Raw genomic sequence first — 129,475 nt, 5'->3', positions numbered from 1 at the left:
ACAATATGTACACGAAGTGATATGTCTGAAAGCTTTTATGCCAATATATTGGTCACATATTACCTCGTGTGCATTATTGATCACGACGGCGTGGTATATTTACTTGGCGTAATGACAAAACATCCTTACGGTCCGAAACAAAATATGATTTATATAAATTTCAGAGATGACACCGCCATATTTCACTGAGGCAGACGATGGTATAGGAAGATAGTTTTGTGGGGCTCTAGACGAGTGTGTGAGAGACGATGATGTAGGAAGATAATTTTGTGGGGCTCTAGACGAGTGAGTGAGAGACGATGATGTAGGAAGATAGTTTTGTGGGGCTCTAGACGAGTGAGTGAGAGACGATGGTATAGGAAGATAGTTTTGTGGGGCTCTAGACGAGTGAGTAACTGAAAGAGTACGTAAGTTTGATTTTACGTTGCTTCACGGATTCGATTCCCCACATGGACACAATATGTGAAGACCATTTCAGGTGTCTTCCGCCGTCATATTGATGGAATGTTGCTAAATGCGGCTTAAACACAACTTACTCACTCACCCTTACCTGAGTCATTTACATCAACGCCCGAGAGTTATGGCCAAATATTGCAGATATTGTACCATATGGTCAGTACTTGTCCTTCAGTCTGCTACAGAACAGCCAGGAATAACCTAGACAGCATCAATGCGGCATATGCACGTAAGCACCTTTTCGCTGGAAACCAGAGCGGCTTAACATGAAATGCATTTGCTTTGATGGTAAAAGCTGCTGTTGTACAAGTCGTTCATACGCTTGCCGGGGCGACGAGAAAGGATTAATTCAGCCTGATATTGCGTGAAATATCGATTACTATCTTGCCTCCCGAACAAGGAAATTAAACATGTGAATGAAAATATTGTCCCACGTCAAAGATCAAGTTTCGTGTAATAATAGTTTTTAATCATATGAGGTCACGAACGGGCTCATTCATCGGAATTGCGTGTTACAATATTAACTCTGTGACTTTGTCTTCAGGCGGCTACAAGAATGTAGGTCAAACACTGAACAGGTCTGATTAGTACCTCGGCGTGAACATTGTAATATATATGATATATGATGATATTCAAACAAATTCTGAAGACTACAGTGACAGAACGATATGTTGTATTTTGAAACATCTTCAAATGTAAATATATAAAATGAAATGGGTGAATGGAATTGTTCAGGACGTGGTTCCGGGTATCTATCGTCATGTGGCTGTCATGTTGATTACTGAAGTTTATCAGTGTGATTTTGGTATAAATATAACAAGACCAATTTTTGTGACTAGCGGGATCATTATCAAACAATCAAACCAAAATGTTTGAACACGCAATAGAACAGGAATGTCAAAAGTATAAATACAACTCAGTCAGGTCAAGGCCTGTCGATGGGCACTCCGAATTATGCGACCTACACTGTATAAGTGTTTGCCTGTTTAACCCCACCTTCCTACTGAGTGAACGAATAAGGTATTTACAAAGTTGTCTGCCACTTTCAGCAGTATTACAGGGGCACTCAAGATTGGATTCACACAGTCTTGCTGGAAATCAAATCTTGGTCTCCAAAACGACAAGGCGTAAACCATTGTTTATGTTCAAGGCCATGTACAGACAGGTAGATGACAATCAGGCGGCGTGGTAGCTTAACGGCTGAAGCGTCCTCTCGTCACGCCAAAGAACCGAGTTCGATTCCCCGTGTAATCTGTACATTGTGTGATACCCATTTCCGGGTCTCCAGCCGTAAGATCAATGGAATATTGCTAAAAGTCGCGTAAACCTTGCCTCACTCACTCACTCACTCACTCACACCCGAAACTGTTATTTTAATTTATTTGAACAACTATCTGCTGAAAACAATCCCTGTTTGCCTGGAAGATTATGACTGTATAAAGTATTATATCTCATATTAAATCATCGCCCTCCCACCTTCCGACGATTTGTAGACCCCTTGTGAATTCTGAAAATTGTCTACTCTAATATATATGTATCAAAACAGCTCTGTGAAATTTGAACTAACTGGATGTAACTTTAGCTGTATTCATTGTTCCTTATGACAAAACAGAAGCATAACCCACTGAGACTGTATTTACTTGCCCCCAAGACTTTCACTATAACGCGGCGACTCATTGCTCCAAGGACGCGAATACGTCTTGTGAAAGGCCTTGAACACATGGCTGCATTATCCCGAGATTAAATACTTGTGAAAAAATGGTTTAGTGTTTCAGGTGAAGATTGCTTGTGTTGATATTGTTTAGATTTATGGCATTGTACATTTTCAAGACGTAACCATGGTAACAGCAGTTGAAACGGTTGTGGAATTACTGCTATGCTGTCTGGTATATTTAATTCATGGATGTGATGTGAATCTATTTCATCAGATAAATTCAAACTGAATACAGTTCGTCTGCTTTGCGAATGAAGCTCTGCGATTGGTATTTAATGAACAAAACGAGCTACATATTCTCCATGACTTCAGGTTTGTGTCATGATCAAGGTGGAAAATAAAACCATCTATTTTGCACATCTCTTGTTTGTAGTGAAAACGCGCATCTAAAACAACGTCCATGTCTCTAGTGGTTCATTGCCATCGTGCACGTGACAGTTTGTTGGAATATTGTCTTTTGCGGTGTTAAACAATACAAAGAGAAATCCCATCTTTTCCACAACGATACGATATCTGTTCATTTTACCATACACAACGATAACTGTTTCATTAAGGCTGCATGAACACTAAGATGTTACATTTACCAGATGAAATACATGCAAATGGTAGATCGTGGTGTACTCTGATTGCAGTTTTACCAAGAGGAACTTAAAGTAAACCTCTTCCTTTTCTGATGTACAAACATTATACATCTTATCAAACATTATACATCTTATCAAACATTATACCAAACAGTATACATCTTATCAAACATTATACCAAACAGTATACATCTTATCAAACATTATACCAAACCGTTTCTTCTCCCTAGTATTAGTACGGATGTATTATACCGTCACTCCTTTGTGTACATCTACACAAATGGGAACACGTGAAATTGCCATGAATTCATATAGTTATCACAAAGAATAAGTTCTGCATAATCTCGTTTTTAAATTTTTCCTTTTATATCTAAATTTATATAATATGTTATGAAAATTTGCTGTCTAACGCTAAAACGGTAGGTGTGTCATACCAAATATGTTCTCCACATGTACATGGTATGAAAAAAATTTTATTTCGATGGGAAACTGCAATCAGCTAGGCGAGGCGATATAAAAAAGAGGTCGGTTTGATTCACTTTCAGATTTACACTCAATATGAAAGTACATAGTAAGCGTATGAAAATGCAACATGCACATTTGCACAGGAACACACGGTAAAAGGACATAGTCTGAAGAATAAAGCCATAACATCATAAAACCGACTGGGTATTAACTGTCTGTTCCATGATCACCCATCCTCATCAACACTGCAAACACACGTTACCTCCGTCTTGTGTCTCCATCTACGGTAGTTCTGGGTGACACAAGCTGTAATTACATAACAGACAATTTCTACATCCACATGGAGTCTATTAATGAGACATCTGTCAACTGCCTTTCGACAAACTGGCTTTTCATGCACAATCCATTACTCAGCGGCTTTTTGTTCAACAGCGTATATGTTAGAGTCAGATTATGAAAGGACTAAAAGTTCAGTCACTTCGAATTCGTGAAAATGACTAAGAGGGTCAGCCATTTTGTGTAACAATTTATATACTTCAGTCATTTCATGAAATTTCATTTCATCTACATGTGAAGGACAAGGGCGTGGATCTGGACACAGCAAATGTCAAACTTGCAGGTTCAAATGCTTCAAAGCCAAGCTGAGGTGCAACGGGTGCTGCCACAATAGTTAGTGACAAAAAATGATGTTGAAATTGTGATCCACTTTTGTATACGAAGTTATTAAGTGAAATTTCCTGAAATGACTGAAGGATATTGATTGTTGTTATACAAAATGACGCGAAATGGCTGACCCTCTTAGTCATTTCACGAAATGACGGATTTCACAATGTGACTGTAACATATATCTGTGACAGAAAGTACCGATAAACCATGAACGCAGTGAATTCGCATCTTGTAGAATTACGACAATCATATAAGTGTCTGTGACACTGTGTCCCTTGACGCTGTACAGGGTGTCCATCAATTTTGAGAATCCTTGGAAATGATTAAGTAGTCTGTTTATGATGCCGGCCGTCGAAATAATTATCATCGGAATACATATCATGTATGCAAATATCAGACCATGGACACATTAACCACACGCGAACAGAAACTAAATATACCTTCACTCATGTTATAAAGCATACTCTACATACAGAACTATACTATACTGTGGCTTCACACGTGAAAACAACTTTCATGTCAAAGCAGTATTAAATAAGAGGTGTTTAACTCAAGTTATTCATTCATTGACGAAGTTCCTGACAATGTCGTGACGTGACTCTTGAGTGCTCCTGTCTACACTTCCTGGGACAGCGTCTCATCACAAGAAGAACATTTATGTTATTATTCCTCAGATTATTGCGTATGACAGTGGTCTAATCACCACCGAGGGGTAGTTATTCAACAGACGAATGGGAAATGATGTCCATCGCGTGTTTGAAATATCTCACGACATTTAATACATGACCACAGGTGGTAATGGAAGGAAGTGCGATATGTTTAACTTGATCTGGCGAGTGTTGTGGCCGACGTTTAGAGTCAGACTGCATGATAGATGATTAACGACATTCGTCTCTATTTCCTCCCCATTGAAAGAAATGGCGTGATGGCTGCGTTTAAACTTTGCAAATTTCAATTTGAAATACCTATGTGTCCATTTCCAAACCGTGTTACTTATCAGACAGGCTTTGGTAGTGAGAGTATCTGATAATGAAGTTCGTGCGACATATCCTTCATACACGTCATGTATATACTTCACTGGAATTCATATCAGATACAAAGGTTGAACCTGTAAATAGTAATGGAAAAAAACTATCAAAATTCTTTAATTTGAGTCGGTGGCGTTTGGAATTTAAAACTTGGTCTTCTTATCTAAAAATGTTTTGAAAAAATTACATTTCTGAAGTCGCCAAAATGAATCATTTCTGGAAACAAGTAATTGTCCGATGCTTAGATCCTCACTCTGAAATGTTCCATCTAGAACAGGGGTCTGTGTAAAATCAAGACTGGACGAGCTAATCCAGTGATTTCACATCACGATCATCGACCTACGTAAACACTGACATGTATCAACGTTAAAAAAGTCAGTGAACCGTATGAACTCTTAAGACAAGCATGGATTACTGAAGACCAATTTTACGGTGGATTCTTCATTTCTTCACTGAACTCTTCGCCTGGCACGTAATTCTTCGATGTATGAAGTAAAGAACGCATAAGTAAGTAGAGAAGGCCTGTTATGACAAGCATGTGTTGCCGAAGACAAGACCAGTTCTAAACCGGATATTCACGGTGCCCTTCATTTGTAACGTGACAAAACCCCTCTTTGTATGAAGTAAAGAACCCATCAGTAATTACGTCGGCCATGATACCAGTTTATGAAAATGTCATTTTATCAAATAAGTCATTGCACAGAAATCACAAGGTTAATTTACAACTTGTAACATATCTTAAGTTCCTCCAAGAACAAATGGACATGACGACCAGCAAATACTGAGGGAGAGTTGCCGTCAATTCACTCGTGAGACATAGCGTCAGTGTTGTGTTTCCGATGACAACCAAGATAAACACAGCCACACATCAGTTTGTTTTCATCCACGGCAAAGTAGTGTTCCGTTTAATTTGCTGCCAAGTCACACTGGGACAAACATCATGAACAAAGATATTCATTTACTTCCATCTTCATGTGTCTACTCGGATGTATCAATACAGCCGCCCTCGTCTTACACATGTCCCGATCTATCAGGTATTAAGTAAATGTTCCCAGTTGTCTTATACTAATGTACAACACCTTTCGTTAAAATGTAATATAAATCTTCAATTAAACGGTTAAACCCATAGTTTCCTGTTTGTTCTGCATTAATGCTCAGATGGTATAGGAAGCGGTACTGTGCGACGTTTGTAAGCGTGTTGGTCTTTTAAAAGAAATTCTCAATAAAACGTGCCGCCATGTTAAACGCTGTCATATCGTCGTTTCAGTGTACATGCGCCCGTAGATGTCTCGGTCATACGCAATGTGAGATGCCTGCACGTGAGAACACATTTTCACCCATAATGTTACTGACATCATGAAAAATGGACATTGAGCGAGTTCAGACGCCCGCCGCTCAGTGTGGGTGGACGGCTGGTGATTTGCAACCCCACCGGTGCCAGAACAATGAGCTCAACATGACGCGTTATTTACCAAGCCCCTGGGTGTGTTTGTGTACAAATGCATATTAACTCAAATCGCTTGTCCAGTCACCTTGACGATATATTGCTACAGCTATCATGTTTCTTAAACTGAACGCCGTTGGGTTGACAGAGCTAACGATTTGTTTGTCATGAACTTGGTTTGTCAAGACAGCCTTGGCGGGTTGAGTAATGGGAAATGCAGAGTGATGAATACATATGATGTTACTATGGCGCCTGTGTGTGGTTACGTTTACCAATTCCATATCAACTATTTGCTTCGCGGAATAAACAGAAAAACAATCAGACAATGTATGGATAAACACGGGTTGCAGGAAGTGAAGGCAGACATGACAGGGTATACGTAATGACGTAAATTTGTGTTTATACTAGTTTATACCCTCCTCAAGTACAGTGCTCTATGAACGGAGATATACGTCCACAAAGTGCCTTGCTCTATGACGTAACCTTGTGTATACATCAATTATGCCATTTCCAAGTACACTTCTCTCAAATCCAGTGGCAATATAACATATACAAAAGCAGTGGTTGTAGCTATGATGTCAAAGATGGCAACATTCACATTGCTGTCACAACAGTCAATGCAAGCTTCCGAAATGAGAGTCTTCTGGTAAAACGTGTGAAATGACAAGAATACGGCCGTTTTATGCGAACAGAACGTCCAGAACCTGCTCTAACGCTCTGGGTCAGACGAGTATCCCGGAAAAGGCCAGGAGCTCTTATTCTCGAAACGTTCGTAGCTTTAAGGATTCGTAAATTTGATCGCAGCCAGTGTGTTGAGAATGGACGTAAGAGGTTCGTAAGGCTACGAATGTTTCGAGAGTAACTAGCCAGGTATTTCCACGTGAGTAGTGCCACACAGTATAAACATTAACACAGATAAAAGTACATCAATGCCCTCTGATGAATCTGAACAGAAACTAGCTATTCCAACACAACACTGTTCTACATCGTTCACGCACAATGTCATATAACAATGCGCCAAGCATTTAAAAACCAAAGCATTAAACATTACATCAACCCGACTATCGATTTAATAAATCAGTCATAGCTGATCACCTTATCGACCATTTTCTATGTTTTAAGTGATGACCTATACACGCTTGTTAAACAACACGAAGAAATGAAGGCTAGCCGAGAGCATTAGTGGCATGCCATCGCGACGCTATTTCTAGTTCATATGAAGCCAGATTTGTTCCAAACCTAACGCTTGTTTGTCTGATTGCAGAAAGCGTGTTTACAGTAATGAACTGTATCAACATATCAAATTATCAATTTAGGTTAAAGGGAGAAACCTTTGTGAAAAACAGACTGATTTGGTGTAATGGAAATCATTTTGGAAATCTTTCAAATGGCGAGTCCGAAAACGTGTTCATCCTTAATATTAAATATAGCAATGACTGACGTGCAACTGGAAATAAATGTACCTGGAAGGTCCTAGTATTTTTCTTGAGGTACATCACGTCCAAATATCCCAGTGGAACATCACTTCGGCATATTAAGGCTGGATACACGAAGAAAGGATTCCATACATTGTACCCATGTGGAAAATGGATTGAACGCTTTAACCGTTATCGATTTAACAGTAATCGATTCTTTCATAACTTTATGAATGTGTTTTCAACATTACAATTATGGACAAATCCATGTAAAGTAGATCGACACAAGAAAACCTTCAACTGCAGCTTCAAGGGCTAAAAGGTCCAAAACACAATTCATAACTGCTCGTTTCATTCCGGAAAGGAACATGTCGTTGTGAATATTCGAACCCTTCGAAACGAGGTTATGTCAATGACATCGAACCATTTCTTCTGGTTTTGTCCTGTTTCTAGTCATGACATTCGTTTGACGGTGTAATTAGTTGCCATTTGTCAGTCTTCCCTCCTATTTCACTTCTATTAACACTACTGTGCATTAACCGAGATGACGTCAGAATTCCACAGACTTAATGTACTAATGAGTCTTGGCTTATTCCGGGTACCAAGTGGGTGGGTGAGTGAGTATTGTTGGAGTCTCGCCTGACTGACAAGTTGTCGACATTGAGAATTAAGTTCCTTTCTTTTCAGAGTGGGGCAGTGGGGTAGCCTAGTGGTTAAAGCGTTCGATGGTCACACCGAAAAGCCAAGTTACATTGCATTCATTGCACTGATTAAAGGTCACATGCAACGTAAAACACAACTTTGCAGATTCTGGTACCTTTCGGTATGCATTTACCGAAACAAATCATAAAAAATGCCAATTCAACCTATAAAGTTGAAAAACACGCGATGAAAAAAAAGCCCGCGAAATCGGAGTTCAAACGTTTCACTAAATTCCCCCCAGCGCTGGGGGGAAAACTGGTTTCAGTACCTGTGCTGCGCTGCGCATGTGACGCATGCGCAGTGAATAGGTTCGCGGAGCTTGAAACAGTATGCCTAGCGTCTGAGGTTGTGAGCAGTAGTCTAATCTTGGTGGTGTACACAAACGAGTAAATAATCTACTCGTTACGTAAACAAGCTTGTGGTAAGCAGTGTCTGTCACAGAGAAAGCTCAGTGTCTGGTTTATTCACACCTATGTGTCTGCCTGTCTGTCTGCTAAAGACAACATGCAATACACAGCTTCAATCATTGACCACGTGCAATTTGAACTTAACACCTATCAGACTATACGACATAAAGAAAACAAGTTGATTTATGACTCGTGCACCCGAGTCCCGTGTCTGCCACATTATGTAATTAGGCACGTGTGATACACATGACATGTTTTTATGTCTGTGGGTCGCAAACATACTACATTCATTTTTTTCGGATGACTGGATCTGACGGAAACTGGTGCAAACTCGTCAGTTTCAAGTCCTGCTTTGTACTTGGACGAATGCCAGATTACAGTCACGCAGTAGTTTACCATCTCTACTGACATGAGTTTTGATTGGATCGAGCGCAAATTCAGAGAACATGTATTTTCAAAACCCAACATCTCTATATACATTCTTCATGGATAACGACTTCTTTTAGTGTATATGATTTTGTTTGACAACAGTATATGAATCCATACTGAAACGCCGCATCAAGTACACATAAAGAAGTTGTTTCCATACAGAATCTTACTTTCCTGTGACTGGCTATACTTCTAAAATGCCCATCAAACAGATCATCTTTCTGTACACACAATGAACCCTCAGCATATCAGCAAATGAAACAGCCAATCGGAAGCCGTCGTTACACTTGAGTGCATATCCACCCGCTATGACTGGGTTCGGTCTCCCGAGGGCTTCGTTTCGGGGGAAGTAAGCCCAAGTACAAAATATTGCACTTTTGAATCGCGATTGTACGCTTATAATTTTGTTTATTTGTTTTTTTAAAAGCAGCAATGTATATTATATGTCATGAATAAGTGATAAATGTGTTTTAATTGTGTTTGATTTTTTGGTTGCATGTGACCTTTAACCTTCAACATAATGCGTTCTTAAGACGTGTCCAGCAATCACCAGATGGCGAGCGATACGGCTAGAGAAACAAACCGGAACCGGAAATTAGTGATCAAAGCTATGGTAACCCGGATGTTGCCTTCCCTGTGTTTGGACACAGACGTTTGTAACGTGACGTGTATATTTGTTCAGGAGAGATCATTAAGTTCTTAAGTTGTTGCTCAAACAAACTGTATCCGTGTTTACAATAATCCTATCAATTCTGGACGAAACAAAAGGTCAAGGTCGATCACATTCAAGTAGAACCACGTACGTAGACAATCTTATCAATAATGCAGCACCGACCAAAGTAGACACCGATGGAATGTAATACCCTCACATTATAAGTCAGCCATAATGCAGCAACCTCACAATACAAGACAGCCATAATGCAGCAACCTCACAATACAAGACAACTATGATGCAACAACCTCACAATACAAGTCAGCTATAATGCATAATGCAGCAATGTCACAATACAAGTCAGCTATAATGCAGCAACCACACAATACAAGACAGCTATAATGCAGCAACCTCACAATACAAGTCAGCTATAATGCATAATGCAGCAATGTCACAATACAAGTCAGCTATAATGCAACAACGTCACAATACAAGACAGCTATAATGCAACAACGTCACAACACAAGTCAGCTATAATGCAGCAACCTCACAATACAAGTCAGCTATAATGCAGCAACCTCACAATACAAGACAGCTATAATGCAACAACGTCACAATACAAGGCAGCTATAATGCAACAACGTCACAATACAAGTCAGCTATAATGCAGCAACCTCACAATACAAGTCAGCTATAATGCAGCAACCTCACAATACAAGTCAGCTATAATGCATAATGCAGCAATGTCACAATACAAGTCACCTATAATGCAGCAACCTCACAATACAAGACAGCTATAATGCAACAACGTCACAATACAAGTCAGCTATGATGCAACAACGTCACAATACAAGTCAGCTATAATGCAGCAACCTCACAATACAAGACAGCTATAATGCAACAACGTCACAATACAAGTCAGCTATGATGCAACAACGTCACAATACAAGTCAGCTATAATGCAGCAACCTCACAATAGAAGACAGCTATAATGCAACAACGTCACAATACAAGACAGCTATAATGCAACAACGTCACAATACAAGACAGCTATGATGCAACAACGTCACAATACAAGTCAGCTATAATGCAGCAATCTCACAATACAAGTCAGCTATAATGCAACAACGTCACAATACAAGACAGCTATGATGCAACAACGTCATAATACAAGTCAGCTATAATGCAGCAACCTCACAATACAAGTCAGCTATAATGCAGCAACGTCATAATACAAGTCAGCTATAATGCAACAACGTCACAATACAAGACAGCTATGATGCAACAACGTCATAATACAAGTCAGCTATAATGCAGCAACCTCACAATACAAGTCAGCTATAATGCAGCAACCTCACAATACAAGTCAGCTATAATGCAGCAACCACACAATACAAGACAGCTATAATGCAACAACGTCACAATACAAGTCAGCTATAATGCAGCAACCACACAATACAAGTCAGCTATAATGCAGCAACCTCACAATACAAGTCAGCTATAATGCAGCAACCTCACAATACAAGACAGCTATAATGCAACAACGTCACAATACAAGACAGCTATAATGCAACAACGTCACAACACAAGTCAGCTATAATGCAGCAACCTCACAATACAAGTCAGCTATAATGCAGCAACCTCACAATACAAGACAGCTATAATGCAACAACGTCACAATACAAGACAGCTATAATGCAGCAACCTCACAATACAAGTCAGCTATAATGCAGCAACCTCACAATACAAGACAGCTATAATGCAACAGCGTCACAATACAAGTCAGCTATAATGCAGCAACCTCACAATACAAGTCAGCTATAATGGAGCAACCTCACAATACAAGACAGCTATAATGCAACAACGTCACAATACAAGACAGCTATAATGCAACAACGTCACAACACAAGTCAGCTATAATGCAGCAACCTCACAATACAAGTCAGCTATAATGCAGCAACCTCACAATACAAGACAGCTATAATGCAACAACGTCACAATACAAGACAGCTATAATGCAACAACGTCACAATACAAGTCAGCTATAATGCAGCAACCTCACAATACAAGACAGCTATAATGCAACAACGTCACAATACAAGACAGCTATAATGCAACAACGTCACAATACAAGACAGCTATGATGCAGCAACCTCACAATACAAGTCAGCTATAATGCATAATGCAGCAATGTCACAATACAAGTCAGCTATAATGCAGCAACCTCACAATACAAGTCAGCTATAATGCATAATGCAGCAATGTCACAATACAAGTCAGCTATAATGCAGCAACCTCACAATACAAGACAGCTATAATGCAACAACGTCACAATACAAGACAGCTATGATGCAACAACGTCACAATACAAGTCAGCTATAATGCAGCAACCTCACAATACAAGTCAGCTATAATGCATAATGCAGCAATGTCACAATACAAATCAATTATAATGAGGCAACCTCACAATACAAGTCAGCTATAATGCAGCAATGTCACAATACAAGTCAGCTATAATGCAACAACCTCACAAAACAATTTTGTTTTTTGTTTGTTTGTTGTTTTATTCAGCATTGCTGGTCATCAAGACTGTGACCGAGAGCGCCATAGCGGCCTTAACGTTTTACTCAATACTCGTCTCAGATTGTTTCTTTATTACTACCTGTATATTCTACTGTTCATTATTCATACGCGGCAGTCAGTGTTCGTGTACTCAATCAGAAAAGAGTTATCCGATAGTTTGACAATAGAGAAGTGAGACACCAGGCGTCGGTACCGAAATGGAATCTTATGATTTCGCTTGTTATCGCTAATGGCGCGTCAGTGATACAGATACTGGGCACGTGTTGAGAATTTTTCACCGCCATTACCCAATATCAGTTTCACCGGGATCCCCCAATCTGCAATAGGAATGTGTTTCACATCAGCGACACATTACCTGTGATTGATGCTGGAGTCTGGACACAGACATTGTCCCTAGAAAACTGGTGGATATATCACGGGCCGACTCATAGCGCCTGCAGTGACCCCAGTATTGTTCATGACATGAAACATACCGACGGGATTGGTTCAGACATGTCTTACACCATGATCTCGTAAACATACCATCCTATAAATTCTTATTTACATAATCCAAAGTAAAATCAAACGAAGCTCAGGACAATTTGTAATTTCAGAGCACAGACAATAGAGACTGGCCAAATCGTTCTGTACATCGATTGTATGTATTCTTAAATCCATTCTTGTGGATATTGCTGAATCTTTGAATTGTCAGGGCAATTCACTTGGTTAAACCACACTACCACAGCAGATGCTATTCTATGCTATTCTTTGATTATAATTATCAGAAGACACTTTGAAACTCCACTGTGTACAATTATGGGTTGGAAAAAAAGAGTTGATGTCGGTACACTCTTTCATATGTGTGTCACAATACAGTTAGAGAGAAAATACTGAGAAAGACTAGCCTAATTAAAAGGGAGCAGTAGAAATGGGCGATCTTTTTGAATTTGTCTTCCCGTTACTAATCCGCTAGGTGCGCTGATCCGGACTATCCAACCGTAAACAGACAGTGCATGTCGTATGCGCGATGTGCACCATATGTGTTACTATTACACTTAGAGACAAACATAAAGATCGCCCATTTGAGCACAAAACGTATTACGTGTACAAATATACCTTGGTAGGCTTCTTTGCAATTATTTCTGCGAGCACGTTTCATTTTGGCTCATTTATGTTTGTTACTGTTCAGTGAAAATAGTTATTTGAATACACCTTTACCCTTGCTTCTTTAGTGCAGTGGGTCGTCAGCCAAGAGAGATGAAGGTAGGAGGTTTGGTCCCTAACAACGTCAATTCAAAAGGCGGTGAAGTGTTTTTCGTTGTATATACTGTTTGGCTCTCGGGAGGGGGATGTAAACAAGGGCTGGTCGATTCAAAGCCGGCATTCTATATCTGAGTGGGGACTCTTGTTAAACTAAGGCTTTGAGTGGGTTAGAACAATAAAAAGGCACGCCTGCCCGTTGTTGTATATGGGTGCACCAATCTTAAACTTGATGTTTAGACTCCGTTCTACCTTATCAATTTGCAGTATATGATTTGAATAGTACCTGTCTGGTGAGACGCTGAGATATTCGTGCAATAACATGTCAGCAGGAAATGTGGTAGACACTTTCACAGATCTCGGAAGTTATGGATAGTTGAGACTGATGAAGAGGTGATGCCTTTCATTTCCTGGTGTATGGTGAACATTACTTTAAAGGCATCAACGGAACACTCCAGGAAGTGAGATGTTTTAAGATATGTTTTACACCAGGGTCAACAATATTGCAGCCATGTAAGGCAAGACAGACAATCCTGTCATCAATAACAAGAGCAAGAGCAAGGTCCACTTTCAGCCTGACACAGGGTGCACTTGTACATCCTAGACCCAACTTCTATAGTAAATCTGTAGTACCGTCACCTTCCGGTGAGACCGCTTGGTACAATGCATCTATATTCCATTGTGACTGCATGGCCTCTTAAGACAATTTCTTTGGACCCAAAACTTAAACGCCACTATGTACCAAAATATTTAGGGATACCTTTATTTCAGACTAAGCTTTTTCCAAGAAAATTATCCACTGGATCGTTCCCCCATTCCCTCAAAGACATTCGGACAATCACCTGAAGAGGTGGTAGAGATAAATACATGAGTTAGGTTGTTGTTGACTTGCTTAACCTGGAACCAGAGACTGCAAATTAAAGAAACCCTATGTGTTCATGGATGATAGAGAACAGTAAATACAAGCCGTCTGACAATTATTTGAAACCACGAAATTTAAAAACAAAACAAACAATTTATAGTATTCACAATATTTATTAATTTCTATTATACAATGAACAAAGAACTGCCTAAATCTCAATGAAACAACAGCTTCTGTTGATGGCCGGCAGCCCAGTTTAAATGTCAGAGCACTCAACATCATCTCCACTCCCACTCATAGCCCCTCCTGCAGGCCGAAGCCTGGCCCTTTGGGGGGTTCTGTTAGGCTGGTCAAACCTCCTTTAGGCTCAGATGAAAACCGCCAATTTTGTCCACTCCTGCAACAGACAATGGAAAGTCAGGAACAACTGACATTTCTTCAAAGCTTCTGATAATACAAGACCATTGTTGCATGACCTTTAGCTTAAGCAAGACAATGAATGTCAGTCAGTTATAATATTATAATAAGATGAGGTAAAGATTGATATTGCCACTTATCTGTTGGTTGAAGGTTGAAAGTTAATGAAAATCTGGGAGGGCTAGTTCTTTTACTCTAGAAACCAGCTATTTTATATAAATCTCTTGTCTGAAATGATCATGGACAATTTGGAAATGATCAATGGTGTCTAGCCCCCAAGTAATCTTGTGCAAAGACACAAGTTGTAATAAGATCTGTACATGACCTAATACATAGATGCAGTTATTTGAATTCATGGCTGTAAGGATGAAATATTTGTATTATTATAAGTGCCTCATCATAGACAAGATGTATACCTAATTACATTGTACTGGCACCGGTACTTTTGGAGATAATATTACAACAAGATTTGGTCCAAAATCAGTAACTGAATACCTGGACCTTGGACTTTTTTATGGCATGTGGCAATTTTAATTTGGAAAAAAAAATCTCTTACATCGTAAATTTTTGTCAAAGGTCAACTTACTGAGGCCCTGGCTTTGGCATCTTCCCTGCCTTGATTTCATTCAGTATCCTGTCCATGTCCTCAACTGTCAGGTCCTCCTGAACAAAAAAACCCCCAATTCCCGAGAATGCTAAAATTTGCAAATTTACTTAGAATGCAAGTTTCTATCATTTGTATGCATGAGTCTCTCTGTGTGTGGTTTAACACAACACTCAACAAAGCAATATTCTAGCTTTGTGATGGAGGAAGTAAATCAAGATTGGAGTACACAATTGATACTGCAAGTAACGATCTGCATCACCAATGACACCTAATCAGCTAGGTCACACGTCATGACTGGCTGATTTATATAGTCTCCACTTGTAACCATTGTTAGTTGTTAGAGACCATTTCCAGCCAAGACAATTGACTGGGTCTATTTCCACTAGCATATACTGGGGACATTAACTAAAAATTATGACAACAATGCAAATTCATAACAATGGAAAAGCACACACTATTCAACTTCTCTGTGGCAAACTGTGAAAAATTATGATGTGAATATCAAATGATTATGATTTAATTTACCAGTGGCAAACTGTCACATATCATGAAAACTATGTCAAAATATACTGATGTGAAAGATTCTGTTATTACTGGTTTGTGAAACAATTCAACCATGCATATATGATTTGTACACTGATGAGTAAAACATCATAAGGAAATCAGGATAAGTACTCAAATATAAACAATATTTAGATTTTACTGAGAACAAGCCACCACTAGCAGTGTGATTATATATATTCAACATCTCTGCCATCCACCTACATAGTAGTTGTCGTTGATCTGCACCATCGGGGCATTGATACAAGCGCCAAGACACTCTACTTCAATCAATGAAAACATCCCATCTTTTGTTGTCTCACCAACATTGATACCTGCAGGAAAAACAATAACACAAGTGTGAGTAAGAGAGTTTAGTTTTACAACGCTTTTCGTAATATCCCAGCAATACCATGGTTGCGGTAACACCAGTGTTGGAGCCAGTTACCTTTACTTCTGTATATTCAGTGCTGAGATCACTAACAGCACAGCCACACGTGAGAAATTTGTTTCAACAAAAAGTTGGTTTACAGATCCTGAACCATTTCTTGAGTACAGTGCAATGATATTGCCGGAAAATTTCTAAATGCAAAATAAAACCATATTTACTCAGACCGACAGTTTCAACAAAATTTCACCTACATCTATTCAGAGCCCTAAAAAATGAGATGACAGCATGACCAAACACCCAAGCTGTTACAATAAGTATATCTAGTATCGATCACCAACATGATCAAGTAGACTGTATCAAGTAACAAGTAAGAAGTATAGCTTAGTTCAGCTTTACTATTTTACATGGCTTTTAGCAATATTCCAGCAATATCAATGCAAGGGACACTACGGCTTCACACATAACACCCATGTGGGGAATCAAACCTCTGCCTTCAGCATGACGAGTAAACCCTTTAACCACTAGGATACCCCACCGCCCACATTCCCTGAGCATGACAGGAGGATAAATCCAGTGTACTTGTCAATTCAGAATCAGGGGAGTGAGAGTGTTGTATGCCGCTTTTAGCAATGTTCCAGCAATATCCCTGAAGGGAACATCAGAACAGGGCTTCACACATTCTTTCCAATGTGGGGAATCAAACCTGTGTCTTTGGTGTGACAGGTGAACACATTAACTACTTGGCTACTCCACCAACCCAAGAATGATGATTCAGTATAATAGATAAATGGAGATGGACATTTAAAATATGGTTTTCATCTGGAAGTTTTAAGTATTCTATCACGAACAGGATGACATGTACCTCTATTGTATCATATGGAGACATGCAAGAGTGGTGAAAAATGGTACACAAATCTAGCAGTTTACCTAAATTTTTCTTGATACATTCTAAAATGACATCAGACCCGGCTCCTCCAAGCTGACATGGGGTTGTGGTGCAGATCTGCACAAAATACTTGCCAACAGGCTCCCTGGGGAAATACAGAGCATTTGTTAATGTTGTAACATGGACAAACAAATGGTCATTCATTTTTGGTTTCTCAAGTGTTTTAATACTTGATATTTCCTATCATTATACATGCAGATAATTTGGATCTTGAGATAGCCGGGGTTCAATTGTTTTTTTAAAAAACCCACTTGCCACAAGTGCTTCAAGAAAGTAACTTGTCCGGACCAACTTTCCACTTGCTCTGATTTTATGACACAATGTTTGATGCTAATGTTTACTGGACTAATTATTGAAGAGTGATCAATTTCAAAGAACAATAGCTCTACTAATTTAATAGCAACATTATGAGGAATATAATTAAGATACCATTATTTGATTGCCTGAAATGAAAACTGGGCATCTGGCGATGGGATTTTTGAACCCTTGTATAGACTATAATATATGCACAGAAGAATTCAAGCTCTAACATTGGGGCAAAAGAGTTTTTCAAATTCCACATTTACATGTCAATATAACCTGTGTTGTAACCTCATTTTGTTGCACATGGTGCAGAAACATTGTAACCTCACCTGTTAAACATGGTGTAGAATGTCGCAACCTCGTATACTCTCATTCGTGGCATTTTTAACATTTCTGCCACCTTGTGCATTGCAGATATTGGAAGCCAGCCTTGAACACCAAATTGTAGAAACAAAAACACTCACAGAACCATCACTCTGGTATTTTTCTCTTCATATTCAATCAGATATGTCAAGGTTTTACTCAAGATTCAGAATTCTATCCCTAAAGCCATAACACTTGCTGCAACAGTTTTGTTTGAATGAACATCCAACTTGCTTCTCAACCTTGGGTCTGATTACAACTCAGATGTATGTGAAATATGATTTGAAACAAGTATCATTTGATTTAAATTTTCATCAATCTTCACCACATTTTTTCAAAAGGCAAACTTTGAGATAACATATTTTATTATACCATCATACGATGAAACAGGCTGAAGTAAAATTCAGGAAAGTAAAAGGTTTTCATTAACTCTTCATGTACACCTCTTTAGACCATTAATGGCTAAAACATCAAGTAGCACGAGGAGTCATGAACTGGCAACTACCAGGACTGCCACTCAAATTACCAAACAGATAAATCTATTGTAGGATTCAAGTAACAAAACCTTGATATCCGTCAAAACAGACGTCAGGCACTATACAATATCAGCGAATTGAGCAAAGGGGCATAACTCTGCATTACCATGTTGCCTCTGAGCCAGATCGAGCAAGGGAATCACTGCAGCAGATTCATGGCCTTCTGGGTAGTTGGAAATAATGACATTGCACCTCTACAACAACAATATACAATTTGTCTGAGGTCAGTACCCTGTTTTTCCTAAATGAAAAACTGAAAAAATAAATACTGAAAGATTAGGACCATAGTTCAAAGTTATTGGTTATCAAGGTTCAATAAACAGGGCAGGCCCCTTGTAAAGTCTCTTAAATATGGTAAAAAGACAACAGCAGATTCAAACCATCACATTAGTCACATAATTTTGGGATGTTCAAACACTCAGCGACAATTCCAAGATACCATGACATGATTATTGAATCGTCATCAGTACATCCAACAATACTGTACCAAGTTTACTCTAATACTTGAACTTAAACTTAAAAGATCACATGCAATATTAAACACAACTGTGCAGATTCTGATACCTTTCAGTATTCTCTTACCGAAACAAATCATCAAAAATGCCAATTCAACCTGTTGAGTTGAAAAAAAAATGCAATGGAAAAAAGCCTGCTAAATCGGAGATAAAATGATTCACAAATTTTCCAACAGCGCTGGGGGAAAAAGTTTCGACAACTTTAATTACGTTTGATTTTTTGGTTGCACGTGACCTTTAAGACTAGAAGACATAAAAAATCTGATATTCATACTTATGATAGATCAATGCTCATGCTGTTGATCACTAGATTGTATGGTAGAGACTTGATTATGTATGGACCTCTGCCAACCATATGGTTGAAATATTGCCTGATGCTGTGTTCAGTAACAAATAAACAAAAGCAATACTATTATTAATGATAGTTTTTCTTCGCGTCAGTTATAAGTCAACTTACATCTAAATTCTCCTTTGTGAATTCAAACTTGATGTCAGGATTGTTGGTGGGTGTATCCCTGTGCTGCAAGAAATTGACAATCAGGTTGAAACAAGGCTACTGCATGTAATCAGTTGATCCTCGTATTCCTTACCCAACAGAACATCATGACTTGTTTGAAATTCTCCAAAGCGAACAGAGGATTATTTACTGCTAACAAAATGGCCTTTGCATCCATGTAAACATTTTACAAAAACCTCACTTACATGATAATCGTCACCAACATGATGTAACATGATGTGAACTCACCACAAACAAGTGATCACTGCATGCTGGGGCAGCTCGGTGAAAGCTTCTGACCTGCTGGCTCTGAATGTACAAAAAGCCGAAATAATTTTTAAGCTTTATGATGGTCAAATGGACAAGGAAATGCATCAGTCATACATTAGTCAATATCATTTCTGTTATCAATGGTTATAGTGACAAAATATACCCCTCCATCAGATATAACAGCATGACTGAACTGTGCAAAATAAGCAAACTAACCTCAGTTCAAATGACATCCAAAATCAAATCAACACACAACCACAACCCCTGTAACAAATATGTTGTGTTATAATAGATAAATCAGAAAATGAAAATGCATTCAACATAAAACAGATAATCAACATTTTGGGCATATGTCAGTTTTGTGACCTCTCCAAAATTTCAGACAGAAAACTGGTCTGGAAACTCTCAAAAGTTACCAGACGGGTTGGAAGGTTGCCAGTCTAGAATTTGTGGGGTTGAGAAAATAATAAGAAGGAAATTAAGAGAAAATTGGGCATGCAACTTGTTAAAACTGACGATTTATTATTATCTATATGTACTCTTGTAACATTGATAATGATAGATGATGATGTTCCGTAACAGTTATCATGCTTATAAGACATACATTGTCTTATAAGCATGATGGAACAAACTTTTTTTCAAAATTCTACTAACGATCCTTGTCTACAGGGTATAATAATATTAGAAAGATGACACTTTTCTGTTCGAGCACTCTTTGTAGAGTAGGACTGTAATCAACACATTGATATGATACAACACTTGAGAAACATGATAGAATACAATACATGAGTGAGTAGAGTTTAATGAATGCACTAAAATTTTCATACTAGGATAAATATTTCATCATCAAAGAAAATAAAAAGAAATCCAATGAAGGTATTTAGCAGATTTCTGGATTTTTTACTGAAACAGTGATTTCAATGATCTTTTAACAACGTAGGATGATATATTTAGTAATTTACCACTGATTTTCAAACAATTTTACATATTGTATACATCAACATCTGAGCCTTGTAAACATGATTATAGGGTCGCCTCCTCATAGAGTCCTATTCGCGCGTGTTTTTTTCTCATGGTAAACATGTTTTCTGCTGAGATCACCGATGTGTGATACTTAGCGGTTGTTTACAACCCTAGTGTCAGGTAACTAGGCAGTGGCCCATGTCTGTGAATGATCACAATTTTGCAATGTAATGAATATTGGTGAGTTTTTACCATCTTGGAAAAAATTGTAACTTTTTTCCTCCCTTCCTGACAAGATTCCCCCTTCCTTACACTTAATAACGTTACTTCCTTGTTATGCTGCGAAAAAGGGAGATGCCTCGATTAGTCAGCAGTGGACGACCTTGTTTTCATAATTTTAATTGAGATCAAGAGTGGTAGTATACCTGATGGATCAAGTAGTTGATAGATGCACATGTTAGAGCGAGAGTCCCTTCATTTAAAAACAACAAGCATTCATACAAAAAGAACTGTTTGTATTATTTTTTCAGCCAACATCCATAAGTACTGTGAGAACAGGAAACACCTGTATACATGCAATACTCATAGTTCTACCAGACTGCAGTTGGGAGACGGTGTTTTCGTAGACTGAACCAGTTCATAGACACAGTGATTTCGTAACCCAGACTGTTTCGTAGACAGTGATTAAGTAGACGTTTATAAATAATTGAATAATATTATTCTACAAGCATATTAATTTTGATAATCCATGAGGCTTATATATTGTGAATATTTTTTGTTTTGTTTTCCGCAAATAAAAAAACAATGAAATGGTTAAACAGTTTCCACTGTTTACTCATTGAAGCCATTCGGTTGCACTTAGTTGTTGTGAATGTTAATTAGGAACTAGTGAGTTGTTTTGATTGCGTTTTGTTAATTACTTTGGCGGTGACCCGCCCACCTTCTCCAGTGCTACTTTTGGGCTTGTGTCTGTGTCGTTGAATGTTGATCAATTCTGTGGGAATAGGAAGCAGTGAGTTGTTTTGATTGTGAAATAGTGTGTGTATATTCAAGTGTGTTGTTAATTATTTGTCGGTGACCAACACACTCTATCCTCCTTCTCCACTGCTACTTGTTAGCTTGTTTCCGTAGTTGAATGTTGATCATAGTTACCTATTGAGTAGTTTGGTATTTATTTCAGAAAACTCAGATATTATTATATTATTTGCACGCCTCTCATCATGTTTTTTTAAAACACTGATCATAATTACCTAATATATTGTTTTATTTCACCAAACTCAAACACTTTTCGTTTGCACTAATGTCAGAATTAATAATGATACCAAACTAACATTTACTAACATCATTTACTAATGTCTACTAATCCACCGGATTTCCACGTCTACGAACCAGTCTGGTCTACGAATTCACTGCAAGCCCTGCAGTTTACCATGTGCAGATATAATGATAATCTATGGCGATAACTTGCTTCTGCTTTGCTGATTTGGCATGGAATCATTAAATTATCACGCTAAGATGTGTTACTTAAAGTCTACCTTTCGCCCTTGATATGCTTTCTAGGATTATGCATTGATTTCTAATCCTCTGTTTTGTGCAGTTGGAATAAAAAAGGTTTAGAGTCAGGCAATGTGGAGAATCCCACACAGTTTTAATCCATTTTTATTGGTCAGGAACAACAGTGCGGTACACAGATGCACAGAATGTGAGCTGAATTGTCACATGCCAAATAACTGCAAGGTTGTCACAATAATCATGGTAAGGTGCCCTGAAACATTTCACTAAAGCGGGTTCATAAGTGCATTAAAATATTGATGAATAGCTTCGATCTATTCGATGTAAAATATGGCTCAAATCATGATTAAAGGTTATTTCTTATACACTGAAATCACTTACAACAGACGAAACTACTCTTCTGCAGGCTGCAGCAAACATGATGTCCTTCCAAAACACGACCTCCAAACTTTATGTAAAGACGGACACTTCCGCTCCGGGAGTACCGAGGCAAAATAAAGACTCAAATTTACAAGATAAAAATGTTACGACTCTTTCATATGTGATCAATAAAAAGCAGGAAAGATACTACCTTAGTGTCAGAAAGGCTATGTTTCTAAACATATAGTTTTAAACCTTAGAACTGGAGAGTGCTATTTACGAGCTGTTTTCATATTCAGTGCGGTCCGCTTACAGCTATGGTCACACATAAACAATATGGCCGACTTCTGATTTGAGTACCACAACATATTATTTCATTTTGATTCATCAGATCAGAAACCATGCCTTAGGGACTGAACAATTGATTCACTTCACTGATGGAAATCTCTAAAAAATGGGGATAAGGAGTTTGATTGTAGATTACTTGAAAGCCAGGAATATATTTATTGACTTGTTAGACCCTGGATTCGTCCTCTTTTTGGCAGTTGCGGACCGTTTCTGTTGAGTGACCTTTCCACAATGGCGAACAAAACAAGAAGCAGGTCCCAATTTTCTAGTCGAGACAGAAACAATTTTACAATTAATGTGAAAATCGAGGCCACAGATGAAGTGTTTCCGCTGAAGAATATTTACGGTGAAATGAAAATATCAGAATTGAAGGATTACATGGAATTTGCAACAGGGATACCAATAAATATGCAAAGGATAAGTTACCTTGATGAAGGTAAGAATATTCAAGATTATCTCGATATTACCTGTTTACGCTCTGAATGTTGTTTAGGTATGTGTGATTAGTATTCTTACATCATGGTATTCAGAAATGTCAAAACTTTACAGGTTAATGTGGAAGTTCTAAATATGGTCCTATGTTAAGCTATAAATAAACTGTTTTTGAGAGATCAAGTAATTACTGACATAATGTGAGACTTTATTGCTTTCCCACAAAGCAACTGTGGATCAAAACTCTTGACATGAAAGAGTATAAGCATTCATAAGTAATACTCCAGTTCGAATCATTGACTGTGTCATGATTTTTGACTGTGGATATCAAGATGATACCCTTGGCAACTCCTCACGTTGAACAGCAAAAGTAAAATACATCTTTGTCTTGAAATTTAAGGAAATATAGTTGTATATAGATATATGTATAGTGTTGATTTGTTTAGTGTTCTGTGATTTTCATTAAGATCTGATTTTGTATAAGAGTGTGCTTTGCTCACACTGTCAGACATTTTTTGTTTCTATCAGCAGCAGATCATTCCGATTACATTTTGAGACAAGTAACTGAAGAATGTTTGTCACAAACTATTCTTATTAAAGTCAAGTTGTATATTGTAGGAGACTTGCTGGAACACATGGATATACGATCAAATGATATTGTACCTGGAGCAACACTTCTGATGAGGGTGTGGTCTCAGTGGAGAGATCTGCTGGAAGCAGCAGCAGCAAATGATGATGAGTGGGTAAGAATATGCCATGAGTGGGTGAGCTGGGTCAAAACCTGCTGGAAATAGTATTCTTGTTTTATCGTGGCCTGTCAACTACATCATGATAATTTGGGAGGAAAGCCTGAATTATTCAAGTCTTAGACATTCATTATGTATATCAGTTTGGTGTAAACTGTATTAGCATGTGTGGTACAGGGATATAGGCTGACAAACCTAAAAACAAGACATCCACAACTAGAGTTGTGACGATACGCCCATGGCACAATACGATACGTATCATGATACTGGTAGTCCGATACATACGATACGTTATGTATCACAATATTTTGTCCTTTTACACAGAAAAATAAAGTACTGGAAATAATGTGCTGTAATGTTATCATTTCAGGGAAGGTATTCTTCTCCCAAGAAAAATTAAACACGTCATCATGAAAGACATTTTATTAAAAATGTTTAGCATGTGTCAGTAAAGTAGTGTTTTCCCAAAAAATGGAACAACAGGGATCAACATTGGCACAACTGGCCTTTTTGGCACAGATAACAAAATACATTTGTGAAAATTATCTCAGTCGGAGTTTTCCACAAAAATCTAAATAGACGGGGAGACGGTGTTTCGTAGACTGCTAAGTATCTAAGTATCGTGTTGAATCGATACACGACAATCATATCGATGTATCGTATCGTGTAGCTCTTGAATCGTGATAACTTGCGTATCTATTAATCATCACAACTCTATCCACAACCATAATTTTTGGTTGTCCAACTTAAAGTAAGAAGAGTTGCACACTTGCATAGTATCTACCCAAACTAAATTTAGGAATTGTAATAGAAAACAATAACCTATGATTTAAAGATCAATATTTTAAAATTTCAGTGATTTACACTGTATGTGTGTTAAATGTACTAGCTTGCCATTGGACAGACTGTTAACCAGGTACGCAATGCTGCAATGGTAGCTTATGAACTTTTAAGGATTAGAATTGACCTCCAGCAACCCATCCTTGATATAAGAGATGACAACAGGATTGAGTGATCAGGCCAGCTATTCTTGAAACATTCGTAACCCTACGAACTTCTAGGACCCATTCTTAACACATAGACTACAATCGAAGTTAAGAATTCTTAGGGCTAGGAACGTTTCGAGAATAAGGGCCCTGGTTTTCTGACATGGTTGATGCTTCTTGTTGTATCCCAGTTGCATAGACTGATGCTAATGATGTCAGTCACTGGATTGTCTCATTCACTAATGATTCAGTCACAGACCCAATGTCATAGAGTTAAATTTCTGACTGTAGACTAAACACAACAAAATTATTGTTCAAATACTTGAGATAGGTATTGTACAGCATAGATGGCATAGCAACGGTTACTCAAGTGGCGATCAGGGACTCTCAGTTTCACAAAGCAACCTTATCTAAGGTTAACCTTATCTCCCATTCTTTAACATTGCACTTCGTTACCTTAGTGACTTCGATCATCATAGTGCTTTGTGAAAGGTAGCCCAGAGCTATAGTTTCATCTTTACTGTATTCTGAACAGGTGTTCAGTCTAGGTGTGACACATCCAAGTGATTTTAAGACGCCCAACAGTGAGTACATGACGAAGAGGTCTCGGCGAGCATGGTATGAAGAGAGAGCTTTTGTTGCCCTGTGCATAGCTGCACACAGAGGTCATGACAAGCTCTGTACCAAGCTGATCCAAGCAGGTTTGTGTTGTCATATGAACTGGAGATACAGGATCGAGCAACAACATATTAATTCTTGTCTATTAAATTAAATTAAATTCTTATCTATTTTGAAGTTAAGAATAAAAGAGGTCCTTTGCAAAAGTCTCATCTTAAAACTGGAACATTTCAGGACACCCATATCCAAAACTCTAGGAGAAAACATCACATTGCAGTTAATACTTCTTGTTATGAAACAGTTACATTCACAGTAGTGAGCTTGAAGACTTAAATCATGTGCTTGCATTTGTTTGTTTGTATCTCAGGTGCCAATGTGAATGCCACATCTCCCCTCGGCCGAACAGCTCTCCACGTGGCAGCAGCGCAAGGTCATGGTCACATTGTTGACCTCCTCTTGGAGAAAGGTCAGCCTCTCTATCATGAAATGTATTACTATTAAAGCAATATGTTTGCATGTTAGTTCCTTTGGATTATTTGGATTTGGATAAGCATTTCGTTTAACATTGTGGGATAGTCATATTTTGATGAATGGCAGTGATGTGATATTTTTAACATAAAGTCTACTTCCTATTAGGAAATCTAGTAGTTGATGAAACAGTCATGAAAGTGGCCTTCAGTTATGAAATGCAGAACTTTATGATTGCTACTAGTCAAACAAAATTGTATTGAAACTTGATTATAGCAAAGTCGTAACTTTTTTGTTTTATAATCAATGTATGTCATCTATGGGAATCAGAATTATTAGGAACATATTATAATATCTGTTTTGCAGCCAGTAAATGTGTAAATCATTTTTTGACAAAAATCTTATATATACTACCAACAGAAAATAAGGGAACCAAGAAATTGAATGTAGATGACTTTGACTGTGACAGGGTCCGTTATCGTGGCGTATCTCCCAAACGCAACATCCAATGACAATGGAATTTCGCATAATGCATGCCCAGCACGTGCTACACGTGCATACAGAAGTTAACTCCTGTAAATGTACTGGAGAAGTCGCAATCACTAATGCAGTAGAGATTGACACTTACTGACAGAAATGCCTCCGAGGCAGTATCACGGTGAAGCAACAAAATGGAGAATTGTGGGGATGATAGAGGGGGGGACATCATTATGTGAAGTCGCCCGGCAGATGGGTAAATCAAAAAGTGTAATTACACGCCTGTTGGATAAGTACCATCAAACGGGTGGGGTTGCAACGAGACCTGGGCGTGGTAGACCAAAATCAACGACACCATGACAGGATCGTCTCATTACGTTAATTGCTCTATGCGATAGGTTTAAATCGGCCCCTGCCATCAATAGAGAATTTCGCACACTCACTGGAAGACGCATTTCAACCTCAACCGTTAAAAACCGACTCTTTCAAGCTCGTCTGAAAGCAAGACGGCCTTTTAAGGGTGTCACCCTTTCAGCTCACCATAAGCGCCAAAGATTGGCATGGGCTAGGCAGCATCAGGGACGGGCTATGCACCACTGGTGTTACACCATGTTCTCTGATGAGTCAAGGTTTTGCCTACGATTCACAGATGGCAGAAAAGCGTCGGAGCGGGGAGCGATATGCCAGAGCAGCAATTCTTGACCATGATCGATATGGAGGTGGTAATGTCATGGTGTGGGATGGGATTACACATGACAGATGATCAGATTTGGTCATCATTAACGGAGCCATGACTGGTCAGCGATACGTTGACCAAATATTGCGTCCTGTTGTGGGTCCATTGGCTAGAGTTATCGGCCGAAATTTTGTATTCCAAGATGATAATGCCAGACCACATCAGGCCCAAATTGTCTCCGCTTATCTCCGACAAGAAGGTATCCAGACATTGGACTGGCCCTCTAAGTCCCCAGACCTGTCCCCAATTGAACATCTCTGGGATGTTCTTGGTCGAAGGGTGTACGCCAGGGACCCAGGACCCGCCAACCTGGCCCAGCTTGGTGCAGCTCTCCAAGAGGGGCAATACCACGGGCAACCATCCGGAAATTGATTAACAGCATGCCATCAAGGTGCCGTGAATGTGTTGCCCAACATGGTGGACACACCAGATATTGAACTTGACACCTAAAATTGATTTAGTGGATATTTAAAGCAGTTTCAAATTCGCTATTATTTCATTAGTTCTCTTATTTCTTGTCGGTAGTATAGTTGTTGAAGACTTCAGTACTCACAGTCCCATGAAGGTCCAGGATAGAATAGGCCTCCAGCAACCCTTGCTTGCCATAAAAGGTGACTATGCTTGTCTTAAGAGGCGACTAACAGGATTGGGTGATCAGGTTCGCTGACTAGGCTGACACATGTCATTGGTTCACAATTACACAGATCGATGCTCATGCTGTTGATCAACTGGATTGTTTGGTCCAGACTTGATTATTTACAGACTGCCCCATATAGCTGGAATAGTGCTGAGTGCGGCATAAGATTAAACTCACTGACTCACACTCACTACTTGCAGCACATTTCGTATGTCTCTACAATACTTTGGTATTATGTCTTACATTGCTGACATGTACATTGCTGTATCCCTCAGGAGCCAACATTGATGCTGAAGATGATGATGGCAACAATGCATTGACCATTGCCGACAAATTTGGACACAAGAGCTGTGAACGTCATTTGTTTTTGTTCCGATGGCAGCAACGAGCCAAGAAGCTGCGACCATCAAGACAGGTCCCTCTCAAACCACATCAGTATTATGATTCCAAGTTCCCAGTGTGGGTGGAGGTAAGCTGTCATTGCAGAGATGAGTGGTTACCATGGATACTACAAATACTAAAATATTTTGTCGTTAAGGTGCAGGCTCATCACTCTGAAGATCTGGGTTCGATTCCACACATGGGTACAATGAGTAAAGCCAATTTCTGGTATCCCTTGTGATATTGCTGGAATATTTCTAAAAGTTGCATAAACCCATATTCACTCGCTCATGTTATTGTCCTAACACAACGCTGTGCAGTTATCATCATCGTGTACATCATTTAACATGTGACATTATTTATTATATATATAGTCATGGTAACGTATTGCATTTGGAAAATGTCTAATATCTGCCTCAGAGATGCTTAGTGATGCTAAGAACAAATTATGTACAAAGCGCAGATATTGTTTATACTACATCAGTTAACCAAAAGCTGTGTTTGGTGGTAGAACGAACTGTATTTCTTTTCTAAGATGCCGTATGTAATAATTTCTAAGCCTAATTTCTGTTAATCTATAGCAGAAAACAAATGATGGTGTCTGTGACCTAAATTAAGAATCCTCGCACAGGGCTAACAAACGCGCTGTTCTTTTGACGTGTCAGCCCCCTACGTTAAGACAAACGTTACTTGAAAAAACAAATGATAAACAGTTTGGTGAAGGTTTGTGTTCGGTTAAATATCTTCTCAAAATCATTTTAATTACATCTGTGATTCTCTTAAGCCATACAAGGCAAAATGACCGTCTCATTTCTACTACCAACAAAAGTTTAGATCAGTACATTCAGCTGAAGCTGACTAGTCATGCGACATTCCATGATTGCATTGTGGGAATGTAAACATTGCAAACATTACCGTGTCTCTGTAGAGTTTTGAGTCAAACTATGAAGCATTTTATCCTCCGTAAAACATAAGCATAATGTTTCCACCAGTGATGTTAGCTGTTTGATGCAACTGCAAACCAAGAATCGGGATGCGATGAAGCAGTTTACTGTGGGAGGCTGTATGAGGCGATGGCAACTGACATCCATCATGACGTCGCTTACATTGTGACGTAATGCAAAAAAGTTCGATTACGAGGGGGCACACTGGAATGGCGCAGCGACGTCAACACATTGTGACGTAATGGAAAAAGTGCACATTATCGTCTGATAAAGTGTTGTCGGCGCCTTTGATCTTTCACCGAAGCATCTTAGAATATGTATTTATATTTCATTTTTCCCTTTGTTATTTTTCTGTGTCTTTGGTTTATATTTGTCTTTTGTGACAGCTGCCATTTTAACAGTATTGTTTATTCTCAGGGTTAGTCCAGAATTCAAGCTTTTGTTGTTAATTTTTGAGGTATTGATTTTGTCTGACAACTTGAGATATGATTAAATGGCTGTTTTCATGCACATTATAGGGAGGCCAGTGCCAGCTTTATCTCACAAACATCGCCCCTCCTGAGGAGTTTGAGGGAACAGCTCTTAACTCCCCAGCCAAACGCCCCCATCCTGGGGTAGTGAGGCGGAACCAGTTCCACTTGGATGACCCATCAGATAAGCCCCATGTGCGCATCAACATCCATGATGAGGATCAGATGGAAGAGCATGCAGGTAATAATTTTGAAATCTTTTTAAGTTGCCATGAATACATGTGAATCATTCAGAAACTGAACATTAAAATTTTTTGTTTGGTTTGGTTGCTGTTTAAAGCGCACTCAGCAAAATTCTAGCTATAAGACAGTGGCCTATTAATAATCAAGCCTGAACCACACAATCCAGTGATCAACAGCATGAGCATTGATCTATGCAGTTGGGATGTAATGCCATGTGTGCATGTTGATTGATACAAGTAATTTCTCGATTGGCAAAGAAGTAGTCAGGTAATAACAAGTGACTTCACTTTGTTCTACACAGCGGGTGAGACAAGAATGAAAGGCTGTCTTGTGGAGAGGTGTTTCAAGTTGTTCAAACATGTGTTTGAAATCACTGTACCAACATTTTGTATCAAAAACACATATTACATAATACATACATACATTACTTACACTGGATATATATGAGGCAACTTAATATATTGGATGGTTTTAACACTCTTCCACAAAGTTGCAGGATGTGGCTCAATAATGTTGTGAGACATGCAAAATGGGATCTATCCAAGCCATGCTCTATAACTTGTGACATTCTGAATTGGGCCCCACACGGAACTGCCATTAGGCAGTGTAAGTAAACTTAGTCTCAGTATTATTCATTACACTGCAATACTGAATCTAACAAACCCTAGCAGGATGTCGCGTCAGGTACCCTTTGAGGTTGGCCACTCAGCGTACAGCTTACCAAATTGCGAAAATTGACATCCACACATACCTTTTGAACTTTTACCTTGAAAAGGTTGCACCCTAAAGTTTCTGAATGCCATTTTCTGTACGATCACTTTCAGGTGATGCGCATGGAGCGGGTCACAACAGTGAGTAAACAGTCGCTGAAAATAGCATTGCAATATTCAAGGATGCCAGCTTGCAGAAATATAAGCTAATAGTAACCATGTCTTCAGAAAGCCCTATGCACACATACTGCAAGTCAAATATCTGTGTTTAATGCACATTTTCATTTGTTGAGATATTAGTGTCTGTGACCAGGGAACTGTGTAGGTCATTAAACCTTAAACAGTAGCTGTGGTCTGATTGGTTAAATCCATTAAGCTGCCTCGCATTTGATTGGACGATATACGTCATTCAAAGGTTACCTTACACGATCTTCTACTACTGTGGTTTGTTAGACACAGTGTAAGAGTGTAATGAATAATTCTGAAACTAAGTTAACTTAGACTGTGCCATTAAGCAAAAAGTCACATTGTTTGTGGTGTTTTGCTTGTTTTTATAGAAAGCATTGTTTACATGTTTATATGTTTCATCTTAAGGAATTACATGACATGTTTGTTACTCTAATTTTTTTATCTTAGCCATAAAATGTCCATGAATAAATATTTCTATTGGTGACTAAATGTTCGTTAAACTTTGTATTTGCCCCATAGTGTATTTGTTGCAGCCTAACAACTCATATCAGTTCAAAGTCTTGTGAACATTAGCCCTTTGTAATGTTGGTAAAGTGATGTAGTTTTTGCAATTTATACAATACAGAATAATGACATCAAACAGGACTTATTGTGACATGTCAGTATTTGTAAATAGAAATTTAACGACACAAAATCTTTTAATAATGATGAATATATTTAAGAAAAGATAATGAGTTCAGCAAGTGTCCTTTCAGGAAAGAAGTTACCCTCCATTCAATCTGCAGATGCAGCAGGTAGACAGAAGCTTCAGAAAGCGTATGCCTTCTACACGTAAGTGCTGTGTGTTTCACTAGTCAGCAGTAGGAATTCTTGTATAAAGAAGGGCAGGTACTTGAAGTACTGAAAAAGGCTGTTACAATTCAGGCGCAAATTCGGTGAATCGAACCATAGCCCTCCATGAATTCAGGTCATTATTAATGGTCATCAGACCTGAATATTAATGAATATTTATGAGTTTTGAAAGGAGCATGTTTTACTTGAACTCATATGTCCTTTTTCAAAGTGAGATATGCAACAATAGAACATGTACTAGTAGTGCATGTCATGTTAGTTTGTCAAGGCTGCACCTGGTACTGTGGACTATCACAATATATAACATACCAGATCTGGGTGTCGTGAATCACTGGTTATTACAGTGACAAGTTAACACTGTCGACATAGGTGTTCCATGTTGTGCATCAGTCACTGAACTACAGTATTGTAATTATGAATAATAATTTGTATTTGGTACTCAATGCGCATGATTGCATCATATTCCCCATGTAGTGTATTCGTTGCAGTCCTCGTACTAAACTGTTTTTCTAGAAGCAACAGCAATATTGTGACAGGTCTTCTCTACAGATTCAGTAAGTTCAGCAAATGCCAAATATAATTACAGATGAAATGTTGCTATCAGAAAAGTGTAATAACCCCCATACATTAGATACAGACTCATGTCATTTTAGCACTATGGTTGTTTTGTACAACTGCCGTCATGAGTATACCAAGTCTTATTTCTCCATTAGTGACGTGGTACTGAATCCATCCTGTTTATTGTCAGGGTTTGCAGTTTGGCTCTCTTTGACTTACTCCTCAATCCATTCCGTTCGATTTCATAGTATCTTGGATGAGATTTCCTCTTGTCAGTTTAATCTGCTGTATTTCCCAGTTTTCCAAATCCATCTGAATGTATATTACAAACAAGCCTCAGTGTTGGACAACATGGCGGCCATTGATTACATAAGTGTTCTTGAGAAACTCATTGTCTGACACGCAAAAGAAAGCTCACAACAATGTTTTTGATATAAAAGATGCATTTATGTTCAATACAACTGACAGCACCAAGTCCCTTTTAGCATATCACTGATCAGTACTGCTGTAAAGTGTTCATGAAACTTAATGGTGAATGACTGACATAACATGAACCAGGGGAGAGAACTTTGGTACCTACCTAACTTTGTGAGCAATGGAGATACAGAGGATGTACAAAGTCATGTATTTGTAAATCAATAATCGTTTGTTACCCTATTTCCTCTACAGTAAAAATAGAAGGTATGTATAGACTGTTTCCACTGTTCTTACCATAAATATTCTCTTCTTATTTCTTGCCCATCAACTTAAACCCTTGTTTACTTTGATTCTGAAGCACAGCATGCTTGTCTTGACTGGTCTATATGTTTTCATATTTTGTTTCATGTTGAACATAAATCACTAATCTGCCTGGATTTGGAAAGCGGACATGTTCGCATCTAATCAAATTTCTAATGTAAATGTGCTGTAGGCGCATTTAAGATTATTTCAGTTTCACTAACCTCCCATCTCCTGCCTAACACAACAGGCAACAGGAACAAGAAACTTATCAAGATTGTTATTCAACAAGTTTTAGATGCTTCTCGTTCCTGTTTCATCAATGTTCATGACAATATGTAAAACAAAATTTATTGCCTGAAAGGATAGAAGCATTTTCCTGGATGTGCCAGAAAAATCTGACAAAAGTATTGAGAATGAACAGCATGTGTCTGGGAGCAAACAATGCTCACAACATTGATCACTGGTTTGTCTGGTCCAGACTGGATTATTTACCACAAACCAAAGACAAATAGCATGAAAATTGTTCATAGCATTAAATACATAAGAGACATGCACGCAGTAAATGCACAACAATTACGTTTTCATGTACTTTTTCTAAAGAATTGCTTTGCACACAATTTCTTAACATCACAAGGGTATAGGAGGCTCATTCAACTAATACCGTAATCAGGAGAATAGTTATTATGCCATAGCTATGTTGAAAATGCCACAAGCCTTTTCCCACCCTTTCTTGCATTTATTATTAATGTTTCTAACCCTTCCTTAAATCCTTGTTGTGATCTACTTACTTGTAGTCTGTGATTTATATAACTAATCGTTTTACACTTTTTAAGTTTGAACCAATACTAGTAACACTGGGATGAAGGTGATGAAGGGGCACATTACGTAACACTGGCACATCATTATGAATAACATCAAAGTTGTTAGCCTTAAAAGATTGATGCACCATAATTCTACATTGACTTTTGATTGTCATAGACTTAAAATAGATTTGTGCAGCGGAAACAAAGGCAAAACTAGGGCTGGCTATGATAGAAGAAATGTTCATCGGAGAATTATTAATGATGATCAATATGAAAGTCATGTCATCTATATTATCTTGCATAAACTATTGTGATAGAATAAAGTTTTCATTCACACACACACAATACAAGTTAAGTCTTGCTTCTCCAGCTTCCAAATTATGTTAGTAATGTTATGACACTGGTGTATGTGGATGTGTGTTGTACAGGGGAGACATGGACTTGAGTCGGCACAAGCCACCCTCGTTTGACCAATGGCTCATGAAGATACAGGATAAGGAGAAAAAGCAAACTGAGGCACGGAGGAAGGCGAGGGAGATGAAGAGGCAAGAGGAGGAGGAGAGGTGAGGAAGTGGTCGTCTGTGACGGTGTCACTGTAATCTGTTGACATATTATTTCAACATTACTCCAGTATAACCCCAGTATTGCTCCAGGAGAGCATTACTCAGTATTACTAGTATACTCCAGGATTTAGCCTGTATTACTCCAATATTAACCCAGTATTGCTCCTGGAGAGGATTACTCCAGCATCACACTATTACTCCATTATTTAACTAGTATCACCGAAAATATTACTCATGTATTACTCCAGTATTTAACTAGTATCACCGAAAACATTACTCATGTATTACTCCAGTATTTAACTAGTATCACCGAAAATATTACTCATGTATTACTCCAGCATTTAGCCAACATTACTTCAACATTACTTCAGCAGTGCTACAGTATTTATGCCAGCATTAATCCAACATTTAATCCACCTTTACTCTAATATTACCCCAGTATTACTATTACTCAGAATTACACCAGTATTATGCCAGCATGGGTGTGGGTGTGGGTGTGGGTGTGGGTGTGGGTGTGGGTGTGGGTGTGGGTGTGGGTGTGGGTGTGGGTGGGGGTGGGGGTTGGGGTGGGGGTGGGGGTGGAGGTTCCCTTGGAAGTTGGATCTGCCAATGTGCCAGAATTACTTTTAATTATTTTTGGAGTACTTCAGTATTGTCCAGTATTAAATCCAGCATTACTCTATGTAAAGCCAGAATTACCTCAGCATTTAGCCGGCATTACCCTAGCATTACTCTAGCATTACTCTAGCATTACTCTAGCATAAGGCATGCCCTTGTCCACAACCCCCAGTTTCATGTGGTCACAAACTACACACTGGATTTGTCTAGCCTGATAAATCATTACTGGAGAGATGTAAACATGCAGCAGGTTTTCCAGACTTTTGGTCTCCATCAACAATGGAACCAACAGTGAACTGCTGATGTCTTAATTTTTTCACAAATCCTAAATGACACACTTCCTTAAGTAATTTTACTAAATAAGTTTGAATGCTATTCAGGGTCTGGACATTTATGATAGGTAGGATAAAGAGGTAATATTGTAGCTTTGGATAACTGCTCTTCTCTGCACACCCCAAGTATCATGACATCAGTCAGTAGTTCCCTAGTCATGTATGAATTCATTAAAAGTAATATCTGTGATAGGCCACCCCTTACCCTGCCATTCACTGCACAATGCAGTTGCTGCACGTCGTTGACCAGCTTCACACACGATGCATTCGCTGCAGTGCACAGCACACTAATCAGCACAGTTTGTTTCAGCGCACATTCCGACTCGGACAGTGAAAATAGCAGATGGTATCATGTAAAAACATGTGTGTGTGTACTAACTCCCCGACCCCCAAAATGATCGTAGCATTAAGACTGACGTAAGTCTGTGTTAAAGTTTGGTACCATCACCTTAGTTCTACGATCACTTTGAGAAGGGGAACCTGGCTTGTAACACTGTCTATGAAGTATTATGTGAGAACTGAGTGGACTAATATCATCCTCCACTTTCTTTCCCACAGTGTTGCCTTCATGAGAGTTAATATGGTCTTTCTCAGCATTTCTTCATTTATAACTGTCAACCAAAGTTACATGATTTTTATCAGAAGTTGTTAAATATCTCCAGCCATGGAACCTTTTTCCCTTTTAAGGATGGGCCAAAACACTTAACTGCAACCATGGCAAAGTTTCTAGCACCACATTGAACTTTGCAACTAATATTCAAACAAGATTTTTTTGAAAGCTGAAGAAAATGTCTTTCACGTCCTTGTCCCAATAATGAGCAATAAAAAGAAAAAGAAAAAAAAATTCTTGTTTCCTTGTTGTTGCTCTGTAATCCTTTGCTTTACTGCCTAAAATAAGAAAATTTGTATTATTTTTTGAAAATGTTGAAAATGCCAGTATGGTGTTCTAATGCATCTGCTTTCTCATCTGGGCCTAGATTTTCAAATCACTCTTAGTGCTAAGATATAGAGAATCTCACCCAAGTGTCTACTGATATCAAATATATCAACACAAGTTGATAAAGTAACAAATATTGGAGGTTTGCTGAGGATATTTTTACCTTTATCAACGAGTGTTGATATAATTGATGTAAGTAGACACGAGGGTGAGATTCTATTCATCATCCACAATCATTCTTCATTAGTTTTCAATGCAAAATGTACATTTCTGAACACAGCACTGGCATTAGATTTGCAGTGCAGTGATGTCATAGCATTGTGACATCATCAACTTCATGTCATAACACTGTCAGGGCATTGTACAAAATCTACTGTCAAAACGATATCACCTAGGAGATATTGTCTGATCTCACACAAGCAATATTTCCTGTGGAACACAGTTTTTGATGATGAAGTCAATACATTAAAGGTCACATGCAACGTAAAACACAACTTTGCGGATTCTGGTACCTTTCGGTATGCATTTACCGAAACAAATCATAAAAAATGCCAATTCAACCTATAAAGTTGAAAGAAACGCTATGAAAAAAAAGCCCGCGAAATCGGAGTTCAAACGTTTCACTAAATTCCCCCCAGCGCTGGGGGGAAAACTGGTTTCAACAGCTGTGCTGCGCTGCGCCGGTGACGCATGCGCAGTGAATAGGTTCGCGGAGCTCGAAACAGTATGCATGCCCAGCGTCTGAGGTTGTGAGCAGTAGTCTAATCTTGGTTGTGTACACAAACAATTAAATAATCCTCTCGTTGCGTAAAAAAAACTTGTTGATTGTGGTAAGCAGTCTCTGTCACAGAGAAAGCTCAGTGTCTGTTTTTTTCACACCTATATGTCTGCCTGCCTGTCTGCTAAAGACAATATGCAATACACAGCTTCAATCATTGACCACGTGCAATTTGAACTTAACACCTATCAGACTATACGACATAAAGAAAATAAGTTGATTTATGACTCGTGCACCCGAGTCCCGTGTCTGCCACATTATGTAATTAGGCACGTGTGATACACATGACAGGTTTTTATGTCTTTGGGTTGCAAACATACTAAATTCATTTTTTTCGGATGACTGGATCTGACGGAAAGTGGTGCAAACTCTTGTCAGTTTCAAGTCCTGCTTTGTACTTGGACGAATGACAGATTCCAGTCACGCAGTAGTTGACCATCTCTACTGACATGATTTTTTATTGGATCGAGCGCAAATTCAGAGAACATGTATTTTCCAAACCCAACATCTTTATATACATTCTTCATGGATAACGACTTCTTTTCGTGTATATGATTTTGTTTGACAACAGTATATGAATCCACACTGAAACGACGCATCAAGTACACAAAAAGAAGTTGTTATCCATACAGAATCTTACTTTCTTGTTACTGGCTATACTTCTAAAATGCCCATCAAACAGATCATCTTTCTGTACACACAATGAACCCTCAGCGTATCAGCAAATGAAACAGCCAATCGGAAGCCGTCGTTACACTTGAGTGCATATCCACCCGGTATGACTGGGTTCGGTCTCCCGCAGGCTTCGTTTCGAGGGAAATAAGCCCAAGTACAAAATATTGCACTTTTGAATCGCGATTGTACGCTTATAATTTTGCTTATTCGTTTTTTTAAAAGCAGCAATGTATATTATATGTCATGAATAAGTGATAAATGTGTTTTATTAATGTTTGATTTTTTGGTTGCATGTGACCTTTAACATTAACTTACAACATTCTTTGTGTTAGGAGAACTTAAAAAAATCTAAGGCCTGGTTTCAAAGAATCTTCTTCTTTATTCTATGTTATCATAAGTGTCAGGCTTGGATTTCTGATGTGTGTGGAACTGAATGATATTTTTACATCAACATCATTTTCTATCTTCCATTCTGTCTGATGCCAAATTTTGGTAGGGGTGAATATGAATGTGTCCCTTGTTTGTAAGGAGATATGACCCCAACAATGGTCAACCAGAAAGATAAGTCTCAACAGTGATGTGGCGCATCCTTCGATGACTTCCTCCATATCTCACTGACTCCCATACACAATATTCTGCCATGTTCTTGAAAGCACACTGTCAAGTAACTGCACAATTCTTTTTGGAAGAATGGAAAAAGCCATGAGCTCTCAGATTACAATTTTTCATTTGTAATATTTCTCATACAACACATGCCATTTTAGCAAGCATCCTTTGGTTGTCGTGGTGGGCACTTAATGGATGATTGGGTTAGCCTTAGCTGCTTGATGCTCAATATTTCAATCACTTGTTTGTCTGGTCTAGATTCTTATCTACAAGCCATGTAGCTAGAACAGTGAAGAGTTAAAAAAAAAAACCCAAACAAGCAAACAAACAAACAAAATGAAAGTCTATGTCTACGTGTGATGATTGAAGGTGTATGATAATCTACTGACTAAGCGAATGGTGTGCATTGACTTCACTAATGTTAATCAGGCTTTGTGCCATGGTATATTATTCTGTGAAGACCCTAACAGTGTTTTGACTCAGAATATTTACTGGTGTATTGTTTTCTAAATTGGGCATCAGGTAAACAAACAACATAAACAAAGATGTGTTTTGCTCAAAGCACTGAAACCTTGCCAGTAATCAAACTGATCACTTTTTCAAATTTATGCAAGAATGATTTTTTTGTCTTGCTATGTCTAGCTACATTTTAAAATTAAATTTATTGTTTTTCATTTAAAAAATGATTTTCTAATGTCTTATTTTTTTCAAAAAGTTGTTTGATGTTCTCTTCTTGTCAGTTTGCTTTAGTGGTACACTTTTGATATTTATTAAGCTTTATTTTTATCCAGTGTCTCCTGACATCTTGACCAAGGATATAGAAAAGAAACAGAATTGATCAGGGTCAACTTGCACAAAATAATACAGCTTTACAAAGCAATGGAAGAAGACAACTGTAGGCTGTAAAACAGAAAAGGGAAGGGTCTTTCTTCACAATGCTTACTGTTAGTGTTACCGATCACGTCTGAGTTGATATTCCTTACTTTGGGCTTGGTAGCCACATGTGATGCAGGTGCTCACTCTATCAACCATTGGGTTTCCTGCTCAAGTGCTGGATGCCTTTCCCACAACGACAGAAACTGCAGATATAAGTCTTAATATCTCACTCACTCTCATACAGGAGGAAGATGGAGGAAGACAAGGCCACAAACTACGAGAACTGGCTGGCTCAGAAAGAAGCAGAGAGAAAAAAAGCTTCACCTTCACCCAAAGATGCCTCAAAGAGCGCAAGTCCAGTTAAGAGGGGTGCAAGCGCAAAGCAGAAGAGCGCAGGTGCCTTGCGACTATATCTTCGATCTCTCGGGAATGACCGGGCAGGGCAGCCGTACGAGAACTGGCTGATCAAGAAAGAGATGGAGCTCCTGGACAGGGCCAAATCAGGCGAACCCCTCTTCTCGTTTTAGACAAAGTGAAAGGCAGTCATGGTCACCTGGTTTTGTAGGGTGTCCTTTTGGCCTTTTGGGATTATATCTGTCATATCTACCATTTGGAGAAAGGTCTTTGTCTTTCATTATTTTATTTTCAAATATATGTTGTAGGGAATTGGGTGGATTGACAGTATTAATATGTTTGTTGGAACAAATGTAGACGATCCTTATCACTGGTCTAAACCTCTAGTCATTTCTTGGTATTTTTTACACTCAACAAACGCTTTTTATTTTTGGGCGATTCCATAGTTGTATTTAGGGACAGCTTTAGAAAGCACTTAAGCTGATGTAGAATGATAGGAAAGGTGTTAAGTGTCACAACAGATAAGCCCAGCTAGACATATTTTATGTGTTGATGTTCAAGTTAAGTCCTAGTGGATAGAAGTACGTTTTGTTAAGGAAGAATTAAGAGACACAATTCATTTCAGGATCACTGAACATCTTGTAATGTTTTGCCATGAGGCATTCCCATACCATCTCCTATGTTTAAATGTCATAATATAAACTGATGGAAACATGTCCTACTTTCCCACTGGAAAAATATATAAATGTTTTGATTGTTATATGGGGACACTGTTTATTATTTATAGGAACCCGTGAATCTATTCGTATTTAAACAGATTATTTTCTCTATTCAACACTTACATGCAATTCCATTTTTTTGTCTGCTGCCAGAGCCAAACATTATCAATAATATCAACATCCAGAGAGTATTGTTTGTATGGAAGCCAGTAATATTATGGTACCACATTTACATTGAGAATAGCCAGAGTAACATTTTGATATATAGCTGGGGCCAGTAATGGATAGAGAACTGTGTTAAGGATGTTTAGTGACCATGAATACCTTTCACTTTGCTTTGAATGCTTGCAGGCAGGTCTTGCTATAAGTCTTGTATATCTATCTTCTCAACTTTTGTATCATCCTAGATATCTCCAGGGTATACGGGCCGATAAGTCCCTGGATGCATCTACGCCTGATATAATTATTACCTCCCTTGACTGACATTTTATCCAATCAGGTGTCTAGGAACAAATCACAATTCACTTTCGCTTTTTTAATTATCTAACCAATTAAAATTGGCAACACAAATCATGCAGAGGTTCTTTGAAAGTGGTAGAAGGAGTTCTTGCATGTATTTTTGTAGGTTTCGGACCTATCAATTCGTCTGTATGATTTCCCCCAAGTCTGAGTTGTACTGACAAACCTTCGCAGATGCAACCGCTAACTTTGTTGACACTGGCAAGCTCGGTTGTAACAGTGACTTAGCTGATTGGCTACTGTGAAAATGTGGAGCCAGCAAAGGGAGGTAATGAAATTATTGGATCGTAGATGCATCCAGGGTATCGTGGAGATTTATTGGAACGTATACCCTGGAGATATCGAGGATGCTTTTGTATAGAAGAATATTGTATTTATAGATTGTTGACTAGTGTATTTATAGATTAATATGACACTCACTCTTGGCTGTCTTGTTGCCAAACATATCAACCTTTTGACCAGTTTTCAAAGAGGGCCAACTTTTAAATGGCTGTTGTCTATACAGTATTCATAAAAAATATGTATTTGCATTTACTGTCCTAACCATACTGATGGAATCCTAATATTTAGAGTATCATAACATCATCATTGTTCAGATGTATTTACTTTACAGTGTATATATTTTGTGTGATATCTGTGTGACATGACAGGCACTGGAGCTCGTACAGTGGGACATTTTTGTTGTTGATTAAGTACCAATACTGACAGTATTTGACTAGGGCTGTGAGGATCTAAGAAGGTATTAATACAGTGTGATACTTCAAAGAGCGTGATGAGTACAAAACAACAGCTGTACCAGGCTTGAGTACCATGCCATCATGACACTTTAGTCAGTAACATTCCAAGTGAATGGAGAATGTGAGCCTGTGAGCATGTGATGTTTTTGGGGACAATGTTTTTTTAGTCAACAGTTCTCAGACTGAAGATTCAAACAAGTTTTTTTTATCAGCCACAATATATTTTCAAAAACATCATCAGGTCCAATAAGTGATTCATTATACTAAGTCAGACATTGTGTTTTGTCACATCAAATAGGGAACATGTTAATAATTTTCTAAGTCACTGATCCTACCCATCAACCTAATCTTTATTACACACACAAATATTTTATGACTGGCTTTCTCATCAGACTGTCACAGTTATATTTGGGGTTGTTTTTGTGTGTATTGCAATAATATGGTAATAGTTTGGGTTTTTTTAGCAATTGTAATAGTTCTAAATGAGACATGCTGTTGATGATCTTTTTTAATCATGTCATGATGTATCTTACAGCCCTTTATTTCACTTACCAAAAGCATTCTGTGATAAAAATTGTGTTTAGTAGTATTGTACCTTTTCTTATGTTTGAACTGTTTGTATTCTTTTTGTATGCAGTTTGTAACCTGGTTGTATCTTCTCTGTCCATGTTCGGATTGAATTGTAATAAAATTCAAAGTATAAAGAGAAGCCAGGAAGTTTGTATTTTTTTAAGACATTGGAGAGGAAGTATTTTTCATTTGAGATGAAACTGTCTGTTCTCTGACCCCAGAAGATCCCAGTTAGAACTGGTCTCCAACAACTCATACTAGCCTTGTAAGGGGCGACAAATGGGATCAGGGCCTACATTATCGAAGCTCTCTTAGCGTTAAGATAATCGTAAGTGCCATACATTAACATTAACTTACGACTATCTCAGTGCTAAGAGAGCTTCGAAAATCCAGGCCCAGAATCGTGTGGTCTGGCATGCTGATTTGGTTGAAGCATGAGGAAGGACGCATAAGGAAATTACTGATTCCTTGCGAATGAGTACTTTTGAAAGAACGTCGCTGACTGCACATCTAAATCAGATGGCAGCCAATCATGAATCTTGAACACTCACACCATGAAAAAGCTGTATTAGAACAGAGGTTCATAGAAAAATATGACAAGTAACATCTGTGGGAAGAGAATGGGTGTGAGACATTAAACAAACAAATCAGCAATATCCCAAAGCCATGGGTCACAGAAGGAGGGTCAGGGCTGCTGGCTAGAGGGAACATGGTCTGTTCAATTATCTGATGTTTACATTTCAAAACATAAACCAAATAACGTACTATGACTGTCTATATTGTCAAGTGTCTCTAAGTGCAATATTTACAATCAAGCCTATTTTACAATATCATTTTCAGTCCATGTGCTTTGCCTGAGATGATAGTGGATTGTATAACAAACACCAGGAACTTTACCACAAAATTCAAAAGTGACATCAGTGAAGTATATTTGTGTACAAGATATTTTGTGGAATTTTGTTGGGCTTCAAAATAAAGGACATACATGTTTTTATACCTTTGGCATACAGGGGCTTCAAACGATCAGACGTTACCTTGGGTCACAATATACTGATATACAATAATTGAAAATAAATTGGAAATACAACATGTACAGTTCCGAGTACTTCCATGATAATTTTTTAACTCCCATGAGTCATCTCGTCTCGCCTCTCATGGCAGTGGTCATATGAAATTGCAGATAGTTTATCAACGTATACCACATGGAGTTGAATTTTGGCATTTCTCAGAAATCTGGTATTAGACACGACTTGTCAATTTAATCCCTTTGATGTCAAGCACCAGGCGTCGCATCCACAAGTTCCATCTTTTCGCATGAGGAGGATCGAACAACCCACCCTCTGCCCTAGACAGTCATGCTTATCCACCAGACATCAGAGACTGTCAAGACAGAAACAGACATATATGCACCCACACTGGTTTTGATTCAGACAATCGCCAATTTATGAGGCTGCTAAATACCAGCTCAAATTTTGATTATTGACTCATTCTAGAAATAAAGCTCATCAGATCAGACAGAGTATCTAAGTAGCCATTGTGTAAAACTCCAAATGTGCAGATCGATTTTTGTGCATTTGATCACTGGATTGTCTGATCCAGAAACGATTTATTACAGACTGACGTCATATAGCTGGGATGTTCCTGAGTGTGAGTGAATTTAGTTTTACGCCGCACTCAGCAATATGCCAGTTATATGGCTGCGGTCTGTAGATAATCGAGTCTGGACCAGACAATCCATTGATCAACAACATGAGCATCGATCGGGAACCGATGACATATGTCAAAATTGATTTTCTCGGAGAGACTTGAACTCGTCGTACGCACATCAAGCTTAAAACTGGAATTCTACAGAATCGGAAACGTCATTAGAGTTAGCTCCCTTTCATAAACAGCCTCTCACTTCCGCTTACCTTCATGTCACATGATTTCAGTTTGTAGGAGGCACAAGAGTCGAAGTTCCAGATATAATTATTGCAGGAGCGGAGAGACAGTTGCACAGTTTAGTGGATGACAATTAGATGATTATGCCTGGGCCGGAGGGAGATGCTGTCAGGGGGACGGGGGGCCAGGTGGACGGTGAGTGGAAGCAAGGTGTACGCACTTACACTAGAGACACATCCAGCACTGATACACGACGGGTTGTCTGATGCGCAGGTGTCTCTAACGCTAAAACTGCCATCACGTTATGTACTGTCGCTAACGGGGTCTTAGCATTGGGAAGGAGTTCCGACCTAACCCCCTCTTTTTACATAGTAAATTTGCTTCTTCCACGGTGTAATATTCCAAGACTGAAATAAGTTCATTAATTGTTCTTTATACCTGTTCCAGTGTTGTATATGTAATTTTGCGTTTTGTTTGGGAGGGGTGGTGGTGTTACAGGCGGAACTCTTACTGAGCATTGTATTAGAGGACTTTCATATAGTGCTAAGACCCTGTTAAGTCTTTTAAGTGACAGTACATACCTTGATAGCAGTTTCAGCATTACAAGCCCCTGTCGTCTGATGGCTAGTGCCATTGTACGTCACATAAACTGGTTAGAGGCAAGATTGCTAAATGTAGAACTCCACTGGTATATATGTATATTGGTTAGCTAAAATAAATCCCAGATTTTACTTTCCAATCGTACTTGGTATTGTTGTTAGGTGCTCTCTTAGAATTAATCAACACAACCTCTCCCAAACCTGAGGGTGATATTTGCTTTTACTCACCTCAATGAGACAAGCAACCAGTTATATGACAATCTTTCTGACAAGAACTTTTGACCCTGGGATTGTTGGACCAACAGTCTGTTAAATGAGCAATATCATTATATGTGTAAGTTTGTTTAGTGGTAGCAACCATGAAATTTCCAAGTCGTGTGCAGGGATTCAAACCTTGGTCCTTTTTGATCTAAAGTTGGACGCCTTGTCCACATGACCGAAGAGGTTAACCCGTGAGCAAAGTGACATGGTAATGGTGTCATCTGTGAGATGTCCACTCCCTGCTACATATAGTTATGACTAAGACATTATGAAAATGAATGGAAAGGCTCAAATGGTGCATTATCAACTTAAAAGTTTGCCTTAGGTGGGAATGCATCACACAGACATTGAAAATACTCAGCAGAGGCTTTGTTTTTTAACAAAAATTCTCATTAATAAATCAGTCACATGCTTTACAATTGTACATGCAATGTACATGCAATTGTATGGACAAGTGTCCGAAAAAAACACAACACAAAGAAATGTGTCTTATGACTTTGGAAACATATGAGTGACCCTAATACTGTTATGCATACTTGTTTGATTCCGTAATTTACAAGTTACCAGTTTAAAACATATGAGTCGAGATGACATGAACTGAAGCTTGCATGAAGTCATGCTCAGCTGCAGTGCACAAGCAGTCATTTTTTATCATTTGGTGCACTGTGCAGGATGCTATGTTGTGTTGTATGTGAACAGAGACATCAGGATGTGTGTAGCTTCAGTACATCATACTTAAAGGGGCACTGATCCAGAGCATTTTCCATGGACTGGTTGTTGCTTTTGTTATTGTTTTTCATTAAGTACATGGATAATATCCCAGAATTCATGACTGGTTTGTGAAACACTTTGAAGTTTAATCACCTTCAAGTGATGACAACGGTTAGGACTGAAACATAACAAAGTCAATGTATGGCTTCATATTTGGTCTCATAATCCTAATTAGTTTATTATCATATTAGTATGCATTTTGAAACTTGATAAAAGAGCACATAATCTTCTTATACTTATAATGAATATATCACATGACTGTAATGTCTAGATATTGTATAGATTGCCAACATAAATAATATTTCACACACGCCCAATGTGCGACCTAGTGTATGGTGTCTTTCATACAGATTCTGCTGAGTGCTACAACAAATGAATAACGCAAAATGCAAATATTACAGTGAGAGCAGACACAAAGTTATATCAACAATGTCAGATTCATACCTTCTCCAGTAATGTATCCACATACCAATAATCAACATATCCGGGATTCGAACCCGCCCCCTCAGAGTTGCGGTGGCTGAGCGGGCTAGGCGGCTGACTTTGTGTGGTGGCGATTAGGTGCCTGACTCTGAGGGTGCGGATTAGAATCCCGGATGGGACTCAACCAAAAAAGTACTAGAATTTGTACTTTACTAAGAAAGTGAAATCCCAAATATGACATGTTGCATTTGACCATTTTCTAAATGGCATCGTGTAATCATCAATAATCAATATCCACATATGAGAACAATATGCTGTTTGTTTGGAGCTGGTAAATACTACTACTACGTGTCATGTGTCTTATAACTGTCTCATATGTGAAAAAGTGATGCGTCATTCCAGGTTTTTCATATTGGTGTACTGTCTCCATGGTTACCACAATACCAGAGATAGCACACTCGGCAACTAATGGCATGATGTCCACCATTTTAAGTATTTTGAAAAACCAATGATGAGCAATCAGTCAATGAATGTATTGACGATTGATCCTTTGAATCAAGGATACCGTTCTCACCACTTTCTCATGGAGTGTATTGAGTATAGATTAGTAAATCCACACTCACACAAACACTTCCTTCTGACAAATCTGCTGTGGAAGATAAAAGTAATTAATCAATCAGTGTGTTATCAGTTGATCGTTTGCTCGATGTTTGTTTTTGTAACTCAGCTGATAAGTCCTCTTGCTGCCGTTCCATGCACACGTACATAACATGTTATACATTTGCCACATCAGAACTTGATTTATAATGTTGAGTATTTACTCCAGGACATGGGAAATGCCAAATGGGAATCTTTGACGAGTAGTCTTGGTGTTGTTACTCCTAATCATATCTGTTATAAGATCATTATCTCACCATCAAGTGAATGACAAATGATATGATCTGTAGGTTTATACCACTGTAAGGGAGAAGTAATTTCATCATTGCATAAGAAATACATATGAACATTTGCTGATTATACCTATGTACCTAAGAAAATTTTCAGATTTTACTAGCAATGGCAAAGTGGTTAGATTCAGATAAATCAAAATTAATGTGTGTTTTTATTATCATAGGTAATAGACAAGGGGTTGCAGCTACCATTTAAAAAAAATAGCCTGGACTGTCACAGGATTTTTGCTATGAGCAGGTGATGACCAGCATGCAGCATGGTTTCATAATTAGACCGTTGGCAAAAACATTAATCGCTCTGCATCAGGGCACTTTAGGAAATCATATTCCTGGTATTATGACTAGAAAATACACTGAATAAAAAAAACCAAAACAAAATAGGTAGATTATTTCCTACAATTCAGTCTAGCTTGTAAAGGAATGTAAATTTCTCCAAAATGCTTTCAAAGTTTAAAAACCGAATGTTTCTCATTCTAAGTGAAATCAAAATCAGAATGTTTCTCATTCTAAGTGACTTTTCACATTGATAGACAAAAATAAGAAGCATGGCACACATCATTTTGAGAGGCAAAGTGTTTAAAAGCAGGAATAAGGAATCTGACTTTGGCCAGCTTAACTGTGTCTGTTTGTCCACCATGTTTTATTGACAGTTTATCTCAAAATAGGAACTTCCTTAACACTAAATACATTGTTTGAAATCAAAATAAATAACACAGATATGAATCATGTACAACTACTATTCAACATATTTTGTTACATCAGTCAGTAATCCTTACTAATATACATAAACTAAATTCAACAGATCTGCATATACATTTTCTGAAAAGTATGTTATGCAAGATTTTAATACCTACCCTGTCTTGTTGATTAGTACTGCTGGTTTCACCATCCAACATAGTCTGTCTCATAGTCCCTGAACCACATTAATGTGCCTAGTCAAGCCTTCTCAGCAGTGGTAAAGCCTTAAAAATAGCAAATCTAGATTTCCTCGGGTTCCGGAATCTCTGGTCTCCCTGGGGCTCCTTTTAAATTAAAATTGGTTTGCTTGTTACCATCAAAATTATATATATTCAGAGACTAAGCCTCAGTCTGCTTCCTACAATGAGTTGAACTATAAACTTTAGCAGCTAAACAAGCCCTTATTGTTAATGGCATAATCTGAGAAGGTGATATCTCCATGTTCCTTATCAGTGACCATGGCAACATCTAACAGAACTTCAGCACATTGGATGAATTTGATGAAGACAAAAGTTCATCAATCACATTCACTAATCACATTCTTTCACTAGGTACGGATAATCCATAATTTTGATTTTTGAAAGTCATTTTTGTAGTACTCATTTTTTTTATTAGGAGAGGAAGTGAAGAAAACACATTTGAATTGTCAGCCTTAGTGACTGCTACTGACTAACATGCAAGACTCTATAGGCCATCTCATGTACATGTTATATTTTTGACTGTTGGGTGCACCATATTGTTTAGAGAATGCAATGTGATCTATTTCTTATGTCATGAACAGTAGATATCATGTCATATTTCATAAAAACGCTGATATGAATTACAAAAATGGGAATGTGCAAGTATTGGAATTAATTGTGTACATGTATTGTACTGGTAATATAAACATATACTGGCCAAAATAAGTTAGGGATATTGGTATTTTTGTGATTGATATTTTATCAATGTGTCAGTGAATAAACAGATCATCATTCAAAATGTCAAAATTTTCAGTATATTTGTATATATTCAGCAGCTAATGGTTAAAACATTTGCTCATCATGCCAAAGATCAAGTTTGACTTTGGGTACAATATGTGAAATCCATATGAGGTGTGTGTGATACTGTTGGAATGTTGCTAAAAGCGTACAATAATTATGTGAAACCCATGTGAGGTGACCTATGTATGATACTATTGGAATATTGTGAAGTGCTTCAATGTGAAACCTGTGTGAGGTGTCCTATGTATGCTAAAAGTCAAATAAAACCATAATCACTTACAATTTATTCAGTTAATGCATTCTTTTCTTCTTTATTCTGTATCTGATCTAATTGGTGAAGTGTATAAATGTTCTTGTAAACTTATCATATATATTTGAGTTGTATGTTCGTTTATCATTTGAAAATTGTTGCAAAGTTTGCATCCGTCTCCCACTAGATTTTCATCTTCCCATGGTAACCATAAGTCTACATAGCTATTGACTCCAATAACCAACACACAGTACCTTCATATGACCTCATCATCAGGAAGTTTTCATTTTATCCAGTCACCCAATCTGGTTTGCGGAACAGTGTTCTTAATCTTGTCAGATTACATTTCGTTGCTAAAGTTTCAGGCCTGCTCGTTTTTATTTTTTCTAAATGTAAAACAGAAGTAAGGAAACTGAGTTTGGATTTTTCAGTTTCACTGATTTGGTCAAAGGCTGTGCATTGAAACAGTGAGCAGATAACTATTGTACAACGAGGAAGCAGCAAAGCATATATGAGATAGTAGTTTACCGATGATGTATTGCTATCTTGATTTCACAATGACATGGCACAATCTTGATTTGATAAAGACTCATGTCACAAAGTTGGTTCATGAGGACGTGTTACTGACATGTGTCACATATTTGGTTGATAAAAACATGTCACTGAGAACATGGTTTGATTATGACAAGTATCACATATTTGGTTTGTGATACATGACAAATATTTGGTTTGGTAGTGACACAGCGATTATGCTTGTCGTAAGAGGCGACTAACAGGAAACAGGATCGGGTGATCAGACTCGCTGACTTAGTTGACACGTCACTGGTTCCCAGTTATGCAGATTGATGCTGATACTGTTGATCACTGAATTGTCTGGTCCAGACTCAATTATTTACTGTATGCCGCCATGTAGCTGGAAAATTTCTGAGGGCAGCATAAAACTAAACTCACTCACTCACTGATAATGATGTGTCACATATTTGGTTTGATTATGACACATGACACATATTTGGTTTGATTATGACACATGACACATATTTGGTTTGATTATGATACATGACACATATTTGGTTTGATTATGACATGTCACATATTTGGCTTGATTGTGATACATATCACATAATATTTGGTTTGATAATGACACATCACATATCTGGATTGATAATGACATATATTTGGTTTGATAATGACACATGTCAAATATTTGGTTTGATAAGGATACATGTCTCATATTTTGATAGTGACACATCGCTAACTTGGCTTTAAAATGCTGTGTCACCAACTTGGTTTAATAGTGATATTTGTTATCTTGGTTTCCAAATGGCACATCAGTAACTTGTTTTGATAATGAAGCTCCAGTGACATCCAGTTGATGAACCTCAGGCGCTCAAGAATGTTGTGCTTTCTACACATAGCTGGTTTTGCAAAAATCAACTTTCGAAATTGTTACACCTGTTCTGATTTACCCTGATGTGACCTTTCAGTTATCATGAGAAATATGGAAATATTCTGATGAGCTTGGCTTTATTACTCTGGCTTATGTCCACGTATCCAAAACTCCTTAATCCTTAATGAAACCTTGTGACTGACTATTTTGGTAGAGATTACAAAGGCGCTGAACTCCTTTATTGTTAATTACCTCTTGTGTTTGACTGTTTTGGTAGATATTACAATGGTCCTGAACTCCTTAATTTTATTTGAATCCTTATGTTTGACTATTTTGGTAGATATTACAATTTTGTTGAACCCTTTAATCATTACTTGATCCTTGTATTTCTTTGGTTTGGTAGAGATTACAATGGTGCTGAACTCGTTATTGTTATTTCAATCCTTATGTTTGACTATTTTGGTAGAGATTACAATTTTGTTGAACCCCTTAATCGTTACTTGATCCTTGTATTTCTTTGGTTTGGTAGAGATTACAATGGTCCTGAACTCCTTAATTTTATTTGAATCCTTATGTTTGACTATTTTGGTAGATATTACAATTTTGTTGAACCCCTTAATCGTTACTTGATCCTTGTATTTCTTTGGTTTGGTAGAGATTACAATGGTGCTGAACTCGTTATTGTTATTTCAATCCTTATGTTTGACTATTTTGGTAGAGATTACAATTTTGTTGAACCCCTTAATCGTTACTTGATCCTTGTATTTCTTTGGTTTGGTAGAGATTACAATGGTGCTGAACTCGTTAATGTTATTTCAATCCTTATGTTTGACTATTTTGGTAGATATTACAATTTTGTTGAACCCCTTAATCGTTACTTGATCCTTGTATTTCTTTGGTTTGGTAGAGATTACAATGGTGCTGAACTCGTTAATGTTATTTCAATCCTTGTGTTTGACTATTTTGGTAGATATTACAATTTTGTTGAACCCCTTAATCGTTACTTGATCCTTGTATTTCTTTGGTTTGGTAGAGATTACAATGGTGCTGAACTCGTTAATGTTATTTCAATCCTTGTGTTTGACTATTTTGGTAGATATTACAATTTTGTTGAACCCCTTAATCGTTACTTGATCCTTGTATTTCTTTGGTTTGGTAGAGATTACAATGGTGCTGAACTCGTTAATGTTATTTCAATCCTTATGTTTGACTATTTTGGTAGAGATTACAATTTTGTTGAACCCCTTAATCGTTACTTGATCCTTGTATTTCTTTGGTTTGGTAGAGATTACAATGGTGCTGAACTCGTTATTGTTATTTCAATCCTTATGTTTGACTATTTTGGTAGAGATTACAATTTTGTTGAACCCCTTAATCGTTACTTGATCCTTGTATTTCTTTGGTTTGGTAGAGATTACAATGGTCCTGAACTCCTTAATTTTATTTGAATCCTTATGTTTGACTATTTTGGTAGATATTACAATTTTGTTGAACCCCTTAATCGTTACTTGATCCTTGTATTTCTTTGGTTTGGTAGAGATTACAATGGTGCTGAACTCGTTATTGTTATTTCAATCCTTATGTTTGACTATTTTGGTAGAGATTACAATTTTGTTGAACCCCTTAATCGTTACTTGATCCTTGTATTTCTTTGGTTTGGTAGAGATTACAATGGTGCTGAACTCGTTAATGTTATTTGAATCCTTGTGTTTGACTATTTTGGTAGATATTACAATTTTGTTGAACCCCTTAATCGTTACTTGATCCTTGTATTTCTTTGGTTTGGTAGAGATTACAATGGTGCTGAACTCGTTAATGTTATTTCAATCCTTGTGTTTGACTATTTTGGTAGATATTACAATTTTGTTGAACCCCTTAATCGTTACTTGATCCTTGTATTTCTTTGGTTTGGTAGAGATTACAATGGTGCTGAACTCGTTAATGTTATTTCAATCCTTATGTTTGACTATTTTGGTAGAGATTACAATTTTGTTGAACCCCTTAATCGTTACTTGATCCTTGTATTTCTTTGGTTTGGTAGAGATTACAATGGTGCTGAACTCGTTAATGTTATTTCAATCCTTATGTTTGACTATTTTGGTAGAGATTACAATTTTGTTGAACCCCTTAATCGTTACTTGATCCTTGTATTTCTTTGGTTTGGTAGAGATTACAATGGTGCTGAACTCGTTAATGTTATTTGAATCCTTATGTTTGACTGTTTTGGTAGAGATTACAATGGTGCTGAACTCCTTAATGTTATTTGAATCCTTGTGTTTGACTATTTTGGTAGATATTACAATGCCCCTAAATTCCTTAATCTTATTTGAATCCTTGTGTTTGACTGTTTTGGTAGAGATTACAATGGCTCTGATTGATGCTGCACATGACCGCAATGAGGAGGCTCGAGAGGTCATCTCCAACTCGCTGTATGAACTTGGCAAGAAGAAACCGTCTCTGGTTCTGAGCTCATGTTATACATATCTTAAGAAACACAATAAGGTAAGGCTTCTGTAAACTGGCAATCTTGTTTGATTCTGTCGAAAAATTAATAGTAATAGTAATAGGTCCTCTCTATGGCTCTCATATCCAGGCACATTGCCTGCTCATGGCGCTACCAACATTATTATTGTATGTCATAGGACGCTTCATACTATCCAATACTTTTTCAGCTCCCTAGGGATCATACAGCTATACTCAGTGTTTGCAATACTTCAATTTGCCAGTTGGCCATCAGGACTTATTGCCACCTGCAGGCTTTAAAATCTACAGGCCCTGAGCTGCAGGACCATTTTTTTAAAGTCAAACCAATGAAATCAAAGTAGACCAGACTGTACACAATTTCACATTGTCCCTGCAAAATCAGATAGTGAAGCCTGTGGCGCAGAGAGAGGTTTTATTTGTTTAGGGCTGGTGTTAACATTCCCATGTGGGAAATGCTAAAATATCAGGAGGTGAAACTGCAAGGTATTGTAACATGTTGGATGATGAATGATTCCTGAACATTGTTTACGAAAAAAAAACATGGGAAAGATTCCAGTTGAAAAAGGAAAATTGATAGATAATTTATTGAAGGCCATAAAGGCCTGCAAATGTTTGAAACTGCCTGCCTGATACAATAACAACAGCAGTGGGCCTTGAGACAGGCAATTATTTCAAATGCTGGTCATGCTTCCTGTTAGGTGCAATGAACTGTACACTCACGTTGCCAGCACATCGTCATGGGTACCCGTTTTACAGCTGGATGGAGTGGGATTATGTGGGTATTAGTATCTTGTCTACTACTACACAACGTCCATTGGTGCCTCCACTGGTGATTGAACTTGGGCTTTCAGCATGATAGGCAGATGCCTTAACCATTGCTTTGTTGTGATCCACAATCTGGGTTAGAATTCATTTTAGCCACATATGCTTGTTGTAAGAGGCATCGCGTGGTCAGGCTTGGTGACTTGGTTGACTCATGTCAATAATTACCAATGACATAGATTGATGCTCTTGGTGTAAATCACTGGTTTTTCTGATCTGGACTGGATAATTTGCAGACCTCATCACGTAGCTGAATTATGAGTGTAGTGTTCGACCGTAAGCTAGCAAACGAGGACAAACATTCTTACTATGCCCTGTTTGGGTTATTTTTTTCATTTGACTTGTATGTGGTAGTTTGTTATCTAGATGTTTGGGACCCGTGAAGGTTTGGGGTGGAATAGGCCTTCAGCAACCCATGCTTGCCATAAAGAGCGACTTTGCTTGTCGTAGGAGGCGACTAGCAGGATCGGGTGGTCAGGCTCGCTGACTTGGTTGACACATGTTATCGGTTCTCAGTTGCGCAGACTGATTCTCATGATGTTGATCACTGGATTGTCTGGTCCAGACTCCATTATTTACAGAATGCCACGATGTGGCTGGAATATTGTCGAGTGTGGTGTAAAACAAAACTCACTCACTCACATCATTTTAAATGATGTGGGGCTAAACAGATTTTCCTTTTGTAACTTTGTTTACATATGAGGCCTGTGAGCAACATCTTTCTCCAATTGTGTGTTTCAGCTGTCCACAGATCACCGTATTGTTATACTGAACGCTCTGGAGCGTATCCTGAAGGAGGTCCTAGATAACATCGATGTCAGCCTGGCTGTTGACCTCATCCACCAGGCTGCAGATGAACTCACCCAGTCCAAGGTAGTGTCAACGTCTTTATATAGCTCACATTTCAAATTTCTGCTTGACATTTCTTAAAAAATTACTGTTATTGCAAAATCATAAAATATAGTTTGGGCTGTTACGAGGATGGAGCGATATAATGAAAAAACATGTCGCTATTAAAGAAGTTAACATTTTAGTTTACATTTGAAAGTTTGACAGTTGTCTCCCCTTATTTAACAGGAAGTAGAACCTGATTGGCAGACGGCAGCCAGTGGTGTTCTGGTTGCTTTGGGAACCAAATACTGTGATGAGGTGATGGGGGAACTTCTGGACCGATTCCAACCTGGTGTCATCCCACACTTCTTCGTCGTACAGACCATTGGCAACTTGGCGTCTGCTAATGGTATGTTAATGACACATAGTATTTATTTACTGCATGGGAAAAGGATGCATGTGAGTTGTTAATATTAGACGTTTAATGTCTGGTGTCTGTGATAACCTTTAGTTATCTTCCTGAAATCATGGTGAGCAAGTTATTTTCATCCTTAGTGTCATATATATCAGTCCACAAACAGTTGTACTTTTGGGGTGGGGTGGGGTAGGGATTCTGAACAGCACATGATTACAGAAGTATTTCTTTTCTTGGGTTGACAATAGAAATGCAAGTGACAACTATATACAATACAATACAATACAATACAATACAATACAATACAATACAATACAATACAATGTCTACTATCGTGACAAAATTGGCACATGTAATCCCAGTTGATTGGCCCCGCTGACCCTCCACCAACATTTATGATAATGACTGGTCCCTTGTGTGGATTCAGCAACAATATGTTTTGTTTGATTCCTCATATTTGTCATGGTGCCAAATCTGACTTTATTGCTAGGGACCTTCCACAAAACAGCATTGTTTGTTTGAGTCCTCGCTAACTAACTTTTATTTTAATCACTGGTCCCTTGAAGTGATATAGTAACAATAGTGACTTGTTTGATGCCCAGTGTATGCCATGGTGCCACATCTGACAGCCGTGCTGGGCACTATGCTGCCCATGCTGGGGATGATCAAGTTTGACAACATGAGATGGGTCTTCACTTCAGGTAAGTGTCGTTGTCTTCTGAAGTGAGTGAGTGAGTTGAGTTCTGTGCCTTCTGTAAGATGAAAGAGTTAAGTACAGTGGAAATCGGGTGGTGCAGGGGGAGATGGCTGGCAAGTACTCCACTTGTGCCATGTGACACTCATCTGTCCCCAGACCAGTGGATGTTGAGCCTTTTGTTACATGTGGGAAAGCTCATTGTAATCTGATGGTTGAGGTTTTCCACCCATCACACTGAAGATCCCAGTTTGTTTCTCCATATGGGTACAATGTGTGAAACCCATTTCTGTTGTCCTCTGTCAAGATATTGCTGGAATATTGCTGGCATAAAACTGGACTCACTCACTCATGCTTATATCACCAAAGTCACCCATACGACAAGTATGGATGCTAAAGACCAATTGTAACCTGGATCATCAAGGATTTCAGTGATATGGAGATAACCTCAATGCTTGCTTGGTCTTAATGTTAGTGTACACCGTGATGTATCTTTGTGTATGTTCCAGCCTTGTCCAAGTTCAGTGAAGCAATTCTAGAGTACATCGCAAACCTTGACAAGGCCCCGGATCCCTCCATCACCAAGGAGAAGTTTTCAGGGGAGATATTCTCGGCCTACGATATCCTTTTCAACATCTGGCTGCAGTCCAAGGAGGCAAAGGTATTGTATGTGTTGATCAGGAAGCAGAAACAAAGTGCACGGTGATTCCTCGAAACTGTACTGAGAGACTCCTTATCTGTGTTTCCTTATTGCGTAAAACAGCTGAAAAATGCTACATTGTACTGTTCATTAAAGGAATATGAAATACTGCTTGGAGTAAAGTTGGAAAAATGTTGAGATGTGCACTCGTTTTGTGGCCCCTGTCTTTAAAGTGTGTCATTATCAGTTGTGTGACATGGCAAGACATGAATATATAATATAAGCGACTATTTATGTTGGTCTTACTAGCAAAGTAGAACTGTTACTACGACTGACAAAAGGCCTGAAGTCGTACTGGTTTTTGACAGATGTTCATACTGTCTATCAGGACACTGCAACTGGTATTTGAATTATTTTTTTTCTTCTGGACACATCCATTCAATTACTGGTACTGGTTTTATGGGTTTGTTTTGGTCATGTTCACTATTTGATAAGCATGAGTCATTATTGTGATAATACCTCAGCAGAGCAATAATGCATTTTCCAGAATTATTCATAAATGGCAGAAGTTCTAGCATGGCATAAAAAGGCTGGCTTCAAAACAGTGTTATGTGATTGTGAAAAAAAGGCCTTTGTTAGAGATATCAGAGTGTGTTTTAAAATTGTTGGTAGCCTAAAAGTAGATGAAATTCCTCTTACAATGATTTGGAACTGAGTTGTTTTGACTAATCAGAATCAAGCATTCATCCCTGTCATAGTAGACTGACCAATAAATCCTGCAAAGCGGCAGTGGTGATCAGATGTTAATACTCTCGATGATTTCCATAGCTCCGTCTGGCGATCGTTGAAGCAGTGGGTCACATGACACACGTCATGGACCAAGACAAGCTGGAGGAACAGTTCCCCAAGATAGTGCAAGGTATGCTGGGATTGTACCGGCGCCATCCAGAGCCGTACCACATCACTCAGGTAATGGTCACATATGGCATTAAGTTATTTCAGCAAGGGGTTGATGAAGGAGCTAAACATTAATGGTCATCATTCAGGCTTGAATCAGTGATGGCACTCAGTTTGTCGTCTTTCTTGAAAAGGTGACATCTTGGCTGCTCTTTGCTGTTTTTCTATGCTCAGTATATTCATATATATTAGGTTCTGTACTGAGGAGTATCAGTTGAAAGTGAACTTATTGAATAATAATGTAAGCAGGACGGGGGACTATGTATTCAGGAGCATCTGTGCATGTGTCACGATTCTTGTTAATGTGATATCTCATGAACTGTTGTAAACAGTGCCTCTCTGACAGCCTACACTTAGGGATTACGCAGACATCAGTCAATTTGGGTGGCATTGACCTTATTTATTTTTCTCCCCAGGGTCTATGCATGGTCCTTGATGCAGTGTGTAAGGAAGAGAGCCCTATTCTGGAGCCTCACTTTGACAACCTCTTCAATATTCTGTTTGCACAGGTAAGACAACTCGTTATGTTTTTCCACAGGTGAATAGGAAATGGATGTGAGACGACAACTCTTGAAGGATTTTACACCAGAATTGATATGTGTCTTCCTTCAACTCCTTATACATTTGTCAATAGATGTAGACTAAAATAGTTATGAGCAACTTCAACTCTCATTAAACTTTTTATACCTTAGTCTGTGGAGATGACAGTTTGATAACCCAAAACATTTTTGATGGTCTTCTGCAACCCATGCTTGTTTTAGGAGGCAACTACCAGGGTCTGACAGTCAGTCTCGCTGACTTGGTTGTCATGTTATCAGTTCCCAGTTATGTACATCGATGCTCATGCTGTCAGTCACTGGTTTGGCTGGTCCAAATTGGATTATTTACAGACTGCTATGTATAGCTGGAATATTGCTGAGTGTGTTGTGAAACTAAACTCACTCAATCGTAGATGGAATGTCATGTCTCTAACCTCGGTTATCTATGTAAATCCATAAAAGATCAGGGTTAAAATCTATCTTGGACAACCCCTGCTTGTTTTCAGAAGCAGCTAAAAGGATCGTTTACCGGGCTGATTTATATCATTGCTTAGGTTTATGCCCATGTTCATTTATTCGCATGGTCTAAAACACTGACCTTATATGTGCCAGGTTCTTCAGGCTCCGGACTACACCAACCCACTGAGTATCAAGAACCACAACGAGCTGCTCAGATCTTTCGCCATCATTGGTCAGCTGCCTACAAATCTACCATTTGGCATAATTCAGTTTCTTATGTTTAACAAATAGATGAAATATTGCAGGAGTGTCATTTTTTATCATTAACATATTTTGGCTTGAAATTGTTTTTGAATTCCTGTTTTAGTTATGTTATCTTTAATATCTATTATCTCTAAAACCAACAGGTATCCTTTCTTGAAAGCTTCAGATGCTGGTTATTTAGTATATATTGATTTTTCGAATATCTGCTTTTTGCCAACAATCTCCAACTGACTGTTCTTGGATTGTCCATACAATATCTCTGAAAGCATGTGGGTTTTCATTTATGAGGCTTTCTACAAATGAAATTTTATGTCTGAGCCCTGTGCATAGAATTAGAACTTGTTTATAATGTTTCCCTACTTGTTCTCTGTCATTATTTAAAAACTTCAGAATGCCCATTTCATGGTAATGTTTTGATGGCTTAGTAAGTACGCATGTATGTGGACAGACAGATTATAGGTATAAATGCTCTCATTAGCTGGACAGATTGCTCTTGTTTGACATGTTGTAACAGTCAAATGATTTCTCTTTTTGCAGTATGCATTTTTCATTTTTACTGAGGAAATTTACATGTTGATTGTACAAGATATAGTGTCATGTATGATATTAAACGTGATGAGTGAAGTTTGAACCAGATAAAACAATTGCTCCACAGCCCGGGCATTTTCGGGACGACTTGTTGGGCTGCTGCTTCAAAAGTTGGACACGACCAATGAGAAGACAAGGATTGGTGTCCTCACCATCTTCAAACACATCATCAACTCTGCAGGTAGGAACTGAGAGTTATCTCCCCATTACATTTGTAATGAGAAACTCAACAGTCACTGTGTGAAAGGGGCACTTAACATGGTCCAGATTGCAGCCTCTGTATGTTTGGTTTAAACACTATATTCTTCAATCACCAGTCTGCTGATTCTTCAGTCCATATTGTTTCTCATATTTATCAACAGTTGATAACTTGCATCACACTTAATGTGATTGGCCTTTTCTGTTGAAACCAGACCTCTATGCTGAATCATAGCCTGGACTATGTAAGACTGGAGTAGTCATCCTGTCTTGTTGTGTACAGCCAAGAATGTCTTGTCACATAGAAAAGCCACAGAACAGGCACTTTAGTAGTGGTCAGTTTGATAGATCAGTAAATTGTTAGTAACAGGTGGCATTAGGGCACTGTAGGGTACTCCCATTTGTTGTGGAGAGTTGCTTCCCTTGCAAATTCCAGCACACTATGATCATTGGTTTGATCCCTGTTCAAACTGACAGTGTATCTATATTTGTTAGCTACTCCTTTACTTGTGGTTCTCATCTGATATTAAAGTTACACACTGTGATGCAGTGTTCAAAATAGCTACTGGTCTGCTAACCCGTGGGTTGTGAAAATCCAGTCAGGCCAGTAAATCTCCACTGGCCTGATTGACGAGTAAATTTTCATTGGGACATTTTGTAAATATATCACTTGTTAAGTTCTAACACACTTTTAATTCATCCAAGAGTATGGCACGATAAAATGTTCATCATATTAGAAGCTTAATGATGAAACCTGTGTCTACATTCTAATTTCAGACTAGTGAATTATTTTGTGGGCTAGTAACCTTCAGGCTTTGCCAGCTCGACTGGCTAATTAAACTTGGAAACTATTTTGCACACTGTGATGTAGCAGATTACTGCTGTGCAGAAGTGTAAATCCAACTCATTCACTCATTCATTACTTTTAAGGGTTGGTGGTTCAGTCAATAGGTTAAAGTGTTGGCTCATCACGCTGAAGATCCGGGTTCTATTCCCCTCATAGGTATAATATGTGAAACGCAAAAGCAGCGTAGAACTGAACTTACTAACTCACTCAATTCAGTCAAGTAATTGCTAATCACTTTCACCCTGGAGCAGCTCGTCAATAATTTGCTTTGTTACCTTGCTAGAGTTATATTTTCAGTACATTCTTTAGCTACATCATCCTCGATATCTCCTGGGTATACTTTCCGATAAGTCTCCACTATACCCTGGATGCATCTAGGGCTCGGTCTGAAAATTTTATTACCTCCCTTTGCTGCCTCGCATTCTCACAGCCAGCCAATCAGCTAAGCCGCCGTTACAACTGAACTTGAAAGTGTGAATAAAGATAGCGGTTGCAACTGCGAAGGTTTGTTCACAGTGCGACTCAGATTTAGGAGAAATTATACAGACACATTGCAGATGCAAGAACTCCTTCTGCCCCTTTCAGAGAATTTGTGCATGGTTCGTGTTTAATAGGTTAGATATATTAAAAAGCGAAAGTGTGTTGTGATTGGTTCGCTCAACTTCCCAGTGTACACTCCTGATTGGATAAAAAGCCAGCCAAGGGAGGTAGTAAATTTATTGAGAGCTGTAGATACATCCAGGGCATGGTGGAGACTTATCGGAACGTATACTCTTGAGATATCGAGGATGTAGCTACATTAGCTGTGGAGGAACATTTCTAAATATATAAATGAATGAACAAATAAATAAATAAATAAATAATATTTTTCTGTAAATGTAAGGACAAATATTTTATTGAAGATTAGCTGCATGTACTGTTAACACCATTAACCCATAAGCATTTTAACCTTGCAGTTACTCCTGGCACAGTACAGTAATGCCTCCAGGTTGCATTGTGTGTGTTAGTATCTATGTAAAGTAGGGTAACCGAAAGTTTGCATTATTAATCCATTTTTTTTTTCTTTTCTTTTTTTTTTGCTTTTCGGTTATTACTGATACACTTCAACTTTTCAAATTCTGTATATTATATGTATGTGTTTATGTAAAGTATGGAAAATGAGAGCCATCATTGCTAATCCAGAAGCACCTGACTTTGTAGTTACTGCTGGTATATAGTGATGTCTCTACCATGCTTAGTGAATCCCTGTATATGTATTCATATTAAGGATGGAAACACTGACCCACCACTATTAACATATTTCCATACTTGTGTCTGCTTGGTGATTATATATTCACCAACTTAGTATATATATACATAAGCAAAATGTATGTGTTATGGGCCCAAGGCCTATCTGTTGAATAAATCTGTCTGTCTGTCTGTTTGTCTAATATTTGATGCAAACAAAAGAAAACAAAGATGAACATTCAAAAATGCACATCTGTGAGAGTAGTAGGCTGAAAATGTTGCCACATTTCCCGTGTTCATAGACAAATCTTCTATGTAGTTACAGAGAGGTTTGTTGATTGGATTATCCTGTTACACAGAGATAGTGTTTTGATTTCACACTGAACATGCCTGCGTGTGAGCTGGAAGGGGCCACGGATCTCTGACCTGCATCTTCCGGTAGTAGTTGAATAACCACGAGCATCTGTATCTGTAAAGCTAACCCCCATTGGTCTGTTTGCTACCTGTACTGCATTGCAGGCCCTTCAATGGAGGACAAGAAGGAGGTTGTTGTGTCTGGGCTGAAGAACCTCTGCCAGGACACCAACAATAAGGTAGGCTCACTTGCCCTTCCCAGGGCTTCATCTGGACATGCTCGACCTTAGAAAGTCATGGTGACAATATACTAAATACTTGCTGGCCTGCAAGCGTGTGTCTAGTAAAAATTCAGTCGGCCAGTAAATTCCACAGTGTCAGGCTCAACTGACTAATGAATTTTTATTGGGTCATTTCATAAATATATCATGCTCTTCGACTTGTTAAGTTATAATACACTGTTACAAATGCAAAATTATGGTCTGATAACAATGTGCTACTATGATGTAAGAAGCTTTTAACTATGTTTTGTTACTGAATTCTATGTTAAAAAATGTCATTGTGTTTCATGGCCTCTGGATGCTTGCCTACCCTTCATAATATTTTAATACCTCCAGTCATTGGTTTTGAGTGTCAACATTGTGAGGCAGAGCCTTAGTAAACACTTTAGAATTCTTAGAATTTCATAACTTTCATATCATATATTACCTCAAGATGGTGTAGTGTGAACTTAAATATTTCAGGTGAAGAAAGTGTTTGCCCAGGTTGTCATAGCAATGGCTCACCATGGTTACCTGGAGTTAGAAGGGGGACACCTCATGGTGGAATTTATTGTCAGACAGTGTGCCCTTCCTGATGACCCACCGGTGAGAATATCTACTTTAAGGTCATTAGTAATGATGTACAGACAGCATTTATTGAAAACAGTGTAAGAATGTCCAATAGATAAGTTTGGCCAAGTTAAACTTGTACACTGTATTTAATCCATGTGGTCATCATATGGCTGGAACATTTGCTAAGTTGGTTTGTTGTTTAACACCACACTATATTCCAGCTGTGTGTTGGTAGTGTGGCATTTAACAACAAACGAACAAACTGAACACAGTTCCAGCTTGTTCTGAGCAGACATTGACATTAGTGAAAGTGGTCTATATTTCAGGGCAAGAGACCTGCAGACCCAGAATGGGTGTCCAACAAGGCATTACGCAGCATGTGCGAGAACATCCTGCAACTGGTTACCACGACGATAGAGAGAATGGAGATTGTGTTGTGGCCGTACCTGCTGGAGCTGATTGTTCCTGAACTATACACAGAGGCAGCAGGTGCCCTCTGTCGAAGTTTGGCCTACCTGTCCACCAAGAAGAGGGAAGAGAATGCTGATGATTATGAAATAGACTTTGAAACTCAAGGTAGATTTGGGGAATTTGGGAAATTCATGAATTGAGAATGCAAGTGAACCCAAGATGAGGCTGGATGGAATGTGCGAGATTGCCATTTTAGCCACTATCTCTCTTATTTGCTGTTATCATTGTCAGAGTTGTTCTGCTTGTCCGTATCACCTTGTCCGTATCACCTTGTCCTTATGACAATATGGCAGGTATATTGGCACTAAGGTAAAATATTGACTCACTCACTTTCACAGTCAAGGATTCATCTGTAGAGAGCTGTGGCTACATGTTCCAGTGGTCGAAGGTCGTAGTATAACCTAAATAATGCTTAAGTACTACTGAGCCTTATTTGTCACCTCACAAGGTCATGGTTTACATGTTCTGTTGGGTAGCCCAGTGGATGTTCATTGGAGGCATGTGCCATATTGGTTTCCAATTATTTATCATGGATAATACTCAACCCTCCTAGCAGGGACATAAATTACACTGGCTGTGAAGGGTTTTCGTACAAATAGCTTGTGTTGTTCAATTTGTTTATATTTCTTTTTCAGCAAACATCCCCAAGCCTCCATCTATTGCTGCCAAACTTATTGTAAGTAGTCTCAGTTTGTGGTAGGCATTCAGATGTCTCACCTCACCTCACCTCACCTCACCTCACCTCACCTCACCTCACCTCACCTCACCTCACCTCACCTCACCTCACCTCACCTCACCTCACCTCACCTCACCTCACCTCACCTCACCCATTCACTCAAAGTATAATGTAAAGACAACAGGATAAGTACAAAATAAAACAGGCCTCTCATGCTTTGTTTGACTGTGAAACACCTAACAGAGGCAGTGGTTTTAAGACCAACACCACTGATCACTTTTGCGGTAAAGGTTTTCCTGTGTCAGCTAGATTTGATGTCATGCAAAATGTTGTGATGCAGGTGCTGGCAGGCCGTCCACTGAATGGCCGAGAACGAGGAGTTCATGTCCTGCAGATGATGAAAGGGATCTCCATAAACATCCATGAAAACCTGGTGGAGCTCTGGGATAGCGTCATCCCAAAACTTGTCCAATATTTGGAAGGTGGGTACCTACACTTGAAAAAATGTTTACTGGAACCTGTATATATGCATATCATCTTTTCACTTGTTGAACTTAGACTTTTTTGCTTCAAATTTCATGGTGTCAAAAGTTTATCCATGTCAAAAATCAATGAGAAACCTTTTGTAACAGCTTATTACCAAGTTTTGGAAAATGAGTGTTAATGGGATCATGAGGAACAGATTATGTGATTAATCATGCATGCATGCAATATTGGTATGATACAAACTACATCTGTAGACAGATCTTTCTGCAGTTCACGAGGGAGGGAGATTTGGGCTAACAGTAGTAATCCAGTATGTATACTTCACATGAAACTAAATGAAGAATAGTAAATATCTAGCCAGGGTTCTTGTCTTTGGGTACTCAGACAACTGCATTCAGCTGTTAGATCACAACGGCTTATATGTTTGCTCTTTGAATTCTGATCCATTCGGGGCAGTGGGGTAGTTTAGTGGTTAAAGTTATTTGCTCATTATACTGAAGAACCAGGTTTGATTAACCACATTGGTACAGTGTGTGAAACCTATTTCTGGTGTTCCCAGTCGTAATATTGGTGGATTATTGCTAAACGCAGCATAAGACTAAACTCACTCAATCAAATCCACTCCTGAAGCATCATTGTTGTAAAGGGTGGTTGTGCCCTGTGTTTATGCTGTTGATTGTCATGCTGAAGACCTTGGTTCGATTTCCCTCTTTGGTATTAAGTATGAAGCTCATTTCTAGCTTCCCCTGCTGTGATATTTATGGAATATTTCAAGTAGTGTCTTAAAGCCATGCTCACACTCTTGTCAATGCACCATTAAGTGAAACTCATATGTCAATCAAACTCCACCTTTGTGATGTATTTTAGCCAAGATGTAAAGCTTGTTATCCCCCGCAACACGTTTGTGGGGGGTATTGAAATGCACCTCGTCCGTCCATCCATGCGTCTGTCCGTCCGTCTGTGCACATTTATCTTTTCCGGAGCAGAACTTTAAAACCATTCAATATTTCTTTACCAAACTTGGCACATAGATAGATCTGGTGGTGTATTAGTGCCTTTGGGTAGTTTGGGTATTCTTGATAAAATATTTTTCGCATTTCCATGGCAACAAGTGTGACTTAGACTGAAATTGGAGATAATGCGTGGGATATGGATGGCTGTGTTTTCTTGTTTCTTGTTTTGTGGTCCCTGTCATAATATTGCTGGAAGAGGCTTAAACTGGTGCTGACTCTGACTGATGGTACTACTGTGGGGTTTCCAGATGATAAGGGGTCTAGTAGAACATGTAAGAACTTACTACACTGGGACCTGGCATCACAGGCTTTGTTATATGGCTGACTGTGTCATATCATACTTCATTTCGCCTTTATTGGGTTTCTCACCCTCTCTTTTTGTTTTTGACAAAAAGTACAAAGAAACTGAGCATGATTTTCTTTCATAGTTTCACCAAGGGTAGCTTATGGTAAGTTTGACAGCATGATAGTTGATTGTGTGTGAAGGATCTTGTGCTGGATTTGACCTCGTTAAAAACATTTTAGCCTGAGGCAGTATTTAATTGAGCTTGCATGGAAGTGAAAAAAAATCACTGTTTTGGCCAAACCCATTTTACTTCTTGTTTTATGAATGTGCCAGGCGTATTTTTGAAGAATAAGAAAAAAATAAAAAGAATTTTCCCTGCTCAAAAAATAAAATTGTGATGTTTTTATTGGCCAAAAATGTAAACTTACAAGAACTTTTTATTGATTGTATTTTGCCCCATATACACTTCATAAATTGCTAAAAGTAAAATAGAAATTTAGAATTTAAATGGAATATTAATTTGACTGGTGTGTTTATTTTTATTTTCTTTCCTTCCTGCCTTTTGGTTTTCTGAGGGAAAAAATCCTTAAAACAAGAAATAAGATTTGTTTGGCCTTAACACTGTATCGCCAACTAAACTTAGTATATGGAGTATAAGTGTGACATATACATCTGTGACTCGCTGATATAGTGTATATGTGTGACAGCTGTGTTGTGTTTCTTGTCAATAGCAAGTGTCTGGAGATGGCGTCTAAAATAGGTGGCCAAGGTCTTTTATGGATAAATCTTCTTTTTAATTCTTTGAAACACAATGTTTCAGGGTCATTTCAGAAACGTTAGTTTCAAAGAATTATGAAGAAGATTTATCCATGAAAGATCTTGGTCACGTATACAACTTCTGTATGCTGCTAAAAGACATCATGGATGTAGGTGGGCTCTGGCAGGAGAGAATGGATCTTCCACATGTACAAGCTTGTCTATCTGTGGTGTGATTGTTTATTTGTAGTAACAGTTTTCTTTGTTGTAAGGAGGAGAAAGCCGTAATAACACAATGTGCCTAGTGGCTGCAAGAGTCGTATGATCCCTGGGTGTTGAGCTTGATAGTTCGATGTGCCATTGAGATCCAGTGACCGAGGGGAAAAAAATCAGAGCCGTGTGCCTGCACTAGTTGCGTGCATATGTGCACTGCATAACTATCCTATAGTAAATAGTAAATCGAAATAAAAATTTGTTAGTGTTGTCATAAAAACATTGAAGCATTTATAAGCTTAAAAAGATTTATTATCAAGATCTTCAAGAATAGTTTTCATATTAATATGTGGGAGGCACATTATCCTACAATTGTCAAATTGTTTTTAAATTTTAAAGAAATGTTTCAGGAGTGTTTGGTAAGATTACATACACTGTATTGAAACATATGGCAGTGATGTTAATGAGAGTGGACTTGAGGTAAGGAAGGTGGGTGGTGGGAATAAATATACTGAGGGAAAAAATAAGGGATCAAATGAATGCACAAGTGTTCCCTTATTTTTTTCCAGATTTCTTCACAGGGCATATGATAGAAAGTTTGTGATGAAATCTTGGAAAAAAGTTAAAGGAATGCTTGTACTCTCAGTATACTAGTATATTCTGGCCAAATGGTTCAAGATCTGCCAAATCAAAATTTAGAGGTAGAGCATATTTCAGTTAATTCTTACATGTGAAGTACATTTTCTGTAGTGAATATTGTGTATTTGGTTGTATGTTAGATCATCTGGAGGATGAGGGGAAATGGTCTCAGAAGAACTGGGAAGACTTGCTGCTGAAGGTGACTCTTCTATCAATTACATTGCAGATTTTTGTGTCAGATTGATAGATTGTATTCTCCTCAAGGAGCTGAGAAAGATACATGGTGCAGTTACAAGTACAACTGACCCATGAACATTTGGTTTAGAATTGATGTTCAGTAACTCTTGCATGCCATGTAAGGTGACTCTGCTTGTTGTGAGACGCCACTAACGGGATTGGGTGGTCAGACTTGCTGACTTAGTTGGCACATGTCATCTGTTCCCAATTGCACATATCAATGCTCATGCTGTTGATCACAGGATTGTCTGGTCCAGACTCCAGATTATTTACAGACTGCCGCCATATAGCTGGAATATTGCCGAGTGTGGTGTAAAACTAAACTCACTCGCTCATGCTTGTTAGCACATGTTACCATATCCCAGTTGTGTTGATCGATGATCAAGCTGTTGATCACTCGATTGTGTGGTCCAGACTTGATTGCTCAGAAATAAAAAATCTTTGGAATTATTTGCAAGCAATCATTGAGCTCTGATTGTGAGAAATGTGAGGACTGTTAAAACTATTGTCTACCATTTCGAATAGATGCTTGCCAAGAGCCTTGATGTGATTGACAGCGAGGAGTGGATTGCAGATTTCGGGGAACTGATGGGTCAGCATGTGACTATGTATCACAATGCAGCTGAGGAGAAGGTGGGTGCACCTAGGGCTCTTTTCTGCTGTAATACAATCAGACAGACAGACAGACAGGCAGACTTTATTTACTTTTAAGGCCACAGACTCATAGAACATACATAGGAATTTGGGTATAGATTTATGCATGCCTAATTGCATTTACATTGAAATATTTGTTCTAAGATGCTTCTAAGGCGCCGACAATACTTTATCAGACGATAATGTGCTTTTTTTGCATTATGTCACAATGTGTTGACATTGCTGCGCCATTCCAGTCTGCCCCCTCGTAATCCAACTCTTTTGCATTACGTCACAATGTAACCGACGTCACAATGGATGTCAGCTGCCATGGCCTTGTACAGCCTCCCATAGTAAACTGCTTCGTCACATCCCGTTTCTTGGTTTGCAGTTGCATCAAACAGCTAACATCACCAGTGGAAACATTATGTTTATATTTCTGAAAGATAAAATGCCTCATAGTTTGAATCAAAACTTTACTGAGACACGGCCATGTTCGCAGTATTTACATTCCCACAATGCTATCTGGGAATGTCGCATGACTAGTCAGCTTCAGCTGAATGTACTGATCTAAACTTTCGTTGGTAGTAGAAATGAGACGGTCATTTTGCCTTGTATGGTTTATGAGAAACACAGATGTAATAAAAATGATCTAGAGAAGATATTTAACATAACCTTCACCAAACTGTTCATCATTGGTTTTTCTAGTAATGTTTGTCTTAACGTAGGGAGCTGACACGTCAAAAGAACAACAGTCCGACAACAGTCCAACAATCTGCCACAGATTAATCGAAATTAGGCTTGGAAATTGTTAAATACGGCATCTTAGAAAAGAAATACAGTTCGTTCTACCACCATGTATAGTGTAATGAAGCACACTTTTGCTCTGAACTATGATATCGTTAAAGCAACGTTTTATATATCCTTATATCGTTTAACTATAATAGTTCAGGGCAAAAGTGTGCTTTATTACACTATACATGGTGGTAGAACGAAATGTATTTCTTAAATAATAGTGATAGTCACAGACCTCTACACGCACGCACGCACGCACGCACGCACGCACGCACGCACGCACGCACGCACGCACGAGAGTGACGAGTTCTAGCTCTGATGTGTGATGTGTTGTTTGTCTTCCAGAACTTCCTGTACAAGTGTCTAGGCATCATCATGAGGAAATCCACAAAGAAGGACTTCGTTGCCAAACATCTGGACCTGCTTTTCAGCATGGTCAAACACACTGACCAGACAGAGAAGGAGGTATGTCATACTGAAGGCCATCTCTATATTATACTTGCAAATATGATACCAGCAAGGGAGCAGTTGCAAAATTGAATAAAAATATATGAAGAAAAGTAGTCTTTACTATTTGTGTAGGCTTTTTTTACATTTTAAAATTCAAAACATTTTATTTCATTTAAAGACAGATTTGCTTTGCCTGGAAATTTTTATATATTGTCATCACCATGACGTGGTATGGGATACTATGTATTCAGCATTGTCCATATGCACGTACGATTTTATGGTCGCCATGACACTTGGAACATTTTTCAAACTTATGTCAACACGATATCTCATGGACAGTTCTACTCAGTGTCTCCAAATTTGGTGACAGCTTACATGGGGGGATTATCCACACACCATTTCATTTGGGTGACATTTACCTCATCGTTAAGGACACCACAACACTTTAAACTCTTTTCTAACTTAGGTAAACGTAATATCTCATAAAACATTTCACCCAATGTCGTCAATATTTTGACAGCCTATATTGGGTGATTATGCAGAAACCAGCCATTTCAGGCATCTTTATGTGACCAAAAAAATAGAATGAAATATGTTATAAATATTATAAATATTTCATTCAGATCATGTCCTCGTTGTTTTACTTTGGCAGAATGTAAATTCAAGGCAGTTGGGAGATGATGGACTGAGAAAAATTAACTGACGGTTAAACCGAAAATCCATACACTTGTTTCCTCAGGGCTGTGCTATAGCTGTCGGCTTCTGTGCAGCCTCCCATTTGGATGCTGTCCTCACCAAACTGGAAACTGTGGCCAAAAACGACACTACAAAGAAATCGACTGGGATTCTCAGTGTGTTCAAGGGCTCGGTGAGCACCACTTATAGTTGTGAAAGCATCTACTGGCAAATATGATAATGTACAGTTATTGCCAGTGTGTTTTTATTTGTTCTAATTTTTTTATGTAAGTGTGATTATTTTGCAGAAAATTTATGTATGTAAGTGTTGATGTACATAATGCAAAACTTAATATAAATTCAAGATTACCTCCCCACTCCTGGCCCCATGCAGAGTCATTACTGTGAACATGTTGCCTTGAAAATATGTCAAACAATACAATATACAGTCGAGCACCATTGTCTCAATGTTCATGGGATCAAGTAAAATTATTAACTGTCACACACGAACAACTCATGTCTTGAATGCTACAATACATCAAATGAAATGAAGAATTCTGAAACTAACGACTGACGGGCATTTGATGGTGGTATGAAAGCAATAGTAGATAATTACTGTCTATACGTGACAAGTCCTTGTAACTTTATTCCTTCTCAGTATTTTTTTATTCAAAACTATGATCCATTATCAGTGGTGTTTAGACCTAACAGTGATTACTTCCAGATTAAATCCTTCTTAATTTATCCTAATTAAAAAAAGAACAAATGACACCTTCAACTCAATTAGCCGTAATTAGTTTACACTACCGCATCCTTTTGATTCATGCCGCACCGTGTGTAAACGTGTGGAAACAACCTCAGTTCAGTGGTATACTTGCCCATGAAAGGTAGGTGAATGTCAGATTTTTTTAACTTATCCTATCTCATGATATGCACTTCTCTCTATTGCTTCAACACAGAGTGGAATGGTGTAAAGTTTTCTCCAAGGCCTCTCTTGTCCTGCTCCCTTATATGACAACTTACATTGTTCTCAATTACAGCATGTAGCACAAACTACTAGCTATGCACATAACCACTTTGATTACCATTCTCGTTCTTGTCGCACATGTGTGCAGATGTGTATTTGATCCCTTATCATTTTCTCCCATTTTCTACCATGGAAAATTTTGTGTGCAGTGCAAGAGGATTTTCTCATTAATTGATTCAAATGCATCATGTGTAGACAGTGTGGGACTATGTGAGTGGAATCATCGTTTTGAGAAATGTGCTGGACTATCATTAGAAGCTTTGAGCCAGTACCATGAGCTTGTGTACATCTTATTACTGACCTGCCTAGGAATGCTAAGTCAGATAATGGACCTAGCCCATCCAAGAAATCGCGTTTGATATGTCCGAGTATGACGCCTAGACTATGTCCATCCCCTTCATCTCGTGACGAAGAATTTATGTGAGCCTTGTAAGAATCCTCTGACTAATTTTCAACATGATCTTTTGTCCGTGCCCACTATCTCCAATGGCCACCCCACTTCTGAGTGGTATGGATCATCCTCTCTCACACCATTCTGTAGGAAGGGAATTATCTCATCAGTCTCTATTTGTTGGCTTTTCAATGGCCCCATGGCTATTTGCAAGTATTGCCAAAACCACGTGCAGCATTACGTTCGAAAGGAGGATCCAGTCATCATCAAGGTGTCAGCATCAAGCCATTCATACAGTTGGGTCGGTTCTTGAACGGTGTCAAATCAGAACTAACCCTGACCCTTTCTGTTGACGGACAACCCCAAAGAGCTCATTAGCCTCACAAAATCGCTTCGTCCTCTTCTTCAGTGGTGGCTCACGAATAGAATGGTTGAGTCTCTATAAAGCCCAGTTGCCTAGTTGCATCATTCCGTTGTTTGGAATTTGCAGCTAAACAACAAATCACTCAGGAGCCCCCATTTCCTTTGGGGTCATTGTGCTTTGTAAACCAAGGAGTTCAGGAGAGCCCATGGCAAGCACAGGAGTTACATAAAGCCTACACATCACTTGTGCATTACTATGTACAAGGGGATGTCAATAAGTTTTGAGCCTTGCATAGAAAAACACAAAATATTAGTATGAACCACATTTATTTTTCAACATAGTCCCCTTGTGAATCAAGACACTTGTTCCATCTTTTCTGCCAGGTGCTGATGCCATCTCTGTAGAAGGCACCAATTTTGTCCTCAAACCAAGCCTCAGTAGCAGCAATAAGCTCATTATCATCCTGAAATCTACGACCACGCAAGTGTTTCTTGAGATTTGTGAACAGATGGTAATCACTTGGCGCCAGGTCTGGAGAGTAGTGGGGATGTGGCAAGATTTCGTACCCGATTTCCTGGACATCAGCGGCTGCAACGCGAGAGGTGTGTACTGGAGCATTGTCTTGATGTAGAAGAATACCACATCTGATCTTGCCCCAGCGCTTCTCCTTGATTGACTGTCGCACTTGCCTCAACAAGTTAGCGTAATATTCCCCATTCATTGTTCTTCCTTTTGGTAAGTAATCTAAGTGGATGACGCCTTTGCTATCCCAGAAGACTGTCGCCATTACCTTCTGCACTGATCTGGAGGCTTTGAATTTTTTGGTCCTGGGAAAAGTGACATGTTTCCATTCCATGGATTCTTGTTTGCTCTCAGGATCATAGTGGTGGATCCAGGTTTCATCACAGTTTACTAGCCTAAAGTGAAAATCTTCTGGATTCTTGTTGTATCTGGTTAGCATGGAGTTGCTTATGGTGACCCTTGTTTGCTTCATTTCATCTGTAAGCATTCTTGGCACCCATCTTGCGCACACCTTAGACATGACGAGATGTTCATGAAAAATTGTCTCGATGGATCTGTGTGAAATGCCTGTGGTCTCCTCTAACTCGTGGAGTGTGATTCGACGATTTTCCAGCACAAGTCTATGCACTCTGTCAATGTTTTCCTGACTAGTGCTTGTTGTTGGGCAACTTGGACAGGGGTCACCTTCAAGACTCTCTCTACCATGCTCAAATTCATTGACCCATCGTTTGATGGTAGCAGATGAAGGGGAAGACTTCCCATAAACTGCTGAAAGCCTTTCTTCAATGTTCTTCGCAGTGTTTCCTTCAAGAACTAAAAACTTAATTACTGCTCTATACTCAATTTTATTCATTTTCACTGCCGTGTGTGGGGTCTCTTTCTGTCAATGTGAGCTGTTCAATAACTTCTGAGAGTAGGATACCAAAACTTATATATCACATCAGCTACACCCCAAGGTTCAATGTCGTACCATAGGCTGTGACACCTGGGTATGAAAAATGCTCAAGGCTCAAAACTCATCGACATCCCCTCATATTTCTACAGATTTTGTGACCCGTGAATGTCCTGGGGTAGAACAGGCCTTCAGCAACCCATGCTTGCCACAAAAGGCGACTATGCTTGTCATAAGAGGCGACTAACGGGATCGAGTGGTCAGGCTCGCTGACTTGGTTGACACATGTCATTGGTTCCCAATTGCGCAGACTGATGCTCATGTTGTTGATCACAGGATTGTCTGGTCCAGACTCGATTATTTACAGACCACAGCCATATAGCTGTAATATTGCTGAGTGCTGCGTAAAACTAAACTCGCTCGCTCGCTCTACAGATTTTGCTGTTTGTACTGACAAGACATGTGGGCATGAGCATGCCACTAAGTGACCATGGGAAGAGTGCATATCGTGATATAGGATAAGTTTAAAAACTGGGAAATTTTAATTATAAATTGTATGTTAATATACTTATCCTATCTCACGTGACGGAATCCTGCCCTACCTCCCCACTACGCAGATCTCATAGAGGTTTAATGAACCAGAATGATTGTTCAATGTGGTCACGTGGGTATGGGGGACTCTGAGTAACCAGTGGTGTGTACTGCATGCTGTAGTTAACAACTAAGTGAGCTGTCATGTAAGGGGAGCTGCATGGAGCATGTGGGTGAATAGACAAGAGATACCTTGGAGAAAACATACACCATTCCACTCGGTGTTGAAGCACGATAGAGAAGTGCATATCATGAGATAGGATAAGTATTTAAATATACATACAATTTATATTTAAAATTTTCTTTGCAAATATTGAGTAAAAGGGGTAGTTTTGATTATTGTGACCATGAAATTATATCGAGATATCCGAAATATCAGGACATCCATATTGAGTTAAAAGAGCTTGAATAATGATAAATTATGAAGGATTTTGCCAGGATCAAGATGTTACATCAGGACAACAGATATATCAAGTTATCTGAGTTTGACACACTGGTGCTCGACTGTACTTTAGTTAAGACCCTGACAGATATTGGTAAGGTACTCTCAAAGACTGCATGAAACTGTTAAAACACACTCACCTATTCCAGGACAAGTCTGAGGGAGTGCCGGAGAGGGTTAAGTCAACAATCATGCTGTGTTATGGCTTTGTGGCACTCTATTCTCCACCCACACTCATTGTATCAAGGATGGAGGCCACCATCCTCCGTACCATTGCTCCCTACTTCCAAAACGTCAAGGTAAGTCAGATGCAGTGTCGAGGGGACGATGACTCAGGTAAGGTTTGGTCATCAGTTATCCATGTTGGATACCCATTAATGGATGCAGCTGGGCTAGAATTGGTCTTCAGCAATCCATGCTTGTGGTAAGAGGTGAATGTGTAACAGGTGACAAACAGGATTGCTGTGTACATGTTTATAGTCAGATTTGTTGACTGGGTTTTGATGAATGCTGTCACGTTCCAACTGCATCTTTGTCCCCCGCCACAACGCAGAATGGGGGACTATGTATTCAGTGGCTTCTGTGCATATGTCCCATTTCTTGTTAACGCGATATTTCATGAACTATTGTACCCAATATCTTCAAATTTGGCAACAGCCTACTTTGGGGGATTACGCAGAAACCAGTCATTTAGGGCCATTTTTCAGATTCTTGTTAATACAATATGTCATGAACTATTGTACCCAACATCTTAATTAGTGACAGCCTACATTGGGGGATTATGCAGACACCAGTTAGTTTTGGTGACCTTGGTAATATTTTCAAGGTTACTATGACACTTTGGACACTTTTCACACTCTTTAACATATCTCATGAGATCTTTTATTTGATGTCTTCAAATTTGGTGACAGTCTACATTTGGTGAGTCTACGTTATGGGATTGTGCAAACAAAATATGACAACATTTTGTCCTTTTTTTGAACTTATATTAATGCAATATTCCATAAAACATTGCAACCAATGTCCTCAATTTTGTTGACGGCCTACATTGGGTGATTATCCAGACACCAGTCATTTCACGCAAAAAGCAAAAAGTGAAAGAGTTATGAACATGTTATAAATATTTTATTCATCTCAAGCAGGACATTGCCACACTAGTAGCAAACATGGTTTCATTGCTATGTGTGGCAGTGGCATAGCCTCGTGATTAAAGCATTACTTTGTCATGCCAAAGACCCAGGTTTGATTCTCCACATGGATACAATATTTGAAGCCTATTTCTGGTGTCCTCCACCGTGATGATGCTGGAATATTGTATTAAATGGACTTAAACCATACTCACTCACTCATTACTGAGTGTGGTGTTAGCAAGCAGTCAGTTAGTCACTTCAGATTTTTGAAGATACGTTTTAGAATTGATCTTCAGTAACCTAAGCTTGTCTTTAGAGCGACTAATAGGGTCTTGTGGCTTGCTGACTTGGTTGCCACATATCATTGCATCCCACTGGCGTAGATTGAGGCTCATGCTGTTGGTCACTGGATTATTTACTGATATACAGCAGAGTTAAACAAAAACAAAACCAAATCCACTGAGCTTTTATGAGCAATCAGTGTGGAATGGGACTTGTAATGGGGGTACCTCAATGGGGCAAGTGGTCAGGCTCTGGGACTAGACTGGCCAGTACAGAGTGTGTCATTGCATCCTATCTGCCTGAATCTTTGCCTACAACATCCACCTTGTCAGTTCAAGCATAATAAACATGCTCTGCGGTATTGATGGACAGTTCAAATACGAACAACACAATGTGTGGACTATGGTAAAGGCTGTTGTGAAGTTATAAATAAAGTTGACTGTGATAAAACAACATTGACTGTGGGACATTGATGACTCCGTAATCCTATGTTCTCCAAGTACCTGTACAGACCTACGTCTCCAAGCTGCCAATTCCTGGTGGTCATTGGTTCAAAGTCTGAGATGATCCTTGACCCTGAGACCTGATTGGTCGGTTGTGTACCATAGGAATGCCACCATCATCTCTGGCTCAGATGGAACATCATAGTCATTAATTACAGAGGCGTGAAACCAGTGGCGTCATTTTGGGGAGACACGATATATGGACACACAATAGATTTGTACTATTTAATTGCCTTGAAATAATCTAGTTGATAGGTTACTGTTGCAGTCGAGCAGCATCACCAGCGTGACCATGCGTCGTTGCCTGATTCATTGCATCAGCTTACTGGGGCAGTGTTACAGTCAGGACTGTGTGCGATCTGTAGCCCCATGTGCCATACTGAGAGACATGCTCTCCAGCCTACAGGTATTGTGTGGGGAGAGGTATATATCATGCATGTTTTTTGTCATTTATTCAGGACACAAGTGTCAAACAAAATCTGATTCGCACAGTGGATTTGATCGGCAAGGCCTTGCATCCCAACCATCTTGAGCAGACGTATAACTTCAGCACACGTGGGAATTTCATAGCTCACTTACAGGTACTGCCTGTGGCTAGGTAGTGTTTGCACTATAGTAAATATTCATACCATGATGTAGGAAATGCTACATGTATTAATTTTAGTTGAATTTAATCAGTTGTTCAAATTGCTAACATGCAGTGGAGCAGTTGATTCATGATGCAGATGGAGAATGAGTCTTTATGGTTTGACACATACTGCAACACACACTCTGAAACATCCAGAATAAATTCTTACTGTTTGCCAAGATATTTTCAGAAGTCACAGAACCACTGCTGAAATTTACCAACTGCCAAAAGTTGTAATGCAACTCCAAATCAGAGCAAGTTAAGATTTTTTCCTGGCTCAAGATTGCTTGAAATCCTTGTTTCACAGTGATATTGATAGATATATTTAGGTAATATTTGATGATTAAAGCTCCTGTTCTGTTGATCTGAAGGGGAAGTGTTATTTTGTCTACTTTTTTATAATGTCTAAAGAATTTAGAAATTATAAATTGGGAATGTGGAATTTCTCTTGGGAATTTTGACTGTCATTTGAAGCAGGCAAGGTGGCAGACAACAGCCTCAGACCTGGTGTAGTTAAAACTCTGTTGGTGTACTCTTCTCTGGACTGGTTAGTGAACTTGATAAATGCACATTGTATATATACAGTGAGATGTGGGTCTTTCAACTTGCATGTAGATGTTTCACTATAGATGTGCCTTTGAATGTGTATACTTTCGCACTCACATTATATTTTCAAACACAAATTGCATGAATTTGGTTGAAAAGCTTAATACTGGTAGAGGTGTATAACAGTACACTAGTAGAGCATATGTACAGAACATCCTTAACCCTAAGACAGTTTTAAGCTTGTGCTTTGTACAACATCACCAAGAGTTGTCGTAGTTGATGTCACTGCATCTGTTGTAGTCTGCATGTTGATGATGCTGTGTGTCCCGAGTGGGACACCAGCGGTATGATATCTCAAATTTCAGGCTATTTGCTGTGTCTAAAATATTTTTTAGATAATATGTACACACAATGCCCGTTGTTACTAGGTAATCAACCATCTTTGGTATTTTCCATGACAATGATGTGGATCATTGTCCTTACCATCGATCACTTGTTTTCTCCCTCAACTTATTTTTTACTTTTGCCTTGGTAACTGAAAAAGCTGAGACGAAGATGCTAAGTAAGAAACATGTTTGTTTTGCTGTCATGGTGATCCTGCCAGTTTTTAGTTTAACATAGCAGGACAGAATTTTGGCTCAGTACTAATGTTTCTGCACTTGTGATAAGTGTCTCAAAGTTGCCAAGTAATGTCTTTCTCTGCCGTAGCAATAAATGTGTCTGAGTCACTGTTGTCCCAAAACTGGAAGAGCAGATATCCATCCCTTAGGAAAGCTAAAGTGACTGTGGGTTTTAATATGAGATACCCACTGATTAGTGGTTACCAAGGAAACACCTGTATCACTTCAGGGTTACCCCCCATACAAGTGATATTTCTTGATATTACTGAAGACTTCTGAAAGCAGTGTTAAGCTCAACTCACTCTCTCACTCACTCACTGTCTTACCTCTGTTGCTTCCAGAATTACATGAAGGCGGAGCCAGTCGGTCACTTGTCCAACGAGACGAGAGCACTGGCCATGAATGCCTGTGCGACACTCATGTATCCATTTTGAAATACAAAGAACATATGTTTTACAGAGACTTTGTCTGATGGTATGGTTTAATTTATTGTTTAGCTGTAAGATTTTCTCTGCCCTGCATGCACAAATACATACATACAGACACGGGTGGATAGACAGACACAGACATACATGCAGAAAAACAGACTAATGCACACAGAGACAAAGATGGACAGACACAGAAAGATGCACGCACGCATGCATGCACGGATCCAGAGAAGTTGGTGCAGGGGTGCACACCCTTGCCTTTTGCACCAACTTCTCTGGATCCGCCTGTGTGTGTGTGTGTGTGTAGGGAGGCACACCCCTGCCCTTTGTTCTGAAAGATAATCATATGACTCGTGAAAAATAAGTCAGCACCCCACTTGAACAAGAGTGTGCAACTTCCCTCCTTCGTTTCTCAAGAGACCTGTGAAAGTCCGGGCAGAATAAGCCTTCAGCAACCCATGCTTGCTATAAAAGGCGATTATGCTTGTCGTATGAGGCGACTAAGAGGATCGGGTGGTCAGACCACTGACTTGGTTAGCACGTCATTGGTTCCCGGTTGCTCATGTTGTTGCTCACTAGATTGTCTAGTCCATACACGATTATTTACCGACCCGCGCCATATAGCTGGAATATTGCTGAGTGCAGCATAAAACTAAACTCACGCACTCTCACTCACTGCTTTCTCAAGAAGCTGTGTCTGCCCATGCACACTTGCAAGTGCCCATGTTATAGATCTGATGGTCAGGCTTGGTAAGTCGCTGCACACTAACGATGTAGACTTCATTATTTCATTATATACAAGAGTAGCAGTCAGCAACAGACATAGACACACGCACACTCACACAAAATAGCCTCTTTCATATTTCCAAGAATGTTTCCTTAGTACCACCCAGTAAGCTTGACCCATGCCTGTCAGAGGCTGAGATATTTGACCTGATCAAGACGGGGTTGGACTGCACATTGGGGCTGTCCCAGACTGGGTTCCCGCCAAAGAAGGGGAAGGAGGAGACGTATGATGAGATGCTGGAGATGGAGGTGTTGATGGATGCCACATTCCAGGCGCTGTACGATATGCTTACCTGCATACTCACCAAGGACCTCTCGCCACATGGTCTGGAGACAATATTCAAGGTACTGTACTTTTGACTGTTTTTGTTCTGTCATGTATGATATGAGTTTACTAGTGTTTGAATCCCACCATTGATGATTTGCTTCGTTATTAATGAACAATCTTCTGAAAAACTTGGTCTGTGTCATTTTTCAGATTTTTTATCCCGGTAGGTACTGCAGGTAGTATACCATGATGCAACCTACTACCTTATGGAGATGGCCAGTATATCATGAACATAAAATCTTAGACATAAAGATATATTCAGACGTGACTTTTCATTTACTGAAGTGAGTTTTATAAGAATTAAACAAGTTTTCAGACCCTGACAACTCTGAACATATGTTCTATAACCAAGTGTTTCAAAGACCTCAATGCTAGTTCCAAAATCATTTGTATTTGATTATGAGAAAATGTGATTGAACTCTTCGTCATTTGGTCACTACGACCAAATCTTCAGTTATTTCAATCAACTGGAACACCACTAGTTTCAACTGTGTGCTATATCAACTGATTTTACTGTGTGCCTCGTACAAATGTATACCCTCAGTAAAAGAGGTTTTACTGTGTACCCCACACAAATGTATACCCTCCGTAAAAGAGGTTTTACTGTTTGGCCCATGTAATGAGTTGATGCCTCTATGTGCCGAGTGTTCATAAGGTTTTACAGAGTGCCCGAGTGTTTTTTACACTGAGGTAATTCACAAATTGTGGATGTGGGACATCCTGAAAGAATGTCGTTAAGATGCAATACACTGTAGAACTGCAGAAGAATATATGGAACATTTTGATGAGCTGACCAGAAATGTTTCACCAGAAATAGAACGTTCATTTAACAGAATCTCTGCTGTATGTTTTGTGTTCCAACAGCACCTGGTGCCATGGATCCTGGAACCCGAGGAACACAAACGAGAGAGGGCCCTGAAGACATGGCAGACTGTCCTTACCTTCTACCTGGAGCAGGCAGACATCACAGTTAGTAGGGGACTCATGGGGAGGGGTTGTTGAGGGTGAGGGCATGGGTTATTGAAGGTATGGACAGGTGTTTCACATGTTTCACGTTTGCTTCATTGTGGGATAAAACTGAAGGTCTAGAAACACAAATCAATCTTAGTGCTAAGATAACTTTTGAGATAAGATTGCTTTGCTCACTCACTCACTCACTCACTCACTCACTGTATGTGTGAGAGGACAGTAAATAGTCAATTAGATCATGTTGTTTGTGACATATAGCTTTTTTTCGATGTACCAATGATAATTTGTGTGTAATCAGTGTTGTTGGTGTGGGGGATGAGAAGATTGGGGAGGATTGTTGTGGGGATTGATGGGGAGTTGTGGATGCGGATGAAGGAGATGGATAAGAAGGAGTTTGTTAGTGCATGGGAAGGATGGTGGATGTTGGTCGATGTGGATCTGCTGAGGGGTCAATGTGGATCTGCTGAGGGGTCAATGTGGATCTGCTGAGGGGAAGGGAGGGGTTGTTTTGGATGTTGGGGTTTTGAGGTAGCCTAAGGGTTAAAGTGTTTGCGCGTTATGCTGAAGACCTGGTCTTGATTCCCGTCATGGGTACAGTGTGTGAAACTTATTTCTGGTGTCACCACTGTGGATATTGCTGGAACATTGCTGAAAGCAGCATGAAACTAAAATCGCTCACTCTGGATGTGGATTATGGGAGAACTTGTGTGTATGCGGAAGATTTATTGTGGATGGTGTCATGGATATTGTGATAATGAAGGCAGGTACAATCAAAATGTATTGTAGATAGAAATCTTTCGCATGGTTTAATCTGACATGCTGTTTCATGCTTTTTCAGTCAGCAGAAAGGTTCAGCGATGAAGGAATATTTCTGGCCAGGATGATTCCTCGATGTACCGACCCTAGTATCAATATCCGTCTCCATGCCATTGACTGCGTACAGCTCATTCTCAAGATAGGACTCCGATATGAGGGTATGATAACAATAATATTCCTGTTATCATGTATGTTTCTCAATGCATGTTCAAAACTCCTAAACCTTCTGGTTATCATTACCCCAGATAGCTCAAGCAGCTTATGAGGTGCTTGAAGTAACCATTTTCTGCTATATGAACAGAATCAATTTGGAATGAAACTCACTTCTCTGAAGTAAGACCACATGTTTCACGTTTGCTTCATTGTGGGATAAGACTGAAGTCCTTTGAGCTAAGATTACTTTGCAGATTCACTCACTCACTCACTCACTCACTCACTGTATGTTTGAGAGGACAGAAAAAAGTCAATTAGGTCATGTTGTTTGTGACATTATAGCTTTTTTATGTACCAATGCTAATTTGTGTGTAATCAGTGTTTCCAATTGTTCCCAAGGTAACGATGCAGATCACAAGGACCAGATGGTAGAAGCTCTTGCCACCCTTAAGGAGAGACTGAAGAAAGGTGACCCCAACATTTTATTCAGTGTCATCAACGACCTTTCAAAGGTGAGCATTGTGAGGCATAGTCAGAGATTTTGAAATATTATTATCATTATTATCGGATATTTATAGAGTACACATATCCATGCAACTGGTACACGCACAAGGTGCAGGTATTTTGTTCCCTCAGTCATTGAATGTCAATCTCAGTGGTACATCGGATTATCAGTTTCAACTCCTTTAGGATCATACAATGCAATTTAGAATGTGGTCAAATGCATGTGTATTTTGGGGAACACATTGTCAATATTTAGTACTATATCTGAATATGTCAGTATGGATTCTAGTACTTTTGGAGTAGAGTTCTGTCAAGGATAAAATGGCACTTCCCTTGTGGGAGCCATACCAATATACTCTTAGCTGGAGTGCAGAGAATATGTAATCTATAAATACTCAATGCCATTTAGAAAGTGGTCAAATGTAACATATTATATCTGTGATTACACTTTCTCATTGAAGTACAGATTCTAGTACTTTTGTTGGGTTTAGTCCTATCTGGGATTTGAACCCACACTCTCAGACAGGCACCTAATAGCCACCAGCTATCTCAACAAAGTCAACCATCTTAACAAAGTCACTCTGCTACCGCAGCTTCCACCTAAAATAGAAGCCAAGCAACAGGTAGTTTAGACCATGGACCTTGTGTACCCTCTGAGAAGAACAGATTGGCACAGCAGAATGCTATTAATACACAATGCCAGTTAGAAAGTGGTCACATCTGACGTGTTATATTTGGGTTTACACTTTCTCAGTAAAGTACAGATTCTAGTACCTTTTGGAGTTGAGTCCCATCAGGGATTCAAAGCTGTTGTATGGGGGCTGGACTTTGTGTGCTAGTTATTCTGTGCTGGTTATTTTGTGCCTCACAAGAAGAAAAAGAATACAGGGTATTTTTTGACATGTGGTAAGACAGATCACTATTGTTGAAATTCCGAAATTACAACCTACATTCCCAAATCATTTGGACAAAATTATCTTTTGGTATTAATGAGGCTTTGTTTGAATTAAGAACAATCTGATTCAATCTGTCTCTCAGGTCGTGTCGAAGAAGCTCCCAGCTGATCACCTTCAGCCGTTCATGGAGGTGCTTCAAGAGGGTCTGCTGGATGCCCAGTCTCACAGCTCCTCTGGAGCATGTGTGGTTCTCAATGGTCTGATGAAGACCCGTGGAAGCGAGCTACATAAAGAGGTGAGGGTGTAGAGGAGGGTACTGTAGTCTTGCAACTCCTCTGAGGCATGTGTGGCTCTCAATGGTCAGATGAAAACCCATGGAAACGAGCAACATAAAGAGGTGAGGGTGTAGAGGAGGGTTACTGTAGTCTGACAGCTCTTCTGTTGTTGCAAATTGATCTCATTGGTCTGATGAAGTTGGGGAACCACCTAGAGGTGACGATGAGGGATATTGTACTACCCTGCCCACAACCAATTCCAGGGTATGAATTGTTCTCTGTGATCTGATGAAGAGGTGAAGCACATAAATCTGAACTCAATGGATCCTATATTTGATCAGCTTCATGAGAAATTTTAGAGGCTAATTGATAGTTACGTAAGTCATTAATATGTCATATTCATACAGGTGTGCAATTGCTGGATGATCTAATATTACAAGTATGGTTTTTCCAGGTGAGCAAGATCCTTGACAACCTGTACGAAAAGCTGCGATTGATCCAGTGTCCACAGACTAGAACAGGAACTCTCCGAACAATACGAACAATGGCATCTCACCATCTCATCCCAGTCGTCACAACACTGCTGGGATACCCACTGCCTTACGATGAGTAAGTTATATCTATATAGTAAGATACCCACTACCTTACAATGAGAAGGTCATATCTGTGTGAGATATACTTGATGCCTACGATGAGTAACTTATAGCTGTATCATGAGATACCCATTGCTCTACGATGTGTAAGTTACATCTGTATCATGAGATACCCATTGCTGTACAATGAGTAAGTTACGTCTGTATCGTGAGATACCCATTGCTGTACGATGAGTAAATTACATCTGTATCATGAGATACCCATTGCTCTACGATGTGTAAGTTACATCTGTATCATGAGATACCCATTGCTCTACGATGTGTAAGTTACATCTGTATCATGAGATACCCATTGCTCTACAATGAGTAAGTTACGTCTGTTTCGTGAGATACCCATTGCTCTACGATGTGTAAGTTACATCTGTATCATGAGATAACCATTGCTCTACAGTGTGTAAGTTACATCTGTATCATGAGATACCCATTGCTGTACAATGAGTAAGTTACGTCTGTATCATGAGATAACCATTGCTGTACGATGAGTAAGTTACATCTATATCGTGAGATAAAAACTGCTGTACGATGTGTAAGTTACATCTGTATTGTGAGATACCCATTGTGTAAATTACATCTGTATTGTGAGATACCCATTGCTGTACGATGTGTAAGTTACATCTGTATCGTGAGATACCCATTGCTGTACAATGTGTAAGTTACATCTGTATCGTACATCTGTACGATGAGTAAGTTGTATCTGTATAGTTAGATACCCATTGCCAAACAATATTTAAATTATATCTGTATCATGAAATGGTGGCTGTTTCATAAGGAGTAAGTTATGTGTGTATCGTGAGATACCCACTGTGGTACGATGAGTAAGTTATATCTATATCTGCTTTATATGTGAGTTGCACCTGTTACGTGAGATGCTGAATGCCTAATGACGAGTATGCTTTGTCTGATATTCACTCCCTTACAATGTGTTATGGGAGGACTGATACTGCTGCTTGCAAGCTGACTGATATGGCAGTCCTCTCAGCTTATCATCTTTGTGTCAGCCACATGTTTAATGTACGACCATGGTGTCTTGACTTCCAGACACATAGTTGAGGTGTGGCACATCATTGCCCAGGACTCACAGTTAACGTCCAGCATGATCGATCACTTCCTGGACCTTCTACAGAAGAGTCTGCCTTACGAGGAGAAGCCAGACCCACGTGACAAGACCCAACTGCTCAAGACAGCAACAATTATCCCCCTTGCTGTCAGTATTGTCAAGCAGAGATTTAGAATCAAGGGATAGTGGGATTGTGTAAAGGGAGTGTTTTAGATTTAAGTAATTACTAACTGTTACTGTTTTTCATTTTACAGATATTTGAATACTTTAAATATGATCTCATATATTCAGAAAGCAAGTATTAACCTTTTTTACTGTCATTGCCCCAGGTGTGTCTTTAATCATTGTGTAGGGCCAATTTGAAAAGACCCTTGGAAGAATAAAAGACAGTGGCCAGTGTTTGGCCTTCAGTGTTATCTTATGCATTTTGATCAATTCCTACAAGTCAGGAAGCAGATCATAATGTTTGTTACAGAAAAGTTAACTACAAAATATAGAACCCATCATTCAGTCAAATATATGTTTTTGAAAAAGTGGATGCGAGAAAATAAATCATACTGGTCACGGCCAAAATATAAATCCATGTTATGCTCCAGGTTACTTATGCATTGAAAGAAATATTTGAGGTGGATGAATCGGAAGAACAAGTATTGAAGAACTTTCACAGACTGTTTGCAGCGTTGATGGTGCGGGTGGGCTCTGCCGTCGGAGTTGGGCCTCCCAAAATTCAGGTCTGTGGAAGCTGATAGTTAGCTGTGTGTGAGTAGTTGGTTGGACTGTTGTTCAATGCCACTGTCAGCAATATTACAGCTATATGGCGGCAGTCTGTTAATAATCAATTCTGGACCAGACAGTCCAGTGATCGACCATATGAGCATTAATCTACACAACTGAGATATGATGACACGAGTCAACCAAATAGGCAAGCCTGACCACCTGATGCCGTTAGTTGTTACTTACAACCAGCATTTGTTATTGAAGACCTCTTCAAATCCCGATCTTTACGGGTCAAGTGACACCTGTGTTTACAAGGTGATATTTGCAGTATTTTCATATTTGTCAGTGTCAATGAAGACAGCAGTCGCAGCTGTGGTTTGCTCGCAGTGCGACTATAATTTGGATAAATCATCCAGACAAATGGATAAGTCCAAAACTATTAATAAAATATATGCAAGAACTCCTACCTCTTTCTGGATACGTCTCCATGATTTGTTTCCAAGTTTGTTTGTTTGGATAATTTAGGAAGCGAAAGCGAGTTGTGATAGTTACACTCAATGTCCCAGCATACACACCTGGACCCACTTGCACAACACCACCTTGACTTCCAAATTTAGAATTTGTACTTTACCAAGAAAGTGTAATCCCAAATATAACATATGTTACATTTGACCACTTTCTAAATGGCATCGTGTAATCATGCGACATGGCATCGGAGTAGGCTAGCACTAAACACATATATGCATACGCACATGTATTGTATACTGCTATTTTAAGTATTCAATTCACCCCAGCTTCATGACCGAAGTAGTGGGCTGAACACTCCAAAAACCTGTGTTTGATGCCCCACATAGGTACAATGTGCAAAGTCCATTTCTGGTGTCCCCTGCCGTGATATTGCTGGAATATTGTTGAAAGCAGCGTAAAACTAAACTCTGTGTCTCACTCATGACTGAAATGCAGCTTTCTTGAGTTTGATTGTGTTGCTTGTCACTGTTGCTTTATTTTTACAGGTTGAAAAAGAAGAGACGAAATCAAAGGACAAGAAAAAAGCTCCAAAGGTGGAACAAAAACTCATCAACCCGAGTCAGTAAGGAAGCATTTCAATTTGCCTTCTGTGAGATACATTGTAATACACTGTACTGGCAGACAGCCAACCCAATATCTAAGGCACAGCTTGGGGTTAGGGAGTATGCTTTTTGGCTGCTTTTAGCAATGTTCCAGCGATATCAAGGAGGGAAACACCAGAAATGGGCTTTACACATAGTACCCATCTGGGAAATTCGTGTCTTTGGCATAATGAATGAATGCATTAACCACTAGGCTACTCCACTGCCTTTCACTTTGAAGACCTGTGTCTCTAGGATATGCCTGATATCAATGATCATAGTTTAAGTTACTAAATGAACAACATTTGCTTCAGCAACACAAAAGTCTGAGGACTTCAAATGACAGTTTGCATAGAACAGTCGTCTGTGAATTTTGAGCAATGAAGGTGACAAATAATGACAAGCAACTTCTTTCAAGACTAGGTTTGGAAATACGTTGATTCCAAATTTGAAAATTGAAAAAGGCAGTATATTCAGTGGGATGTGAGAAGTCTTTTGTAGTTTCACATGTTTATCTCACTGAAGATGGATGACGACTTTGATGGAAACAGCTGCTGAGACTGTATGTGTTGTTTGGAAGAGAGCATATTAACATTTTCATTGATGCATGGTATTTTTACTTGAACAAGTAAACAACTCTGACTGGTCCTATGAAAGGTCATTCTGATGTGACTCATTGGAGGTAGTGAGAACCAAGATCTGACTATTCCTTTAAACTGTAACAATATTTGAACACTTGTGTCTTTAATTGATTTCTGATGTGAATGTCAGTATCTGTTACCTGAAACAGGAACTGTCTGAATTGGGTGTGGATGTGTTTACCTGTGTGTACCTGTGTAATATGTCAAAGTTTGGATCAGCACATATGTGCCCAGGTTAGTAAAATAAACTTGTTCATTCCCTGACCAGAGCAGTGACAGAGGCCTTCCAGAAGTTCCTCCAGAGAGCCAAGAGCTTTGACATGTGTGAGAGTCTGCAGAAGGAGATGGTGTTTATCAACATGGAGGATGAGGTGCTGTACCCAGAGTCCATCACTACTCTAGCCAGGTACTGAGATCAGTGTCCTTTAGGAGAGATCAGTGTGAAATAGGGACTTCTAGAAACCAGGTACTGAGATCAGTGTCCTTTAGGAGAGATCAGGGTGAAATAGGGACTTCTAGAAGCCAGGTACTGAGATCAGTGTCCTTTTAGGGAGATCAGGGTGAAATAGGGACTTCTAGAAACCAGGTACTGAGATCAGCGTCCTTTAGGGGAGATCAGGGTGAAATAGGGACTTCTAGAAGCCAGGTACTGAGATCAGAGTCCTTTAGGAGAGATCAGGTTGAAATAGGGACTTCTAGAAGCCAGGTACTGAGATCAGTGTCCTTTAGGGGAGATCAGGTTGAACTAGGGACTTCTAGAAACCAGGTACTGAGATCAGCGTCCTGTAGGAGAGATCAGGTTGAAATAGGGACTTCTAGAAACCAGGTACTGAGATCAGTGTCCTTTAATAGAGATCAGGTTGAAATAGGGACTTCTAGAAGCCAGGTACTGAGATCAGTGTCCTTTAGGAGAGATCAGGTTGAAATAGGGACTTCTAGAAGCCAGGTACTGAGCCTCCCACAGAATCTTTGTTTTAATGCATGTAATTGTGTTGACAGAGTTCTGGTATCAAGCACAGCAGAAGCGGCCTACACATCCAAGATTGTGGCCAATCTTACATCAGTTTTGTCCAGTCTTTTCGATCCACAAAGGGTTGTCGTGGCTGCTTTCTTTGCAGAGGTAAGATGCCCTTTTGAGGAAGTAGTGACTATCTGTCTGTATCATTTTCATGTCCTTCAAAACACATGCAGTAATCTTTGCTTGGGGAAAGATAGATTATGTTCTGAGAATTATTAGAGCAAGCTTGTCGATATGGATGTATTTTCAGCGCGTGGTCAACACATGCAAGTTGGATTTGAACTCTTTTCTTTTTCTTACAAACATTTCAGTTGTAGCTGGTTGGAATTTTGAAAAAGAATCATCTTCCATGTTCGCTTACTAGGAAATAGCATTGTATCTTTGTGGAGTATTTTATAGGTATTCAGTGGTTTGAGACTAGTTAAAGTGGATTCTGTTATTCTTAGGCATTTAGTTTGTCGATGCACAGATAGCCAGTGGTGAATTACTGATGCCTAAGTTACAGTGCAGTTACAAGTACAACTGAATCGTGAAGATCTGGGTTAGAATTGGTCTTCAGCAACCAAGAGTGCCAAGAGGTGACTAACAAGATGGATTGGTCAGGCTCACTGACTTGGTTGTCTTTCTCTTTGTATCCCAATTGTGTGACTTGATTATCATTATGTTGATCACTGGATTGTCGTATCCAGGCTGCAGGTTTTAATGTAGTCTCAAGTATCTCCCTGTGTCTGTGTTTCAGCTGATCAACCAGAAGTGTGCTGGAGATGACACCCTGGTGGAGCTGATCATGAACAGCTTGCTGGGACGCCTTGTAGACTCGTCACACGTCGTGAGAATGTTGTGTATACGAGGACTCAGTAATGTGGCTAGTGTGGGCAAGGACCAGGTTAGACCTAGTCTCATCACCTAATATTGTGACAGTATACCCATGAGGATCAGGGTTAGAAGTGATCTTCAGTTATCCATGCTTGTCATAAGAGGTGACTAACAGCATTGACTGGTCAGGACCACTGACTTGGTTGATACATGTCATCGTATCCCAATTATGTAGAATGACGCACATGCTATTGATCACTGGTTTGTCTGGTCCAGACTTGATTTTTTACAGACCATGGCCATGTAGGAGGAGTATTGCTGAATGTGGCATAAAAGTAAATGCACTCCCAAATATTTAGTCAGTAATCTCACGAAGACTACTGAACATAAACAGCTGTGACACATTAATCATTATACATGATATATTGAGATTGCACTTTCTCAGATTTTACTGCTTTATTTTTGGTTAAGTACCATCTGGTATCTGTACCCATGTTCTCAGAATAAGGCACCTAACTGCTAGCCCAAAAGGTCAGCATTCTAACCCACACAGCCACCATGTCTGGTGCTGTGACACCTGGTACTTTGTGTTTTCATCTGACATGTATATGTTAGTATTACCTTAGCTATGAATAACCAAATGAAAATTGTTCACCATTAAATCCTCTTGGTTCTGTTTTCACCAGGTTCAAAAATACTCAACAACAATCCTGTCAGCCATGATGGCAGGCATGGATGATAAAGAAGATCCAAATGATGACATCACAATTGAAGCGATGAGCGGTCTGTCACGCATCATGTCCGAAATTGACGAGAGTCATATCCGAGCCATTCTCATCAACGTTGCACTCAAAATTAGGCCTTGCTTTGAAAAGGTATCCATGGAAAATATTAATATCATCTTGCATTAAATATGTTTGGGAGCTTTATTCCAGATTAGGCAGTACTGAAATGATTCTGATAAAGATGTTGGTGACATCAAGTGACCTTCATGTTTGGTCAGACATGTACTTTCAGTTTTCAGTGTAAATATAATAAATTATAACAAATGCATCTTATCAGGAGTCTAATATTCTCTGAAAAGGAGGACATACTATTTTCAAACTTTCACTTCAGACATTGAAAGAATTCCAGAGTCTCTGCATCATTATTACAACACTTGTGTAGGAATTTCAAATGAGTTTTGTGTCTTGTGCTTCTGGCTGCAGGAGAAACCAGCAGTACGTGCTCAGGCATTCATATTGTTTGGCAATCTGTCCCGCTTTGGAGACGGTCCATCTCGAGCGCCCTTCCTTGAACAAATACACAGTAACTTCATCAGTCTTCTCCTACATCTGAATGATCCAGAACCGGATGTGAAGAAGGTGAGGCTCGAGCATCTGCAGTACAAGGTGCATTGTCATCCTCCGTGAGGTCAGTTGTGACATGCAGTGGGGTAGCCAAGTGGTTAAAGCACTCGCTTGTCATGCCAAAGACCAGAGTTCAGTTCCCCACATGGGAACAATGTATGCCATGTCCCCTGCCGTGATATTGTTGAAATATAGCTAAAAGTGGCATAAAACTAAACTCACCCACTTGCTAAATGTGAGAAGATGCTGAGTACTCAGCCCATTTGTAAAACCTTTGTTCGTAGCAGATGATCTGTAATTTGATTGATTAGGTGTTGTATCAAACAGACAATTCAGAACTTAATTTTTTTTCTCATGAACAGCTGTCTGCATTTCAATAATTCTCAAGAGACTTTTACAGCAACTGTCAAGTAATATTGCAGCAGTGTAGGAAAGATAGCCCATCCCAACATCCGAGATGGGTGAATTTTGTGGAGGATGGGTTAAAAAAATCATCTCGTCCGTCCTCATGTCAACACATTTTTTGCAAACCAATGACCCCTTTAAAATTGAAATTCTCCCAACTTGTTATGGTCTCATGATCCCTCCCTTAAAATTTATATGTACCTTTGACACTGTTATCGTACAATTGGGATAATATTGAGACAATGCAGTTTCTTTATATGCCAGGTATATTAAGAATATTTTTAAGAAAGTGTTTTTACTTGGAACTAGTTTATTGTTCATCTTAGTGATGTATGCCAAATGGAATATACCCAAACCACACGGCAGAATCTGTGTTTTGGTAAGGCTGCTTTGAGCTTAGAGTTTTGTTTGCAATGTATTGCTTTATAGAAATGTTTATCCAGTGTTTCAACTTAGTAATTGATCATAATATTTCATGTATAAATATTTGTATTCATTACCACATATTTGTGAAACATATTGTAATTGCCTCATAGTGTATTCCTTGCAATAGTAAAAACACAAAGTTTACATGCTGAAGTTTATATCCTCATTATCAGTTGATTCTACAGCGATAGCAAGCCTTTTGAATTCTCAGTGAGCATGTGTAATTCAAAGTTAAACAATATTGTCCTCATCTAAAGAGATGGTTCAGACTTCTAAGTTTTACCAGAGACAACCAAAAGTTTCAGTGTTCTACCTTGGACATTTTTTTTAAGGTTCCAGAACAAATGGTCTGTCTGTTCTTCCATCTGAGATGGCAGGGACAGAATTTCTCAGACACTGTTAAAGATAGAGAAAACAAATTTAGTATCTTTTCAGGACATGAATGGCTTGTTTAAAAACAGAAACAGTTTTACAGTTTGTTACAGTTACAGTTTGTCATGCATTTCTTGATATAGTGCATATTGTCACCAGTGGAAACAGATTTTCTCAGTAACCGTTACAGAAAGCGAAACCAAATATGGTATGTGTTTTTAGGACATGAATGTTCTGATGGAGTGAAAAAACAGGATCCAAATAGGAACAGAACACTGGCAGGGGATATTGATGACCATGTCTTCTTGTTTCTATTCTACATTATTGGTACACTGTGCCAGATCGTAAACGTGTAGTGTCCTGTAGGATATAGATTGCATGGACACATCATTATAATACAATACCCCTGTAAACTGTTTGTACGTCTGTGTTCCAGGCTTGCAAGTATGCCTTACGAATGCTGGGACCACTGATAGGATCAGAGGCTGTCAACGACAAATTTCAGAAACATCTCCTGGAAGAAGCAAATCTTTTCTATGGGGAATTCATGAATGACTTGTCCAAACTTATTGTAAGTAACAGCATTTGAAAGGATGTCATCTTGTCTGGAACAGATCTTCCAATGCTAGTTTCATCACACTTGGTACACATGTCAAGCATGATCCCTAGATGTTCCGTTTGGGGATTAGACGTAGATATAAAATTTATTTTTTGCAGTTTCCAGGTCATTTTGTTTAGCAGATCTCACAAACTTTAACTTGATCTAACTTGGTGCACATGTTTGCCCTGTTTACCATGTCCCTAGATATGTCTTTTGGGATTTACACCAGTGTGTGAATTTTATTTTTTGTAGTTTCCATGACAACAAGTTTGACTTGGACTGAAATTGGTGGTTGTGCTCTTTTCTGCAACAGAACTTTAAAACCGTTCACCTTTTCTTACGAAAACTGTCATCATAATTAGTCGACATGTTCATAAAAAGTACTTTGCCTCTGTAGGGGATGTTGATGACTTTGTCTTCTTGTTATTTTTTGTCTTTCAAAGGTCCTCAAAAAGCAAGTCTTAAATATTTTGTTGTGTGATAATTGTGTAAATGCCAGAATACATGGAATACATATCTGTACATGCAGAAGTAGTTTTCGACAGTCAAGTTTATATTGTTGAGTTGTTGTTTATTTAACACAGATTCAAGATTTTTCGGAAAAGACCAACTTCTATGTGATGGGCTGTGTCTCATTCTTCAAAAGCCACTGGGATGAAATCAAAAGCAATGCTGCAATGTTTGCAGGTATACACATACTTATATTTGTCCTTTGAGAAGTTTCTGCTATGTAGGTTTAGATTCAAGGCAGACAAGGGTCCCAGTACACACTGGTACTTACAAGAGCTGAGGGTGACCAGGAGATAGAACTGTGATGTGGCTGAATTTGTGCCAGTGTTACTGAATGATGTCAAGTTTTGGTTGTTGCCAAATCATTAGTTTCCACGGTGTGGATGATTATTGACAAGCTTTTGTGATGTATGTATTGTAAACTCCTTCCTTCATTTACAATGTGTTACTTTGCTCTACTTGTAATTCTGATCTGTCATTTCAGTGATGACGCTTTGCTGGCATTACTGTCTTATCAAATAACATATATATAATGCACTGATGTGCATGAAATCGGCATAACATGCTGTGCATTTGATTGTCTTTGCATAATTTTTAATCCAACATGCACCCAAACTACACACTCCTGTCTATATGTGAGCAGTGTTCACATTTTCAGCTGGTAGAGTCCATGTCATGTCACATTGTCACTCATTATCTGACTGCATGGTATTATTATGGTTGTGCCTTCTTCACCAGGATTCTTGCTGGGTAACCTTCCAAAAGAGAAGCAAGGAAGCATCACAAAGGAACATGTGTGTTCAGGTACTGTCCTCATACTGTCACTGTTGATAACTGACATTGATGTTATTCCAGAGGCTGCGGGGGGAAAAAGATATGACTAGTAAAATATTATAAACAATTGGTATAATTAAACAGGGGAAAAAAACCTGTCACATTTTCTTGCACCATCTTTAATTCATAATGAACACTTCAGTAAAGTGTTAGACTTTGTGGTATCACATCAGAGCCCTGTTCAACCAAGTGATTAAAGCAGTATGATTGCCGTTTGTTAGAGCATAGAGTGGTGATTGCAAAAATCACTTTGGGGAAGGTCTGTGTCTCCTGCTGGCAACTTTCAACACATTGTTGTATGCCTAGCAAAGGCCATATTCACTCACTATGGACTTGAATCCATTATTTGCTCCTTTATTCGTTCAAATACTCATTTTAAGCATTATGCTTATTTTCATTTCTTTATCAAAAAGGTACACTTGTACAACAGGGCTATCCTACCACATTAAGCGGTCATGTAGTATTTTGACATATAGTTCGAAGCACTGGTTAAACCAATTCCTTTTGTCATTTCAGGGATGAATCCTAGTTAGTGTTTTGCAGGTGTTAATGAGCACCAGCTATAAGAGTGTGTTGGAGATATTTCATCTGTTCAAAAAGAAGTATTAATGACCTTATTCTGTTATAATTTCAGCTCTTGTATTGCTGTTGAAGGATGTATCCCCACAAGTGAGATGCAAGGCAGCAGAAGCCATGAGCTTGTTGTATGATTACTGATGTCCAAATATCCTGGCGCACTGAGTCCCCTCAGTTCTTATAAGCTTGTAGAAAAGCCAGCGTCAATGAGCTGTTGTACTACTATCAAGACCAGGTGTCTGTATGTTCAAACCGAAAGCCGATGGACTTACTGACTAAGCTCTCCCTAGTATCCACTTATGTCTTTCATTTTACACATTCCCTTTTGTGGACATCAGCTATTTATGAGCACCTTCCAAAACTTAAGGAATCTTATATTATATAGTTTACTTTGTGTAAAGTAGATAGGTAGTGAAATGAATAAGATAAATTTATGTGAAGTCATGTCACTCTTGTTTAAATATTAGATCTGTTACTCCTTGACATACATATTTTTGTAAACTCTCTAGGTGTTAGTGGCGAAGCCTTAAAGGACCATTGAAGGTTTTGTCAGATACTGATGCAAGTAAGTTATACATTCTCAGTTAATTACAGACTCTAGTACTTTTGTTGGGTTGAGTACCATCCAGGAGGCTCAGAGTCTGGTAAAAGAATTATGATTCAGAGAAAACAGCAACCGTGGTAGTATTTAGGTTGAACCATGCATGTTACTCAAAAGAATCCTGTTTTCATATCATACACATGCTCAAAAGAACCCTAGTCATTGTGGTTGCATGGATGACAGTTGTGTGTACTTTGTTACAACAGGAAATGTTTATGGAGGCAGTAAATTTTATCTGTGTAAGTTAATATGAAAGAATGCCACAGCTTTTAGTACCATTGCAGCAGTACATTGTCTCACTAACAAATGAAAGCGATAGTCCAGGGCTGCTTCAGGTGTAAGATATTCCTGATGGATGGCATCATTCATTATCACAGTCTCACAGGAATGGGGGATATACCCATTTATACACTTGTGACGTGTTGCAATATCTTTTGACATATATTTTATTATTAAAGATTGCACATATGATTTTGTTAATTTACATGTTCTTGTACTAGATGGTATCGTTTAAGGTATTTTTGTCATAAATAATTTTGCAAGACTGACTCATTTTTGGGACAAAATACAAAAGATTTTGGGGATGAATTTATGAGGGAGAGTAGTTTTCATTGTACCTTGATTATGTGTACTCAATGGTTGAGCAAGATTTGAATTTTTGGTTCTTACATGATTATCCTTTGAGATCAGGTAACCAGTTTAATCTAACACGAAGTTACGGATGACATTAGAACGCACTTCAGTAGTGCTTGACATGAATATTTTGCACAAAATGTTTTGGATTTTCATCAACCATGTAAAACTGGTATTATGGGGCTTCCATGGTGCAAATGACTTTTGCTCAGATCACGTCAAACCCCAGATGATTACAAAGGTGCTAATGTAAAGAACTTTTGCTAGTGGTAAGAACCATTTTGTATACAATTACCCTGAACAAAACAAGACAAATACTCCTCCATAGTGTACACAATGAGACCTGATGCATAAAATGTACATTGTTGACATATGTTGTTGTGTAAATAGACTTTTATGTTTGTTCTGTACAAACTATATTTATTGTTGCACTGTATCATCTCATGAATCAAACTTGATATACCACAGAAGATATGTGAATTTTTGTATATTAATACAGTGATATCTTTACAGTAATGTGTGACCACACATTCTTTGAAATTAAGGCTGAAAGTCAAAAGGGCCTTGTAATAGCTTGTTGCTCATAGTTACAACCCTGATTTTCAAAATATAAATACATAAAATTAGTTACAGACTTGAATACTGGATTTACTTATTCTCAAAATATGTATATTGCACAAAATGGTTTAATGTAATTTGGCATTTATCAGTATAAACAGTATGGATAATGATGAAAAGTAAATGTGTCTCATGCAAGTATTATCTGTTCATACTGTAACGAGGCCAGTTGTATTGGTTGTGTGTCATGTCTCACAAAATGGTAATGTATCAATGTGTGATGTATGAAATTTGTTAAACAAGATGGCAACAAACTGCAGTCTGTGAATGTAAATGTTTTCAATTGACTTCTGGAACATCTATGAGCTAGTTTTCCATCAAGCCAAATGTAGGTTCAAAAGACAGGTCCATTGCACCACAATTTACAATCTAAACTGGAAATTACTTTGCTGAGTTTTTGGATAAGACCAGGCATTCATGTTAGTGAAAGGTACAGATAGTGCTCTGATTGTTTGTTAATGCAATAAAATTATTCTTCTTAGTATGATTCCGTTGTGTTCTCAGTACTTCCAGATGAAGATTTAAAGGTCTGGGTTTGAATTGGTCTTCAACAACCCATGCTTGTAGTAGGAGGTGACTGATGCAATTGGATGGTCAGGTTGATGCTCTTGCTGTCAATAACTGTATTGTCTGGTTCAGAAGTTATTATAGACAACTTACATCACACAGCCGGATTATTGCCGAGTGCAACATTACACAATAAAGAAAACATTGAGATTTCCAAGAGTATGAATACATCAATTAGCAGTTTGCATTCAGTGCTGCGTATATGTCTGTCAACTTGCTTGGACATTTCAAGAATCAAAACTGCTTTCAGACTTGCAATCTGATAAATGATATATGTTACATAAAATTTCACACTGTGGGCCAAAATAAAACTACATGTTTGATTTTCATCTCAAAGTTAAGGAAGACGTCTTATGTTTTTTCGTAAATCACTTTAACAAAACTATTAAGGCATCTACAGACATTAACTGTAGAGTGATTATTTATAGCATGAATGTCTGTTTAAAAAGATATGTATATCTGCAAGGAAAGAATGGTGAAAGAAGGAAAATTGGAAATATCACTGTTTTGCTGGTATTTGTACAAAATGAATACCAAACATGAATTTCTCATGCCTGCAATCAATAGGACTGACTTGTGTAGGTAGAATAATGCATAATTAATGTGGGGGAAATGCAAAAGTGAGTGAATAAGTTTTGATTTAAGCCACTTTTAGCAACAGTCCAGCAACATCGTGGTGGTGGTGGTGGTATGCAGGTAAGCACAACCAACAAAAAATGAACTTTCTCTATGAATTGTTAGACTAAGGAACGATTTTCATTTGTCTGTCACAACTATAAAATATATAATAAAAATCTGAAAACCACTTTTGCATTTTAGTTTAGCAGAATGTCTACAAGATTACTTCATCACATAAAACATGTGCTTTATTTTGGCTGTAGAAACTAAATCAATAAGATTATGTGCTGCTTTGATGAATTTTTATGTCATAAGCTTCTATTCATTCCATACTGAATGTATAATTTGATAAGAGATACCTGTCCTTTTCAAATCTGGCTACTGTGAACAAGCTATGTATCTCATTATACATCCTTTCCTGATGCTCCGTGAAGGTCCCGGGGTAGAATAGGCCTTCAGCAACCCATGCTTGCCATAAAAGGTGACTATGCTTGTCGTAAGAGGCGACTAACGGGATCGGGTGGTCAGGCTCGCTGACTTGGTTGGCACATGTCATCGGTTCCCAATTGCGCAGATCGATGCTCATGTTGCTGATCACTGGATTGTCTGGTCCAGACTCGATTATTTACAGACCGCCGCCATATAGCTGTAATATTGCTGAGTGCGGCGTAAAACTAAACTCACTCACTCACTCACTCCTTTCCTGATATATTATTCTTCTGTCTTCTGAAGTTGAATGATGTGATTCACATGGTCGATGAGATCAGATTTCTTGTCTTTTGTCTTGCATGGGACTCCTTTCATTTTAAGCCAGGTCAATAGGGTGACGCTATTGACTTTGTTCAGCTAAAACATATCATTATTACAGGTAATTAATACATACAAATACACGATAGAAGTCTTATCAGTCAAAATGGAAATGTTCTGAGAGCTTTATGCTTCTGTGCTACTGAATGATTAATCAGTTCGTGTATTAATTTTTATCAAATTTGGAAAGAAATGAGTTTGATTTAAGATTATTTTAGCGATATGTGAGTAATATGAAAGTGAGAGACATCAAAAATGGGTTTCATACTTTTTAAATCCTTTTTAGGAAATAGAAATTGGACATGAAGAGCAAAAGCTTTAACGATCAGGCTACTTCTACATACCTCACAGACTTATGACATTAAGTGTTTAAGGACAAGGCTGAATGTGTCAGTTATAACTCTTTAGCCCCATTTGATGTGACTACAGTAATTCTGAGCATAGTCTGTAAATTAGCACACTACTTTATCAAACAGCTATTTAGAAAAACTGCTTGTTAAAAACCTGCTGGATGAAATTACATTGATAGGTTTACAAAATAGTTCTTAGATTTGCTGTTGATAACTTAAGTTATGACAGGTTCTGGGTTTTATGACTATGCATTTCAAATTTTGGTATTATATAAAGCTGTCTAACCTTGTTGAAAAAGCATATACAGGTAGAGATAGAGTGTTCTGAAAACTTGTGTCTTGACCAACAGTACCTGGTTAGCTCTGGCCAGCATCTCCACATCCACATTCTGTACCTGGGCTTTGGCTCGTGGTTTCTTCATGGAACTCTCAACTTCTTCCTATTATAGATCCAACTCCATGATTAAAATTTAGAAATAGACATAGAGTCAACAAGCAAGTCCTAGTCAAACATGAGCTGTATCTTAATCTGATCCACATGACATGATATGACATGACATCACATCAATAATATCAAGACTGACTTAAGACACTTGTCCGAGGGCCTAGTCCAGTATACAAATGTTTGGTCTAGTATGTCACCATGTACTAAGCTCAGCTGAAAATAGTCCATATGATAACACTAAAATCTAATGAAAATGGCATTAATGACAGGTTCTAAAAGTGTTAATGCGTAGTCTATTCATCCAGTGTGTATCCTGTGTATTCTTTCTGTGTATGGACTACTTCAAAGGGGCACTGATCAATGGTTTCAACCTAACAGTCCAACATTTCAAACTTACAATACTGGCCTTCCTCTTGAGACATTCAGCATTTTGAATGCTGCCATGATTGTTGACAACCTGCACCAAATCTGTAGAGTTGGTCACGCTGTTTGACTGCACAGTATAAGCTTGATTGACTGGTGTTAAACCTTGCCTGGCAAGTGGAGCATTGGGGGTTGTAGGTTCAAACTTTTGAGTTTGCTGAGGTTGTATTTGGCTCAGATTTTTCTTTGGTCTTTGCTGGGTTGCATTTGGTTTAGTGGGAGAGGATTCAGTTGTCTGTGAAGTTGCTGACAATGTTCTTGCAAATGAGGGTGTGATGCTTCCAGCAGACTTCGAGGTGATGTGTTTACAAAAGACAATATCTGACCCATGTTTATCAACAGCTGCCTGTATTGTATCACTATGTGATATTTGGCAGTTTGAGGAACCTGGCCTCGTTTTTGGTTTGAACCTGGGCACTTGTCTATGTGTAGCAGCTTCCTTGTAAACATTTGAACTTTTAAAAGCCTTTGGTCTGAAAACTGGAACAATTTTATTTGAACTGCTGGAGGCTTTCTGTGTTGCAAGGTATGAATCACCATTTGAAATGTTTTCAGTTGGTGGGCACCGATCAGGAAATAATGGCTGTTGTGGATTTCTCATGGAGTCATTTATGCAGTGAGTGGTGGCTACATGGTTTGCTAGCACTGAAGCCATTGAACTACCAGGCTTGCTGGTATCATAGGTTGTTCTTTCACTTGAAGCAGATGAAGAATGTATGTTATCTCTTGGTGTGACCTGTGGGAATGTATTAGGACATGGAGCTCCCTTGGCTGAAGAAGACTGAATGTTTGCTTGTCCACTGATCAGGGCATAAGGTCTATGAACATACATGTGTGATAGGTCCTTACTGCTGCGGAGAGGGACAGACGAAGGGTGAGGGTTCTTGTTGGACAGGTTTGGATGAACACCATCTTGGACCTGAAACAAGATGCCATGTGGAGAAATGATCATGTATTTTGCCACGTTGTAGATACTATTTCAGTGTCTTTTTCCACAAGCACCATAGTGAGTATGTGACTTTAGTTTTACACGACACTCAGCAAATGTCTTGCAATATGCCGGCGGTCTGTAAATACTGGAGTTGAGACAATCCAATGATCAACATCATGAGCATCAATATCTGCTGTTGGGAAATGATGACCTGTCAACAGCCTAACCACCTCATCCTATTGTTCGCTCCTTACAACAAGCATGGGTTCCTGAAGATCATTTTAAACATGGCTCTTCATGAGTTAAGTTATCATAGTGCCACGATGCTCTATGTATATATATTGGCGCTACATTAGTCAAAATACTGAGACATCTTCTTTGAGAAAGCCAAAACATTAGATAAATTAACAAGTTCATTTGGACGGTCCAGCAAGGTTATTAGTCTGCTAGGCATATGATTAGTTAAATTGAAAGGAAAGGATTGAATAATTACATGATGAACAGTCAGATATTTATCACCTATAGTGGTTCATCTAAAACACTGAGAGTGTGGCAACAACTGGCAAAAATGATGGTTCATACAGTTGTGTAATTTGTCTGCGGCTCTTTTTGTGCCTGATGTACAAAATATGTTTGGCAATTAGATGATTTGTCTATGATATTCAAATGCATCACTTCATTTTATATATGTTGCTTTCACACACATATATAAGTGTAAAGATTTTAAAAGCAATCCAGCAATTATTTTCAGATAATTTCTCTACAGATTGGTACTTGAAAACAAACCTCTGCTATGGTCAGACCGAACTGATCAGTACAGACTTATCGATTTGTTCTTTACAGCTCCAGTCAGCAATATTCTAGCTAATATAATGGCAGTCTATAATTAATGTTGACCAGGCAAGACAGTGACAGAAAACGTGAACATGAACAACTATCCATCAGGTCAGTATTGTACACAATCAGCCAAGCTCCAGAAACAACAGGGTAACTCAGCTTCATGTTAATTAATTATTGGAGCCAGCATAGGTTACTGAGGACCAGAGAAACCTTTGAATTCCAAATGGAGTAAACAAAGAATGAAAACTGTTTCAGTATTGTTGAATAATACCTGGCTACTGTCACAGAGATCTGGAGTGGTGTATCTGACTTTAGGGAGGAACTTCAGAGGATGGTCACACACTGAAGGCAGCTTGTTGTGCAAGTCTTGAATGAAGGCGATGAGAATCGGCTTGGGGTCAATTCGAGGGATTTGCTGCATATCTGCCGCTCTCAGACATACACTGGGGTAAGTGATGATTGTTAAGGGTCAGCATGTTTGACATTTGACATCATTATTTCTTTAGAAGTACGTTTCAGAGTGACTGAGTGAGTGAGCACATAAAACCATACCTAACTAATAAATAGAAGGATATGTGAAAAGTTTCCCTCCATTCTGTCTGAATGAGATCTGATAGAATATCATGTCCTCTTCTGTGTCTGGTAGTCGGTATCCATACTGAAAATAGGGGAGTTTGCAGTACTGACTGACATCTGCAAATACATTTTACATAATTCAGGAGTTACAGAAACTAAAAACAGCTGAATGCTCCAAATGGTGTTTGTGTATGATACACAAAACAACATGTGGTAATAGTCACAATGCTACAGTAGTGGTGTTTCAACTCATTGAAATAATCAAAGATTGGATGCAGTGACCAAACAATCAAGCACTACATTTTCTCATAATCGAAACAAATGATTTAGGGACTGTTGTTTTAATGTTTGCAACACTTGATGAAGGAACGTATCTTAGAAGTGGAAAAGGTTTGAAAATGTCTTAATGCTTAGAAGACTCAACTCCTCTTACTTCAAAGTATAACTGAATACAGTAGAACATGGATATAGCGAACACGGATATAGCGAACAAACGGATATAGCGAACTAATTTAAAAGTCCCGTCAATGGTCCCTTTATAATATCATTAAAATTATACGTGAATAACGAACTCGTGAGTAGCGAATTAACGGTTATAGCGAACTGATTTCCTGACCCCAAGCCCAATTAACGACGTGAGTAGCGAACTCACTCAGTGTCAGCTCAGTGTCAACTCAGCAACTTAGCGGTATACACCAACCTTGTGGGCAGTGAATCAACATTGTTTAACCTCGTTGGCGGTGAATCAACATTGTTTAACCTCGTTGGCGGTGAATCAACATTGTTTGATAGTCATTAATTAATTAACGAAAGAAACACATCGTGTTTAAAAGCTTGACTGATACACGGATCTTCAGTTCGCTCTCATCGCTATGGCAGGCAAACGTAAAGCTATCACCTTTGACACAAAGCTTCAGATAATCCAGGCTGTAGTAAGATCGAAGACAAACATCGCTCTCGACTTTGGCATTCCCAAATCAACACTCAGTTCCATTATTAAGAATCTCTACTCGATACTGGCAGCATGTTTTTTTAATGCTGACGCAGTTAAGTGTTATATTGTTGAAATTGTTGTGATTGTTAAACATGTTCTAGATAATGTATTTGAACAATGAAATCAGAATTTTAATGTCACTGTACAAGAATAAAAATATGTAGCTCATGTATATATGTGTCTCTTCATCTCTATAAGCCAATATGGCGGTCAAACGTGAATAACGAACAACGGATATAGCGAACTAAATCCCTTGGAGTTTGTTATATCCGTGTTCTACTGTATTTCTATAAGATTCTGAGGAGTTAGTGCTCATGATATATTAGTCATCACTTTTAAGCAGCAATTTGCATCATTTCACATTAGACGTGAAATTTGCAAAAGCAAATTTTCCCAGTTTTTAAATAAACAAACCACAACCGAGAGCCATGTTATAATTCCACAATAACAATGTGAACAGGAAAATTGTTTGTATGGCTGCTCATAATTGTTAATCAACCAGTCATCAATTGAGAGATTTCAACACCGCAATGCAGTTCTCAGTTTTGTTTCTTTTATTGCTTCATTTTCATATCATTTTACTCATATTGAAATTGCAGGATAAAAAATCTGTCAAACAGGTTATGATATTTGGTTTAGCCTTGGAGCCATGTTTTGACTGTACGACTGCACTTCCTCGTCTAAGATCTGAATTCACTTCAGGTTCTCTTGACATTTTGTGATATATGAATACTGTTAAAAGTTATGTTAAACTAAATTCTGTCAATTACATATTGTACTTTAAAGGATGGTAACTAGCAAAATGCCACTGACAAGTAAGTGAAAATAAAAAAAAAAAACTGTACTTTTTGAGCAACCAATATATTTCAAATCAATTCTTAAAAAGATGAAACCCAAACAATCTGAATCTTGAATACATGCAACAGACTTCAGCCAACCTTGAGAATTTGCACAGAGCATAATGTACACCTACAGTATTCTTCCAGTGTCTCTTCAGATCTCTATAAGACTTGAAAGGCCCGTCATCTGGCACATTTCGACTGACACTACAGATACGCCCTCTCTTCATGCTTCAATGTAAATATGTATTGCATAATTAGGAATGTTTCAGAGACAATGTAGTCACTAAGAAATGAGGAGAAAACATAAGTAGGTTCCTTGGGTCGATGAGGTTTGCTCATGGAATTATGTCTGCATATTTAGGTTTCAAAGTGAAGTATCAGTTTGTCCATGTGTGGATGTTTCTAAGTTCCATCTAGGGAAGTTTACTGGCATTATATGAAGCAGACTCTGGAACAACATGAGTCGCTGTGTAGATCCAGATAAATCCCTGTTTGCGGTTTTAATATTTTCTCCTAAATCTTGAGGAAACTTAGGGTTTACTTCTGCAGTATTGGAACCTTGGGGTTCTATTATTTTCACTATGGTTATGATAAAGACCACTGGTCTTACAACAAGCAGTTTTATACATTGATTAAGGTTTGGTCAAACATAATTTCACTTTCAGTCTTTCATCCTTGACCGGGGTTCAAAATTTTTTAAAAGCGACTTGCCACAGGGCAACTGACTTCAAGAAAGTAACTTGTCCTGACTAATTTTCCACCTCCTCTGATCTTATAACATATAGTTTGATGTTCATGTCTACTTGACTATTTATCAAAGAGTGATAAATTTCAAAGAACAATAACTCTAAATTACTATTATTGCTAAATATAATAGCTACATTATGAGCAGACATGAAATGAAATCTATGTTTATTTGCAGTTTGAAACCATAATTGGAAATTATCTAGTAGTCGACGGACATGTAAGATACCATTATTTGATTGCGTGAAATGAAAACTGACCTGTTCCCGGCGTCGGTCAGTGGGATTTTTGAACCCCTGCTTGATGTTTATTACTGTCATAACAGTGCTAACAAAAATAATGGCGAGTGTAAACAACTTAATAGCTTTGATCCATCTGTCAACACTTTCTGAGCATTTTGATACAAAATCAACATCCCTGAAACTTATTTACTTGAACAGTAATCTCACATGTTTATTTAATTAGACTAAATTACTATATCAAGATCATAATTAATCTTTAGGAATTTTCCTGTTTTGAAATGTGTTTGATACTACATAAAATCATGTACATTTCTGAAAGAATACATCTAAATTGTTCTATGAAGCCTGAGTTAGAAACACTTCAGTGGACACATTCCCTACATGGTACTAATACATTCACTTCACTTTTATGATCACTTGCAACATAATGCATCATCCATATCATTGGATGCTGTGTACATGTGAGTGGATGGGTTTTCTACTACAGTTTTTGTTTACATTTCTTTTTTAATACATATTTCCACTTCATGATATACAACATATGGGATGGTTTTCGTACATTTTCCAAAGTATGATCATCAATGAATAGTAGTACAAATACAGATGACAGGCTGATTCATTAGTTATTCATGGCATGATTTACACATATCATTAACTTAATTACATTACAAATACATTAAGCCATCACAAAATGAATGTGTAGTGACATATCCCGATGGATCCTGGATGACAGCCATGGGTTACAGCTTACTCATTTTCATATTTAAGTTTATAGACAATCAAACAGCAACCATATAATGATGTCATTAACAGTGAATATTAATGACCTACCTTGGCAATACATGACACCAGCAGTTGTAAAGAGACATATCTTTTATTGAGTCAAGTTGATTCATCCGCAGTGCATTCAGAAAGTTCTGGTCAACATCAAGATCTATCACCTGTTGAAAGAAAGACTAATCAGTTATCTATATGTGAGCATGTTATTACAGCACACCTTAAACTTAGATCAAATGAGTGTTCATCATTCAGGTAACATAATAACTCAATAATCAGGGCGGTTGGGAAGCCTTGTGGTTAAATAGTTCTCACATCATGCTGATGACCTGAGTTAATTTGGTACATTGTGTGAAGCTCATTTCTGGTTCCCTCCTGCCATGATATTTCTGGAATATTGCTGAAAGCAGCGTAAAACTGAACTCACCCACTAATCTCAGAAATACACATAATACAATGGTGCTACACTAGTTGCGTGTCCCTCAAGATTTACACTGCATCTGGGCTGTGCATTTAAATGGACAATGAAACTTATTTACTTGCACAGTTTGGCTGAATCATGGGTGTGTTTCTCTTGGCACTCAAGTTTGGGGATGACTCCAAGTTAAACATTGGACCATTTAATCAGGATAAAAATGAACAGATGTAAGAGCAATAGGCATAACACAGTCACACACTGTTCACTTACCTGTAAAGGTGGAAACTTGATTGAAGTGGCCAAAAGAGATACAAATAATTCATCCCTGTTCACTGTCAAATTCATTTCTGGAAAAATCAATACTGGATATAACATGAAACAAGAAGACAAGATCATCAATATTCCCCGCAATGGCAAAATACTCTTTAGGAATATGTCTACTAGTTATGATTACAGTGTGTAAAATGTTTTGTTGTGTATATGGCAGTGTGGAAGGAAAGTATTGTTAGGTTTTACAGTTCTGCTCCGGAAAAGAACACTACTACCAAGTCCTGCTAAAGTCAAACTTGTGGCCATAGAAATGCAAAACATATTTTATTCTGAAATCCAAAACTACCAAAAGGCACCAGTACACCACCACACCTGTCTATGTGCAAAGTTTGGTGAAGAAATAGTGAACAGTTTTAAAGTTCTGCTCTGGAAAAGAGCACAACCACTAATTTCAGTCAGTCGAACTTGTTGCCATGGAAACCACAAAAGATAAAATTCACACACTACTGTAACTTTACAATACTCTCCCTTTCACTCTGCCACATGCACACCAAAACACTGACATACTGTAATCATAACTAGTAGACATATACATGAAGAGTATTTTGCTGTTGTTAAGGATATTGAGGACTTTGTCTTTGTGTTTATTTCATATATATTGCTGTTTGTGAACATTAAGGTAAATATAAGTATACTTACTCACTGCATTTGCGTATCCAGTATGGGTAAGAAAGTCACGACCTGTAAGATGATAGCACCATAACAATAAAAATCTGCTATTTATGTATATTTTTTCTGAGATTCAAATCCCTGTTAAGGAGAGACAAATCCACAGTTCTTGTCTGTATATCAGTCATTGTTTCACATATTGTTACCACTGGTTCAGTCAGTTTTTGTCATATGTTTGAAGGCTGAATCTAGCAAATCACGTTCATTTATTGGTGTCTGATGTGAATTCCACTAAGTACATGATCTGATTACCGATTTTCAGATTTCCATTGTGGAAACTTAGGGTGGTGTCTGAGTAGGTTCTTGATTAGGTACCTCACTCTTCAGAGTACAGGTTCAAATTCCAAATGGGATTCAACCTTAACAAGTACTCCAATCTGTACTATATGGAAAAAGCACACCTCCAAATGTACTATATTACCTTTCACCACTTCAAATGTCATTGTGTTTTTCCCTTTTCACAGGTGGCAGATTTGTCAGATAGTTCATAATCTCTTAAGTCATGGTCATACGGAGACACCCTAAATTTTTCACTATTAATACCAAGGTATTTATGACAAACCCTTTGAATTTAAAGGTTTCTTTTTCAGGCACATACAAACTAATTTTCTCCTGTAAACCTGATAAGTTGCAATGCTAAATATTTAGATAGTATCAAGTGTTTTTTTGCATGTGTAAGCCCAGCCTTCTTTTTTAATACTACCTATGCCCCTGTTTCTTAAACTGGTATGGAGATGTTAGATAGATTCCCTTACCCTGCACCATCCACTCTCCAGCTTTGTTCCAAGTGGGGGCCATCTTGGCTATGATGGTATACCTGAGGCAGGACTGGTAAAGGGCAGGGGTTGCATGGTAGGGCTTGCTTGTCTATAATGGAGGAACACAATTTTTTTTCAATTACAGTCATAATATATCCTCATGTGTAGACCATTGTTCAAATGCACCTGCAGTTTAATATAGCTATTTACCTTTATAATGTGAATTGTGTGTCTTTTTCATATTTAACCCATGAATAACCTGATCTGTTTGACATTTAAAAAGATAATGAATGATAAGAAAATTATGATAATTTATGGATGACAACTTCTTTATTACATTATGATTCAAAGTTTTGGTATAGGTTCTTATATACTGAACACACTTATATACATGAAGCAGGGATTAACAGGGGTTAAAAAGTCAGTTTTATTTTGGGTGATTAAGTAATGGTATCTAACCTGTCCATGGGCTACCACATACATTCTGCTTATGGTTTCAAACAGCAAATAAACTCAGATGGAATCATCCATAACTGCATTGCAACTATCACAGTGTGTCACAATGTCATCCATATTAAACAATACTTTTATGAAAGAGTTTAAAACTAGGTAATGCATATTTGCAATTACAGTTTCTCAGCAAAGCCTCAGCCTCTGTGGCTCAGAGTGGGTTAGATTGCTGGGCCCTCATTCTCGAAACGTTTGTAGCCCTCAAAATTGTAGCCAATTTTTTCAGAATGGGCTTAATAGGTTTGTAGGGCTACAAACGTTTTGAGAATAGCTATCCAGATTTGTAATCCCAGATGGAACTCAACCCTCAAAAGTTCTAGAATTATACTTTCTGTGAAGGTTGAATTCCCGATATCACAACTGTTTGATTTTTAACACTATGCCTTAGTTTATAGCTATTGTTAAAAAAAAAAATCACCTCTAATCCTATCTTCTGAAATCTGTTTTGTAATCTTCCTGTCTTAAACAAGGATTGCTGAAAAACAGAAGTTATATGGAAACAGGGGTTGAAAACAGTCATGTTTAACATGAAAATCATGTACTAGTATAATAGTTTTTAAATTTGACATCAAAGTATAATATTTCACATCTGAGAAGCACAATTTTGAGCATGAGATTCTTGCTTAAAACTACCTTTAAAGACCAAGAAAAGAAAGTATTATGTTTCCAGGTCCCTGTCCTTGTCATTTCCCGCTACCTGCATCAGAACTTATTTTATATTTTGGAACAAAGAGCAGGTGACTCTGACCTGATCACTGAAAAACAGACTATAAGCTGCACATTGCAATGATGACTTGTCATAGATCATGTGTATGAGTGTGGGACTATATAGCCTTCCTGGCTTATTGAGAACTCTTTAAGAAACAAAGTTTGTTTTTATCAAGTAAACTAAAAATGTATTCACATAAAAATATCAAATAATCATAGAAATACTAAAGTTACTCCAAGTATGAATAAGCCTACATACCTGCAGTACAACATAGAAACAATTTTCTACGTCAAACGCAGGGCTTGCTAGAATATCTGGCTCTGTGAAAATAATTTCTCTGAAACAGACAGCAATAATTACCAGTTAATGACATATTGGTATCAGTATCATTATTACAAATTTAAGAAAAAACTACATGTCATGGCTCCTTTCATAATCTTTCTTACCTTTCCCAAAATGCAGAAACAATCTAGAAATATTACGGAAGGATTATTATGAAATCACTTGCAATATTAGACATAGCTACTTGTCTGCCATTTTCTTCCCACCAGATGTTACTCCTGTCATATTTCCCAATGTTTAATTAGGGAGATATGATAGGAGTAACCTCTGTGGGTAGAAAATGTTTGTCTGCTAGTTTGAAACAAGCGAAATTCTGGAGGGTCTTACCCCAAAATACTGGACTAGCTGGCTACAACCAATAGTGGCTACTCCTGTTTAGATTCGGACATCTAAAACTGTCGTAGAAATCTCTACAGACCCCATGAACCCCTTTAATTCCTAACACTTAGTCTAACACATTAATACATTAAAACTCTTACAATTTCAGTGTTCTACCAAGTTGAACCATTCTCTTCCCACAGAGGTTACTTGTAGGAAGATATGACAAGTAACCACTGTGGGAAGAGAATGAAGTTGAACTAGCCTTAATAGCTTCAGTTAAATGACAGTTTTCAGAGTAAAATATTCATTACCATGTGTAATTAAGGTTGCCTTAGTTTTTACCTGTATTTTATCAACCAGATTACTGTTCTGTTGGGAAGGTCTGCCATTATTAATCAATATTTTGGAGATATTTGTAATGCTACAGTCATTGCTTTCATTAACTAATACTGTCTCTGAAAGCTGAAAGCTTATTCCAGCTGATAGTGCGTCTCTCACATGTCAGAGAAGAAGAAATATTCAGTACTTTTGTCTTACAATGAAACAGCTATTGACTTCAGTTTGGTTGATCCAATGATTTAACGAACCTGGACAAGTGGTATTCACTACTCAGCTTCGCTTTGGGGAATGTCACATGACCAGGGTTGATAAGTCATGGGATCAACCTCACTAGAAGTGACTATAATTGTATAGCATCATGTTGCTGATAAGTCATTATAATTTGTTTTCTGTGGACAATCTACATTTCCTCCCACCTGCATTTTATTATCTGTGGTTGCCAAGTAGAGGCCACTTGAGAGATGACTATCCCACTGGTTAGAGTCACTGAGATTGCACACAACTCTTCAAGAGGAGGGGGGCTTGCAAAAAGAACCACTGGCTCAGTAATTGATTTGCTGTGCATTTTTTGTGGTATGGCACTGTAAGTTTGAAAATACATGATCATAATTCTTTAAGGATACAGTAGTTCTCAAACAATGATGCAAAGACAGATTTTCTAACACTAATATTGTTCTAATAAGAGCTGTGAATGTGTCCAGCTGGGTAAAAAAGCATTGCACGACAAACTTTAAAAATTATTCACATAACAATTTCCCGTTTACTGTCCCATTGTTAACTATTTTAAGCTGCATGCTTTTCAGATAGCCAATGTTTGCAATAACTTCAACAGTCTGTCAACAGAACAATGTCTGATTCAGCTAACATGTGTCTGCATAGACTGCACGTAAACATTACCTCTGTCCATTTCCCTTCACCTCAAGCTCACCTTTGGCGTCTTTAGAAGAATCACTTGTCTTTTTCTGAAATCCAAATTCAAATGTGACTTCAGCTATCAGCAGGGTCTACTCAACAAGCACTATCTGCAAGTGATACCTGTTTGCAGTCATCCTAGCGGCCTCAACAGAAGTCTGAGAAGAGATGGAAGACACGTTTGTTGGCGCCTCTACTTCACAAATGCCATGGTTGGGATTGGTATCCAACATTGTTGTGGGAAAGCGGGGAAAGCGGGGAAACCTCCTAAGCCCCATACGGCAGTGAAGTGCCAAGGGAAAAGGACGCTTGCACATTTCCGTTATCCTATCACATTTTGATTGAACATTATTCTGTTTCGTTTTTAATAGTCAGTCACTGACTGAGTCAGTGTCTTAGAAAATGTACCGATCTGAAAATCTCTAAAATGCAAAATGATCCAAAATGTCTAAATGTGATACGCAAACTACATTTAACATCTTACACACGATATACATAGAAAACTTGCAAACATTTCTTACCCGAAATATGTGATGAATGTAAGGACTCTGAGTCACAAACCATTCTACAAACTGCAGCACAAATATTGACGTCTGCTTGGTGAAGGGAGATAACTCTGAAACCACGATCAAAGCTCCACCGCAGTGCCCATTCGTCACTACTCGCCCTTTTCCGTAACATTCAAGACGAGATAAGAGATACCACGAGTGTATCGACTGAAAATACCAGCATTACCAAACTCTCATAATTATGCTCAACTGCAGCTCTTTAAGAATATTTCTTTTACAGTATTATCAGGGATCTCTATATAGTCTCGCTGGTTTCATCAGAGACTATCAGGGTCTATTATATGGTCTGTGGATTCTATTATATGGGCTCTGGTTTTATGTACCGAAAAAATGTTTGATGGATTTTCACTGCTGTTCTTTTCTCACACACATACCCTCTCTCCCTCTCTCCCCCCCTCTCTCTCTCTCTCTCACACACACACAGTGAATATGTCCTCAGAGTTTCATCCCTAAGCCATAGACTACGTTCTCTTTCTCCTGTACTTTTCGAGGTAAATAACAAACAGTCAACGTTATTGTTGCGATTGTTGATTGTTGCTGCTGCAACGGTTGTCTAGACCAGTTGTTGAAGTGAGTCCATCCCGTCTGGTTACCATGACCGAGTCTGACCACCCCAAGCACACCTTGCTGGGGATCAGGTCTCTTACGACGTAAATTGTAATACGTTACGTAATAACCCTTGACGTACATTGGAATGCTTGCAGGAAATTGTAATAACCCTTGACGTACATTGGAATGCTTGCAGGAAATTGTAATAACCCTTGGCGTACATTGGAATACTTGCAGGAAATTGTAGTAACCCTTGACGTTCATTGCAATAAATCGTAAATTGTAATACTTGCGGTCAATTGTAATAAACCTTGACGTAAATTGTAATATAAACGCGAAATGTAATAAAATTTGACGTTGACTGAATGCGCAAATTGTAATGAAAATTCACGTAAATTGTAATCATTTAGTTGCGGTAAAATGTGATAAATATTTACGTAAATTTTAACAACGGTTTTAATCACTCATAAATACGCGCTAGTTCGTTTTCGTTGCATTTCATACAGCATATAAGCTCAATATGGAAATGATGAATTTTTATCATTTGGTACCAAGGTGTCGTGGCGAGACACCAGTTGCTGCATCCTCCATCTGGACCCGCCTATGTACAAAGGCATCTGTTTTTATGCTTCATTTTTCTACACATTTTCTGTCAACCTCAAGTGAATTTGGTTTGCCATGGTTCAGCCTCTCGATTCCCTTTTTGTTTGACTTCTTTCATCTTAATACAATCCCCGCAAAACGTGAAATGCATCACAAACTTCAGGAAACAAAATATACAAGAGAGTGAGTGAGTTACAATTTTACGTCACATCGACAATGTTTCAGCGACATCGTGACGACCAAAGAAAGTGTATACTAAGAATAAATATAAAGACTATTATATATTTCTTTATAAACTGTCAGCGGAGGACAGTATAACGACTAGATTATCACACATTTATAAAACTAGTTTGAATTCAGTGTAAAATGCTAAAACATTTCCAAACACCATAAACATTCAGGTTATAGATCGCCAGCAACTAAAGGTAGATCGCCACGCTCGGGACCATTGGAACTTCCGTTGCTTTTGCTCCCTGCCTGGTCTCTAGCTGGATTAATACACGCCTCTGAGCTGTTGGCGAATCTTTAGCATTTTATCCATAAATTAAAACTGTTGTTACAGGATATTTATATAGCGCACATATCTATGCACCTATTGTGCTTGCTCAAGGCAACTAGAAACTTTCTACGATTTAAATACTTTAGGTGATAAAAGAAACCCCCAAAACCTTGAACTGTGTGGTCTTCAGTATCTCCTTCGGGTAACAAGATTTTTCGCTATTTACAGTCACTAACAATTATAGTTATGCAATCATTCGACAAGATTTTAAAACATGAACGTTTATATTGCAGTACATGACCATTCAGAGCTGAGAAAAAATGTTTGTTGCATGAAGTCACTCACCATTGTCGGTCTTTGCTTTTTCCTCCGATAACTTAATCATAATTATTGTTAGATCTGCTACATATTTCAAATGGTCATCTAAAGAAAATTTATTTCTGTTCTCTATGATCGCAATATAGTAATATTTAGTCACACTGTACGGTATATCAAAAGTATGTAACTTTCCTAGGTTCACGATCAAGCTCGTGCTTTGAACCCTGTCCCTTTGTTTAGGTGCAGTAAATTGACAGTTTTTCTCACGCAGTTCACAATATTAATCTCAGTCTCGATACTTGGCACCCGCGTCCTCATCTTACGCGAGGACTGTAGTGGGGCACAGGCAAACTTTTGCGCAAATGGGTTGCGCAGCAGAGAGAAAATGTCCGGTCTTCTTATAAGCGAGCGAAGCGAGCAAAGGTTGGAAACGTACTTTCCTTGCTTCGGTTCGAAAAATATTTTTCATGTGAAAATAAAACATCGCCACCATCAAAGGTATATACCCATTTCTTCACTGAGTGGTGCATTCACATTTCCAACTCCATGTTGAACAATTGCTCAAGTGGAATATATTTTATACAACATTTTAAGGGCAACTCGTGGTATGTCAGACTGTTCTTCGCCTCCATTCCCTCTTTCAGCTTCCGGTTCAAGCGAGTGAAGAAACGGTTGGGGTGGGGGATGGGGTGTGGGGGCGGGGGGAGGGTTGTGTGTGTGTGTGTGTGTGTGTGTGTGTAAAACATATATCACGTGAGTGATTATTAAACATGGGGTAGGAAATCAGAGCACAACCAAGTGATGAAATGGGTGTAAACCTTTGATAGTGGCGATGTTTTATTTTGACATGAAAAATCTGGAATAATATGGAATTAGAAGTTGAGTCCCAGATTTTTCAATGCTGCCATAGCAGCCACATTACCTGAAATTCCAACATGACCGGGTAACGAAGAGAAGACGATGTCGTATTGCCCAGTTGCAGGATCGTTTCGTAATTCAATAATTTCTATTAAAAGTGGATGTTGAGAAGGCAAATGTTAATAGCCTGACGGCACGAAACAGAGTAAAAAAATAATGTATTGTTTATGTTCATGGTATTTATTGATGTTTTAAGACTGTGAAGTTGTTTCAGCTGTAGAGATAGATAGAGAGATTGAACTGTTGTTTTATCGAGTAATCGAAAAGATATTGTTCTGGATCCAAAGACCGTGACACATGCAACCGCGCCATCCTTGGATCCATCTGTAAATCTGTACGTTTATATTATTTCTTAATTTCTTTAGTAATATTCAAATGTGGGCAAGACAGAGATCGATATAATGACGATCATACTATCCAAATAACTGAGTCTGCCTAGTGCTCCCGAGCGAGTGAGTGAAGGTTTTTTTACACCACCTTTAGCAATATTCCAGCAATAACACGGCGGGGGACACCGCAAATATACTTCACACAATGTACCCTTGTGGGAAATCGAAGTCTGATCTTTAGAGGGACGAGCAAATGCTTTAACCACTAGGCTACCCACCATGCCCTAATTCCCTGAAAACTCGTGTCATTCCCTTCCACCACTAAGTCACACTCTGTAAAGCAATGAAGATGTATATTTATGATTTTTCTGTAATGCGAATTCCAGTGTTCTTGGGGTTTTGAAGGTGTTAACGTAAATGGTTTGAATCACTCCAGATTTTCCTCCCACTTTAGCCTGACACGTGCTGTTTAACCAATTCTCCCTTACGTTTCCATATTCCGACAGAGTTCCAAACCCCAAATCGCCCCTATAATGAGATTGTGGTCTGACAGTATTGCCAGTACCGTGCCATAAAAGGCGACTATGCTTGTCGTAAGAGGCGACTAACGGGATCGGGTGGTCAGGCTCACCTCTTCAGACAAGTATGGGTTGTTGAAGACAAATTGTAACCCAGATCTGCACTGGCAGCTTGTATCTGAATCAATCAGTCTGCCATGTCTTGTGAAGAACCAATGAACCATTAAGCCTGAACGGCGAAACCGGCATTAGTGCGGGCCTGTACAGGCGCGTGTAAGTTGTTATGCGAGTGGTATATTCACGGACGAGACAGAACTCTCACTCACTCACTCTGTGTGTGTGTGTGTGTGTGTGTGTGTGTGTGTGTGTGTGTGTGTGTGTGTGTGTGTGTGACACCTCTTTGTTTCAGACTGTTGTAAATAAAAACATGAAGTTCTGTAAGGTAAAATGTTTATTACCAGATTATCTGGAACTGAGAGCAGACTTCACCTGCACGAAAGTGAAGTCAGCTCTTTTTGACTAGAACTAGGTTGAGAACAAATAAATAAATAAATTACATGATCTGAATTTACTTTTGGATGAAGGCACAACCATCCCATTAGCCATTACTTGGTGTTAAGACAGCAGCCCACAAAGACCAGCAACAGAACGGGGCCTTTCGATTTCTCAGAAATGTGGACCAAACTAGCAACAGAGTTTCGCTGCAACGTTTAACATAGAAGCTAACGGTGTCATTAGATAAAATCTTTTTGACGTAAAGTTTACACGATATGGAGAAGTCGGTCACATGACCGCAAAACAGACTTCTGATACTTCATACCTTAGCTGGGGAATATATTTCATTTGCCACATGTAACATAGCCCATACAACAACCGAATACAACGTGGGATGAAACAAGAGAGATCACTAGTGGATGTATGCACAACTTGGTCCACGCGGTATGAATGAGGTTACACCTTCTCAGATCAGATTCAGCTATTTTTTGGGGTTGAGTCACATTCGGGATTCGAACCCACACCGTCTGTGTTCAGCAGGAACTGTACTAGTTGTGATATAAAAACGAAAACACTAAATCAAACTCTAATATTTGGTTTAACTTACCTTTAATTACATTAAACTATCTTACCTTGCTATCTTTCCATAACATTCAACCTCTGTCAAACAACCAACTGCCTAAATGACACAATCACTAACTGGATATCTCAAGACGTGCTGCCTAATCTATGTATCGAAACCAACTACAATTTCACTCCGATCCCCGCACTTGGCGAGAATGCATGCCTTTTTCATGCTCGAGCGCTCCGCGAAGTAAGGTGTTGTCTGGTGTGTTTTCGCGAACTGTTCGCAAGTACACAAACTGAGACGAAATAACCTGTCTGATACACAGAACAATGAGTTCTATGAATACACCATGATGAACAATACATTTGTGTGGACAATCCTTTTGTCCAATCAGACTGAGGCAAGTCAGCGACCTCACCCCTTTAGTCACCGCGGCTTCCACAAAAACTGGAAATCGGACAATGTGGTAGTCCCGCCCCGCTCAAGCGACCCCTTCAGCATCAAACTGTGAGTGAGTTGAGTTTTACGCCGCACTCAGCAATATTCCAGTTATATGAGGTCTGTAAATAATCGAACCTGGACCAGACAATCCAGCGGATCAACAACATGAACAACACTCAGCAATATTCCAGCTCTATGAGGTCTGTAAATAATCGAATCTGGGCCAGACAATCCAGTGATCAACAGCATCGATCTACGCAGTTGGGAGACGATGGCATGTATCAGCCACATCTGAGTTTGACCGCCCGATCCCCTTAGTCGCCTCTTAAGACAAGCATCGGTTATCAGAGTTTTAAATGACATCCGAACACAGATGCTAATGTTGAAAGACAAGTGAAGATTTAACCACAGATAGATCTTAAGTTCCATCAAATACCTAGCTAAGATACATAGCGTTCCCTAACATGAACGCCGTTATGTTAGTGAACGCCATGTATCTTAGCTATCAAATACCGAGAGAACATTACATTCCAATCCAGGATGGCGGTCGGTAGTCAGCAACCGTTATCAGTTCAAAGAGCTGTGATCCTGGCCGTGGGTAGCCTTTGAAGTACACAACCTCACCTCCCGCCAGCCACGCTGACCACCAGCCAAAGGACCCGGATGTAATAATTGTATGGTTACAAAGTGTCAAAATAGCCATGTCCACTTCTGGTGAATTGTTTTTTTTCAAAATGTGCACGTCTTCACCCTTGATGTTTTCTTCGCACCATTTTATATCGTCAGAAACGACAATAAAACTGGCGTTTTTAAATTTAGATCTGAAATAAGTCAATGCTTTGTCCAAATAATCCTTGTTGGCCGCTATATAACCATAATTAACCATATGAGCACTGTGCACCATATCCCCTCGTCGAACATGAACACCTATGCGAATGGCATCTTGTTCATATTTAACTAAATTCCTTAATAAGTCATTCGCTTGCTTAAAGATATTTTCTTTCCATCTAAAGTTTTGACGAATTTCCTTCTCCACAAATTGGAAATATTTCCAGCTCTGGAAGTATCCTACTAGTCTGACGTCACTTCCGTTCCCAAGCTGCATCACTTCCGGTTCAAATGTACATCCTTTCTTTTCGATGTATCTCTTTAAATACTTCTGATCGGACTTTTGTGCACTGATGTTAAAGGAATTCAATAATGACAGTGTACGAGGCACAACTGGTATTAGGTTATTTTTTCGGCTAATACCATAAAGAGAAGCGTACTCAAACATAAGGTTTCCGAGTCGCCCCAAGAAGTCAACCGTTATGTGATTTTGATGGCGAGGGAGTTGGTTATCATCGTTCCTAGCACGAGGACGGTTGTCCTGGGGTTTAGCATGTGTGCCGCTGTCAGGGAGTTCAACATGTGGTTGGTTGTCATGGCCATTAAGTGGTGTTGTATGCAAACCAGTAAAGTAGATCCTTACAAGAATACTGCACACAAGCAGGAAGAGCACCGTGTAAAATTTATGCCTCATTGTATCTGAAACTAAAAAGAAAAGCATTAAAGAATACTGTTATCAGCGACCATCAGATTTGTATTTTGAGCTGTCCTGTCCATTTCAAGCGGAGTTTCCATGCAGTACCTGGAAAGGAGGTAAGTGGACTCAAGCGCCATTTTGCATTTTTACAATGTTAACAATGATAACGCATACCATAGTAACGAGTTTAAGTTGTCAAATTGAAAATTTGATGAATTGGGCTGATGTAGTTCGACAACAATTTCCGAAATTTTAAAACAAATCATACTCAATAATTAACACTAAGGCACAGGTCCACTTTATACCAAATTTTTCATGGAAAAACTGCTCTAAATAATGAGTATCTTGTACTCAAGGCTTCTGTTCATCAGAAAGCATGACTTAATGACAATATTGGACAGAAGTTTAATTAGCTTGTAAGAGTCGGGAATGGTCTTGAAGAATGTGCAACAGTTATGGGTTCAAAATTCAAACGCACTACTTCCATTCCGTCCAGTCAAGGTACAAGAAACTTCTCTGGGCCAAGACACATATTAAGCATTTTGGTGTGAAAGATTGGAACCAGGTCATATTCTCCGAAGAATCAATGTTCAAATGCTTCAGTAATAAATTCCGAACAAAAGTTTGGTGATTTTCAGTTGAGAGTTATCGTCATTACTGCAGTGAGCGCACGTGAAAGCACCCACTCCAAGTCCATGTGTGGAGCCTCCTGTAACCTAATGGCCTGGTATCCTGAAAGGGGTACCTGGTAACTAGTAAATAACCATAAACGATATCTAGCCCTCAAAAGGAATTTGCATTCCAGCAGGATAACGCTCCTGCCAATAATCTAAAAGTTAAACGAGTAATGCAGTATTAGTGTATTAGTAATGCAGGGATTATTTGAGAGATTGCCATTGCGCCTGCGCGAGTCAGACTTCAACGATTGTGAGTGGCGTTAGGAACAAGAGATAATAGAGAGTATAATGGGTGCTGGGTAAATAAGGTAACATAATCCCTCCATCACTAAGATTAGCTGATAGAACCACAGTCAAACTTCAACTTCCAGGTAAGTCTCGTTGCACTTTTAGATTCTATCAGCTAATCACGTAATGTTCGTGATTCTGTGAGACTTCGAAGACTAATGCTCACTCACAAACAGCAGTTATATCCATCATCTTCAACAGAAAGAATCAACTAATTTTAAGGAACGTCCGAGGACCTTTATTCAACTGGTAATTGACAACAATATGTCATAGAGATTGCAGTAATTACTCATAGAACTAATGCATGCGACACTGATTAATCAATATGGTAACTTGACCATAATTAATCACTGCCATATCATAAACAATCAGTCAACATCACGATGCTCGGTTACAGAGTTGAGGATGGCATCAGCGAATTTTCTCCCCTTGACCACTGGCTTGCTGTAAAACTGAGCAAAGGTTAATTCTGATGAACAGTCAGCTTTACTCAATATCTCAGCTATTGGTACTGATGCACATAAAGCTGCAGATGTCGCCGCTGCTCTTGTACTGTGCGCGGAGAAGATGCGATTGTCAATTGTCCAGCGAGAAATTGTATCTCTTAATGCAGCCTTGTAGGGTCTAATGTAAGACACAAATAGATCAGCAGTCCTCTCTAGATAATGTTTCAATACAGTCATAACACAAATATCCCTGTTCTCTGGGTAATCATTCAACACTAAAGGTTTAGGTAATCTAACTGGTCTGGACTGCTTGACCAGCGTAGATAAATGAAATGTATATGACGACTCAGTGCTTGAAATGTTAGTAATGTCCAGTAAATGCAAAGTTTGCCCTCTCTGGGCAGAGGCAACATTCAATCTGAAATACATTACTCTGCTAAGATTACAAAGTTAGGCAAATGGATCACAGTGAACATTTGATGCATCGCTTTAAAGAAAACTAAATGCAACTTTCAAAGATTAGCACGGGAAAACATGCAATAGAAATTCAAATGATCAGAATCACACCTAAACTAGGCTATATTCCAACATTTCATTTATCAATAAATTTAGATTTAGCTTAGTTTATTGTATACTTATGTATGGAGGCAGAGAAACCTACTCTGAAACAGTAAACGTGATCACAAACCGATACAATAGAACGCTGAGCGCCTAAACGCTCTATTTTGAGTTGCGAATGAGAGTAACCTCCGTTTTTCCAACCTTAGCTGAGGCTAATTAACAATAGTATAAACCACTGAATAATAATTATTCCATGAAACGACTAGAGTTTAGCAAAGAATAACCTTGATCTTCGGATACAATTCTGGAGGAAATAAAGACATTCATTCATTCATTCATTCGTCTGAGTAGGTCATTAGCTCAGTCGGAGCGGTGGGGTAGCCTAGTGGTTGATGCATTCGATCGTCACGCAGTAAGCTCGGTTTCGATTCCCCACATGTACGAAGATCATTTTTGGTGTCCCCCGCTTTGATATTGCTGGAATATGTATTGCTTTCAATGCCGTTAACGTTCGATAAGACAGACGTTTTGGAGGTGGTTCTGTGAAGTGTAATTTATTCATATGAAGTAACTAAAATTCACTTTCTTTTTTCACAAAAGCGGTTTGTCATTTTGTAATATCAGTGATTTCGACTTGGTTTCTTTTTCCCGTCAGCTTATTCTCCATGCATCCGGCATCTGTTCTATAGCATATGTTTTTTAAAATAATTTCTTATTGTAAAATACTTGTAGCGTTTCGGAATACCACCAACCCAGGATACTTTAAAAACTTGTCATGTATACTGATCTTCGTATCAGGTTTTTCACATTGTCAGGGAATCGAACCCGGGTCTTCAACGTGACGAGCGAACGCTTTAACCACTAGTCTACCCCATCGCCCCCATTTGCCAGTAGGGTCATTGACCGTGGAGATTTACTTGCCCGACTGGATTTTTACTTGCCACGCACTAGCGGACCAGTGGCTATTTCGCACACATCCTCGGCAAAATGGGAACGCAAAATGCCAAGTTATCAGAGCGGCATCAACACTAATTACCTGATATTTCAGTAAATGAGCATCAAGTGAAAGATGGCAAATAATCAAGCGTATGCTTGTATCCCCAGACACGGATGACAACGGGGGAGAAGTAATCGTTGTAAGCAATGTAGAAGGAAAACACCCTGAAAGAAAATATTATAATCCATAACTGTTTGAGAAGGAAACTTAAATAGTTAAAGAATATCTTTATCTTGGAGTATCATTTAGTGGCAATGGGAAATTCTGTGAAGTAATTAAGTGTGTGAGTTTTTACGCCGCACTCAGCAATATACCAGCTATATGACGGTATGCAAGGGATCGACTCTTGACCAGGCAATCCAGTGGTCAGCAGCATGAACATCGAGCTATGCAAATGGGATACCATGTCAACCAAGTCAGCTTGCCTGACCACCAGATCCTGTTAGTCGCCTCTTACGCCAAATATGGGTTTCTGAAGCCCTAACCCGAATCTTACGCAGATTAAGAGAAGCGCTTTTTTTATATTATGTATATGATGAAAGTTATTTGTTTCGAAAAAATGATAATAACAAAAAAAAAAAGAAAAACATATTAGACAATTAGATACACCTGGTGACTGTGCATGAAGATTATTTGATCAGCTATGAACATCTAATATTAATATTAAAGTATTGGTCAGACATTTGGGGATATGTTAACACTATGAAGCTGAATCGGGATTATTGGATATTTTGTAAATATATCTTAAATTAAAAGCAAGCACACCATGTCCCTATACCCTTGGGGAACTTGGTACATATCCAGTTGATATCTTAGTTACGACGTTCACTCTACACTTCTGCCCAAAATTACAGATGTAGACTAGCTATCCTACATTTATACTGTACGAATTATACACAGTTGTCCGATATGAATATTGACAATATTCTTTCCGAAATGTTATAAATATCCCAAATGAAACGAGCTTTGGATACAAACTGGCTTACAAATGACGTAAAATATGTTACCTGATTATTCCAGAGTATAGTAGCTCAGCTCAACTTAGAAATTCCTTAATGTACTAAAAAATTAATGCTGACGAGCAACTATATAACAACCGGCTGCTACTGGCAACGTCAAAAATGGCGCAGCTCACAATCAACGACATCTTTTGAATATTAATGGGAACGGATGAAATATTTTCTACCATCCATCAAGACTGAACAACGGAAAAGCAGTATTGTTGCGAGGTAGAAATACGTATGGCGACAGAATATTGACAAATCCGAAATGATAAAGCAACTCATTATCCAGACACCACATGCCATGGCATGGCTATATACTAAGCAGCCACTGTTGGCAGAACGATCTGTGTCACCTGGAGACTAAATGTACTGTTGCAAAGAGAATGTCTTGATCAGAAAAGGGGAACATGACACTGTGTAGGATTAATAAGGTTTTCAACCTTTCTCCAGAACTCCTGAACAAGATTATACTTTATGAATACATGTTGGAGGCTTTCTGGTTACAAATATTTGTATCAATTATCTTCATTTGCACATACTCTTTTCTAGCTTAAAATACTCTGCTTATAAATCTGTTATGTCTAAATCTGATTTCTAAAAGCTTTACATCATTTGTACACATTGTATATTTTTTAAACACTGTGTTCTATGAAATGTCTGAGTTTAGTTCATTTTCTCATTTCGACAACCTGAAGGTAGAGTATCATTTGCTTTAAGTTTGCCATAGAAAATTCTGCATCCTTTAATTTGAGAGAGTAGGTCTAAAAGTATTGAGGTTAGTGAGGGGTTCTGAGTAGCTGTAGACAACTACCAAGATCTGACATGATATCGGTCTACTGCATTGTATGACGACTACATATCTGATACCTAAACTGCCATGAACAATAATCACTATCCTACCTTATGTAGGAATCGTATCTGATTGGTTCAACGACTTCAAACAAATCACCAAATATGGCAGGTGCATTCCGTTGACCGTGGAAGCGGGGAATACATCTTTGCGAGGGAGAATACATTATTTATTTTATCATATATGGTTTGTTTTATTATCATGTTTTTAAACGTTTTCATATTAAATTCAAGATGACTTGACATCCCTACATCCCCTATTTTGAATTATTAATTATTAATTATTTGTTCATTCGGCAAAAGCCTGGTGTCGACAGAAATCATCATCATACATTATGGTTGAATTTCAGTGTTTTAATGTTAGATTTATCTATGAAAATTTAACTTTCGGTAATATAAATCCGTTGTAGCATTTTGGGTATCCAGGATTTTATGTGTCCTGTTTTAGGTATAACACCCCATATACCCCTCATTATACAGCTAAAACTTATTATGTGAGGGATAAACAAGTTCTATGGATAGTCAGCTTTTTAATTGCTATGAGTGCAAAGTTTCAGTGTAGGCACTAACACTACACATCGTTAGTGCCCACATGGAACTGTCGCACTCATTGCTCCCGTTCGTCGCTATGATTGTAGTTGCTTGCCAGTCATAGCGACGAACGTCCATGGTTGGCGACGATGCAAATTCTCTGAAGCCATCAACATCAAGAGATTAACCCCACAGATGAACAGAGACCAAGTGGTTTACCTACCCAATGCCTGGGAAATCAATTAGACACGAGGCTTCACCAATCATCTGCTATCCACCGTTACAGCATCATCCCACACTTAGTATCTTAGCTTTTGTACATTGTTAGACTATCACCCCCCACCACTGTACACCTATCAATACATTGGCTCCTCCTGATTAATCCATTGTAACAACACCATACCAGCTTTTGTATATTTTAATCCCCTTTTTCATTTGCTATGTTTCAATTGTATATACATGCTTAAATCACCTCTCTGGCTTCATGTAGATTACTAGTATATATATCCTGTTTAACTGTTAGTTAGCATCCACCTGACGAAGGGGCAAGGAATAGCCCAGAAACGTTGTGAAAACAATAAAGAAGAAGTTGACATCCATAACATTTTGTCGTATATTAGAATACCGACTTCTAAATGCCTCTCAATAACCTTGGCTGCACTCATTTACACTCTAAGACCGGCACATTTACATTCTTAATTGCTTAACTGCATTCTTATTTGCACATTTAGCTGCACACACGTACACTCTCAGCTGCACACATTTACGCTCTTAACTGCACATATTTACACTTTTAGCTGCACACACTTACACCCTTAGCTGAACACATTTACACTCTTAGACCGACACATTTACATTCTTGAATAGCCACAAAGAGACGTGTTTAAAAAAAGAAAATGCAAGACTTTTAGAGAAACACGTGAAGAAACAAGAACAAACTGTTGACACTGAGACACATCTACAGAGAAATCGACGCCACAAGTACGCCTTGGATCAGCCCAAAACATTCAACCTCCGCCGTACAACACGCGATAACAGCCGTTATCGTATATCATAGTATTCGCGTTATCGGTGCAATTAACCTTTGCCTAATGTCCGCGAATTCACATATGTACGTGTGTTTCAGTAACCAAACATGCCCTCCCTGTTCCGTGTTAGGTGTTCCATGAAGTGCCCATGATCAATATGATAGTTTGCCCAAGACCTAAACCTACTTCAGTGGGTGAAATTACATTTTAAACAATACAGTTGTGCTATATGACATACTCCATACAGACACGAAATGAAGTGAAACATTGGGCATATCTACGCTTAATCTGCGTTCCTTGTAGACTTACGCCTAGTCTCTGACAAAATAGAAGTTGACAGGTACACTGTTCATATTGAAGAAGAGTCCCAGAAAATGGGAGATTTAGAACCTGAGTGAAATCCAAACCTGCTCCATTGAGGGCTATTAGAAGCATCTTAGAAGAATGAATAAATGCAGGTCCAAACATAGCTCGACCCCTGAGGGTCCAGGTTAGAATATTGACTTTCAGGAACCCATGCTTATGGTAAGAGGTGATTAACGGGATCGGGTGGACAGGCTCGCTGACTTGATTGACACAAATGATCGGTTCCCATTTGGGCAGATGGATGCTCATGCTCTTGATCACTTGATTGTCTTGACCGCCTCCATATAAGCGGAATGTTGCTGAATGCGGTGTAAAACTAAACTCACTCACCCAAACCTAACTCGTGCCCAGTTGAATACACACATGAGTGTCCTTCTTTAACACTTACGACACAGACAAATGCCCCTCTGTAACACGCGGGACAAGGAAGGCGTTATATGCGCTAGCATTAAACAGATTCAACAGCTTGGCTTAATCTATCGACACATTCAAACTTAATTGTTAAAGCATGGCTAAGGCGTAGTGTCTGATAACACATAGCTCGGAGGGAGATAAATAGCTGCATTCAAACTGAAAAGTGGACCAGTGAGAACTGGACCTGAGTCGTAGAAAATCTAGACTTCAAATCAAACATTTACACTACATAGAGTGCTGGACCGAAGGAACTAAATAAGGCTCAGGGAGATTAAAACCGACTATATAGCTAAAATTGATAGAATTTCTTCTTTGAATGGCAATATGTAGAAGTTCAACATATGAACAAGCTTGTCGTCACACTGAACAGTGACGTCACCAGTTTTGTTCTGTGACGTTTCCACATTTGTAAAAAGTGTGTCAGTGACCTGAGGCCTTTGTTGTTAGCAGCAAATTCTTCAAACTCGATGCCTTGTCTATTCTTGTTTTATTAGAAATTCTAAATTTTAGCTTTGGTAACGGTAACGCTATTTCCAGGGCAGAAACCAGGGATATTTCATTAACTGCAGTTGAAAAGTCCGCGTTATAATGCCTTGACAATAGCGTTACCCTTTCAAAAGAAATACCAACACTCTTTCAAAAAACAAGCCACTAGGCTACCCCACCGCCCCAAGAACAAGTATGAACCTTATGACTATAGAAAACAATATTATGACAATTATTCGCAGTGTATGAAATAGCTTCTGCCCGGCGGCCCGCTGCTTGTTAGTTACATGGCTTGCTTACAACTTTATTTTATAGCCAGCCGTGTGAGTCAATACATTTTCCCTGGGTATACATTTGACCATGGCATTGACTACGAGACATCTTTCGAAAATAATTTACAAATGTGGTAGCTAGACGATGTCTCTTCATTCAAACCGTAACTTCCACCCAGTTTATCTAACACTAAATATGATTGGTCGGGAGAATGGTCGGGAGAATGCTTTTCTGATAGTAAACTATGTAACAATCACACATCAGTTTATTAATTACATTATTTAACACCTTATCTCAGTTTCCTATATTACATACATGGCTGGCTTCATGTTAACAGGGCCGGAAGCAAATTCAGTTATCAGCCCTGTGGGCTTGCTGGGTATTTTAGGATTTTCATACACTGTATTATCAGACATACGTTCACCTGGGCCTAAACCAGATGTCGAATACATTTGGTTGAAAGGGTAGCCAAGTTGTGAAAGCGTCCGCATGCATAATTTACAAGTTCGATTCCCGACATGTGTCTAGCAGCCTGTATAGCACCAACCTGTGATTTTGTTAGAATATTGCTAATATGAAGAGTAAAACCATACTCACTCACTCACTTGTTTATGTCAAAAACGAAAAATAACTGTGCGTTTTGCAGTAACTTTTAGCATACGTTCTAACAATAGTATCACTTACCGCGCCCTCGTAGATAATCGAAACCGGGAATTCGTAAGTCATGGAGTTTGAGGCACTATCTTCATCAGCTGATAAACGTCATGAGCGAGTAACTGAGTTTGGTTTTACGCCGCTTCTAGCAATGTTCCAGCAATATCACGGCGGGGGACACCAGAAACTGGCTTCACACATTGTACTCATGTGGGGGATCTGTAGACCATTTTGACGTCATACGTACGGCATCACAATGTGTAATAACATTGTAAAATTATTAAACAGTGTTATCTTCCTCGGACGACTAATAAAAAACTGAATGCTTGTACTTCTACTCAAGAAGGAGAAGTTGGCCGGAGTGGAAGAGTCATACGGGTCACTCTTGGTTGACGCCTGCCTCGTGTCCGTTAAATCTAGACACTGTCTCTGTCAAGACGCATGTCATATGTTGGATCTCGAACAATCCCCAACTAATAATACGATCAAAAGCTGTATTGTCACAGAATATTGCCACATAACAATTATGCTGTTGCCCTGAAAGCGCTACCTAATAAGGTGTAGCGATATAATCATACGTTTCTCTATCGACCTGCGAATTTTACACATGCAGTATCATGCAGCTATTCCCATTTAACGTTACTGAACTAAAATACAATGTGCATAATGTTCCAGTCTGATAAGATAAGGGATGATAGAGAGTTATTATCCTATTCACGCCACCTGGTGAGTCTGTCCGCATCGGTGATTCAGTGGAGGATCCGGTGTGGGTGTGGGTGCTATCGTGTGTGTGTGTGTGTTGTGGTGTGTGTGCTATCGTATGTGTTGTGGTGTGTGTGTGTTGTGGAGTGTGTATGTGTTGTGGTGTGTGTTGTGGTGTGGTGTGTATTTATGTATGTATGTATGTATGTATGTATGTATGTATGTATGTATGTATGTATGTATGTATGTATGTATGTGTATGTGTTATGGTGTGTGTGTTGTGGTGTCTATATCTGTTGTGGTGAGTGTGTACGTGTGTTGTGTTGTGCTGAGTGTTGTGTGTGTGTGCACGCGCGCGTGCGTGTGATGGGAGGATGCCAGGCGGTTTAGCCCCTCATTTTGAAAATGACGAAAAGCAACATAGAAATCAAGGTTCTGGAGTTGCGGATCGCGAGGTCCTGGGTCCGCCTAATACAAAACAATAGCATGATCGACAACACTGATTTACCTGACCTGTCTCGACCGGTGTATGTGTTGTGTTGTGTGTGTATATGTGTTGTGTTGTGTGTGTATGTGTTGTGCTGTGTGTGTTGTGTATGTGGTGTAGTGTGTGTGTGTGTTGTGTTGTGTTGTGTGTGTGTGTTGTGTGTGTGTTGTGGTATGTGGTGTGGGTATATGTGTTGTGAAGTGTGTGTTGTGGTGTGTGTATATGTGTTGTGTGTGTGTTGTGGAGTGTGTGTGTGTTGTGGTGTTTGATGTGTGTGTATGTGTTGTGGAGTGTGTGTGTTGTGGTGTGTGTGTTGTGGTGTGGTGCGTGTGCATGTGTTGTGGTGTGTATGTGTTGTGGTGTGTATGTGTTGTGTTGTCTGTATATGTGTTGTAGTGAGTGTGTATGTGATGTATGTGTGTTGTGTTGTGTTGTGTGTGTGTGCGCGCGCGCACGCGTGCGTGTGATGGGAGGATGCCAGGCGGTTTAGCCCCTTGTTTTGAAAATGACGAAAAGCAACATAGAAATCAAGGTTCTGGAGTTCCTGGGTCCGCCTAATACAAAACAATAGCATGATCGACAACACTGATTTACCTGACCTGTCTCGACCGGTGTATCAACAAAACCAACCTATGTTTACTATGCTATTTATAACTCGTGATATGACGTCGACAGTGTTCAATGTCCCCATTGATAACATAGCGATAAATAGATATTTCGCACCACACCTACCCACTTCTCTAGCATTGCAGACGCGCAGCTAGTTATTATTGCTATTGATTACTATCAATATTGCACATTCGACCAAACAAAAAATATTTCACATTTAAAACGAAAACATTGCATGGAAACTACATTAAAGCCCTATGAAAAACTTTTGAATTAACCAAACATAATTTTCAAAAACTTATTCACTCGATTGTCGGTATAGTTTATACATCAATGAAACACTGGCTCATTTCAATGGCAACAATGTTGGAGCCCAAGCATTTGCATACTTACCGAGGCGGTGGATAGGACCCTCCCCGTGGATATTTGTCCTTTGACACATAAGACCCATGTCACTTGGTGGTGCATCTAAGTGGGTCACGTTTGCTCCAGCCCTTTGGCCTTGGAGGAAACGTTTGAAATAAATAAACCTCCCAAGCTAGTGAAACAGAATCGATCTGTTTGCTCTGGGTTGTGTGCGGCATGTCGGAACAACCACAAATATCTCTACAAATCACAGGTAAATACTTAGCCTCAACAATTGGGGCGTTCCATCGCGTTTATCGGTTGCGTTCGGGCTAGCGTTTCCGTCACCATGTTCACCGTGATGTGAAACTAGCGAAATCATTCGTAACTACTCGTGTCATTCCGGCAAGCCTGATGGCGTCTTATAGTTCACGGAAATAGACCACTAGTTACGAATGTAGCGCAATAGGATTCCGTAAAGCAGTCTTTCACAGCTTGAACAACCAACCGCTCCAAGTCAGAAGGGCGATGAGGTATGTTATAATTGTTCTTTCACAACACTATATGCCCTTGCGGGGATCCCGCGTTAGAATAGGTCCTATTATTTTCACCTATGTTGGTCATAACGAATCGGGTGGTGGGGTAACCTAGTAGTTAAAGCGGTCGTTAACCTGGCTTCAATTCTTCGCATGAGTACAGTGTGTGAAGCCCATTTCGGGTGCCCACCGCCGTGACATCACTAATATT

At 38.8% G+C, this 129,475-nt stretch overlaps 5 protein-coding genes across 5 annotated transcripts; 2 read left to right on the top strand and 3 right to left on the bottom strand.

Moving 5' to 3' along the window:
* Positions 1-14,796: 14,796 nt before the first annotated feature.
* Positions 14,797-22,993, bottom strand: LOC137258950 (NADH dehydrogenase [ubiquinone] flavoprotein 2, mitochondrial-like). Its single transcript, XM_067796647.1, has 9 exons — positions 22,884-22,993; positions 20,007-20,066; positions 19,719-19,781; positions 18,853-18,940; positions 18,177-18,276; positions 17,526-17,629; positions 16,433-16,542; positions 15,647-15,723; positions 14,797-15,040 (listed from the first exon to the last, which is right to left on the bottom strand). The coding sequence occupies exons 1-9, from the start codon at positions 22,920-22,922 to the stop codon at positions 14,938-14,940; spliced, it is 744 nt and encodes a 247-aa protein (XP_067652748.1). The 5' UTR covers positions 22,923-22,993; the 3' UTR covers positions 14,797-14,937.
* A 388-nt stretch (positions 22,994-23,381) lies between these two features.
* LOC137257965 (uncharacterized) lies at positions 23,382-41,543 on the top strand. Its single transcript, XM_067795485.1, has 10 exons — positions 23,382-23,646; positions 24,261-24,385; positions 25,910-26,075; positions 26,360-26,458; positions 28,586-28,779; positions 30,154-30,346; positions 32,003-32,078; positions 33,327-33,338; positions 34,609-34,743; positions 39,810-41,543. Exons 1-10 carry the CDS (start codon positions 23,442-23,444, stop codon positions 40,090-40,092), a joined length of 1,488 nt encoding a protein of 495 aa, XP_067651586.1. The 5' UTR covers positions 23,382-23,441; the 3' UTR covers positions 40,093-41,543.
* Positions 41,544-44,368: 2,825 nt separating this feature from the next.
* On the top strand, positions 44,369-96,699 carry LOC137258934 (maestro heat-like repeat-containing protein family member 1). Its single transcript, XM_067796629.1, has 40 exons — positions 44,369-44,540; positions 53,061-53,206; positions 54,752-54,883; positions 55,088-55,250; positions 55,859-55,957; positions 56,460-56,611; positions 57,419-57,559; positions 57,964-58,056; positions 58,699-58,777; positions 59,465-59,578; positions 62,189-62,262; positions 62,767-62,889; positions 63,183-63,432; positions 63,963-64,003; positions 64,344-64,485; positions 67,537-67,595; positions 68,159-68,266; positions 69,407-69,526; positions 70,251-70,379; positions 74,565-74,714; positions 76,789-76,911; positions 78,466-78,545; positions 79,446-79,683; positions 80,531-80,635; positions 81,474-81,609; positions 82,004-82,116; positions 83,147-83,299; positions 83,734-83,888; positions 84,971-85,136; positions 85,586-85,720; positions 86,720-86,796; positions 87,725-87,862; positions 88,456-88,576; positions 89,214-89,360; positions 89,977-90,165; positions 90,499-90,654; positions 92,279-92,413; positions 93,028-93,130; positions 93,692-93,757; positions 94,422-96,699. The coding sequence occupies exons 1-40, from the start codon at positions 44,483-44,485 to the stop codon at positions 94,502-94,504; spliced, it is 4,992 nt and encodes a 1,663-aa protein (XP_067652730.1). The 5' UTR covers positions 44,369-44,482; the 3' UTR covers positions 94,505-96,699.
* Positions 96,700-96,889: 190 nt separating this feature from the next.
* Positions 96,890-111,301, bottom strand: LOC137258952 (uncharacterized protein C18orf63-like). The gene is made up of 15 exons (XM_067796648.1): positions 111,201-111,301; positions 110,696-110,729; positions 110,184-110,348; positions 109,024-109,102; positions 108,475-108,531; positions 107,544-107,655; positions 106,759-106,800; positions 106,060-106,136; positions 105,426-105,535; positions 103,740-103,836; positions 101,772-101,854; positions 101,468-101,648; positions 99,400-100,344; positions 98,911-98,997; positions 96,890-98,246 (listed from the first exon to the last, which is right to left on the bottom strand). Exons 3-15 carry the CDS (start codon positions 110,330-110,332, stop codon positions 98,112-98,114), a joined length of 2,154 nt encoding a protein of 717 aa, XP_067652749.1. The 5' UTR covers positions 110,333-110,348; positions 110,696-110,729; positions 111,201-111,301; the 3' UTR covers positions 96,890-98,111.
* Positions 111,302-115,420: 4,119 nt separating this feature from the next.
* On the bottom strand, positions 115,421-128,389 carry LOC137258949 (galactoside alpha-(1,2)-fucosyltransferase 2-like). Its single transcript, XM_067796646.1, has 2 exons — positions 128,369-128,389; positions 115,421-118,019 (listed from the first exon to the last, which is right to left on the bottom strand). Exon 2 carries the CDS (start codon positions 118,006-118,008, stop codon positions 117,010-117,012), a length of 999 nt encoding a protein of 332 aa, XP_067652747.1. The 5' UTR covers positions 118,009-118,019; positions 128,369-128,389; the 3' UTR covers positions 115,421-117,009.
* Positions 128,390-129,475: the final 1,086 nt, after the last annotated feature.

The sequence above is a fragment of the Haliotis asinina genome, chromosome 12, assembly GCF_037392515.1.
Source record: "Haliotis asinina isolate JCU_RB_2024 chromosome 12, JCU_Hal_asi_v2, whole genome shotgun sequence".
Taxonomy (NCBI): Eukaryota; Metazoa; Mollusca; class Gastropoda; order Lepetellida; family Haliotidae; genus Haliotis; species Haliotis asinina.
This window is presented reverse-complemented; position numbering and strand designations above follow the sequence as displayed.

Bases quoted from the DNA above. Each gene is read 5' to 3' on its own strand.
- LOC137258950 (XM_067796647.1), bottom strand. From the start codon at position 22,922: ATGTTTGCTGCAGCCTGCAGAAGAGTAGTTTCGTCTGTT. The intron at 19,782-20,006 runs GTGAGTTCACAT...AATTTCTTGCAG, and splicing joins GCAGTGATCACTTGTTTGTG to CACAGGGATACACCCACCAA. The intron at 16,543-17,525 runs GTAAACTGCTAG...TTTTTCCTGCAG, and splicing joins ATGTATCAAGAAAAATTTAG to GTATCAATGTTGGTGAGACA.
- LOC137257965 (XM_067795485.1), top strand. From the start codon at position 23,442: ATGGCGAACAAAACAAGAAGCAGGTCCCAATTTTCTAGTCGAGACAGA. The intron at 30,347-32,002 runs GTAATAATTTTG...GTGTCCTTTCAG, and splicing joins TCAGATGGAAGAGCATGCAG to GAAAGAAGTTACCCTCCATT. The intron at 34,744-39,809 runs GTGAGGAAGTGG...ACTCTCATACAG, and splicing joins AGGCAAGAGGAGGAGGAGAG to GAGGAAGATGGAGGAAGACA.
- LOC137258934 (XM_067796629.1), top strand. From the start codon at position 44,483: ATGATTATGCCTGGGCCGGAGGGAGATGCTGTCAGGGGGACGGGGGGC. The intron at 64,004-64,343 runs GTAAGTAGTCTC...GTTGTGATGCAG, and splicing joins CTATTGCTGCCAAACTTATT to GTGCTGGCAGGCCGTCCACT. The intron at 92,414-93,027 runs GTAAGTAACAGC...TATTTAACACAG, and splicing joins ATGACTTGTCCAAACTTATT to ATTCAAGATTTTTCGGAAAA.
- LOC137258952 (XM_067796648.1), bottom strand. From the start codon at position 110,332: ATGCACAGCAAATCAATTACTGAGCCAGTGGTTCTTTTTGCAAGCCCC. The intron at 108,532-109,023 runs GTATGTAGGCTT...TCTGTTTTTCAG, and splicing joins GTTTCTATGTTGTACTGCAG to CAATCCTTGTTTAAGACAGG. The intron at 105,536-106,059 runs GTAAGTGAACAG...TTCTTTCAACAG, and splicing joins TCAAGTTTCCACCTTTACAG to GTGATAGATCTTGATGTTGA.
- LOC137258949 (XM_067796646.1), bottom strand. From the start codon at position 118,008: ATGAGGCATAAATTTTACACGGTGCTCTTCCTGCTTGTGTGCAGTATT.